This window comes from Coffea eugenioides, chromosome 3 (assembly GCF_003713205.1).
Source record: "Coffea eugenioides isolate CCC68of chromosome 3, Ceug_1.0, whole genome shotgun sequence".
Taxonomy (NCBI): domain Eukaryota; kingdom Viridiplantae; phylum Streptophyta; class Magnoliopsida; order Gentianales; family Rubiaceae; genus Coffea; species Coffea eugenioides.
In genome coordinates, this window is record NC_040037.1 from 3,401,885 (window position 1) to 3,539,444 (window position 137,560).

Here is a 137,560-nt window from a genome sequence, read left to right on the forward strand (position 1 = left end):
AAAGCAATACCTCTTCTTTGAAGTTTAGATCATAAGTCTTGTCTTTACCATAAAACTCAGAAGCAGCCACATCCATCCCAATCACAACCTGCAGCAATTTCAAACTCTTCAAACTGATTTCAATACAGACTTGTTGAAATAAACCATACCACAGACAAGCACCCATCAAATAAGTTCAATTAGGATGTTCAAGAAAGCAATGGCTGGACCAATGCCAGAAGTACCATTAATTTTTTAGGCAAATATCTCACTTCCATTCTCACTCACCACTTCCCTTTATTCCCCAATGTATTTAGCCAAAGAGGGGAAAATACCAAAAAACAAAAAAAAATCTTCAATTGAGTGTACAGATGAGTTTAATTGACAAGCTTATGTAGCTTAAAAAATTGGATAATATGAAAACTAGCAATAAATGAAGTCCACTAACCTCTAACCGAAAGGCACGTTCCTCATTGTTTCCCTTCTCTGTGCAACATCTTAATTGCAGCCACAGTGCCATCACTCAAAATCCCTCTATACACTACCCCATACCCTCCATTTCCTATCACATTTGCTGCACTAAATTTGTTTGTTGCAATCTCAAGCTCTGTGTAAGTAAAAACTTGTACACCCCTAAGCTTGGATGCAGCCTGCTTCCATACAAACATCCGCCTTTGACATCTGCTCCATTTTCACCAGCAAAACATATACCCATAGCATTCAAGAACAGTGTAACCAGTATAAACATCCATTCCAATACTTACTTTACCAGTGTAACCAGCTTTAGCAATAGCTGTTTTAAGCAATTCAAGACCTTCCTTGTTCTCCTGAAATGTCAAAGTCACAAAGTTGTAAAATATATGACAACCGAATTGAACAATGAACAGGAAGCATATTAGCAAAATGCCATGAACTAACCTGGATATTAGAGCAATGTCACCCTCATCACCAACATTTGTTGCATCTTGGCCATACTTCTTCTTAATTACAGACTGAAGAAAGAGATCAGCAATAAACAAGCATATGTCAAAGCAACAGAAACACATCAAATGCGCTCACAGATATGAAAGAGGATAAAGCATCTTAATTACAATAATTCTATTAGTTTATATATTATTGAGTAAATTAATATCAGTACCAAAGGAAAGAAGGTTGACATTTTATCGAACAGGTTATGGACAACAAATCCAGTATAAAGGGTAGTGGTCACTTATGTGGGAGAAGCCGGGGTACAGGGCAGGGGGCAAGAGGAGCTTTTTTGGCATAAGACGAGAGCTGATACCTTTGCTTTCCAGCAACGCCTCGACACTAGCAATCATTTCTGGTACCTTGCTCTGTGCAAAAGGTTATTCTTATGAGAAGCAAATCATGTATAGGGAATTACTCGAGCAATATTATATGCCAAATTCACTTCCCATTTTCATATATGGGACAACGAACTTTCTTATTCTTGACTCGTGATGTGATTAACATAGAAGAAGGCTTACCTTTAGGCTCTCTGCAAGGAATGAGTGGTTAGCCAGTTTGTGTACTTTTGCCCATTTTTTCCCCTCATTTGTTATAAGCGGCTCACCTATTAATTTGATAATTTCTTTGCAATGCCTTCCATATCCATTTTCTGGTAAGCGCCTTCTCTGTTGGTTAGTAATTCTTTGATTAGCTCTGCATCTATTATAATTAATTGGGCTTGTGAACCATGCCAACTAATATATAGTTCTTACCTGTCAGCCGAAACAGAAAATCATGAAAACAAGATTGAGAATGAAGCAACTTTTAGAAGAAAAATCAGTATCGAACTTGAACTAGCATACCACAGAATCTTATTGCAGCTTACAGGAGTTAATTATTTTCACATCAGTTGGTTTACAGAGCAGGAGCAGGAAATCAGAAAATTGTACAATTTAGGGCAAAAAGTAACCATGCAATTACATACCTTTAATAGGGAAGCAAAGGTAGTTTGATTGCGGAGAGATTCAGCAGAAAAAACTTTGTGGGGAAAGGAAAATTTTGGCAGAGAGCTTTGAGAGATAGTTTGCCGAGAGAGATGAGAAGAGCCAAAATTTTGCTGGCCGGCAAAATGAAATTTTGAGATTTCACTAAGTGTTTTGGCAAAGGAATCTTCCGCCAAAATCAAACGACATCGTTTTATGTTTTAATTTTTTTGGTGTATCTCACATTTTCTCAAGTGTCATGATAGGGAATCTAAAGACACATTATTATTTTTATATCAGATAAAATTAAAAAAAATTAAAGTATATATTATTGATTTGATAACAAATGTCATGATAGAAGTGCTATAATGACACAAACCAACAAGTGTCCTTATACACGTGTCAAGAAAAGCCATTTTTGTTGTAGTGATTGGCTCATTTTCATCCTGAGGACTCCATATAACCTGCACACCCCACAGAATTCCAAAGCATGGTTATGATGGTCTGTGTAACTTTAGATAAGATGCAAAAGTTTAGTCGAAATTACCTCATTTTCTTCAAGTCTGAGTGAGCGCAAAAATTGCAATGCTTTTCTTATGCTTTTAAGAGTCTTCTGCAGGCCATGACCTGTGCGACCCCTGAGTTGCCAGAATCAATGTTACCTTGGGAATGAATGGACATGTGCAAAAGGTCGATCAATGCCGATAAATTGACGAGTTGCAAATAGCTCAATTTCTTGGTAAAAAATTCAGTTAACAGGAAAAAAAAAGAAGAAAATTCAAGGACATATTAAGCAATTGGCTCTAGCTACTGGCAAACTTATTCTTAAGCTCACGGAATTAATATATTGTAGATAACAAACATTAGCTGAAGCATGAGAACGGTCTTTCTCTTCATATTGTCATGTGTTGCAAGAACAAAGACCAAGGAACACAACACAAAGAAGAGAAGGAAAGTCATGGCTACAACCAATCTTTTCTTGAAAAGCTTGAGGGAGGCCATGATGAATCTGGAGGTTTTGCTTTTGTTGCAAGAAAGAATATGGATGGGAACGCAAGCACTCAGGGAACTTTTCAAGCTTTGCTTTGACAGAAGAAACCAAATTGATATATAGGGGAAGCTAGTTTGAAGGAAAATTTCACTTTTTCACAATTTACGTAGTCTGAAATAATGAAAGTTTTGATAGACGAAACAGTTAAGATTATACGTTTTGAAGTAATCAGTAACTTAACTAGGTATGAAGATGAAAACCCTCCAAGCTCTAGTCTATATATCAAGGGGTATGATTTGAGATTTGCAAACTATCCCAAAGGGTGAATTATACTACAAAATTTGTGTTCCACCCCAAATTTTTGCATTGTTTGAGCTTGAAATCAAGTAGTTCGTTGGTAAATTGAATCATTATTCTTGGTTGCATGCAACAACAATAATAATAATCCAACAATACTACCTCATAACTGACATTATGGCTTTGTATTATTCTTAGGCAACCCAATTGAAGCAGGGACCCTTGGATTTCAGTTCATCCATGTATTTTGCCACATGGACGATATGTCACAATTCCAATTGCACGCTTCCATTTTTGTCAGTCACCACGCCAACAATTGCATGCTTTCCCAGAAAAGAACAAAGAGACATAAAAAGCGAAGCCCTGAAATTTAATCAATCCAAAGATGAAAAGCTAAGAAAAGAAAAGAAAAGAAATTACCCTACCAAACTAGCAATTAGCCTTTCATCAACAAACTTTAGGAAGCAGTCTAATTTGATTGATGCCCTCATTGTAATATACTAAAACTAGGGAGGGACAGTCTGAGCGACGCGCGGGAATTTGGTGCTTGTAATTCAAGATAATTAATAATTATTGTTTAATATTTTGTAGTATAGGAACTGAAGTATGATGATTTTATCATGTGATTTTAATAGAAAAATCATAAGTTACATAATGAGTCAATTAAAATAATGTGCAATGAGACATCCTTATCGTTATACTATATAAGAATCCGTTGTGATCAAAGGTTATGTTTGAATTTCAACTGCAAAGATAAGGGTAGTTTGAAAATGTAAGAATGTTTGAAGTGCAATTGAAAAGTATCCAAAGGTCTCTTCTAAAACTTATCCAAGATGATAAAACATTTTAAAGTATCAATTGGACCCTTCATCTCTCGAATCTATATATGTTCGTGAAAGATCCCTCAAGCAATGCTTCTGATTTCTCCTTCGACTTAAGCTACCTGAATTATCAAGTCAAGTTTATCCATCAATCACTTTGCGTCTAATCTAATCTAAAATAATTTTATTTTTGACTAACTATTTATATAATTTGGTGGGTATAATATGACTTAATCACATGTTTCTTACAGAGATAATAATGCCCAAAAATGATAGATAGATAAGAAACTTAAGTGGTCTTTTTCAAAGTTTTGTAGAAACTATTCAGATTTGGTGTTTTTTGCTAGGGGCATTTCTTTATAATCTCATAAATAAGTTCAAATCTGCATAATTGTTAAAGATCTGAATTGAAACTATCTTGATTATAAAAAATTGGTGCAAATAATATTTTCTAAATTTGAAATTGTAGAAAATGGTAACTAAAATCAGAAGAAACTCCTCATATGAATTCGAAATGCAAACTCTAGGTAGAAACTGCTTAATGATATTTTTCAATGTTTACTTGTATAAGTATCCAATATAACATCTCTACTTAATTGATTCGTTTGAACTATGGATAATTCAATCAAATCAAGAAACATTATTTATCATTGTACAACATACAATTATGAGTAAATAAATTAATACAATGCAATCAAAATGGTGCTGTAGCTAAAGCATTTAAACTCATCAAGTTCCACTGCAAATTCTTTTAGATAGCATAAAAAAGTAAATTTTTTGTGTTTGAAACTATATAAACAGTATAATACAAGAACGAGATCATAACATGAAAAGCCAATAGAGTGCAAATGACATCTTAGTACTATGTAGCTTGATTAATTTTCTTTTTTAGTTTCAATGAAGTACAAAATTCTAAGTTAATAAATTTTACAATCATAAAATTTCCAATTAAAATGAACACAAGCTGAATTCCAAATCATATTACATGAAAAAATAACTACTTGAACCATAACTGCTGGAATGTAGTCAACAGATCCCTGGAGTCAAGAATAATAGGAGAAAGTTCATGAGAAATAAGGTTATTTGACTTAAATAAAGAGATAATACCTTTTCTGATTATTTTAAGGTGAACATGATGTAATCACAGTAGTTTTTTGAAATTAGAAGTATCAAAAGGCAAACTATATGGAGTTCTTGAATAAACCAATCATCAGAAAAAAAAAAACTACAATCGAAGAAAACAAACCCAAAAAACTCACCTCAATTTAAAGGAAAAGCTATGCATTCCACCAAATATTTAATAGCCATAATAAAATCAAAGAGGTGAAACCGACAAAAAAGGGTATCGGCTAAACATGGGGACATAAATATGATAATGATTGTTCAGATAATAATTAAGTTAATTAATTGTAATTAAAATCCAATTATGTAAACATCCAATTAATTCCGTAACAGATGAGAAAGGTTTCAGGAAATTGGAAGGCTTGGATGTTAGTATAATAAATGATTAAAAGGACTTTTATGTAATTCTATCAAAATACAAGCTTTATTCAGTTGTACTTGATACTCAACTTGGCACCAAACATTGTAACATACCAAACCTGCCCCTAACCTTAAATGTCTGAAAGGTTATATAAGTAATTATAGTGAAATTAAAGCTATAATGACTTGTACTCAATATTCCAATTACTCTTCAAACACTCTCACATTCCCAAAATAGCCTCACCCCTGCGGTTGAAATCTAGTCCTAAACTCGTTCTTATATAGTATAAGGAAGTAGCTTACATAAAGCTGTCGAGTAGAAACATGTTTTATTGGATCAAAGACTTCGCAGTTGAACTTTTGTCCAGCTACGTGAAATTCGCAAGCTAATACAGCTTTGATGTAAACTTATATGATTTTAGCGTACCGACTGATTTTTACATCAATTGAGTTATAAAATTTAAGTTTATGCCAAAATTGGACATATTTACACCAAATGTTGGTTCATTACATAATTAGATAAAACTGGAATTCATTTCTATGTTTTTACTACCCATTGAAACTTCATAATAAATTTTTTGGCATATACCTTTAATTGTAAACCTTTGCCTGGTAGTTCTTTAGTTGGGTTATGACAACGGCAATAAAGTTGCCCATGCTTTTGCCTCGCAATGCAAACGTGCCATGCAAAAGATTGTTTGGAGAAGAGTTATCAGGATTTTGTAATATATGCTAGAAAATTGAGTGCACAACTTGTTGAATTTAGACTGCGGTGAACTTTTAAATATAAATAAAAAGTTTTGAATTCGAATTTTTTTACTTATATCAAACTTTTTACTTATATTTTATCATTGTATCACTCTATTCATCATTTCTCTCGTCGAATAAATAAAATAAATTTGATTTGATATAAAAGTTCGTCGTTTCAATATCACTTCGATAATAATGAAGACAACTTAAAAGGGTCATTAAAAAAATAAAAATAAAAAAAATGTAGAATTAGATTTGGCTAATTACTTTTGCATGCATATTCAAGGTTTTGCAATTGGGCTGGTTTCTGGAGTACAGAAGACAAATAGACTAATACAGGTCTGGTAACAGTAGCAGTCTATAAAAACCACCCGGAACAAGAACCAAATAGAAGGATCCCAATTCTCACAATCTTTCTCTATCTGTTTCATTTTTCTCTCTCCCCAGCGGTTCATAGCTGCTTTGCTGGGAAATTGACCTCGCCGGATTAAATTCCGTCTTGCCGGCGGATCGCGGTCGACAGAATTTTGCAACTCTTGGGAGAGGTAAGGATCATTGGATGCCCTCGTGCAATTTTTTCTTCGGGGATCTTTTACATACCTATTTTTTCAATTTTGGGGAATTTCAGTGTAAAGATTCAATCTTTCCTCGTTTTTGTTTCAGATCTGTGAATGCTTACGTATGATGCGGAAAAATTATGGGTTTTGTGAGATGGGTTTTAAAGGTAAATTGAGGTGAATTTCGCGTGAATTCGATTTGGAATTTTCGGGGGCTTTGTTCATTTTTGATCGTTTGATTGTTGAGTGCATGAGATGGAGGAGAGTGTGAGATCAGGGGGAGTATTGAAGAAGAAGAGCTCATCAGGGTGTTTGATTATTAAGAAAAAAGCTGAGGTTTTGGGTAGTGCTGGGTCTTCTCACAAAGAAAAGAAGAGGCCAAGGTTGATTAATAGTGATTCCGGGTCGAGTGATGATTCTCTTGAGACCGTTAGGCGGAAAGGGAACGACAAAATCCGTAATGGCTCGGTTGTCTATGGAAGGAGGGGTGAGGAGGAAATGGGATTGAGGAGGAACGGTGAGATTATAGAGAGTGACAGGAAGAGGAGTAGGTTGGATTTGTTTGATTTTGATGAGTACGATGAGTTTGATGGGAAAAGGATGAGGAATGATTACAGGGAGATGGGTAGTGGAAACTCTAGAGAGTTTGGAGGTGGTTCCAGTAGGAATATGATGGTGGAGAAGAGGTCAAAGATGTACTTTGATCGTTCAGGTGGTGGAGTGAGTGGGAGGAATAAAGTGGTTGATTATGGCGGTGAGAGAAGATTTGTGTTGGAAGATGATGAAGCGCATTTGCCTATTTCATTATTGAGGTTAAAGTACCCAGAGGAGCCTGCTGAGCCTATCAGATTGCAGGGTAAAAATGGAGTTTTGAAAGTTATGGTGAATAAGAAGAAAAATATGGAGTTGCCTTTGAGAAAAACTTACGATCTTCAGGAAGTTGAAAATAGAAAGGGTTCCAAGTCTGAAGATGTTGTCAAGAAGGAGCCTTCAGTGCCGCCCACATTCTATTCTGATTCCAAAAGAGCAGACAAGCGAATTGCATTTGTGGAGAGGGAGAGAAGTCAGTTAAAATTGCAAAAGCCATTGCTGGGTAAGAGCAATAAAACTGGAGACTATGCTGGGGAGAACCGTGAGCTGAAATTGCAGAAGCCGCTGTGTGGTAAGAGCCCTAAAGCTAGAGAGTATGAATCAGATGGGAGTGACACGTCCCTTAAGTTGGCACCACCAAGCCTACAAGCTGGTAGCTCAAAGAAAGCAGTGAAAAGGGAAACAAAAGGATCTTTGGCCACGGAAAATGTCCCTCTAGATAAAGGCAGAGAACATAAAGTTACTCCGCCAGCTGAAAATGCCACTCCAGTCAAAGGCATTGATGCAAAACTTAAGCGGGGTGGGAGCACTGAAAAACAATTATTGCGAGAGAGGATAAGGGAAATGCTCATCAAAGCTGGCTGGACAATCGACTATAGACCAAGAAGGAACAGGGACTACCTAGATGCAGTGTATATTAACCCTGGTGGAACTGCTTACTGGTCTATTATTAAGGCATATGATGCGCTTCAAAAGCAGTTGCAGGAAGAGGATGGTGACAGTAAACCAGATGGAGTTTCTTCTTCATTTGCTCCTTTATCAGATGATCTGATAAACAAGTTGACGAGGCAAACACGTAAGAAAATTGAGGAGGAAATGAACAAGAAGAGAATGGATGATGGTTTGACGCAGAATTCTAAAAAAGTTTCTGCCAAAGCATCTAGGGAGGACTCTGATAGTGATCAGAATGATGAAAAACTGAGTTCTTTCATCAGGCAGAATGGCAAACCAAAGAAAGGGAAATTGCATGAAGGAAAAAGCAAAAGTAGGGATGATTCAAGTGATGATTTGTCTAGACAGAAGCCTGAACTAGAAAGGGCTCAAAAACCATCTAATGTAGTACAAGGACGAAAAAGCAGGAAAATTGGCAGATGCACTCTGTTGGTTCGTAGTTCGGATATGGGGCAGAATTCTGAATCTGATGGCTATGTTCCTTATACTGGAAAAAGGACTTTGTTGGCCTGGCTGATTGACTCAGGCACGGTGCAGTTGAGTGAGAAAGTGCAGTATATGAATCGTAGAAGAACACGAGTAAAGCTAGAAGGTTGGATCACAAGAGATGGAATCCATTGTGGTTGCTGTAGCAAAATCCTCACAGTCTCAAAGTTTGAGCTCCATGCTGGTAGTAAATTGCGTCAACCATTTCAAAACATCATCTTGGAGTCTGGGCCCTCCCTACTGCATTGCCTAATTGATGCATGGAATAGGCAAGAGGAGTCTATGCGCCGTGATTTCTATGTAGTGGATGTTGATGGTGATGATCCAGATGATGATACTTGTGGTATATGTGGTGATGGTGGGGATTTGATCTGCTGTGATGGTTGTCCCTCTACTTTTCATCAGAACTGTTTAGGAATACAGGTAGCATTGCGACACAAAATGCTATCACATGACACTTCACACAATGGACTTGAATCTTACTTATCTAATTATATACCAATGCCATATACTTCCTGTGTGATGGGATTGATGATTTATACCAATGTACATCTACAGATGCCAAACTGTGTATATTTCCTGCATTGACGTTACCAGATGCATACAAAATCACGTGTTTGTAGACATTCTAATTGTCGTGAAAATGGTGTTGATACACTTCTAATGCATCATCAACATGTTATGTCTTCTTCCATTTATGCCATATAGATGGTTCCTTCTCTTACTCTAATTTCATACCCTAACAGCACCTAGGCATACAAAACCATGAGATAATCTTGTTATTGCAGTGAGAGTGTAGGGAACCATTTCTATTCAGAAAATTTGTGTCTCATATCTCTTCCCTTTGGTTCCTGGGTTGATTCCTTGACGTTTTTCTTCTTTTAAAACAGTGTGGTGAAATTTCTTTTCCCCTCTCTTATTATGGGAGAATGGGTAGCGTATGGCCCTTGGCAAGGACATAGAAAAGCAGCAATGCCTTTGTTATTGTTTGAGTAATTAGCCTAAAGGTTTCCTTTGGGCAAGTATATCTTTGAGGATACTCTAGTAGTTCAAAGAGTCAATACTAAAGGGCAATAACAAGATTTTACATGAGGGAAGCTAATTTGTGTGGTTCCCGTTCCTTCTTGGGGCACATATTTAGAAGCATTTGTACTGTTTGCCAATTGTGTCAAATACATGTACTGGATGCTCTTCTAAAACCTTTATTGTCGGTAATCATAACTTCTTGGTGCAGATGCTTCCGAAAGGTGATTGGCATTGTCCAAATTGTACATGCAAATTCTGTGGAACTGCCAGTGGAAATCTGAATGAAGAAAATGCAACTCCAAGCGAACTTTTCATGTGCATTCTTTGTGAGAAAAAATGTAATGATCATTTTGCCTTTATAATCCTGTAATTGCTTTTCCATTTGCATACCTTTCTCTTTGTTTTTTTCTCCTATTTTAATTTAAGAAAGAATTCTTATTAAAGTTTTTCTTTGGATCCATTTAGATCACAAATCATGCACTGAGGAGATGGTTTCTCCACTTGCAAACACCAATAGTCCTCTTTCTTTTTGTGGGAAGAAGTGCCAAGAGGTATTACGTGGTGTTTTCTTTTTTGAGATTTAACTACCAGTGATATAAGCTGGTGCCTTTAGTATGTTAAATAAATTGAAATTGTTAGTAATGAAGCTGATATTTTGGGTCGCAAGCATATTGGCAATACTTTCTGCCGAAGTGAGAAAACCTTTTGGTTGGGAATTGATTCATGTTGTATATGTTGGGATACCGTTTTAGGGGTTTGAGGTCAATGTGCTAAAGCATTTACTGGTGATCCTGAGATTATCACAATCATTAATGCAATTAATTTGTCTGAGCTATCGTTTTATTAAGCGCTGATTACAAACTTTAATATTGCAAGTTCAAATCTTGATTTACTCAATGCAATTAAGCTTCAACTTCACAAAATGATAATGCATTTGCTTGCGATTTGCTTCAGACGCTCTGAACTACATTTTTGTTCCTTTTAAATATGTTTAGCTAGAGTCTAGAAGTAAGTAATACATAACTAGTAGTTGTGTAAGTTGACGGTTTAGTGTGATTGAAGAGAGAGAATGTTTTGTATAGCTCATTTGGAGTCCAATGTTTTGTCAATGAAGTTTAATTATGTAGAGAGAGAATGTTGCAGGGATATTGTCATTTAGGTATTGCATTGACTTAGAAGTTTAAGACATGGCACTGGTATTTTATCACATAAGCTATTACTATAAGTTGGTTTATGCAGAATTATTGTAATAGAAGTCCCAAAGGTCTAGAGTTAGGGTCTTCAGGGTGCACTGAAGAGTTGCAACACTGGATCAATCAAAGCACCTAGTATTTCTTCTTTAATACAATTAAAACACCTTCAACTCTCACAGAGGGTAATGGACAATGACAAAATAACCAAACCTGGTTAGTGACACCTCCTAGTGTATTCAGATTATCATTTAATCTTGTATGCAGATCTCCTCTTCTTTTTTGGGTGGGGAGGTGTCTTTGGATGCTGCTGTGAGAATGTTCTAATTACGTTATGTTCTTGGTCTTTGGCATTGATTTTTGTTTCTTGTTATTTGCATCACAGAATTCCACACAAAAAAAATATGAAAGAGTTGTTTAAATAATTTCCATATTTTCTAAGCTTATTTATTACAACGCGATTTGGAATGGATTTTTGGGGCTGTGGGTTTTGGTTATTATGGTAGATGATACTTTTTATCTGTCTCTTAGTTGTGACATGTTGATTTTTATTGCGTGAAATATGCTGCAAAGGCATCTGAAGTAATTTTTTCCCTGGTTTCTCCAGCTATATGATCAATTGCAGAAGATTCTTGGGGTCAAACATGAGCTGGAAGCAGGATTTTCATGGTCTCTATTACAAAGAACAGATTTAGAATCTGACACGGCGAGCCGGGGATTTCCTCAAAGAGTGGAATGCAATTCTAAGTTAGCTGTTGCATTATCTGTCATGGATGAGTGCTTTTTGCCCATTGTTGACAGGAGGAGTGGAATTAATTTGATCCATAATGTGCTTTATAATTGTGGGTGAGTGCCTTTTGGCGACATGCTACCCCACTGTTCATAATTGGAGTCTGGTCCAGCTAGACAACTTTGTTTCAAATCTTGCCTATTTTGTCTAAAATTTGCCTTTGGACTTATTTGCTTGGGAAGATTGTGTATTTGTTTTTTACTTGTGATGCTCCACGAGTTCAAAATTCTGGTTGAAGCCATCACGTTTGCATGACTTTAGCTGCATTAAAGCATACTTTAATGTCTGTGTAGTATTTTCAATCTTGTGATTTAATCTGATTTTTTCCCCTTTGTTGCCAGAAGTACTGCTTATGATTCTTGTCGTTTTCTGATTGTCACTATTGAAGTTTTTGTTGCTGTTGCTGCCTTGTGTGTCATTGGTTCTGTCAGATATCTTGTCCCTCTTTTGGCGACCATCCACCCTGTCATTCATTCTCTGGTGCCTTTTGTGTGGTGTACCCATATAAACATGATCATGCCTTTCTACATTATTCTCCCCCTCTCGATTCAGCTAATTATGCATGCAGATTTGATTGTATCTTTGGGATCAGTTTCCTTATGCTTCCTTTATTTTTTCTCTGTAGAGCAAACTTTAGTCGGTTGAATTATCATGGCTTCTTCACAGTGGTTTTGGAGAGGGGTGATGAAATAATTTCTGCAGCATCTATCAGGTAAATGACTAATGATATCAACATTAGCGGTCTGCAGAAAATTGTTTGTCAATTTCTTCTATTATCAAGTAAAAAATGGCAATCACACCTTTTTCGTAAGATGTTAATGTTGAAGGTGTTCATGTGATCTTTCTTATAACCTTTCTTATAACAAATCTTAATTTTGTCCTTTTCTGAATGGAACCTTCTTTTTTTTTTGGTCGCTTAATTGGCCAGCACACTGTTGAAAGTTGAAATTTTTTCTGACACACCTTTGGGAATTTAGTTGTTGGTAACTTTCCGGGTTTTGAACTATTAATATTGTTCTTTGCACTATTCAATTAGCTGTTTTTTTATTAACCAATCAGGGTTGCTTTTTGAAAGATTAGTCTACTACATTTGCTATACATTTGTGTTGGCAGTAACCATGGGTAACATCATTGTTACCCATGGGTAACATCATTGCTATACATTTGTGTTGGCAGTAACCATGGGTAACATCATTGTTAGTACTGTTATGGGCCCTGCTTTTTAAATTTGGTGAAAAATTATCAAGGTTAACGCCTTGTCACATGTTTTGATAAATTAATTAGGTAGGCAACCTTTATGGTGATCTAATCAGTGATGTGTGGCTGTAGTTCAGATTGTGTTCTTGCATCCATGTTTGCTTTCTGTGTGTATTATCCACATTTGAAGTTATTCTAATTATTCAGCTGCTCATCCTTTTGCTAGGATCCATGGACTACAATTAGCAGAGATGCCTTTTATTGGAACTCGCAACATATATAGGCGCCAAGGAATGTGCCGACGGCTATTGTCTGCAATTGAATCGGTATGAGTGCTGCTAATTCTATTTTATGCTTTTTAGTTGAAAAAGATCTGTTGGATTTTTTCTTTTGTGCTGAGCCAGTACAGCATTATCTGTCAAGTCCTCAAATTTGATGACCTTTTGTGATATATCCTTCTGCTTATTATCTTCTCTTTCAGTTTTTTAGGATCTGATAATCTATCATCCTTCACTGCCATAAGAATAAGAATCCTTAACCCTGACGGTTGGGCAGGGAGATTTAAGTTTGCTTTGTTTGTTATTCTTATTTGTTTGTTTAGATGTGTGGCTGGGTTGTTTGATGGGACATCTATCCTGGTGCTTGATGTGGATTCATTAAATGTATAGTGTAAGGAGTGGGGACATGTCAGCCATCATAAAGTCTGCCACGTGTTCTTTGTCCTATCTGAGGAGGATGAGTTGTTCATCCTTCGGCAATATATCCAGATCAAAAAGTTTCGTCTTTAAATTAGATGCATGACGTGAATGCATGTGCTTGTTAGTGTTGTAAATGTATTGTGTGCCTTGCCTGCTGTGGGAAGCAATGCAACTATGCCATGCTGCTTGAAGTAATTCTGAATACGTGTCAGCATGGACAATTGAGGCTGATAATTATGTCTCAACTGTTTATTTACCTTTTTATTTTAATTATAATCGATTTTTATTTTGGTTTCTTAGATGGACTAATCATGTAGTTGTCATCATTACATATTCAGGTCCTTTGCTCTCTCAAAGTCGAAAAATTGATAATTCCTGCAATTTCTGAGCATATGCATACATGGACTGTAGTTTTCGGTTTCAAACAACTTGAAGATCCAGACAAGAAGGAGACGAAGTCAATCAACATGTTGGTGTTTCCAGGGACAGATATGTTGCAGAAGCAACTGTTCAAGCAAGGAATTCCTGGCGGTAACTTGATTAATATGTCTGCTTTCCTTGTGTTTTTCTGATACCTTTTTTTTCTTGTAAAGAAAGTTTGTCTTGATTGATATTTCTACCTCAGGTCTGAAAGGTTTTGATTCGAAAGACAATTTGCCTCAGCTGCCTGCTTCAGCGGAAAAACCTGACATTGAGTCCCTCCAGAATCAGGAGATGAACAGTGGCTCTAGGGGTGGATCAGACCATAAAAATAATGTCAGTGACAAAGCTGAGACTATTCCTCTGTTTTCAGCTTCTGCTATACCTTCAAATGATGGAACCGTAGCTGGTGCTTCAGAGACTGCTAATGAATCTGATATCCAAATCTCTAGTAAGGATATCGGAGAATCTCAGCTTGTTAAGGATGGCGTAGAATCTTCCAGCAAGAGCAGTTCTCGCTCTGGTGTAGCCACTGACCCTCCTGTGATTGAAAGCTCTATTTTGAATTTTCCAGCCAAACCTGACACTCCATCCTCTGTAAATGGTTTAGTGAGTGATGCACATAAAGTGGATGCACAATTTTCTTCATCAGGTTCTCTTCTTGATTTTCGGTGTAAAACATCAGAAAACATGGTTGAGGATGCAGATGAAAACCACAGTCCTGTTTCCATTGCTACTGTCCATAATAGTGATGCAAATTGCATTCAGAACCACAAAGTAAGAAATACCCCTTCAGCATCTTCTTCTGGTACAGAAGTTGTGCAAGACCTGGGTAATGGAGATGCCTTTGGAAAAGGTTCTGATGGTGCTGTTCCTGAAGCTGTGATGAAATGTGTTACTGTTGAAACTGTACCCAGATTTTTCCCAGAAACATCTTCACAGAATGGTAAAGAAATGTCTTGTAGCAAACAGAATTTTGCATCTGATCCTCAGCATATTACTGGTGAAGATCTAATATTGCGATTTAACTCAGACTTGAATCAGCCAGTCGCAATGGATGATGAAAGCGAGTCACAGGCGTCCTTGAAAATTGTTGGTGATGCTAAAACAGCAAGCAATCTGAAAATTGATTCTGTTGGTTGTGACAAAGGAACCTCTGCAGGTAGTGATGCTAACAATGATGCTAGAACTGATGTAAAAGGTCGTCATTGTGAAAATGCTTCTGATTCCTTGAATCAAGGCTCTTCGGGAAATGAATTTGAAAGGGAAGAAGAGGGTCATAGTTCTGATTCTGCTTCTCGACGCACAGGTGCTGAAGTCACTGCTGAGGTTAGTTTTGTTCATAAGAACACTTCAGGAATAGAGAATGGACTCTTTGTTGCTTCAGAATCTCATTCTGAAGCAGAAGTTCCTCTTCCAGATAAAGAAGTCCAGTGTTCAAGTGAATTGGAACATGGGTGTGAGGTAAATGCAGGAGGAGTTGGTGGTTGTCCTCTTTCTGATTCTTCTGGCGCCAGAGTTCTTGAGGTGTCTGAAACCAGAGATCGATTTGATGGAGCACACAAGTTGGATGACTCATAGAAGGGTAGGAGAGTCCTTGATTGTGCTGATACAGATCTTGGCTCTTGTGTATCTTTGGTGCAAAATTCAAGAGTCGAGTGATGAGGATATCCTGCATATGATTGTTAAGACAGTCCTAGGTTCTAGTCTATTTAGGTGTAAATTTTATATTCGGAATTGTAAATTGGACCAAGAAATGCCATTTTGGAAACAACTTTCTTTATCCTAGGGAATAGGCTAAGGTGCTGTGACCTCTTCGACAAGAGTTGATCATGGGCGAGGACTGGGTAAAAATGGTTCAAGAACAGGGCGATCGACTTGCCACGTATGTCATCTGTTGGAAGACACTTGGACTCGGTTGCTCCAGATTATATGTTAACATGGCTGATGCTCTTGGTTATTTGCTCCGTATGTTCTCAGAAGTCATCCAGCTGCAGTTCCTCCGATCGAACAAACAAAAAGTTGGAAAGGAAGTTGCCTGAGCTGGGCAACAAATTTTGTCAAACTCTGCTGACTCAACTGGTGAATATTTTCTTAGATTTGCCTAATGTATATAGCTGTATTTGGGTTGCCATTTTCCGAGTATTGGAGACCTTGTATTCCATCATTTAACGGTAATTTAATCAGAATATCGTTTAGTTTCTCGCTGCTTTAATTCTCACGATGAAAGCAGCCATTAATTTTGCATTCAATGATGCCTACTACTGCAAGCAGTGAATCAAGTCGAGTGCAATTTAGTCAGAAAACTTGAAGATAGACCGGTGGAGTAGGTGGCTCAGTTGTAATTTAAGCGAGAGAAAATGACCCTCGCTTGGAGCTTATATATTCTCTACTCCTGTTAAATCTTTTGTTAGATATACTTTATGCGGGTTAACAACAATGATTTTTTCGGAGAGTTGATTCTTGCATTACCAATTCTTTGAACTTTGTGAAATTTCTGCAGCTGACAAATTTTACACCTCAGTTGATATCCTTGAAACGCTTGAATCCTGCTGTGCTGGCTAGTCCCGTCTTTATGAACTGCTGCCCAGTTAAGCTGTGCAGGCAACATTCTTGTGTCATTTGGCAATGGAATGCAAGACCTCGCACGGTTCATAGATGGGTACAAAAAAAGAGTTAACATGCCGACTGTGCGAGAGTTTTGTCCTTGACGCTACAGAAGCCTGTCCCCTGAAATTCAAGAAATGAAAGGGCCAAAAATTTAGCTTAATCTCTCTCAAAAGATCAGAGCAAACGAATTCTAAACTTCTAATATGGTGTAATGTGATCAAGGTTATTCAATATTTAAGATAAGAATTTTAGTGTAATATGATAGGTTATTCGATATTCAAGAAAATAATGATGATCTTTTCAAATATAAGATTATGTGATGGGAGTATCATATTTTAATTAACGAATCTCCTTTTCTCCAAATACAAAGATTCGGAAGCTTGCAAATTCATGCTACATTGACATGATAGTAATGTTTGGATTTTTGTTTCTTTTATTTTTCTTTTTTCTGAATAATGATTGATTTGGAGATGTTTGGTTTACATTATACTCGTACAAGGAAGCAAGAGTCGATTTTGCCTTGAAATCGTGCCTCGCTCCTTCGCCGTCGGTCTCTTTTTTTGAGTTTAGGGGAACGTTTTTATTTCAACTCTAGCACGCCTTTCGTAGGCTATCACCACTTGCGAACATACGAAGACGCGCAGAAGCTCTGCAGTCTGCTCTGATCGTGTGTCGCATGGAGCTTTCGGTTGCTCCTCGTCGCTACCTCGTACGCTCTCCGTCTGCATCGTCATCCTCTCATCTTCAACAACCCAAAGCCACAAGGATCAATCTATCAAAACCAGCTTTTATTTCCTTCCCAACCCAAATTTTCTCAATTTTCTACAAATCCCCTTGCCACCCCATCAAAAACAGACCCTTTACTCCTCTTTCAATGGACCCACCCAGAATAATTACTCAGGCTTCTGAAAATGAAAATGGATCCCCCCTAACTTCTTCTCAAATGGGTATTTGCTACAAATTCCTTTAAGCCGCTTTTTTTTTTTTTTCTTTTTTGCAGATTTTGATTCTGATGTTTTGATTATAGGTAGAGTTGGGGAAGTGAAGAGGGTGACGAAAGAGACTAATGTGTTTATTAAAGTGAACTTGGATGGTAATGGTGTAGCTGAGAATGCCACTGGAATTCCCTTTCTTGATCATATGTTGGATGTGAGTCTTTCTTTTTTCTTTGTGTACTATTTTTTGAATTAAAAAAGTCAAAATTTCCCTCTTTATTAGTATAAACCTTTAATCTTTTAGTTGTGTTTTCTGCAAAAGTTGGAAAACGTAGCCTGTCGTAGACGAGTTTATTGAAGGTATGTTTAAAATGCTTTTAGAATAGGTTTATAACTTTGACAAATTCACAATTTCAAAAGTTTCATTCGTTCCATACATGGTACAATAGAAATGTAAGAGCATCTGTCTTCGAGGACAAATTGCTGTTTTTTGAAATTTAGTAATGCTTGACGATTTATATTTAATTAGTTTTCCTAAAATCTGCGAAATGAACTGTTTATGTAGTTTATGTAATTTATAAAGAGGTGATGTGGAAAGGAACGAAAATCACAAAAGAAAAGTAGCAAAGGAGGGCTTTTTCAATAACCTTTTGTGATAAAGTATTCTCTCTGTCAACTGTAATTCATCATTGTGTATGAACTCACATGTAGCCGAAGACTGCTTTGAATGGACAATAGGTATATTTCTCAGCCTGCTGCAGTCCTGATGATGTATTTTTGTGCCTTCCTTTTAGCAACTTGCTTCACATGGGCTATTTGACGTGCATGTAAAGGCTACTGGAGATTATCATATTGATGATCATCATACCAATGAAGATGTCGCCCTTGCACTTGGAACAGTAAGCATCCAAGTTTCTGTATTAAAAATTCTTTCTGTGTTTAGTCTCAGGTAGCTGAATTGCATTAAGCTTTATATGCTCTTTGTTTGATTGAATTGTGTCAATGATTTATTTACCTGCTGTCTCTGTGTTACTAAATTAGTCAGTTGAGAATTGGTTTTACCATACCACAATATGATATGTTGAGTGAAATGAGAGTTTTGTTTTCTAAGTGGCATTCCAGCGATGGTCCTTTCGTTCGTTCCGTGCATGTGAGATTGCACTTGCTTTTTGGGTTTAGTTTAACTGAAATGGAGATCTTGTACTTATTGTGCTCATTCAGGCTTTGCTGCAAGCACTGGGTGATAGAAAAGGAATCAACCGGTTTGGTGACTTCTCTGCTCCACTGGATGAAGCACTTATACATGTTGCACTGGTATGATACCTGGAATGTCTAAATCTTGTTTTCTTTCTTTATGATGTATTGAGCGAGTCTGAGTTCATCTTACTTCGATGTATTAGAAATAACCGACACACTCAATACGATATGCTTCAATTTATTGTATCCTTATCTATATAAAGGATACCTTAGCAGGATACCTATTTTGACATGAAGAAAAATCTGGACTTGATGTTGATGTGAATGATTTACATCCAAGTGAAACACTGTGGTCGATTATCACTTGTCGACATGAAGCCTAAAGCACATTTGAGATTTCTTATGAAACTGAATTCTTGCCTGCTTATAGTATTATAGTCGAATAACTTGTGTTATTCAATGAAGATTAAATGAATTGAACATCCACCTTGAATTGGTGAATTTTCATTCAACTTAAGTAGTGAAAACAAGTTGAGTAAAGAGTTTATTCTGGGTGGAAGAAATGTCTAACGTTAATAAGGAAATAGCGGTTGAAAAGTGCAGAAGCGATATAGCCTTCTCGCATAATGTGACTTTCAGCTCTTGCCAGATAAGAAAAATGAACTATATTTCCAATTTGTGTTATGCGCAAATATTAAAACGTAGTTGACATGAGCAGAGTTATTCCTGTTAAACAACGCCGACCCAGGCCCTTGCTCTTCAAATAGACCGCTCCCATAAACTTAGGTAGAGACAGTGGCATGTCTATAAAGTAATTTTTTACTGACCTAGAAGTACTGGTTTCCGTTGAGTGCTGTTGCTGACCTCAGCATTGTTTACTTTTGCTCCTGTTCGATGTTTTGTTATATGTAATTAACCTATTGTAAATTTGTGATTCTATTGCAGGACTTATCTGGGAGGCCGCATCTGAGTTTTGATCTACAGATACCTACTGAGAGAGTTGGAACTTATGACACTCAGGTAGTCTGCTCAAGTTGTTGGCTCTGATGTGTGGGCTGGTATTCTTTACATATTTAATTTACAGTGTCATATCAGTATAAGATTTTGATCTAGGCTGTTGTATTTTTATATGTGTGTGTGTGTTTGTCTTCATAATTGTTTCTTGAGTAGAGTGTACTGTTCTTCTGTCAATATGATCACTTTTTGGAGCTTGCTTTTCGTATTGGCATCAAATAGTGGTTTATACAACTACTCTTCACGTTATGGCCCAAGTTTTAGTATGCGATGTTAGATTCTGTGTCCTTATTTTTCTATTGAACATCTCTCCACTTATATGATATTCTTCTCTCCACTTGTATGATATTCTAATTCAAGAATGGAATTGTTTGGTCCTAGCTGGTGGAGCACTTCTTTCAATCATTGGTCAATACCTCTGGAATGACATTACATATTCGGCAGGTAAGATCACTGAATATTTTCTTGCCGGGGAAACTTTGATAGTAATTAGGCAGTTTTATTTAAAGAGATATTCTTTCTTTGATTGCTAATTTCACAACTGTCCACTGTTCATGTAGTTGTGCCTGTTTTATTATTTTGTTCAGAAATGGCCTATCATGTGATGTTACTTTATATAATCTGCAGATATAATTTTAGGACTATGATTTTCAGCTTGGTTATCTATTCACATATTGAATCTTTAACCCATGATTTGCATGGAAACAGCTTGCTGGAAAAAATTCTCATCATATCATCAGGGAATTTTAGTACTATGATTTTCAGCTTGGATATCTATTGACGTCCTGAACCTTAACCTATAAATTTGCATGGAAACAGCTTGCTGGAAAAAATTCTCATCATATCATCGAGGCAACATTCAAGGCTTTCGCAAGAGCTCTTAGGCAAGCAACAGAATGTGATTCACGTCGTCATGGAAGTGTGCCAAGGTTAGGAATTGTTATTGTTTAAAGAATTATCTGATTTTTCTTTTCCAGCCTTTGGATCTTCAACTATCTCCATCGCTTAGATCATAGGTGGAAAACTTAAAAACCGGACATGGATGGGAAGTATCATCACTGTTAGGAAATTATCATGGTTTCAAGTGAACAGTTACTTGTATAGATATTCCTTCATGTACCTAAAAATTGTAGACTTTATTTGCCAACCATAATGAGAAAGTGGGTAGATAATGTTGATTTTTCTTGAGCAACTTGCTGGTTAGAGAAACTTATAAATTACTGAAGTAGAACTTGAATGATTCTTCTTGAGCAAATTAGTGGAATGTTTAGGAGTGTGATAAATGAATCTATATGACAAAATCTAAGGTTACCACTGTTGGGTGTTGGTTTTGAGGTTTGGCCTTGGTGGCGAAACAACTTGGCGTGTTATTTTATTTAGCCAAACAAATCTTCAAACTGTTTGAAGTCGGAAAAGTGTACGCTTACAAAACTCAAACAACATTTTCCTGATTGCAGCTCGAAAGGAGTTCTATCACGGACTTGAACTTACAGTAAGGCAAATGGTGGATCATGGTCCTTGCTTCCTGGAATATTGCTAAGATGGAGGGTTATCTCAGTATTTTTCAGTTTCCTTCTCCAAGCATTGATTGGCAATGAAGGCACAGATGATGATCTTTTGGACCTGGAGATTGATTGGAGACTTGGTTGTGAACTAAGCTATTTTTTTTTTCCGTAAATTAATCAATGTTGTATACAAGGGACTAAAACAACGTGTTACAATACAAGGGACTAAAACAAGGTTTCTGAAACAATCCTGTTTGGAGGCCCCCTTTACTTGAAAAGCCCTCCAAAATGTAAGGTTTTGTATCATCCTGGAATTCTTTAGAACTTTGGGATGTAGCAAAGATCATATTTTGGTTTTTTGTATTGTCACCAGGTTATATGCTTTTCATGACACTCTTGTTCCGTCCTTGCTTGTTAGTTTTATCATGCGGACTACTTTATTTTGAATTGGCATTTGGCATAATCCAACAGAAAATAGGGATAATTTAGTTTCTATCTTGTTGCTCTTTGTCAATGGATTAGCGTCTTTGTCAATGGATTAGCGGAGAGAAACATTAATGACTCTTGATTAATTTTTTTTTTTCAAGTTTTTATTATTCGTTTTCCAACTAGTAGCAGGCATTCTTAATATGGCAGCCAAACTGAGTTTTTGGAAACTTAATTTATAACAATATGGAAACCAAATTAAGTTTTTTGGGAAATTAATGTATAACAGATCCTAACATGTACAACCAACAGAAAACACCTGCAAAATTATATGAGCAGGAAAAAAGAATCAACAAAGCTAAGGCTCATCATGCTTGACATCTCATCCACAATTATGTAAAATAAATCAGGAAGTTGCTCACTTTACAAGAACTCTTCCGCAGTGTTTAAATCACCTAAAATCTCAGACTTGATTTCCTCTGGCAGAGGTGCAGACGGGCCTGCTCTAGAGTAAAAGTTTGCCAAAGCTCTTATTGCTTTCTCAAGCATGACATACGATTCCTGCAAGTATCAAGGATATGATATCAGCAGAGGCTGCAGAGTCGGTAAACAAGGTAATGTAGTTTACATGCTTTCTTCCAGTCCACACTTTTGCTTTGAAGGAAGTAGATTATTGTCAAATAACAAAGTCTTAGCTTGGCATTTCATACTTTGTCAATGTTTAACAGATTGTGAGCTTTGAGGGACTTCTATTTGCTTTGCTTTCTCTTACTGAAGTAGTAAAAACGGTTTACTCTCTCTATAGGTATATTCATGATACGTATACGATTGAGCTCAGAACGAATACTAAGGCCAGGATACTCAAAGAAGAACTGCAATTCTGCATTTCAAAAGTTCTAAACTTTGTTTAGAGATTCTCTCTTTAGGACATCGATTTTACGATGACAAATCTAGCTGCTAAATCAACCTGGTGTTGCACATTCTGCAATTCTTTTCCTCATAATCAATTGGCAAAAGGAATGTACCTCATTTATGACTGTCTTTTGCCCTTTCCAATTATTTATATAGTCTCGAATAGACTGCTTTGCTGCATCTGCAGTTCTTCTGAACTGTACCATATCCTTGGGATCTTCCTTCAGCGATTCACGCAATGTCTTGACCACATCTCTTGCTGAGTTCAAGTATGCTTTTGGCAACACTTTCCCAGACTTTGTTTTCTCATTGGGATCAAACAAGGATTTTATGGCTCCGACCACACCTTCATTCTTATCCTCCCGAGAATTTGATTCCTCTTCAGCCCAAGCTGGTGATGGTGTTAATACCCAATTCAGCATTACACATGAAGCTATTGAAATTCCACCACATCTTAAAACAAGCTCGCGACGAGATGATGCTCCTTCACATGATAATCTATCGAAGCACCTGGAGCGCAGCTGATCTGTTATGTCACAGAAGACGGCTAAGTGTTATGACAATCATCCAGAATAGGGAGCCCTATGCATCACTTGGAAGCAAATACTTAGTAGATTTCCAAGACGGGAAATAACCACCATGAGTTTGCTATAGAACACCAGTGTTTAGTCTGTCCAAAATTTGAGCATCTATATGAAGAAAATATCAACAAAATTAACTCATATTCCCAAAAGAGTGGCATTTCAGTTCAATATCTTGAACAAATATACGGGACAACAGCATTTTCCTGGAAATCAATCATGATGATCCATCTTAAAATAATCTCTTCATTAACATAAGAATTTATTGAGGTGCCTATACAAGAACATACAGGTAATTTACTCTCACCTGAAGCTTTATGTCTCCCAGTTGAATGTGGCATAGTAGGAAGCAACATCTTTACTGAAGTTAAAGAAGCCATTATTGTTCTTCAATTTCCTAAAGATTTTGAGCAGCTAAATGCAATGCTTTAGACACCAATGCAGCAGCAGAAGAACCAACTTCCTGAATCATTCTATCCCATAAGGCTTACACCTTCAACATATCAAAAAAAAAAAAAAGAATTTATATGATTAGTCTTTCATTCTACATATCTGGAATTTGAAATTATACCAGAGCAAGTGAAATTGCCATTCTAAAATCAACTGGACATGCACTAGGTAACAAAAGAGGTACACGCAAAAAAAAAAAAAAAAAAAAAATGAAGAGCTGATCGAAAGTATTATAACCAATAATGATTGCACAACTACAAGAACAAAATTTACCCAGAAAAAAAAAAAATGTATAATGTGCAGAAAAGACAGACATGCAGTTTTTGCTTACCTTTGCTTGTTTCAGACAAACTTCTTGAAGGATTTCAGGAGCTTCCACAGTTCCAATCGTTTCAATTTATCCGATCAGGGATACTTTAGGAAATATGGATAAATACTGAGGGTAGTCACGTCATTGCGCATTAATGGTCCACGAACTGCGTTTGTACCGAATAATTCACCCGAATGGGAGGGTATTTAAGGAATATGGGGAAACCGTGGAGGGCTAACAGGTCATTTGACGATCACGACTAGGGTTTACAGTACTCCAGCTCTGTTTTAAACCTTCTCAGTAGCAGCCTTCAAAAGCAAACCCTAGTGCCCATCCTTCACTTTCTTCTGCCTCAGAGCGAAAAAACCAGGAGCTGAAAAACGGAAAAAAAGCTCAGAGGAGTACTCCAAAGACCCTAACAATGGTGAGTCGGCGGCTTATCAATTGATCGGACTCACTTCGATCCTGTCTTGCGTTTGAGTTGACTCGGTTTTCTTTTTCTAATTTGATTTTGGTGGTGTAAAATGTGTAGGCTCTGGTGGCGAATGAGGAATTCCAGCACATTCTGCGTATCCAGAACACCAACGTGGATGGGAAGCAAAAGGTGATGTTCGCTCTCACCGCGATCAAAGGTATCGGTCGCCGTTTCGCTAACATCATCTGCAAAAAGGCCGATGTCGACATGAACAAAAGGTTAGCTCCGTTCTGCTCTGTAGTTTTTTTCTCGGTTTCTTTTCGTGCTGTTTTCTCGTTAACAAGTTTTTCCCGATTGATTTGGGAATTGCGGTCTTGTTAGGTTTGCGTCTATGATTTGTTTATGCAGAAATCATTATTGTAATTATGCTAAGCGGAATTATAGGTTGTTGCAGTCATTTCTTGTGAACAGGATGACAGTTTCCTCTGATTAGGCACTTATAAATATGTTTGTTTTCTGTTTATAGGGGACGAAATTTTATAGTTTTGTTGGTGAATATGTAGAAATGCACATGTTTTTGGTTATCTAAGTTTCACGAGAAGTCCCCCATGTACTGAGTGATTTTTCTAAGTTGATTTGTGCGTGTTTACTATGTTACTTGGTTTTATTTTGTAATCCTACAGTCTTTGACGTGATTTATACGTTTTTCTCATTGTCATTTCTGTTAATAGGAGGTTAAATTTGGCTCATGTTTGGTTTTGCACCTATATAGGCTGTAGACAGATTGATGGGCACGCTGTCCCCTAGAAAAACACACGCAGGCTCACTTTCATTGATAAATTCTGTTGAATATCAATGTGGCCTTGAAATGCTGTAGTATTTTAATGCATCTGGAAGTTGGTGTATTGCATTCAGTGTTTTTAACTTGTTTCAGAACTGATCGCTTTGGTTGTAGAGTTATTGACAAGCTATGGTATCTTCTGTAAGATAGGAGGTTTTACTTGTTTTGTTAGTTTGGTCTTCTAGTGGTTTGAACCATGATCTTCATATGCTGATTAGAGTTTGTAATATTCTGCTCTGATTTTAAATGGCAGAGCTGGTGAGCTTTCTGCTGCTGAAATAGATAACTTGATGACCATTGTGGCCAACCCTCGCCAGTTCAAGATCCCAGACTGGTTCCTTAACAGGCAAAAGGATTACAAGGATGGAAAGTACTCTCAGGTTGTCTCCAATGCTCTGGACATGAAGCTGAGGGATGACCTTGAGCGCCTGAAGAAGATCAGGTAGGTTTTACTATTACTGTTATTGCTATGTTGATTTTCATGCTTCTGTTATGGTTAGATGAAATTGATTATTCCTTCACTTTTTAAGGAGGATGGGGATTTCATATTTTCTATTAGAACTCAATTGGTGAATGTCAACCCAGATAACTAGTTAATGAAACACTCTGCTGGTTTTATGTGATCTACGGACCACTAGTCTATTCTTTGGTGCACTTTTGTGTTGCTAACCTAAATAAATGGGTGGTTATTTCAATTGCTTCTTGAAATATTGTTAAGCGGATTTTGTTACCTGAGTTACCTCTGTGCATGTTTGGCTCTTTCAACTCTGTTGGGCTTTTGCATTGTGCTGATGATGATGCATGTACTCTTGAATGCCAGGAACCACCGTGGTCTCCGACATTACTGGGGTCTCCGGGTGCGTGGACAGCATACCAAGACCACAGGAAGAAGGGGCAAGACTGTTGGTGTCTCCAAGAAGCGTTGAACATGGATATTTTATTTTAGGACCTTGCAGTCGAGTTATGATAATTTTTTTTTTTTACTTCGTGTTCTTAAACTTTACTATGTGTTTCCATAGAGTAACAAATTATCGAACTTAGAAAATTTTGTGGCTCAAGAATTCTTGCTTGTGAAAGATAATGCAATCGATGTTTGAGAAGTTGGTGAATCTATGCAGGGTGCCTCGTTTGGGCGTTGATAACTATCTCTGGTAGTGAAATTGTTTTGTTTATATGATTGAAGCTATCTCCGGTAGTGACGAAGTTTTATCTATATGGTTGAAGCTATCTCCAGTGGTCTACGATTTATATGAGGAGGTTATCTGTTCGTTTTGGTAGGAATGATCGAGAGAATTTGATGTTAAAGGTGAAAAATCTTTTGGTGTCACGCGGGGTCGTTTTGTTCTGTTGCACAAAATTGTGAAGATGCTCTTTCGAATTGATAACGTCTGAAGCTGATGTTCTTCGAGACTTCCATGTTGAAACTAAAATTTGCGAGTGCCTGGCCTTCTGATTGCACTCTTGTCAATTGTTATTATAAACGATCTGCTCTTTTGCCGGGCCGAATTTGCTCTCGTTGGGCATTTGTTGCGTACTTCCATCACCGAAGAAAGCTGTGCTCCGCCTTACTAGGGGGGTTTAGAGGGCTCAACCTGGACTGTGAAAAACATGCAGCCATCAATGATTAGTAAATTAGAAATTAAGAGTAAGAGCTTTAGTAATTAGAAATTTTGAATAAGAGCATTAGTGCATTTCTTATTCTCCTGTAACTAATCAACTCCGTTTGGTTGGTTAATAGACGTTTGAGAATCTAATTGAGGGTTAATGTGGATATCGATGTTGGGTTGTGTCTTGCGACTTCTTATAATCCACAGGATATTGTGGTTAATGCATATAAACGAAAACCAATTAAAGCAGAAATTTGCGGATTGCTTGACCTGTAATGAACAGTTGTTACGCATGCAAGTCTACCCTCCTCGTACTCTTGTTCTCATTGGTCTTCCCCTCCTCCTAGCGGTGGCTACGGTTGAGCTTTGAACTGGAAACCGGATTGAAATCGGTTCTTCAAGTTTTGCTGAACTAGAATTGGAATCAGATTTTGAAGATCGGAATCGTAACCAAAAGTTCATGTTCATCCAAAATTTGAACCGAAATTGGTGATTTCGACCTGTTTAAATCGTCTGAACAATCATTTGTCATCTAAATTTATTCATCTAGTTTATAGTTTAATATTACTAAACAACGTTTAAATATTAATAGTTCGAATTGTTTCATTTCATTAATAAATTTATATCTCGTAGCTAAAATAAATCCAACACCTATCTAATTTAATCAGTAATAAGATTTTTTTTCATAAATTTTGCATCATTTTTCTTTTTTCTTGGACTTGACAAAACAATAAAGGTTTTTTTTTTCCCTTCATTATCATGGCTGTCTCTATATGAGGCCCGGTTCAAGTTCTATCCTTTAGAATGACCAAAATCGCGGGTCCTTAAACCGGAATCTGCGGTTCTGAAACTGTAGCCACGTGTACTTTCTTCCACAATATAGTTCAATGCATAAGCCCCTTCAGGCACACGAACACGCGCAGTATCAAATTCCGGCTGTCTTCTAACCAGCTTTTCTAGCTTCCCCCGTGAGCATGGCCGGAGGAAACCCTCCGAAACCACCTTCAAACAAGCCACCCAATCGTCCACCACCCTCATCCCACCGCAACAAATCCCACAGGGAATCCTCCGCCACCACCACTCCCTCTAATAAAAAACCCTCCACCTCCGAACCCGGTAAACCAAAACCCAGCTCAAATAATCCCAAACCCCCAACCCCGAAACCCAAACCAAATAAATACACCAATAAACCATCTCCAAAACCCTCTTACCCATCTCCCAATCCCGACCAGAATCGGCACTCCAAGCTTCCCCCTTTCCCTTTCCTGGACCCACCTCCACCACCTGCTTATGGATACCACTTGCTGGACCGCCGAACTATTGTCTTGGCCGACGGCTCCGTCCGGTCTTATTTGGCTTTACCCCCGGATTATCAGGATTTTACTTCATTGCCACCGCCGCGCGAATTCCGAGGGCCGGGTATCACGTTTGATAGGAAAATCCCGATGAGCCCGGATTTTCGTGGGCCTGAATTTCGGCCTGAAGTGGGTGGAAGGGGTGATGGGTTCATGAGGAGTTGGAGCCAGGAGCATAGAACTTTGGGTTTTGAGGGGCGGGGAAATGGACCTGGAATGGTTGAAGGGCCCCGGCCAGGAATTGGGCCCGGTAACTTGACTAAGAGAAAGTTTGGAGATGAGGAAAGAGAAGGGAGAGATGGTTTTGAGAGGCAAAGGCAACAGCTTTTGCAGTATGGGAAGGCGGATGGAAACTTAGGTGGGATGCCGGGGGCAAGTAGAGGGTATATGGGAAAAGGGGAGGAAATGAGGGCTGCGAAGTATATGAGGACCGATGAAGTTAATGTAGGTAAACTTAAGCATAATGGGATTGATCAAGTTGCGTTAAAGAAAGCGTTTTTGCATTTTGTGAAGATTATTTATGATGATCCAAATCAGAAGAAGAAGTACTTGGCAGATGGAAAGCAAGGTTCTTTGAAGTGTATTGCTTGTAAAAGGTTTGCCATTAGGATCTTTTTTCTATTTTCAATATCTAGGTTATTTCTGGTTTTGTTTTCACTGATACTGTTTTGAACTCTATGGTTGTATAACTGACTAAATTGTGTATGCTAGCTAAATTGCAGGTTTTAATTGCTTCATGCTGCTAGGGTTTTAGGACATTGAGATAAAAACACTTTTTTAGTTCTTTTTGTTGTGTGCAGAGATGGTCTTTGAACAATGTATTTTGTCATTAGGAGGTTCTTTAATTACCCAGAGTAGTTGTTGGTGGATGAGGAATTCAAATTTATTGCACATGCTAGCATGTAAAATGTCAGAGGAAAATTTCCTTGAACATGGAGCAGCCATGAGTTGGATTTGATATCATCAATCTTTGTACTTTTGTAGTTTGCGTTTCTTAAGGTCTCTTCATGATTATAATGGTGGCTATTCAGAAGAAGAAGAATATGTTACCATAGACGGTTTTTTACCCTTGGTGTTTATGAATGAAATCAGGGCTCAGTGTTTAGGTTGACTAACATTCATACCTTTTTCATAAAATCCAGCGTATCATAGCAATCAATTAGTATCTTCAAAAGATATTGTCCATGAGCTTCTTCCTTGAGTTTAACTTGGGAAGTTTCGTCTCATAGCAATTGCTGATCTCTGATACTCATGCATAGGTATTTTGTGGTAATTGGATATGTGTTTTATATGTGCTAGCGTGTTTTTCTGTAAACGGGAATATCAGTTTTTATTTTTCCCCACCACAAGCGACAACATTTTAATTTTGTTCATTTAAAAGCGAAATGATGCAGTTCATAAAATTAACATCAGTTTGAGGCGTTTGAGTTAACCTACAATTCACCAGTTGAATAGGTGATGTTTTCTTGAGCCTTGTTAATTCTATATGCTTAAATTCAAAAATATAGAGAAGGAAAAGATTAGGGTGCGGTTGATCTGAATATTAGTAGGACTTTGGTGATGGTTATTAGCCCAACTGTGATAGTATCTATAGTTGACCAAGCTTTTCTTGTAAGTTGTCCATTGAGGCTGATGGAGGCAGTTTCAGGAGTTTAGGAGACTTCTGGGTGTTGAAAACCTTATGTCTTCTTTTTCTTGATTGCCTGTGGCATTTTGAAATCTTTTTTCACAGCTTCTGCATATAGCAATCATGGTGGTATTTCTTAACCTAATGCTTTAGACTTCTCCAAATTCAGTCAAAGGTAATCATCTATACCCAGATCAATTTGTGTATTGTGGGAAAATGAAGATTGGTTGCTTGGGTTGGTCAACGTGGATAGTGATCTCTCTAGATTGAGTGGTTTTTGCCATGTTAAATGGCTAGAGTTAAGTTTTTTCTTGATTGTTAAATGGAAGTAGTTTGTTTTTAATCAATTTATTATCATTTTATTTGAGTTAATGCATCAATGTCAAGACTAGAAGGATTTTTTTTCCCTGCCTGTGATAGCAGAAACTTCTTGAATGGGTCATCATCTAGTAATCTAGTGGAGAAGTCTAATATTTTGAGCTCCTCATGTAAATTAAACCTTTTATGTATTTTCATTCTCTTCTGAGTGTCTTATTTGTCTTCAAATAACACTGTGTCCCATAATGGATCATGATGGTGGAGAAAGAAGGATACAATGGGACACATTATTCCCCAGATCAATGCACTCCTTTCAGTTCTTTGTGAATAAAAGTTTGATGATAGACTCACTTATAGGTTGTAATGGAGCTAGGTTGTAATGAAATAATTATAAATGAGAGCTTGTTGAAATATGTTTTTATGAATTTTCTGGGCAACAGACTTTTATTTTCCAAGTTGAACTGTTGAACTTCCCCTCGAACATGTCAACGAAGTTGCTTTTTTTTTTTTTTGGGCTTCCAAAATGTTTCATGTTTTACCCATCATCACAGAAGATTTACTTTGATGCTGCCCATTTATTTAGCATTTTGGTACTTGATTTTAGATTAGGGGCAAAGGGGAGCTTTGTTTTGCTTTAGATCAGTTGTATTTTAGGTAATTGAGTTTAAAAAGAAATGGTAGAGATTTCAGTTAAGAGCTCCCCAGCACTTTCTACTTTTACATTGCTGGCCTGAAGATGGGTTTTCATGTATCAATTGCTGCATTGATTTGTTAGTTTGGTTGTTATGTGTGATTCTTTTTCTGGTGATTACACATTTCCATCCTGGTTGATGGCTTTAGGAGCCTAGTTGCTCCAGTTTGCATGTTTGTACAAATGTTTGGTTGCATATATTAACTTCAGGATTATCTTGACATTAGAATTGCTCTTTGTGAGAAAATGTTATTTCCTCGCAGGGTTTCTGTGGTTAAATTGTTAGTGAATGTGGTGCACATATCAGACATCAATGAAAATGAACTTTTGCATCCATGCTCTTGTTCTTCGTGCCAGTAATGGCGATGAAATACAGCGAATGTTCTACTGTAACTTTCTTTGTAGTGTGAGATTGTTCCTTTTGAGATTTTTTTTATGGCACGGGGAAGAGAGATATTGTCTTGGTTTATCCTTGTATGTTTATCTTCCTGTATTCAAATAAGCTGTCTGACTAAACAACAGTTGATAGTGGATGGTTTGTTGGGGCTTTGAAGTTTAGTTAACTAGGGCCTCCTATGGAGTTTTTAAGTCCTTGAGTATATACCTGCATCAGGGGATTCATGATATCTTGAAGTCTTGATTGGTCTTCTTTAGAACAATTGCAAGCATATGGTTGGCTGTCATCTATATTTATGGTTTGCAAGACTTTATTCAATAAGGATTAAGTCTTTTGCTTGATTGAGAAAACTCGTGAGGAAGTACTTTTATGGCTCCTCCTTGAATGTTAAGTGACATGATATGGTTATTTGTTTCTTATAAGCCCTTCTCACTTGCGCCTAATTGATTGTCGCGTGGTTAGATCTCATTCGATGTTGATGTGTGCAAACTTTTTGTCTTTTCAAGAAGTCAGCCTTGTATCAGTTTTACATCTGCATCTCATTACATTACTGTGGAGTCTGGCTTCATAAGAGCTGTAATTTTTCAGATCCATTGCTATTTGTTGGAGCTCTGGATGAATATTTGCCGGACTTGATACATTGGACTAATTTCTCCAAACGGGCCAACTTTTTTTTTTTTGTTTTAAATGAAACCTGATGGACACGATGGTGTCTGTAATTTATTTTTTTAAAGCAAAATCTGACAATGGACACGGCAGTGTGGTCCCCTTTGAATGGGCATGGCAAGCTCAAGTTATTATTATTATTATTTATTTTTAAAAAGCACGAGCGAGGCGAGGCATTCATGGTTTGTTAGTTTTTTGTAGTAAAATCCCTTAGTTTTGATAGAGTGTGAGTTTTTTTTTTTTGTGACCTTAAATTATGTAAATGGACCGCACCATCCGAGAGAGAGACAGAGGGAGAGTGAGTGAAATTGAGCCTCGGCTGAAAATTAAGAGATTAGAGAGAGAGAGTTGATAGAATATGTTATATGTGTGAAGAATTTTTAGAGAGAGAGAGAGAGGGATTTCGGAATGGATGAAAGGAATGTGGGGTGTGCGGTATTAATGAGCTTAGAATGCCTACTAGCTGCTGATCAACTGCTAGTTGGCCAACTTTTCCCTTTTTTTTTCCGAAACCACACCGCTGTGTCCAAGATTTTGTTTAAAAAACAAATTACAGAGTGGACACAGTGGTGTCAGATTTCATTAAAAAAAAAATTTTTTGGCCTGCCGTGCTTATGAAGCTGGTGGGCTTTTTCCATTTAAAAAAAAAAAATTGGCCTACCTTGCTTCGTAAACACGGTGGGCATACAAGGAGAAAGGCCCATTGTCAAAGCCATACTTTTCCCTTTTTCCCATCAATATCTGGAGAACTTAGCTGACAGATTGCCTTTTGTTATTTCTTTAATATTATTCCATTTCTATCCTTTTGTATTTCACTGCATTAATGACTCTGAATATAATAGACCACTTCATATGGTACTCCTCGGCATGTAGTAGTACATATTATAGTCCATTAATTGCTTTCCTGGTAGATGTTTGCATGACAAAAACTTTTAGGGGTAACTTCTCTTTGCATTTTGAGATTGAATCTTGGCCTGCATTTTGGGCTCGACTCGGCATTTCATTCCAAATTGTCGTCAATTCTTTTGTAAATTTATTAGAAGTCAAATGATATTCGCTTATTCTATTATTTATTTAGTTAGCGTCCCATCGGCAGCAGTTTAGGATGTGTCAGGAGCCTGATGGCAAGTGCCTCACGAATGTTTTGGGTGCAGTCACGTGTTTATCTATTTTGTATGGTTTGCCCACGGTTTCCAGGAGTAAGATGGGAAGATAGAAGTGTAAAGGAAATAATACATTTTTCATTAAGTGGCTTTTTTCTGCTTGAATTTTCTTGAGGTTAGTTCTAGCTTCTGGTATCCTATTGGAAGACAAATACAACGACAAGTAGGGGATTTTTTTTTTTGGGGGGAAATATTGGCATCTTAATGTGTTTACTTTTCATGGTTAGGCTTTATGGCACAATAAAGTTAAAGGTTTGTGGCCTTGTTTGCAGCTATATATTCAGTAGATACATGGTTGTGCAGTGAAACAATGAGGCCTGTCCATATGTTCAGATGTTGTCATCTTTGCTGTTTGATATTTCATTTTCCTTTTCTTTTACATTCTTATTGAGAGTTACTTAATAAATCTCTATGCTTATGTTGTAACGAATCATGTATTAAAGATTTTACCTTCAAATTTTCATCACTAAATGCTCAATTTAGTGGCCTTTGAAATAAGTTGAAATCATCTGATTGCTTTATGCAAGACTAGCAAATTAATGATGTTACAACCACGGATATGACATCACTGTTTCTACTCAATTGAAATGATCAAACCTTGTGTACAAGTTAAAATGAAATGAGTGTAGCTTTTAGGACATCCAAACTTGTCTTTCCCATGTAATTTTGGTGGTCTTCTACAAGCGAATAACACATATTAATCTTCCCAACTCTGTTACGATTCTGATATCATTATCTGAATTAAGCAGAACTTTCATGTGAAAAATACAGGTCGAAAGACTTTTCAGATATGCATGGTCTCATTATGCACGTTTACAGCTCAGATCATGCTAACTTGATTGTGGATCACTTGGGCTTACACAAGGCTTTTTGTATACTCATGGGATGGAATTATAGGACTCCTCCCGATAACTCAAAGGTTTATCAGTTTCTGTCTGCTGAGGAAGCAGCAGCAAACTTAAGTGATCTTATTATCTGGCCACCCTTGGTGATAATTCATAATACAAACACAGGGAAAGGTAGAGAAGGTCGCACAGAGGGTTTGGGAAACAGGGCAATGGATAATTACCTCAGAGGTATATATTGCACCTTTCTTTCTTTATATCATCTTTGCAGCGCATTATTTAGAGGCTCATATGAGATTTTAGCCAGTTCTTGCTGTATACTTGCGTTTTTGTATATTAGTCTTTGGAGATCTTTTAGAACCACTTTTTTGTGTTATACCTTTCTGGTTTGGTAGCCATCTACTACAAGGGTTGCCACAATATGCTAGACAGTTGATTTAGTTTTTCAGGAACACCAACTAATTGGATTAAAATGTGCCAGGATAAAGCAATAGTCAATGATGAAAGGAACTTGGGATATACACCTAGTGGACTGTTAGGAACGGCTAGTAACACAAGGAACCACTTCTTAGAAGAGCCTATGGCTTCAAACCAAATCTGACACTAGTTATCATTTCTGCCATTACACATGAGCTCTCTGTACTTCAATAGTGAAGGCATTCTGGAATGTTAATAGTAATTTGCTGAGTTGCTCTCCTAGTCTATGCTAGATTGTGCATTTCATTGGTTAGACCTTTCATTTTAGTTCTGAAGCTAACTCATGTAGTGGAGTTGTTGCATATGAGCATGTTTATTTCATATTGATAAATAGGGAGAGAAACATGAGCAGTTAAGAATTTATTTAGGTTTTTGTTGAAGTAGGTTTCAGAAGATTTTATGCTTGGAATGTACTATCTCCAAAATTGCATAAAATTGTTTTGGTATGTTTGGACTGAATTTGGATTTGTAAGCTCTGCCTTGATGGTCAAGTCCTTGAGTGGTCATCTATGGAAATGGTTGAAAATATAGGCAGGAGTGTGTTTATGATAAAGTTAGCTGGCATTGTCTGAAGTTGTTTGGTGATTGTGATGGAGGATTCTTATATTCATCAATTTCTTCTCAGAACAACTTTCAAAGGTAAGAGAAAGTTGTTAACTGCACTTCTCTTAGGCGTGCTACCTTTTGCTTCTTTTCTTTTGGGTAGACGCCAGCCTTTAGATGTTGTCCCTTCTCATGTGAAACTAAGGACCTATAGCTTCTGAAAGGTAATATCAAATTAAGGATGTTAATTTGTCAACTTGTGTTCCTATAGATATACTTTTAGTTGTATCTGCTGGTCATCAAGCTAATATTGCATTCCATAGGAAAATGTTGGAAATGTGTAATAGGTTTAACGTACTGAATTAGCTCTCCTTTATCTACTTCTGTTTGCCAATGCTGATAGCTCAGTGCGATGTCGAAGTCAAAGAAAATGGGAAAAACCTAGAACATGTGTAATTTTCTGATGTAGTTGGTATAATTTTGGTTTTACGTTACATCTTCCTGATTTGCTACAGTTTTCTTTTATGGGGTTTAACAAATAATGGAACTTTATTTGAAGCATGGTTGCAGCTATAGTTGGTCAGAGGCAGATTGGTGTATTGGGAGAGTGTCCGACTTTAATTTCTGTCTTTGGAACATGTTCACAAAAGCAAATTGAGATTTTAACATTTGATTCTGCATATTCAAATCTTGCTTTCAGATCTTGGATTTCAAGGTGGCAAGTCAAAGACCTTGTACTCGAGAGATGGCCATCTGGGCATTACTCTGATTAAGTTTGGTGCTGATCAGTCAGGTTTGAAGGAGGCTGTGCAGCTGGCTGAATATTTTGAAAAAGAAAAGCGTGGGCGAAATGGTTGGGCCCACATTGAGTCGTTGAATTTAGGCAAGGATGATGATGATAGTAATCCAAACCTTGTTAAGGTGGATGAGATGACAAGGGAAAAAAAGAGGATCTTTTATGGCTATTTGGCAACTATTACTGACATGGACAAACTTGATCCCGATACTAGGAAGAAAAGTGTGATTCAGAGTAGGAGGGACTGGATGCCTCCTAAGTAGCATTATGCAGGCAATACAAGATATTGGTTTGATTTTGAATCGTTAATTTTGCTTCATGATATTTGAAGCGTTAATTTTCTTCATGAAATTTGAAGCTCATTTAACCTCACACCTACTAGAAAAGTATGAAAAAGCAATATGATGAAGGTTGCTTGGTTCAACTTTTTGGGCAGGGAAGGTTTAATGTCCACTTCTTTGGAGCGAGATCACTTAGAAAGATGTTAATCAATTAGATTTGCTTGTATCTTTGCCCTGATTCTGTCTGTGGCGGTATCATTGTGTGTCATCATAGTCATACAGGGGCTTTGAGGTTCTGCAATGTAGTGGAATTTGATTTTGCAGTTAGTGGCGGCTAATGATGAATTCCCATGACTAAATTTGCTGCAGCTCTTTACTGCTTTGATGCAGGAAGCCTAGCTTGCTGTTTCTTTTGTTTGAATTTGGTATTAGTAGTCTTAAAATCCTCCTTGATTCCTCTCCACCTCGGCCTGTGGTAGCACTGTTCTTTAGGTTGCCCCAGCTCTTAGTGCTTTGATGCAGGAAGCCTGACTTCCTGTTTCTTTTGTTTGAATTTGGTATTGGTAGTCTTAAAATCTTCCTCGTTTCACCTCGACCTATGGTAGCACTGTCCTTTAGGTTCAATCTTTTCGGTTGGGAAATGAAAGCAGTGGTGCAAGTTTGTTCTCGCGACACAGTTATCTCCTTGTGAATTGTGCGAGTGCTTTTTTTAGAACTATCGCCAATATGTGAGGAGCTAGTTCTGCAAGATCATATGGGTTTATACTACTGCTACTACTATGTATGCCAATTTGGTGAATCCGAAGCCCATAAGACCTGATATTTCTTTTCTTCATTTTTGTGCAATGGTGCTTCTGGTGCTCTGATTGAAGGATGCATTGATGCCCTTTTCATGGGGTTGAAACTGTTAATAGTTAACTGGTACAAATGGGAGATGCATAAAGAAATGCAGCTTCTTCCGGTATAACGTAACCCAACGGTTGGTAGGTTTGGTAAATGAATGCTAGTCTCTTTTTTTTTGGTTCTTTTCGTACAGTTGGTTGGTTTGGTGAAATGGATATAGACTTTGAAGGTGAAACGTATACTTTTTTATCCCATCAGATGTTTTAGGCTTTATCCATATGTATACAGCAGTCACTTGGAAAAACATGAAGATGCCCTTTGGAAAAATCCTGTTGCAATAGCTTATTCTTTGTCGTCGTCGTTGTCGTCGTTATCTTCTTTTTGGTGCGTGTTAGCAGAGGCGCGGAAAGTCTTTTTTCCCTGAACTTTTGCATTTGAAATGTTTTGACAGAGTGAGTAGGGCAGACTTTTCTTTGCTTTCATTATATGGATGTTTCAATTTTTCGTCACATTTGAATCATCAATGTCTTATTAATTACTGGATAAGGAGCATCTTGTCGACTTTTTGAAAATTACTGTAGAATCTTAAACTCGAAGGGATGGATGTTCGTGTGTGACTCGCTGTCTTATTAATTCTTCGTACTCGTTATTGAGGTTCAATCCCTGTTTGGGGTTGCGATGGCTTGTAAAGAAGCATTTTCGACACAAGTGCCCTTTGGAAATTGTTTTTTAGAAGAATACAACATGGATTGAGCTTCGTACTAGGAAATACAGGTTGGATTATACGGCATGCCAATGAAAAAGTGTACTTTGCCCCAAAAATTCAATTTATTTAGCTGGTAACGGCATCAGTGTCTCTGGTTCCTTGAACTAAGAGCAAAAAGATAAAAACATGATGACTTGACCATTTTGATCGAACCACAAGGCCTGGAATCCTTTAGTCTTAGTAGAGGAATTTGCATGGTTGTGTTCCGGGCAGAATGAATTATGGTATTACATGTAACAAAATAATAATAAACCACCACCACCAAAGTTGGTGGGGTGGGAGGCCAGGGGTTTGATCGTGCCTTCCACCGTTGGCCACAAAAATGTGGCAAGTCACTTCAAGTGGTTTCCAACCGAGTGTGCAATGCACTCGTCTGGGCTGATCGGTAGGGGTATAAAACGAAATTGAAATCGGTAATTTAGAACTTTAAAATCGGAATTTTGGTATCAAAATTTTCGAACGATTTCGATTTCGAATTCATCAATTTCGAATTCAATTCGGAAATCAGTAAATTTCGATTTCACCGAATTCATGAATATAAAAATTATTATTATTATATTATATATATAATATTATATATATATGTGAAAACAAAATTGAAATCACCGAATTCATGAATATAAAAATTATTATTATAATATAAATGTTATATTATATATATATGAAAAATAGATTTGAAATCGAAATAGGAATTTCGATTTCAATTTCGAATTGTGAATTCGAAATCTGAAATTTTAGATTTGAAAAATCTCATTACCGAATTCGAGTCAAATTCGACCAATTCAAAATCGGAATATTTGATTTTCATTTCGAATTACCGAATTCGAAATTCCGAATTCAATTCGAATTCGGTCGGTAAATCAAAATTTTTTGATTTTGCACACCTCTACTGGTAGGTGATTCAGTCCCCTTCGATTTTCTCTCGACCTCTTCAGATCATTCCCTCCCTTAACATAGAATAATCGTAGGTATATCGTGTCGGCAAAAAAAAAAAAAGTAACAAATAATAATAACGTGTCACTGCCAGCGCAGTAACAATCTGAAACCAACGGATATTCAAACATGGAAAACAGCAGTAATAAATAACACCACAAACTCTGGAACAATAAGGGGAGTAGTGTACTAGTAGTATTAAAGTCTTTCACTTCACTGGATCCAAAGAATCTAAATGGAGGAGCAGCTTTAGTTACAGGACACGCATATGATATGCGCATGCCTGACTCAGTTGCTCATTCCATTCCATTGCATGCACTATTCCAGCTTCCTCTGCAACAGAGCCTTATCTCTAACACTTCCTTCCTTCCTAGAGATACCATTCTTGTCTCCTTAAAGAATTCTTGTTTTGCTACTTTTGTCACTTGGAGCATGAATCCCACTTTCTCTAGTCCTTTGCATGTGAGATCCAATCTCATAATCCTATTCTTGATGGAGATATACGACATTTTGATCTTCTAAATTATTACTTATATATATATATATTTTTTTTTAACTTCAGGTTGTCGTATGCTAAACCGGTTAAATTTCGAAATATCCCTTGATTCCTGCTGGTCAATTTTTTTTTTTAATTTTAATTTTAACTTGAGCGTCATCATGATTGAAACTTCTTGTAGACTTTGTAAAACATGACTTGAGCATTGTGTATTTCAGCAGTGTCATTATTATGAAAATGAAACTTCTTGTAGACTTTGTGAGTTTTTTTTTTTTTTTTTACATTTGACTTGAGCTCTATGTTCTAAATTGTTCGGATTATTCAACGAAACAAAATTTTCTACTATTACATAATATGGTGGCATTTTTTTTTATGACATATCATGTAGTAGTATAAGATAAAAAAAAAAGAAGGTAATGAAAAAGACAATAGAAATGATTTTGTTGAAATAATAATAATAATAATAATGATATGATGATGATTTCCAAACAGCGGGAATAGGAGGATATTATCCTAAAAGATCAACCAACCCTACCTACATCCACAAGTCTACAGAAATGTATGGACTAGACTCTAGAGGCCGGCAATGTATAGGGCAATGTCTGCTTTTGAAGGCCGGCAATGTCTTTACTTTATCTGACTACAACCATGTGGGATGCGGTGGTGGTGGTCAGTGAGGGTTGGGCCACTCCCTCCAACCCCACCACTTTCCCCGGCTTTTCAGTCCCCGCCTAACCTTTTGCTTTTTTCTTTTTTTTTTTTCTTCTTCTTCGGTTTCCGGGAAAGTCTTCCTTCCCACCTCATCTCACGTCGCCTCTCGTCCTGTAATTCAATTGTCCTTTGTTGAATTCTCTCCCTCTCTCTCATTCATAAGTGGATTATTTACACAAAATTAGTACCATTTATTTATTTATTTGTATCGTTAATATATTTTTTTATTATATATATATATTACATTGGAAAAAAAATGTTACTTCAATATTTTCTTTGAATATTTATTTCAAATAGTAATTTTTTTTGTGCAAACACACTCCAATGTCTTTTAAGGATTTTTTTAAAGATAAACATACAAAATATACGAGAGGTGTTAAACATTCATCCGCTCTCAAATTTGAGAAATTTTGAGAAGAAAAAAAAATTAGCCTATTGAAATTGCAATTTTCAGGAGTTTTTTTTTATAGAATAATATACTTTAACAATTTCATGATGTATATGAGATAAAAAAGTGGTTGAAAAATGTAAAATAAAAAAATAAAAACTGCACGAGGATATGAGATCCACTTCATATTGGTCATATAAATTTTTTTTAAAAAAAAAACTCCTTGATTAAAAAATCCAGTCCTACTAATTCCCAGCAACAACGAATGCTGCTAACTAATAGGGGTGCATGATGACAACGAATGCCTCCAAATTTGGTTTAATGACTTACTAACTCATTTTGTTTAATGCTTCGAATTTTTGGGGCTTTGGTTTCTTTCAAATGTACGAATTGTCGAGACAAAAAGAAAATGATAGGTTTCTAATAATTTTACCACACAATTATTTTGTCTAAATGCCAATAGTCATTTTTTTTAGGTCTAAATGCAGACAAATGATTTAGAATTTGTAGAGTAGACTCTCGTGTCAATTAAGTGGCGACGCTCGTGGGACAAGAATACCTTAAAAAAACATATATATATATATACCTGAATGGTATTTTAGTAAGTACCTAGTGTATTATATTTCTCAATGATTCCATGCCATCTCCTTTCGTTTTCTTCCTTTAAAAAAATTCCAACCACAGAACCAAACCAACTAAACTATCCGATTCGCACATCACACGTTAATAGGGAGCACTTGATTGTTAATTAAGGATCAATCAATCAAGCATTTCATCTCTTCCTACCACACCAATTTCGTTGCCTTCTACAAAATGTAAAATTGCGTTGCCATTAGATTGTGGAGTATTACTTTCATCGAGAAATTGTATTTCAGGAAATTGAAATTTCAAAATTGGTACATGAATTAATTTTTATGTTTTTCTACAAAAATTTCTAAAAAATAGTTTGAGTAATTCATACTAGACAGTTTCTCAATTCACTTTTTTGAGGAGACGTCGATTTAATAGTTAAAAGAAAAAAAATAACTTCACTTCAAAAAGTTATGTGAGATAATGGGACAAAAAAGAATACCATGCCCTATTCCAAGATTCCAAAAATAAAAAATAAAAAATTGCACAATAGTAAGGAGCAGAACAAAACAAAGTGAATAAGGTGAATGAAGTGTGATCCAACGGAAAAAATCATTGGATGTATGGATAACAACTGTGATACTCACAAGACATCCCAAGAGTTGAGTAACTTATTTTACAAATGCACCTTTTACCCAGAAATAGTGCAAAGTAATAATTAATGATCTTAGTATCCGTCTTAGTGCTCAATCCTTTTTTATCAAGATGTGGAATGGATTAATCCCAAACTACTGTACTGACGACACAATAATGTATATGTATGTATCCAGTTTTTGTTCGTTTGTAATTACTTTTGTCCGAAACAATTAATATAATCCTACCGTTTTATCAAAAAAAAAGAAAAAAGAATAAGGTGAATGAAGATTACAAATGTTATTAGTCCTGAATATAGGCTCATAATCATCATATGATGCATGCATTAAGCCGAAATTCAGGTGTTTTCTAATCGCACTTCACCTTTGTACTTTTTAAGCGGGAAATTGCCCCGAACTTGCACCCCGGCGCACGTTAGCATCCCCAAACAAACCAACTTTTTCCCTCAGACACGAGCTCACGTGTCCCACCATCCATCGTCCACGTCACCATCTCGTCCTCCCCTTTCAAACTTCGCTTTACCTTCTCCATCAGGGTGGGGGGCCATCGGATCACCCCCAAAGTCATTCTTACTCCTTCGACTATTCATTCCTACTCTCCTTAATTACTACTACTAGGGTTTCATTTCATCCTCCTTTTTCACCCGCCCAAAACAATGGGTTCAATCGCCGATCCCGGCGTGTTGACTCAGCCTCCTCCCCCCCAACCTCCTCCGAGTTTCGATGACTTTCAACGCCAGACTTCCTTAATGACCAGCTGCACTCTCCTCTGGAAGGAACTCTCCGATCACTTCACCTCCCTCGAGCAAAACCTCGAGAAGAAGTCCGCCGCCTTGAAAGCTAAGCTCAAAACCCTCGACTCCCAGACCAACACTTCGCTCGACGAGCTCAACCGCCGGGAGTCCACTCTCTCCACTGTCCTCTCTATGGCGCTGGAAAAAGTTGAGAAGTCCAAGGCCGGTGCTATCTTATCTCTCGCGCAGCAGAATGGGGTGAGTAATGGAGCGGAAAGCGGTGAGGGTGAAGTGGATGATTCTCTGGGAGTGTTTCTGAAGTTGAAGACTTTCTGTATAAGGATGGATTTTAAGAATTTCTGGGGGTTTGTTGTTGTGAGGAAGAAGGAATTGGAGTCGTTGAGGCAGGAAATTCCCAAGGCTTTAGGGGAATGTGTTGATCCTCCGAAATTCGTGCTTGAGGCGATTTCGGAGGTTTTTCCGGTGGACACCAGGAAGGGGAACGATAATAGTGCTAATAACAGTAATAATAATGGGAATTATGATTTGGGATGGGCTTGTGTTTTGTTGCTGGAGTCCTTGGTTCCAGTCTTGGTGGATCCGATGCTGGGAAAGAAGAGGATGCTTGTGACCCCCAGTATTAAGGAGAAAGCTAAGGAAATTGCGGAGATATGGAAGAAGAGCTTGGAGGACAGAGGTGGGGTTGAGAATGTGAAGACTCCTGATGTGCATACCTTTCTGCAGCATCTGGTTACTTTTGGAATTGTCAAGGAAGAGGATTTGGGGTTGTATAGGAAGCTTGTTGTGGCTTCTGCTTGGAGGAAACAGATGCCTAAGCTTGCTGTTTCTCTTGGCCTTGCTGATAAAATGCCTGGTACTCTTTTTTTTTTTTTTTCCTCTTCTAATTTTGGATTACGCGTGCATGGGTGAAAGGGGCAATTTCTTTTCCTTGAAATAATAATACTTGTTGTTTTTCAATTTTTTTTTGGGTTGATCTGTTGAATGTTTCGTGGTATTAAAGTTGGTGTTTTTAGAATTACTGTTAAATGATCCCTTTCATTGGATGTCCATGGGAAAGGTTGTAGTACGAGTTTTCTTTTTCTTAGTTTGGGAGAACCACAACTAAGAAAGCTTAGGAATTGAGAAGTCTTGAGTAATTAGAGAGGGAAAAAAAAAGATGGATGCTTTTAATGAAATCTAAATTGTTAGATCCTGAGGAATAGATGTATGTTTTGAAGCATGATGTATCTCACTGGACGCTTTTAGTTTAAAGTTTAAGGTATTCTATTGGTGTAAACTTAACTCTTTGTCTATGATTTTGCATGCAAAATTTGACCTCGTCCTTTGCTTGATTCTGATTTGAGGCATTTGACTGTAAGTTAAGACAATTAGGAGAAGTAGAGCTCTTTAGAGTTGTGAGAAAAGATCAACCTTGAATGGAGTTGCATGAAGCTTCTCTGCTATGATTTGTGCCGTAAAATCTGAAGATGGAACCTTACTTTGTGGAAGTTGTTACAAAGGGTAACAACTTGGTATGCTTTTGATCTTGTTTATAGATTCAATTAGATGAAGTGGTTTTCTTATGTGGAGTGGAGATTCGTTTAATCTAAGTTTTGTTGGATTATTATATGACTCAATTTATGAACCAAGGATCAACCTTGAATGGAGTTGCATGAAGCTTCTCTGCTATGATTTGTGCTGTAAAATCTGAAGATGGGACCTTACTTTGTGGAAGTTGTTACAAAGGGTAACAACTTGGTATGCTTTTGATCTTGTTTATAGATTCAATTAGACGAAGTGGTTTTCTTATGTGGAGATGGAGATTCGTTTAATCTAAGTTTTGTTGGATTATTATATGACTCAATTTACGAACCAAGTCGTCGAAATTCAAGTAAAGCATTTTGGTGATTGTTCCTGTGCTCCATATCAATTTTAATGTAATACTCTAAGATATCATTCCAAATCTCGGCAAGGTGTGCCATGGTTAGTTTCTGCAAAGCGACTGAACTCTGTATAATGGTCTAAAGATTCGGTGGGCGCATATTTTGATGACCGAATACCGAATCTGAGATGGATTCTTGGTAAAGATTTGTTGCAGTTTTTTATTTGAAAGCTGTTCTCATGGTTCTTTACCTCCAAACTTGTTTTGAATATAGATGTGCCTACCTGGTTCAGAGCCCTTCCGTGCTTGCCCCTATGCCTAAATTTATATGCTTAATTTGGTTTCTTTGTGCTTTTGCATCCCAATTAGAAACTACCTCATAGAACATTTACCTGCTTTTCTATTTTTCCTGGAGTATGCTGTAACAGGTTTTTCTGAATTTAATGGATTAGTTGGATTACATTCTTATGCCACAAAATGTCTTATAGAAGCTAAGCATTTGTTCTTCATTTATCATCAGATATAATTGAAGAACTGATCAGCCGAGGACAGCAGGTTGATGCTGTACATTTCATCTTTGAAGTTGACCTCGTCGACGAGTTTCCACCTGTCCCCCTTTTAAAAGCTTTTCTAAAGGATGCAAAAAAGCTTGCTACTTCTATTCTGGAAGATCCAAACAACACTGGTCGAGCTGCGGTATTGCTCAAATACTATTTTTGGATGAATTTTTTTTTTCCCAACCATTTTCATCTTAAATGCACTTTATGTTTGGATGTCTCTTCCTGCTTGTATTTTGACACGTAATTCCTGTTCATTGCATCTTGGTTATATGGCTGAGTGTCCTGTTCTCTGTTTCTGATGCAATTCTTACTTGCATACAAACTTCCATGTGGTTCATTATACATGCAGACTTAAATGTACAGCATCTGATACTAATGTGGTATTTGATCAAGGGAGCTCTTATTGCACAACTTGCTTTTGGTTATGGTATCAGCCACTTTATTTCCATGAAAAGGAATCAATTTAGAGTGCAAATTTAATGTCTCATATTTGGTCATGCTTGCTCTAACCAATACTCCTTTTTGATGCTTCTACAGCATATGGCTGCGAAGAAAGAGCAATCAGCAATTCGAGCTGTCATCAAGTGCATTGAAGAGTACAAACTTGAGGCTGAATTCCCACCTGAAAACCTTAAGAAGCGCCTTGAACAATTGGAGAAAACTAAGACCGAGAAAAGGAAGCCAGTTGTTGTCCCTGCCAATAAACGAACGCGTGCCAGCAATGGAGAACACGTGCCTCCAGCCAAGGCAGGCCGGTTGACAAATGCTTATGTCTCGTCTTTTCCTGCAGCCCCGACATTTGTTAGGTCTCCCTCACACTCACCATACCATGCTGGTGTGCCAGCTTATCCCTCCCCTCCTGCCATTTATGGACACGGAAGCAGGAGCCCCTCCCCTTACATTTACTCGCCTGAAGCATATCCTGGAGCTCCAGTAACGTATCCTGCATATGGAGGCTATGGCAGTCCGATGGCACCAGCTTACCAGCAGCCTTACTACTGATAGACATGACTGGCCCTCTGATATGGTGACAACTGATATCATGACCCAATGCAAATGTCTTGTAAGATGGTTTGTAATCACTAACCTTAATGGTAGCGTTATCTGTGTGTTAATCCTTAATTCTGATCTTTCGTTCTGCAACTTGCTTCGTCAAGTGCAGCTTGTATGTCTGATGTTAATGAAACTTGGTAGTACTAGGTGGTTGTGAAAAGTAATTAAAACAGATGCTTAACAAAAAGGCTTGCGAGAACTATTAGGAAACTGGCCATGACTTTGCTTACGGCTACGTTTGAGATGTCCATTTCTCCACCTTGAGTTTAGGTACATTTAAGGACCTCTGAACAAGAAGTGGTCCTTTGTGAGTAGAGATAGCATTATGTTGAAGGAACTTTCAGTTGCTAGCCGCCTTATCCATGTCTGAAAATGATCTATATTAGTGTGTTATTTGCGGGATACATTTAAGGCTGTGATAGGCTCTATTTTAGACTGATTATCGATGGGTCCTGTAGGTTGCACGGCTGTATATACGGTGCAATGCCACTTGATTAGAAAATAATTCGTGTTGCAACATGAGAATTTGACAATTGTGTGGTTGTTGGCTGTTGGCCTGGTCTTGAGGATGGAAGTACCTTAAGATAGATATTTGTGCTGCTTAAATGAGGTGGGATTTCTCTTGGCCCACTCGGTGGTTAAATTCTTGTCGGATTTTAAGATTTGTGGAGCGATGCGCGGATGCAGAAGTTTTTGGGCTACCTGTAAACGAATATCCAATCGGCACCATTAACCAGACTTTTGTAAATTACCTGCGCTTGTGATTTTACCTGAAGTTTGTCAAAGGCGGTTCCAATTATCCGAATGGAGCCGTTCAAAAACGAAAATTTACTGAATTGAAGGAATGATTCTGGACCCGTCAGCATAATGATTCATTTCGTCCTATCTGATATGTGACTTTGAAATGGGACAAATGAACGGGTTAATCGATGTGGTCCATGCTTTTGATTAAAGTCTCACGGGACATTTTCGGATGCTAGGATTTAGCAAGTCGGACGTATGTAAGCTCAGAATTTAATTTTTGCCCGTGAGGTAAGCAAGACTATTGAAATTTGATGAGCATTCGACTGAAACAGTTGCTAAGAGCCATCACTAGGATCCTCTGAAAGACAAAGCTCCGAGAATTGTAATTAACTTCGATGCTTAATTAGAACCGTCTACTTCTTTACGATCCATTAATTTTGATCTATGATTAATCTTTTCAAACTAGGAAAAAAATAATCTTGTTATCTATTACTAATAATAACTCTTTCAAACTAAAAGAAAAAAAGTAACATAACTCTTGCAAAGATATAAATCGTTTCAAAATTCACAACAATTTGTTATCACGGGTTTTTTTTGGTACAAGTACGGCGGCGGGGGTAGTAGGGTTTTGATTCAAAAAGGAACGGGTTTGTAACCAAAAAACGTCCACGAACTATTACTTAGGATCCGTTGGATAAAACTGAAATTTGAAAACTGAAGTCTGAAGTGTGAATTTATTAAGTTATTGAATTGTTAAATATTAAATTTAATATATTTGAGTGCATATCACATTCAGTGATAAGTGAATAACTTATTATTCAATTTTGGAAGCAAATTTTGTCTAGAAAATTCAGTATCATTTAATTAATTTAAATGTTCAATTTTTCGTTATCAAACGGTCTGAATCTGTTAAGATCTGAATCTATTAAATTTAAATGCTGAAATGGATTGTTAAACAGAATCTTACTTAGGTTGTGCTTTATATTCTGAAGTATTCATTTAATGAAGAGTGACGTAAAATTTAACCTTGTCCAAGTTATTGATGGAATGATTTGCTTGTCCTCCATTTACAAGTTTTAAGTGACGAGAATGCCATGGTAGGAGTTTTGAGGGTGTAAGATGCAAGGTGGTGGTTAACATAGATAATGAAAAGAATAGCTAAAAGAGAGCAATCAAAGATCGAAATAAAAGGAAAACAAAAAAAAAAGTATTGACAACAATCTAAATAAATCATTATTTGGTTTGTATAAAAATGTATATTTAAAGTTGATATTGAATTATCAATTTAACTCGATGCTTGGGCATGGAATTTTCATTAAAGGATGTAAAGTGCTTATTAACAAAGTTTGGGGGTGTAAATAATATGCACGAATTATATATTTCTACCTTAAAAAGGATTATGTGACACGGCTTAAATTTGCTATTTTTCCACTGCAAAAATTCTGAATTCAAAGTTATATCAAGAAAGATATATCAAACCAAGAAAATAAGAACAGAATTGAAAAGCCTGTATTAGTAAAGGCCAACCCAATTTAAACTGGCTTCTTACCCATTCCATTTTAGTCACGCTTCTTCAGAGGCCATGAGCCCATAACATTTACTCTGGCGCAAAAGATCAAGCCTCTGGTGCCTACCGACTGTTCGATTGTATTACCGAGAGAGCTAAGAAGGGAAAAAAAACACCTCTCCCCCTCCAATGACCTCCATGTTTAGAAGGGTCGCGACGACTTTAAGATCACTAGCATATCCTCGTAATCTTTCATGGGCTTATAGTAAATTTTCAAGACCTTCAACTACATTTCCTGCTAAAGAAGCTGAATCAGTGCACATCCCACCTGATAATAATCAGAAGGGAGATTCTTTTGGTAATTATACTAACAGAATTCAGCTTTCACCATTGTGTTCAGAGAGCAGTGGACATCATCTGCAGGATTGCAAGATTGAGCTTGTAGATAATGAATCTTGGCAGATGTCTTCTGGTTTAATTGAGGCCTGGAAAGGGAAAACTAAGTCGGGTTGTGAGGAAAAAGCTTTCCTGAGTGAAGAAGAGGAGGATAAGTACAATGGGGTGTTGAGTTATGTGCCTCCAAATAAGGAGGACCCTGATTTTGATGAGATTGAAGATATGAGGATTCGTGGTAATTTGTTTTATAAGCTTGATAAGGATTCTAAGGAGTATGAAGAGCATAAGTTTGATTTCCATAGGAAGAAATCTTCAAAGAACAAGAATGATCAGAAGGAGAACACGAAGAAGGAAAAACAGAATCATAATGTGGCTGCAGGAATTGAAAAAAATTCGATTAAGTTTAAAGATGAGTTGAAAGAAATGAAGAAGAAGGAGAAGTTGTGTTCTAATTCTGGCCTAGCCAAGGAAAGATATCATGGAGTTGATAGGAATGAGGATTTGATTGCTGGGATTAATGAAGTGGGAGGCGATTTTGATGGAAAGAGGTTGAGGACTCCCACATTTAATCAGTTTACTGCTCCATATCACGAACCGTTCTCTCTGGATATTTATGTGTCCAAAGGTTCTGTGCGTGCCAGCATTATTCATCGAGCTACTAGCAAGGTTGTTGCCGTGGCACATTCTATTTCCAAGGATATGAAATTTGATCTGGGGTCGACCAAGAATAGGACTGCTTGTGCTGCTGTTGGGGAAGTGCTGGCACAGAGAGCCTTGGCTGATGATATTCACAATGTGGTATATACACCGAGGAAGGGAGAGAAATTGGAAGGGAAATTGCAGATTGTGCTTCAATCCATTATTGATCATGGAGTTAATGTGAAGGTGAAGATTAAGCAAAGGAAAGTCAGGAAAGGTGGTCTCTTCCAACCAAAAACTTACAAGTAATGTCGATTAAAATGGTTAAATTATTTAGAAAGGCACGCACTTTGTTTATGAATGCAGCAAGTTAATTGAAAATTTAGTTCTCTTATTTCACTGTAGCCACTTCAAAATGGGTGATTATGTTTTAACTCGCCCTCAATCAATCTTTGATTAGTGTAGGTATGCGGTAAACTTCATGGTCACAGAGGACTTTTTTGACAGGGATAGACCTGTTGATATAAAAACATTACTCTGTTTCTGTTGGTTGGAAAATGACTGTCTGATTGATAAAATGGATTGCCAAGAAAAGCAATGAGTTAAACAATGTAAAACATGGAGAGTACTCAGTTTTGATGGTTATGATCCAAGAAGTAAATATATTATCCCAGAATTGATGAACTCCCTACTTTTATCTCCTTGGACCAAGTATGTGTTTTGGTCCATGTTTTGGGCAGTTACTGTGCTAGAAGAACTATTACTTATTGCCTTGCGTTGATAACCAAAATCATTTGGTTAATCTGTGGTGAAAACAAGCAACATGAAAATGATGCTACTATAAAATTTATCATCTGTTCCCGGTCAATCAGTAAGCAGATTATATAGCAAAGGCAAGTTCTCTGGAGCTGTAATAACAATATAGTGCAGGTTCATGCTATTCTCTTTTTACTTGCAATTGATGCTTTTAGACAACGTTTTATTTTCGTGATAATTATTGTCCTTTGGAAAAGAAAAGGTAATCAATATACCTGTCCTAATTACTTTTGAGCAGAGCTCATTTGGAATGAACCCCCTTTTATTTAGACGTGTCTCTGAATTTTTATAATTAACAATGCATAACTGCTGTAGGCAAGTGTCAGCTCCAGAAGATCCGGCTTTCTTTCTCCCTGTTTCAGTGAAAACTTCAGAACATCATGCTTCCAAGAAATGCGTTGAACATAACCCCGTAATTATACTATCAGATGATTTATATATCGGTCATTCAGCAAATCAGTACTTTACATTCTTATGCCCAACAGTATGGTAGATTACCATAACTCAATCTTTGCAGTAGATTTAAACAGGAGACAGGAATGAGACCACGAAGAAAGAAAGTACTTTTGTCAGTACCAAATTGTAGCAGCAAAAATTCTCGTTCTACACTAACACTCGAAAATGGAACAGGTATCGGACGTGAGCTTTAGTCATTGGCTGTTGCTAGCTGCAGAGAGAGCAACTCTTCCTCCGGTATAGTCCGAATTTTACAATCTGATCTTGGATAAGATGCACAGAGTAATGCATATCCACGCTCCACAACATCATCGCTGAGCATTCCTTCACTTTGATCAACTGTTCCACTGAGAAGTTGAGCTGGGCAAGTCATGCACACCCCAAGCTTGCAGTCATGTGGCACAGGCAAGCCATTATCCAATGCCTTGGATAGAATTGTCTCATCAGGTTCAACCTCTAGCTCAGTTGTTTTACCTTCGTGCTCAATTGAAACTTTGTAAGACCTGGCAGTGCACGACAGGTGGCGATTCAACCTTGGTCTTGACCAGAGGCCGTGCAATTGCAAAGCAGGAACATTGGCTTGATTTCTTGGTTTAATGAGATTGAAGGAAGGAGATGTTGTAAATTGAAGTGTTGCCATGTTCTGCTCTGGTTGATGAAATCTTAGGAGCCCTTTTGAGTGCAAACAAAGGATGTGGTTGGCGTTTAAGAGGATAAGGTTTTGATTCCTGATCGAATTTTTTCAGGATGGTTTAGGCTAATAAGACTTCTCGTTACACTTTCTAGGCAGATGTGGTGAATGGAACCGGGTGTACAATTTTGTACCTGTTTGCTGGCCATATGGTATGGGCCTCTTTTCCGTGGGAGAAATAGCTACGGGCTTGTCCTCTAAAACTAAAAGTTCATTATGCTTTTGTTTCTACACAAGTTTCATCTTAGTTGTGGTAGGAAAATTCTGTTGCATTTTAATTTCGCTTAAAATTATTATCTTATCTAATTTTTGGTTTCAAAATGCATTAATATCTCTCTTCTTGATGTCGGCTAGAAATGTTAACCCAGTTTTCTTTTTTAACTTTTTGGTTTGCTGGGCTAAAATCATGGTTTGGATGACTGAAATCAGTGGCTTTTTTCCGATTACTTCAACTATGTTGGGCCCAAATGACCCGGGCTTCTGCACACTTCCATCAGAAACTCTAAAAAACTAAAATGAATACAAAGAAGAAACAGAAAGACGGGGTCTTACCCAAAATAAATAATGAAGTAAAGAAAAGGAATGATTGGATTGTATTTTTCTGTATTTTTTTTAGAAAAAAAATATCGTAGCAATTTAATATATGTACAATAAAAAAGTAATTGGAATTTTTAAAAAATTGCAATCCAAACGCACTGGTTGGCAAGAAAACGTTGAAAATGACCCAACAAATTCCTTGCTGTATGTTCGTATTAGACCACATCCTTCCGATCTATTTGCTCTACTAAATAACAATACATTAGGGAGAAATTTTTTGCCATAAAGAATAATTATCCAGTATGAAAAAAATATTTTTTTTTTTTGGGTCACTAACTTGTGCCACCTAAAAGGATCTCGAAGTACAGGACAAAACTGGAATAGAACAAGTAGAAAGAAACAACCAAATAAATCCATTTGCGACAGGTGGTGGATATCATCTTTTTTTTTTTTTTTGGTAATAAAAGGGAGTGGATATCATCTTTACAAGTCCCAATTTTCCGTTGTAAAACCTATGTTGCTGTGCTAACCCTTCTATGACAATTGCTCTTTAGCTACTTAGCCGAAACATCAAAAGCAAAGCTGCCGTCCGAAGGATTTCACAGAACGAAAATGACGAATGACAGTTGGTTTTGATCTTTCTTTTTTTTTTTTTTTTTTGGATAATTTCAGATGCCTCTCTCGAGGTTTCTGACAATTGCACTTAAATATCCTCTAAAATTAAAAATTATACTTATCTCCCCTATGTGATGGATGTGACAACATGCCAGCACCAAAAGCCTCATAATGACCAACTTCTCTCAAAATGTCCTGGCTAATATTATTGCAAAAATATCAAGATAATTTGCCTACAACAAAATTTTTTTTTGCTTCTTGGCGCGAATATTTTCAAAAGAAAAATTGATTTTGTTACTTCTATTTTGTTATCTTGAGAAACAAAATTGATTTTATTATTCCTCAATTGCCATAGAGAGGAATAATGCTGAGAGTTTCAAATAGGATGCATTTTTTTACACTTTTATGCAGGTTAAGTGCTGCTAAGATAGAGCTGTTGCAACCTCTCAACTCCTTCTTGCTTCTAACGGTCAAAAGTGCTGAATTGTATATGCACTCTTTGTTGTACTGAGAGGATCCTTACTACTTTCATATCTTTTTTCTATTTTTTAATTAATTTTTATAAATAAAGTGGCAAATATTTCGTTCAGAATATAAAGAGGGTAAATTTGGCAAAAATTCATGTGTCTGTACCTTTTCCCACTTTTTTAACTTTCTTTTTAAAGGCAGGGGTTACAAAATTTATCAAATGTGTCCATCAAAGGAAGGTGAGTGTAATTTTTGCTTTTAGAGGGCATTTAAGTGCAATTGTCAGAAACATCGAGGAGGTATATGGAATTATCCCCTTTTTTCGAATTTAATTGGGTATGTCAACCCAAAAAAAAAAAACTTTTGATATTAATTTATCATCCCAAGTCATTGTACAGAAAATGTAGTTACCTTTTTTGATGAACATGAGCGGGATTACAATCACTGTGCAAGATTCCAAAAATCTTTTGCGTAAGCCACTTATATGAGGCTCCAAAATAATTGGGCAAAGTCGTCGCGTATGTGTAAATAGGTTAAGGGAACCATATTGAGTGTTGCAAAAGCTATTTATTCCACTATTAGTTGCTATAATTGATTCTAAGTCAAAATACCCCACTAGGGACCAAAAGTTGATCATTCTTCTACTAAACAAGTTTTCAGGTTCAACGTTCATCTAACTCCTTTTTTCTCGTCCCCTCAAATTTATCCCTCCGTCCCAATTTATTTGTCATATTTTAGAATTCCAACTTTTTCGGAATAGTGTCTTGATGTTTGTGGATCTATTTTCAAAATTTTCCTTATAAATTCAAAATTCAAAATTGATTTTAGTATAAAATATATATATATGTGGGAATGACATTGAAAAATGGCATTTGAATTAACTATTTTTGGGGTATTTTTGAATTATTTTTACTATAGTAGTGCATATGAAAAATTTTTACTATAAATATTTTTTTTTGAAATATTTAATATATTATATGAATGAAATATTTTTTGAGTTATTTTTATTTGTGTATCACTGTACCACTATTTTTTGAAAAACTTGTTTTTGAAAAATAGGTCAATCCAAACGAAGGTAAGATGACAAATAGTTTGAGACACCCAAAATAGAAAACATAACATATTTAATGAAATGAGGAGTAGCAAAAAACAGAAAAACACAAGTACAATAAACTGATGTTGTCAATGACTTGAAATAGGCAAGTCAACGATGAAGATAAATAAGAAAATGTGAGAGGTATTCAGCGTGAAATCCCCCACTTACATAAAAAAAAAAAAAAAAAACTATGAAGATAAATAAGGAAATGTGGTCCATAAATTATCAAAAATTCGTTTTCTACCAAACAGATAAACACAATTATATATCCTGTCTCGAGAGACTTGGACGAAACCAAAAACGGGCCAGGGCCAGGGCCAGAGGTACATCAGTTGTCCCAATTCTCTTGAATATAGGCCCATACTAGGGGCATGTTCATTTACTGACTTGTCAATTCTGCCAGTCACCCCAAATTTAATCATTAATATATTGAAATTAGCGTTATTTACATCTCTACAAGTACCTCGTAGAAACATAATTTGGCATAATTCTGCTGACTTCTTGTTGTATTAGCTTCGACGGGGTCATTTACTTTTGCCTCCAATTGTGAACGCATCGATCCCAGAAACGAGTAATTTTCTGTAATTAATTGTGTTTTTTCATTAATCTTCTTTTTAATAATTTACTTGATTATGTTTTCCTGGTTAAAAAGTTAGTATTTTTCATCTTTCTTTGATGATTATCCTGCGAAAGATGGAAGCTTTTCGGTCAAAAGGAAATCCCTTTGGGTTATTTTTATTGGATAAGTTTGCTTTTTAAATTGTTTTGACGTCATATCGTCAACTTTAGTAGTTGGTGGAAGAAGATAAGTTCCAACTGAGCCCATTTGATTTCTTTGTTAATCAGATTTATGATTGTGTCGGTATCCCGCTTGGTTATATATGATTTTAGAGTACATTTTAAGTTATTTATAGCAAAGAACTTGTGAGTTTGATTTCTCCTTTCGTTGCAGATTGGAAGTTATTTGGGAAATATGGCCGAGGATAAGATTGGGATTGCTAAGGATGTAACCGAAGTCAGTCTCCACAACTTCTTTGATCCATTTTCCTGTTCTTTATGGTTTTATTTGTTAATGATAAATGTTGAAGTGATGCTTCAATCTTGAGTTTGATTGATTGTTTTCGGTTGTGCTACTGATACGCAGCTGATTGGTAAAACTCCATTGGTTTATTTGAACAATGTTGTGGATGGATGTGTTGGCCGTATTGCAGCCAAGCTGGAACTGATGGAGCCATGTTCTAGTGTCAAGGATAGGTATTCGTTGAATTTTAGTGGGCGATTATTTTCTTCAACATCTAAGAGTGCTCATATGTTACTAGAATGGCACTGATATGCTCTTTAATACTTTTTTATTCTGCAGGATTGGATATAGTATGATTGCAGATGCTGAAGAGAAGGGAATCATTAAACCTGGGGAGGTTAGTTATTCACGCCTGGTGTTTTTAGCATTAGACGTGCATGTAGTCATTGAGATGTAGTCTGAATTGTCTTACCACTAGAAACTCAGATCTTTGCTGGAATGGCTTTGGTATAGTAAGAGCTCGAGTTTTGTGATTTTTCTGATCATAGAGAGAAAACCTGACCTTTTTTCTTTTTGTTTCAATTTCTTGTTGAAGAGTGTACTCATTGAACCTACAAGTGGTAACACCGGGATAGGGTTAGCGTTTATGGCAGCAGCTAAGGGCTACAAGCTTATCATCACTATGCCTGCTTCGATGAGTCTTGAGAGGAGAATTATCCTCCTTGCCTTTGGTGCTCAATTGATTCTCACTGATCCTGCTAAGGGTATGAAAGGTGCTGTTCAGAAGGCAGAGGAAATAAAGGCCAAGACACCTAATTCCTACATTCTTCAGCAATTTGAGAACCCTGCCAACCCAAAGGTATTGTTCTCATTTGTCAAGCTTATTGGTAATTGGTGGTTTCTTCTGTTAAACTTTTTTCTATTATACTGAGTGTAGATACATTATGAGACCACTGGACCTGAGATCTGGAAAGGCTCCAATGGCAAAGTTGACGCACTTGTTTCTGGAATTGGTACTGGTGGTACAATAACAGGAGCTGGAAAATTCCTTAAGGAGCAGAATCCTAATATAAAGGTGAGCAAGATATGTCAGCTTAGAATGGATAATGAGTTGAGCCTCATTGTTCCTTTTATTTTTGAATCTTGCAATCTGATCTGCATTCTTTTATCTACTTTGCGTAACAGCTATATGGGATAGAGCCAGTTGAAAGTCCTGTTTTATCTGGAGGAAAGCCTGGTGAGCAACACAGTTCTTTCACTTGCATCTGTTATGGTCTGAACTGTTGAACCTCTAGTGCTTGATAAAGGCAGGAGATTAGTAGTTGGGAATGCAATAATGTGATAGTTCACTTAATTAAAGTATTTATTCGCAATTTTTTTCCCTTTTTGTTATGGGGGGCTTTTTGGTTTTTTTTTTTTTTGGGGGGGGGGGTGGGGTGGGGAGGAAGAAGGGGGAGGAGTTTGAATTATCAGCAGGGAGGGGCAGACAGATGTTCAAGGATATCGCTTCCACGAAAGACTAGCTTCTTTTTACCTTTCTTGTTCTAATGTCTTGCTTCTTTGGTGTTTATTTGTGCATGAAAAGAGGTTCTTGATGGATAACAACTGAAAAGATTTCCCGTTCTGATATCTTGCTCCTTGTTTAATAAGCTTAAGAGTAGTCAGGTTTATGTCATCGTTCTGGCCTACTATTTCATCTCAGCTGATGCAAGAATTGTTCATGATGCTAGGTCCTCATAAGATCCAGGGCATTGGTGCTGGATTTGTTCCCGGTGTCTTGGATGTTGGCTTAGTAGATGAAGTAGTTCAAGTAGGTTTTTTCTGTTTGATTTCATAACCTTATTCTTTTATCATCAATACTCTGTTTGTTACATTTATCTTGGCCTGAATATCTATGACTTTCCAGATTTCAAGTGATGAATCCATTGAAATGGCAAAGCTTCTTGCTGTGAAAGAAGGATTACTTGTAAGTTCAACTCTTAGGGTTTCTGCATTCTGTAAAAATTTGGTTTCCTAAGTTTTCTTCTCTTTTTTGGCTTATGTTTGCCTATCTTGTTGCAAGTTTGTGTTTTATTTTCAGTGGTATCCTAACCCAGAAGCACTTTTTGTAGGCGGGAATATCATCTGGCGCTGCTGCTGCTGCTGCAATCAGGCTCGCAAAGCGTCCAGAAAATGCTGGGAAACTCTTTGTTGTAAGTCTTTTACTTTTTTGCCTGATCCTAGCGTAGCTAATCACAAGCAACTTTTACAAGATTTTGAGCTCCTGCCAATCAAAATTGTACACAGAAAATAAATTTGTTGGTGCTCCGGAGAAAAATATGGTGGTCTGTGATATTTTTAGAGGATAGGACCTTGAGGAATTACATGCTTATGTGGATGGATAGTGCCTCTGCCTAGTTGTAATGTAGCCTTTGCCCTAAGAAGTCGCTGTCTATTGCAGTCAACAAGTGAATTATAATACATGACCCAGTTGTTTCAACTCCTATCTATCCTAAAGGAGTTGAGAAGGATAAAATGTAGAGCAAAATTAACCTGTAGGGCTAGGACAAGTATTGCAGTCCTAAGTTATGAACCAATAATGATGCAGTTGTGTTAGGTCATGCACTTAGCAAGAAACGTATAATGTTTTCAAAGGCTTTTTCCGTTATGAATGGTCTTGGCAATGATTATAGCCGGCAATCATTTTGATCTTCTATTAAATCAAAGAGTTGTATTCACCACAAATCTATCAGTTCTATAGTGCATGGAAATGCAGTCTTTTTGAAGTTACAACGACAAACCAGAATACCCACTGTGTTTTCGGTTTCAGAGGTTGGTCAAGCAACTGCTTGTGTGCCCTGTAACTAGTATTCAAAATGAGTGACTTCAAATGAAATTAAACAAAGTATTATACAATGTACTGTGCTTGGTGTAAGGGAGTGTTGGACAAATGGTTATGAACTAGTCAAAAAATCTTCCTTGCACGTACTAGAACTACAATTTGCTACTAACCATGACCCTGCTACAACTTTTCTGCAGGTGGTGTTCCCCAGCTTCGGTGAACGATACTTGTCTTCTGTGCTATTTGAGTCAGTCAGAAAGGAGGCTGAGAGCCAGACTTTTGAGCCCTGAGCCAATTCCTAGATCCAGATCACACACAGTGTTTGCCGCATGGATTTGGAAGAAAACAAAGTATTTGGAAGAGGATACAGTGTGTTTCCTTGTTAATTTAAATAAATTTAGTGCCTCTGTTTTCCGAATACCAGATACTGCACTGCAGTCTTGCATATTGGTGACTCTGTCACTTTGCTGTATGATTTTGGACTAGAGTAACAGCATGGCACCGTTCAAAGATGATAGAAAAACATATTCGGTGGTGTTCTTTTGACAAAATTGTGCTTGCATTATTCTGATGGCTTTTCAGCAGTTTTCTTCTGTGCCAATAGTACTCCTGCATCTGAAGCTCTGTTCAAGTAGGAGACGTGAACATCCATCTGTTGGTTCGCATTATTCTCCAATGCACTTTTAAGATCGTTCTTATATCTTAACAATTTTAACGCCTGTTTCTCCAATTACGCCCAGCATTTTGTTAAACCGATAGTGCATTATCCCATTAGCGCAGATTTTTCAAATAAAATACCAGTTGCAGGATGTCAAATATCTAATCCTTGAGAGTAAAGACTAATTGATTTACAATCTTTGCAAAGTGTGATAGAATGTCAATACCACTTGATTTTTTTTTTCTCTTTCCTTTTGCTTCCCTTACTATTTTCATTGACATCTGAGCGTTGAGTGCAAGTCTAAATGGTCAAGAACAAGTATGTTTAATTCATATCATGCACCATTTATGCATTAATGTTTGGCCCCCCTTGCTCTTATTTTCTAGGGTTGATTACAATAGGACATGATCCAAAGTCTGATCAAATGATAGGATGAATACAAGCATTTGAACATCTTCATGTGCTGGGGAACAAAAACCAGTATTTGAACATCTTCAAGATTTTATAAAATCGTAATTTTTCTTCGGATGTCCTTTTAGGTTTTTTCCCCTTCCAAATAACTGTAATGCCTTTGAAAAGTAAGAGAATAAAATATAAAAGGCGAATCCGCTTTATACCCCAAACTTTTAATTTTGACATTTTGCAGGGCAAAGTTACCAAATGTTGCCTGCCACATTACACCTGAGTTTTTGTTTTAGATATATTGCATGCCAATACTACTCCTTTCGTACGAGCTCAATGAAATCAATTAATGATGCTCGAAATTTTTTTTTTTTAATGTATTGTATGAAGAATGTTTGATTCCGTTCGAATATTATTACAACTATAAATTGTTGTCCGAATTTGTTTAGTTAACTTTGTTAACGCTAAATTCAAACACCTTTATAAAAGTTAATGAATCAAAATTGAACAACAATCTATAATATTCAAATGAACTCGAATGCCCTTTGACGAGGTGAATTCTGGTCGGATGAGCTGAGTCACGAATGCACGAGCTCACCTGCCAAATGAAGAGTAGACGGGGTCTTGTATTCCGATCTCATTCCGACGCTTAAGTTAGATACAATTTGAGAGTTAAATGTGCGGGTTAAATTACATACCTCATTTGGGAGTATTAGATGAGTATTTTTATAACATTTGTACCTATCGATGGAATGATAAGGTCTACCCCTGCCTGACATCATGAGGCAGTCTAGGGCGGCTGTGTCAGGTATAAGTCTGACTAGTAGAGTAGTTGGTAGTCAAGTCACTCCATCAATCACAAATCACGCAAATAACTGAAGTATTGGTAGGCTTGGGCAAGAAATTAGATGAGGTGGAACCCCTCTTCAGAGTAACCTCGTCGATTACCTCGTCTGGGGATGTCTGAGATGAGGTATTTGTTGCCGACAGGAAGTGAACGAATTAATAAAGACCGAGCAGGCCGAGGTATCCATACTCTTCATATAGTACGCAAGCAAAATTTGAACATTAAGTATTTGGTTCTCTAGGATTTGTGTAATCTCATAAAATTACGTGCATGACTAAGGTAATTTGATATGAACCGATAATATTGAGTTAATCAGAGATGTAATGTATCAATAATAAAAATTTACGTGTAAAGTGAGAGGTTAAGTAACTTTAGGGGTACAAAATGAGATTGAATACCAAAGAGGGGGCAAAGTTGACTGAGACCAAATATAGACGAAGCCCAGGAAATTACGTACTTCTGATTCTGAAGCTCAGAGCCCTTTCTAGTCTCTACAGCTGCGCTCCTTCGCCGGGCCACCCCTCCACATCCACACCACGCCACCACCACCACTCCCTCCCAAACAACTGCCGCAACAAGAACCTCCCCCTTCATCCCGTTATTAACTCTCCTGCATCCAATTCGCATATTAGTTCAACAAAGTGAGTAAGCTCCTAATATTCTTTCTTGTTTCGTTCTTCCTGTGTGTATCAATTTGTTAGATTAAACTTTGGCTGTAAGCTTTTTTTTTTCATTTATATTTATTGGATTTTTGGAAAATTCGGAAACCATTTATGGTCGTACATCTAGTTGAACTTAATCAATTGCGGCCTGTTCTTGTTTCTCCAACTTCTGGGGTTATCGGTAAATGGGATCGGATGTTTACTTAAATTTTAAGACCTACCATTGCCTTCTGTCTTAGTGGGATTTGTCAAAATTGATACTTTCCTAGGTAGGAGTTGAAGTTTTGAGGAGGTGCACTCTGAATTGGGGGTCTCCAATTTTTTTTAGGTTTATATTGGATTCTGATAGGTATTTAGGGGTTGTGAGCTTCATAAGTGCCCCTTAGCCTAGACAGAGAGGAATCACGATGAATTATTCCTGGTGTTTCTTAGGCTTTTGTACAGCATTTCTAATGCTAGTTTTTTGGGTTTGAGGGCATACTGTATAAAATTTGGTGCAGAGATATTGAGTAGTAAAAACAAAAATTATCGTCTGAAAAGCTTTCCTCTATATATACTGATTTTCCTATTGTAATTAAGAGAGTAGGCAGAGATTTAAAAGAACTGGCTGTGCTTTAGGCAGGTTTCTTTTCCTGGACAGGTTATACATGGCTTTTCAACTGGCACAATGGATTTTCTTTTCTCAATTGGTTGATTTGTGGTTTGGCAAGGCTTGTTGAAGTATATATTATTACTCTGGTATTTAAAATTTGCCAAGGCAGGTGCAGGGTTAGTAAAATCTTCTGGAATGGCACATAGATTATGGATAATTAGTCTGGTAGCTTCATTTGGTCTTAGATAGGGAGGTAGTCATTGACTGCCAACCTGTGCCCAGGGAAGCAGTACCAAACACCAAGGACATTAAATCCTTGCGTAGCTGGTAATTTGTTTCAAACATGATTTGGACTCAATTTTGATTCTCCTCATGTCTTTTATCAGGAAGAAACCACGGGACCACGGGTTTAACATGGAGTGTTAACATCCTTCTGATCTTAATTCTTTGTTTCAGATACTTAAGCACCATGGCTTTCATATCAAAACAGCTGCTGTTGCTATTGTATAATAAAGCTATTTACAAAAACACCATGAACTCTTGAAAACTTATTCCTAAAAAACAATGAATTCCACAACTGAAAAATTTAATGAACTTTGAAGGAACGAGGAGTTGAGCATCAGTTAAATATTTCAAAGATACGAATGATGTCAATGGTCTGCAGATCGTGCCATATTAACCTTCATATTCCTTGAAACTGTTAGGAGAAATAAATGGTAAAAGTGGCCAATGTTTTTATTTATGGGCTTGCTGTCGTTGGTGCCCATTGTGTAAGACTGTTGTGCAATGAAGTTGCGTAGGCTTACGAGATGCAGAAACTTCATTTAATGAAAGCATGAGCATGGTTACTTTGGATAACTAGAGGATTATGTTTTCGCGTTAAGCAACCACATCTGCCTTATGATGAAGATTTAGCATACTGCAAATTCACAATTTGTTAATGCTTTTATTATTTTTCTTCAGGATCATGGCTGGCAGAGCTGAAGCAGAACCAGTGAATGAACAAGCTGTTGCGAATGTTTATGGTTCAATGAGGGCTGAAATGAACCAAATTTACTCGAAAATCACAGAATTAGAGATGGAAGTTAGTGAGCACTCGTTGGTAATCAATGCAATACAACCACTTGATCCATCAAGGCGGTGTTACCGAATGATTGGTGGCGTGCTTGTGGAGAGAACAGTTAAAGAGGTCCTACCAGCTGTTCAACGGAATAAGGAAGGTCTTCTGGAGGTAATTGCTCGGCTTAATGAGGCCCTCGAAAAGAAGAAAAAGGAAATTGCTGATTTTGAGGCTAAATACAAAATCAGAATTCGTAAAGCAGATGAAATGAAAGATGAAGGTGGCAAAAAGGAAGGCTCAGCACAGGGAGTTCTTGTCGGTCCTGCTGGTGGAGATGAATAGGAAACGTGTGTCTGTTTGATGCCCTTTTATCTGTATCATCTCTAATTTGCTGCATCATATCCTAAGTCTTTAACATCTTAATCTAGCTCCTTTTTGTTGCATTTACTGAATTAAACTGTCAGTTTTAAATAGTTACTTGCCCAAGTTTTATGAAGGATACTGAGCAATAGGCTTTTCCTCTGCATTTGTTTTTCGTTTAGTGGTTCGACTTCCAAAAATGAATGATGTCGTGAACAACTGCAGGGAGCCCTCAGATCACTTTCATCTAACAACAGTTACTGAACTTTCCTAAACTAACAATGGCAGGGTATGAACTCTCTATGTTGTTTCCGAGAAGTGATTACATGGGGAACTGGTAGTGTTCTTTTAGCAGCACAAGTTACCCCCAACTGCCTTGGTTAAACCCCAAAAAATGGATCTTGTGTTGCTCTTGGGTTTTTTGTCCCTATCATCTTATTCTACCGTGACCAGTAATTTGCCCTATTCCCCGAGTTCCAACTTGTAACACGATTCCAATTCAAGGAGCTTAAAATGTGTAATTAGATCTACTTCAAAGAAGAGAAATCGTAGGAGCCATACATTTAACAGTTACAAATAAACATGATGAGTGAGGCGAACGCCCTTGAACAAATTTAGAATGCTTCAATTACAAGTCTGAGGTTGTAAAGGATTCACATTAAAAATGAGCAAACAATTCAATTTAAAAAGGAAAGATAGAGCCAAAGCAAAGGCAAAAACTCAGTATTAGGGAAAAAACGCAAAAATAAAAGGCAGCCCCAGGATAACAAGCTAGACACACTCCCACTATAGACCACAACTCCATAACCATACCCTGTTCCTTATCCTTCCATCTTCATCAACTAAAGAAATCTTGGATGCCTCTTCCAGCAAAAACCCGATCAGAAAGTTCAGCCAAAATGGCATTAACAGTGAGCAAAACGACGCTGGAACCAGCAATAACTGCCAGAACAACCCCAGTAGTTCCCAAAACTTTATTAAAAGCAGGCCACTCAATTTCCCTCACTTCCTCGGCCACCCCACTCCATAACAAATCTTGCTCCTTCTCAGCCCTCTCCTGCATCGCCTTCTTGATTTCAGCACCCAACTGGGATACCTCATCACCCTCACTAGAATTCCCATCTGGGGTGACTCTATCACCAAATTCCGGTTTATTTTCTGGGCTTTTTGTTTCAGCTTCAGAAGTACTAGTATTGTTCGTACTTTCTTGGGTTGCTTTGAAAATTATGGGGCGTGGTTTTCTGGCTGTGGTGACTAGTGGGATGTGGTTTATCAACTTTGTGAAAGTGGGTTGGGATTTGATTGGTAAAGTAATCTTTGAGGGGTGGAGTTTTGGTGAAATAATTGGTACGGAAGAAGAGGAGGGGGATGGGGAGATTTGTGAGAGGGAAAGTGCCATTTCTGAGAAACAGAGGAATTTTTTAGCTTTTACAGTAATTATAGAAAAAAAAAATAGTAATTCAGTAGCCTTTAGTTTAACAGCTTTGCTTTGTGCGAGTTTCGGGCCTTACGGCACTTTCAAACTGCAAGTTGGGTTCTTTATGGACTTCAAAGTTTAGACTCTGGCAGCTTTGTTTCAGTCATTTGGGCCAAATCCAAGTCCTTTTTTTGATCTCCTAACCCAAAGAAACAGAAGTAAAGAATATGTTTTTTTTGTCTCACTTTCTATTAGAATAAATTTTATATATAATGACGCTATATATACTATCACGGTTAATTTGAAAAAGTTTTCTTGTACTACAAAAACTTTATTAAGGTTCTGTTTGATAATCTAATTCAGCACTTAAATTTAAGGATTAATCACATTTTATCCCCTTAAAGAATATCCTATTTTTCAATTTACCCCCTAACCTTTAATTTTGCTCACTTAACCTCCTTTAAGACAAAATTACCCTTGCATTATTTTGACTTTTCATTTACCTTGTTTTCCTTTCTTTTATTTCTTTTTCTCTTTCTTCTTTATTTAATTCTTCCTCTTTCCCACAAAAATTTTCACCTTAATGATTGAAATTAAAAAAGAGGAATTGCAGAGATCTGTCTTCTCTTTAAATGATTAAAAAAATATTTAAATCACTTTTCTAAAATACAATTTTTTTAGCCTTTCAATTCTTTTAATTTTGGGTTTTCCTCTTTCCTTTCTAGTTTCTCATTTTATTCCCAAGAAAATATCTTAAGATGAAATTGTGACCTGATTAATAATCAGCAATTGAAATTTGTGACACGTTGCATCATACAAAAAATCAAAATTAGTTTTTTATGCCTTTTAAACCTTCACCCAGAAATATGCAATTACAAATTCAAAACAAAATTTTCGTTGAAATGGAATTTCTATTGGGAAGGATGAAAGAGAGAAGAAAGAGAAAAATAAATAAAAGAAAGAAAAACAATTTCATCTTATGATATTTTCTTGAGAATAAAATGAGAAACTAGAAAGGAAAGAGGAAAACCCAAAATTAAAAGAATTGAAAGGCTAAAAAAATTGTATTTTAGGGAAGTGATTTGATTATTTTTTTAATCATTTAAGGAGAAGATAGATCTCTACAATTCCTCTTTTTTAATTTCAATCATTAAGGTGAAGATTTTTGTGGGAAAGAGGAAAAATTAAATAAAGAAGAAAGAGAAAAAGAAATCAAAGAAATGAAAACAAGGTAAATGAAAAGTCAAAATAATGCAAGGGCAATTTTGTCCTAAAGGGGGTTAAGTGAGCAAAATTAAAGGTTAGGGGATAAACTGAGAAATGGGGTATTCTTTAAGGGGATAAAATGTGATTAACCCTAAATTTAATGGAATTAGATCTTAACATATTCAGACGGTTTGATAACCAAAAATTAAACATCTGAATTAATTAAGTAGCACTGAATTTTCTAGGCAAAATTTGCTCCCAAAATTAAGTGATAAACTATTCATTTATCACTGAATATGATATACACTCAAATGTATTAGATTTAACACTTAACAATTCAATAATTTAATAGATTCAAACTTCATATTTCAAGTTTCAAATTTCAATTTTATCAAACGCACCCTAAATCAATGAGCAAATGTGGTGAGATTTGAGTATTCGTCTTATTCTTTTATTTTGAGAACAATATTTTAGAAGTTGTTTTCGTTGACAAAAATTAAAGTTCAAATGGAACAAGGGAAAAAGGACACAAAGTTAGGTGTACTTTTGTAATTGTGCTTACACCAATAGAACAAAAATAACACTTCTAGACTACAATCTTGCCATCTGTTTGGGTTTGTTCTCCTGACTTAAAATGACCTAACAGTCTAACACTAATAACTTTTTTAAGTGCCCGCGTTTGTTCCTCGTTTGCCCACTAGGTTTCGAGTCCCATGGTCTAACGTGATCTGCATCCTTGGGTGGGTTCTACAGATCCGCAGTAGGATTGTAGGGCTGAAGGCTCGGATATCCATTACATCAGAAAAAAAAATAACTTTTTTAAGTCGTAGCAATCATAATATTAGTACTTGAACCGAAAAAGGTACATTGGTAGTAATTGTTTTGATTCTTTATTGCTTAATATGGATCTTTTGGTTATCTAGTGCTAGCTTAAGATAACTGATTGTGTAGAGTTAAAAAAAAATTAATGAGTATCCCATCCAGTAAGATATCTAAATGGCACCTAATTTACCATGTGAATGTACTCTCTCCCTGTATTTAGATATTTTTTTAAATCAATTTCACTCTTATTAAAAAAATTAACACTTGAATTTATCTTAACGGTCTCCCCGAGATTACTTGTAAGCCCAACAAAAAAAAAAATTGCATTTTGCAAATAACATTTCTAATTATATCTTTGAAAAGCTGAAGCAAGCTAAATTAAAGAAGCCTATATTCTTGCAACAACCAAAGATTTGACATCAAATTCAAATAAAGCAACATATTTTTAGATAATTTTTTATTTTTTTAAATTCATTTCTCATCCCAACAAGCCAATCAGTTGACTGTTGCATGGAGTATTTGGCAGAACGAGAGTCTGAGTTAAAGCAAGAAAACCCACAACCGGGAGAGTTGGATCACTATCACTACCATAAACATATGGTGCAGCCAACCGTTTGAAAATTTCGTGAACAAGAATCTACCCCAGTTATCTGAATTCTGAAGCCATGGCCTACGCTGCAGCATAATGTTCCCTTCACTGTAAAAGAAGGTGAACGTGAATAAATCGTGGAGTCTGAGAGGGCTCAGAATAATTTTGTTGTTCACATTCATACAGAACAATCAATGACAAAAAGGAGAAAGTGCAAATGGAAGAAAGATTCCAAAAAGTTCAATTCCAGGGAAGTAGCCAAACCAATGGACAAGAAAATGAAGTATATATCTTCAATCTGCAACCACATGCTCCATAGAGCATGTATTTCAGGTACTGAGTTCCAAAATTGGATCACTGTTTTTAACGATTCGCTCTAAATTTTTTTTTCACTGTTTGGTACTGGATTTGGACGCCTGAATAGATTGAAATGACATATCCACAACTAGACAAATTTCCAGCTCCGCCTTGTTATTTCAATCTTCCGCAACAGTATGATATGTCCCAATTATTGGCAACCAGTTTCAATCATGAAATTTGCCTCACCAATCACGAAGACGTGTCTTCAACTATGCAAAAGTTCAATTAACAGAATTTACAGAAGATAAATTGGGCATAGTTTTATCCGTTTCTCCAAAACGTAAGATGGTATTGGTGTCTATTCATAGTTATAACTCGACTTTGCATGAGGATTAAAACCTTGTTTAATTCTCACCCCCTAGATTAGTTATGTTGTGGAGTATTACAGAATTAAGGGAGAGCAAATGTCCAAATTTAGAACACACACACACACACACTTTGTAATCCCATTAACAAAAAAAACAACAGAATTCTTGAAAAGTCTAAAGCAATTGTACCCAATATTACTAGTAGTACTTTTGGAAGAGGGAACTAATTCCGCAAAATCTAGTCATATATCCTCCTCAAGAAAATCACCAATCACCATAATTGATTTTTTATGTTCTCCATGTAGTTGTATTATAGAACAAATATTCTCCATGAAAATTCCACGTAGATTGTCATTTCCATGTTACCATATTGCAGGTGGTGAAATGATACCAAATGCTGTACATCATTTATCCTCATGTGGCCGGCGGCCTCTCACGTCAGTGATGAAATTATAGATATCTAAAGTCATTTTCATGTAGATATTGCCTCCATTTCAGTCCAAGCTGTCCGCTCCAACTAAATCATGAAACTCGCTAAAAAAAAGGGGTGGAAAAAAAAAATCCAAGAAAAGTGACAAAGTTGTTCTTAAGCTGAATGAGCTCAAGTGTAATCAAACTATATATTCCTTTTTTTTTTCTTCCTGATCAACATCTTCTGTATAATCACCAATGTAATTGCAAATCAAGCATGCTCATTCATTAACATACAATAGTACTTCAAGTTCAGCTGGTTCACGGGGAAAGAGGTTTCTCTGGGCTCAATTGAACATCGTGCAAACAAAAACATCTTTTGGTACATGTGATTGGACTTCTTAGTGGTAAACTCACATGCCATGGGAAGTGATTGGTATTTGTTAGATCCCAATGCCCCATACAACTTAAAAATCCTGGCAATTGAATCATATGTGATTTGTTAATAGAATGGAGAAAGATGAACTTAGGATTGCTTAAGCTTGTTTATCATCATTTGGACCTTACTCACGCCCTATGAAGTTTTCAATTTGTGCATTTGTCCTCATCAAAATCTAAGTTAAGTTGTCTCTACCAATTTCTTTAATCGAACTAAACCATACATGCATGCTTAAATTTCGTGGGTCAGAGCAGTTTTAATTAAAGACACTTTCTTGTCTCTTCAAAAGTTAAGCGCCACATACCAAGTCAAGTATGCCCAACCAAAAGCTCATTCTCCCAAAAACAAACAGTTCTTAATTAATAGCAGTTTCATGGGAAGTAGGTATCTCCTCATATCCTTACCTAAACCAACTAATTAAGAATTTTTAGCAAAGAGGTGGTTGGTGGTGCGATATCTTTCTTTCTTGGATCCTCTTCTTGTGTCTCCCCCGCATGACATAAAAAAATGACAGTGAAGTTTTAATGCTATATCTTCTTGTTACTATTGAATCAACTCTCTCGCTAGTGCTTTAGATTTCTCAATTGCTTTCGCGCATAATTGGGCTTCCATGTCCTGCGAAGATAAACAGCATTCTCTGAAATGTCTTATATCTAGTTTAGATCAAAGGCAGTTTGGCTTTCCAGAATAGTTAAGCTCTTTGGGTTTTAATTCTCTCAATTTTGCCCATGGAAAAATGTAAAACCTTATTTTAATCCATCCGCTATGCCTCCATCAATATCTTTCAGGGTAGTGCCCCCAAGAGTGCACATGCCTATGCAAATTTTAGAGAGTACATTAGTCAAACCAACACCATGTGACTTGGGGAAAAGATATGCGTTTATTTTTCATTTCTTACCAACTATTAGATGGCCTTTTCACTGGTGTGTGTGTTTTTTTTCCCTTATTCTTTTTACCTTCAACTTCAAGATTTGTGGCTTTTATATGGATGGCTTATGAAACAGATGTGACGATGCCTAGCTTTGGTTGAGAAACTTTGAGGGCCCAAAATAAAATCAAATGTAAACTTTCAAGGGCTAAAATGAAACAATTTACATTTCAAAGGGATCAATTGACAGTTTGACACTAATCGCAATTTCTTAGCGCCTAAAGTTCTCGGATGATGATAATGCACGGATTGCTCCCAAAGTACAGATTATGTTGTTTCGTGGAAAAAGGAAACATCAGAAGAGTACAAATTAATGTTAGCCCAGACAACTGCATAGATAAAACAAGAAAAGTTGATCTCTGCCTCTCCATTCAGGGCAATGTTGGGCTTGGTTCTAGAGTTCTAGACTTCTAGTTGTTCATGGAAATAATATTATTGTTGTTCTCCTTTCAATCAACCTATTTGATGCATATGAAAAAAGCCACTTGGTCGAGTAACCTCTCCATCATAAGTTCGTTTTTTCTCCTCCCTAATTAATCGTCTGCGTCTTCTTGTCTTTTCTTTAATCTTGTAGCTTACATTAACCCCGGTGGACTAAATTAATGTCCTTGGTCATCAAATGAGTTGTGACTTGGTAATGATGTGACAAAATTGACTGTAAATTTGTCTTACTCAACCCATACTTCTACTTTCTTGTTATTTGTCGGAATAGATTTACCTAACATAATAAAACAGCTTAGCTAACGCAGACAAAATAGCTCAAACAGCAGGCATAGCTTGCAAACTACTTACCGAGGATAAGAAATTTGGTGCAATCTGTCATAGAACCTGAAAATAATTGTGAGTGTTACTTGAAAATGTCGGTAACCTTGCACATCAACTAATAACCTCAAGTTTGATAACACATTTTTAAGGAAGAATCTTACCTTAGGCTGGGACAAATGGCACACGGCTAAGATATGTAAGAGTCCAAATGCTAAAGTCGCAAGATATACAAGAACTGCTACTGGTGTTGGACCAGCCTGCATTTCATGAAAGTACTGAATGGAAGGAAGTGGAAATATATCTGCATCTTGGTACTTTGGCACTCAAAACCATATGCAAGGTAGAAATGCAGCCTATCCCGTCCCCTATTTAAGTAGCACTGGCCTCCTTAGGTCCTCAACACCTGTGTTTTACTGGCCCTTTTAGCGACATTCTGGTTTCGTGGGTGCAAACCGCAAAGCACCTTTGGTCATGTGAAAGCCTATGAAAGTGGGGTGCCCTGGACCAGGATACAAAATTAAGGACAACAAACGAACTTCCCTGTCCCTCTAATAATTTCGTTATCAATTACCACAAGAATACCAAGGCATCCAACGTTTCCCAAGAAGATTCACACAAACACAGAGATTAATTTACACATCACGAGAAAAGACATTCTTTACTAGCACCACATTTTACAATATACACGAACATTAGACGTTAGAGAAATTACAGCATTCGAGGAATCATATTCTCACGCTTGCCTTGGATTTCTATTTAGGTTTGTCCTCATAATACAAGAACTAGTTCTTTGCCTGCAAAGACAAGGAAAGCCAACAAGAGGACCCAGTCTAAGTTTACTTTCTCCCTTAAAGCACGAAGGAAAAAAAAAAGTGAAGAAAAATAGAAAAAAGAACAAAGAAAGACCCCCCACACTCCTACAGGCCTACACCTAATAAAAAAAAATGAAATGTAAATGAGAAAAAAGGGTTACACAACAAGTCTTGATGTCGCACATTTACGGTGGTGATCATCGGTTTTCTGGCCACTGTGTCCCGCTGTTGTGGATGACATTAAAGATACAATAAGGTCAGTGAAAGCACCAATGATGAACTTGTGAGTATGTTTTGGATTTAAGTTGAGATAACACAGGAGAAGCTCATGCAAGAAATCCCAATCAGCTTTCACATCTTTTAATTCCTTTGCATCCACCATTTCTTGCATTGATCTTCTAAAATCAGTATAAGGGTCCGGTGAATAAGTGTGGATAGCAACACCACCGGAGACTACGGTGTTATCTGGCTCCGGTACCTGCGGCCTTACCGGTGACTCGATGATGGAATTCGAGTTGCCTGGAGACGAAAAAAAGAAGCGTTGGGAGGCGAAAATGGTGGAAAAATCAGGGATGGAATCAGAATTATCATCAGAATCTTCAGATGAGGAGAAGAAGTCGTCTGTTGAAGAAGTGAGAGACTTGGAATTGGAGTGGGCGTCTGATGAGCTGAGGTCACGATAGAGGGAGTTGAAGTTTTTGAGTGAGGATGAAGTGCTGGCATTTGGAATATTGATTGGTACAGCGTTGTCATGATAATCTTCTTCTTCTTCTTCAAGCGTCAAAGGTGGAGATAGAGTTGTGGGGAGGCATTTGATCTTGGAGACACAGAGGTAGAAGTTCTTTCTGAAGATGTTGGCCATTCTCAGTTCTTTTAACCAGGGTGGGAGAGTTAAAAGTCTTCCATAATAGGCATATATATATATTATACTGGCCAGCAGTGTATTTGTATCTCTTTTGTACTACACGGTTGGTGCGTGTATCTATGGGTGTATGTGACTATGTGTCCGTGGAGAATATTCATGTGGATATGTGTATGTAACTTCATGCATGTCTGTATGTGTAACTGTGTCATTGACCAAGGTTTATATATTTTTTTGTTTAAATCAAATTTTAGTGTAAATATTTTTTTCTATACCAGTAGCAGCTGTCCATGCATGTCATATCTCTAGAAAGTAAATCTAAGATTTCAGTGGAGATTATATATCATTCAAATATGTTACTGTATAAAAATTTTTTACAGTGACAGTTTAAAAAAATTTATTCTTCATTGTTTAAAAATTTTACAATAATGTAATTAACAATTTATATCAACCGGCCTAAAAGCAGGTTCTACTCTCACCGTGTCAGTTTCTCAACCCTTCCCTGCTTTTTCTTTCCCACCCTTCTCCTTTTAAAAGCTTATAAAGAAAATAAAAAGATATTTGATGTTGCACCAGTAAAAAATTAAGTCAACTAATATGTATTCTCTGCATTTTATAAGTTACTAAAGATAATCAGCATAATCATTTGTTTTCTGTTAACGTTAGCAGTCAAGTCTTCTGACTTGTCTAGAGAAAATTACATGATGCTGATAGTTTCAGTAGGAAAAAGGAAAATTGAAAGATTGGATCAAGATAAAATCAAGAATATGCTATCTATCAACTATTTTGTTCGAGAGCATGGAATTCAACCTTTCTATAGTGTAAGACAAGACTTGGTGCTACCATTTTCTTCTAAGCAAAAGAACCTAGCTATCGATCGGGCTTGCAACAGGGCAGATCAGAATTCGACTATTGCATTAACCCTTCTTGATTTCTACGTGTCCAAGCAACAACTCCGGTTCCATCAAAGCAACGACCCTCAAATGGCCTTGCCACCCTTGCAGCACTGTAAAGGAACATAGAACATAAATAGTAATACTACTACTCCCTACTAAGAAGAAGAAGAACAAAACGAAAAGCGAAGTTGGAGGATATGCAGTACACAAAATCAAATATTTGAGCATGTGCGTTTCCTTGCATGTGGGTATGTAAACTGTAAAGTGTAGTCCTTGAGTAGCTTTGCAAGTAGAAATTCTACACGAAAGCAACGTTACTGTGCAGAGAAAAATCCTGGACTCACAAGTGTCAAGTTTACATAGCTCTAGCTCGCTAAATGAGTTAGTAAAAGTGTACAGAGTTTTTGGAGGGCAACAATTTGTCCTTGGGACGTTTTGGCATTTAAGGTTCACGAGGGCACTCGTCCTTCTTCTTCTATTTATAAATTCCAGATCCAGAAGGCTATCATCATCGGGTGACTGTGCATCTATAAACTTACCCCTCTAGGATTTCTGTGAGTGACAAAAAAAAGTTTCTTCAAGAATTTTTGACAGAAATGTTGGTCGAGTTTCCTGTTGTTCAGGGCCCTTTTAAATTTGGAAATGTAAACAGTACATCTGGTCCACTGACGGGTATTGCTACTGTTTGAATCCAAACTTGGTCATCAAAACTGGAAAGATCGATGTTTGAAAAACTCACAATGAGCTATTAGCTGGACAGGAAAGAAGAAGAAGAAGAGGAAAAAAGAAACATGATGAAAACATGAAAAGGAAAACTTGATTGAGTAATGCATTCCGAGAAATTTGTCTACCTGGGTAATCCAGAATTCTGAATCATACTCAAGCATGGTTCAAAAACTCGGCCACGTCGTCACCGTCTCGGGCTCTCGAAACGATGTCGGGATAACAGGCTTGCGGCATCCCCCGGGGCAATAGGCTTGCCAGCAAGCTCACCGGTGACTGGAAAAACATCTCCATATTTGATTGGCTCCTGACCTTCCTGAGGCCTTCTTGGTTGTTCTTGGCTCATCTTTGCTGTAGTATTACGCAATTGTTCTTGTTTCTTGGTTTAGATGGGAAATTGATTTTAAGAAGTTCGTGCTTTGAGCCTTCGGCCGTAAAATGAGATGCTATATACCATGCAAAATTGGCAAGTTAATCACCGTCGAGAGGGAAAAATGGTAACCATTAATCGCCTTTCTGTTTCATTGATCAGTGGCAATTGGTGAGCAGATGAATTAGCGATGCAGACGCAAGTGGCGCGTTAAGAGATTAATTTGTCTTCACCATGAGGAGCAATGCCTCGGGCGGCACCCCATTGGTGAAACTACACATACGAGATTTAGTCTATTGATCTATTAACAGTTGGCAAAACAAACTCATTTCTCGTAAGAGTCTAGTAAACTAACCATATATGATGAGGTAACAAAGTTACGAATTTGCTGGTACATCGCAAAGAAGGGAAAATAAGGCAAACGGAATGCATAAATAGCACCTTCTTAGACGATGAAAACTTGCAAAATGGTCTCCAATTTAGGTTACATAATAGACTGTTTGGAGCAATTTATAGCGGAAAAGATTTTCGGAGCATCAATCTCTGTATGAAGTAGGCACATAATATTCCTGAAAAACCAATGTAATAGCATTCTAAATATAATATCAGCGTTCTGCCTGTATCGACTACAACTGGATGGTTATTCCATTACATATAATTCTCACAGGGCATTTGTGGATAGATATTTCACCAAGAAAGTAGTGCATCATCAACTGATGAAAACACAGAAGCCAAAGCACATACTACAACTGTTTGCCCTTTTGGATGACATCGTCCTATCGAATTCATAGATATATCCTCATGTTGCAATATCTATCTATCTAGCAAGGCCAGAAAGATAAGATAAGACCTAGGACTAACAATCTAAGCTTCAACTTCAAACCATGAGTATTCCAAGTTTTGTACATGCTGCATTATTATGTAGCCATGCCTCAAAGGGAAGCATTTGGTCCATCATTCTTCGCTTCGCCCAGCAACCTCTAACCCATTACCTGCAAAAGATTACATGTTTGAACCAAACTACCATAGTTATTCCTGAGCTTGGGATTGCAGATATTAACTAGAAGCAAAGTTCATAAAGGATCATTTGAACTGGTAGTGACATGCCAAAATGGTGATGATCTACATCTGCAGAAAATGCCGGATTGTGATATGAATTGTCCACTTCAAAGTTCTATTGTTATTTCTTTCCCTTCTATATTCCTTTCCCGGGAAATGTCCAGTTAATTGCTGATTTAACTAAACTGCCAACAGGAAACTTACCATCTGGATCAAAGAAGAATGCTTGTTTGGTCTTCCCATCTGGTTGAGTCCTGTGATGAATCTGGATCCCCTTCTCCTGCAAGGGACAACATATTTATCTTCACCATATAGAGATCAGGAAAGAACAAAAGAAAATTCCTTTCTTATTTGGGGGCGGGGTTGGTGCTGTTTGGTATCAGCAGAGGGTAACTGTTCCACGTTAAAAAAGTTTATAGTGAACTACACAATGTTTTTCTTTTGGAAACTGTTTCAAATAATCTAAATGATGCAGCAGATGCAAATTCTTTATCTGTAAAGTGGAAGTTTCTGTTTGCTCAACCCTTCTCGCAAACTGGGAACTTAAACTACAATGATTTCTAAGCTGACATATTCTTTGAAACATACCATATGAACCTCTGCCACAACAATTAGACAAGTTGGAATATTCAATATCCAGACTACTCAGTGCTAAGATTTCGAAAATGTGAATAATGCTTAATTGCATTACTTAATTACTGGAAGTCATACAAACACTTTCTCAAACAACAATTTGACTTTTCTGAGATATCAAGACCAATCTTGATCTCATGCACACCATATACATTCAACTACTGCATCAGATGCAAAATTCTAAAATGAGAATAATGAGAGTTATATAACCCCAGGCATCACATCAAGTAGCGGAGGAGCACAGAAGAGTGTAAAAACTGAGAACGCTACTGTTGCCATTAAAAAAAAAAAAGAAGAAAACTTGGCTATCTAAATCCATGTTAGATTGAATGTTTCAGATAAAGATTTGAAGAACCGACCTTGGCTCTTCAATTATCTTGAAAAGGCACATTATCAGGCTAGTCAGCTAACTTAATAGTCATTATGGGTCATGTCCTTGTTTCTCAATAGAGAAGAATGAACAGATATACCACAGGTGCTTTTTCTTTACAAATTTTCAATAGCAATATCCAATTTGCATTCTACCTTACAGCCCAACTTACCTTCTACTAAATGGTACCTAAAGTATGCCAGATTTAAAGTTGCCAGTCCTCAAGAAATCAGTTTATTCAGCAATTCACAACTACTTATTCGTACAAGAGATAATTTGTGCAACAATTAGAGGTTAAAATTTCACCAACCAACATGAGAATCAAATCTGCAATAGTTTCTGTACAATAAGACAGCAAGGTTTTGGCATTATTAATGCCGTCAAATTGAATTCTGAAATCTCATGTACGAACAACAAACGAAAGTTGATGCAAGAAGAGTTAAAAATCCAATGGACTCAGAGGATGAAAAATTCGTCATTTCATTCTTCTCAGTGTAAGTAAATTCTGAATGCTACTGCTATTGTTTTTCTTATCAAGCGGCTATCTTGAGTTCCATCTTTTAGGCCCATACGTTTTCAGGTTCTAATTTCTTGTCTATTGCAGGGCCTCTGGAAGGCAGTGATCACAGGATTCCCTCCGACGTATCCAACCAAAAAAGACTTCTTCTTTCATTGCTGTCTGCTTAATACGGTCTTGACACTAGAGTCAATTTTGGAACAGCAACTTCTCTGCTTAATAAGAATCAGAAGTCAGATATTGACTTCTGTACACTAAGACAGAGACTTCTGTACTCTTGTATTCTTTTAACTTTAAGAGCAACAAAGAAGATCTCTGATCCAAACATCTACTTGAGTAGTTTGGAACCACAATAAACAAAGCTACAATTTTTTTTTTTAAGTTTCAATTTAAAACACAGCATTCATTTCATCAAAATAACCCGTCCATTCAAACCCACAAAATATCAGACTTAAAAAATAATAAAAAAAAAAAATAAACGCAGTACACAGCAAATATATACTCCAACCTTGACGGCCTGAACAAAGGAGTCGAAATTGGAGACAGAGAAGCAGATATGATGACCCCTGGGGAGATTCTTGGGGTCAGCCACTGCAGAGGTGGAACTCCATGGACCTTCAGGGAGCTTTGTGGTAGGGTCCCTCTCAATTAGATGAAGGTAAAAGGATGGTTCCAACTTCAACCATATTACATCGAACTCAAACCTTGGACTTTCTACCCGCTGAAAACCAAATACCTGCAACCAACCCACAGGCTGAATTCCCCATTTTCATCCAATCTTTACATAATTGTCAAGGCATACAAACCTCTATATAGAATTGAGCCAAGCGTTGGATATCTGAGGATTCCCTAGAGACATGATTGAGGGATACTCCCTTAGCCGCCGCAGCTGCCATCTATACCTTTTTCAATAATGGTTCTGGCTCTTTTTCTTTTCTTTTTTCTCAGATTAGCAATGGAATGAGTTGTGGGAAAATTCGGTTTCCTTGGTGTTTGCTTGTGGTGTCTACGTGGAGTTTGGCGAGTAAAGAAGATTAAAGAGTTACGTGAATGTCTTGTTCCTTTTGGTATTGGAGAGACCGGAGCCGGGAGGACGGGGGAAATGGCCACCAAATACTAGTAGTCCGGTGCCAGTAGTCTATCAAAAGAGCTTCAAAAATTTTATCAATCGCCATATGAATTGCTAAATTCTTGTACCATTTTTTTTTTACTTATTATCACTTTAATTCCTTAAACTATCTCACTACTATCAGTTTAACTCTTAACGTTATATTTTAGTCGTTTCACCCCATAAATAATTCAACTCAACACGTTAAAAATATTCGGACAAAAGTACCCTTTTGTTAGATAGCATTACTACATTGTTATTATCATTTTATTCCTTTAAATTACAGTAATACAATCACTTTGATCCTGATATTATTTTCTAAACATTTTACCTCATCATTAATCTAACCAATATAGTAAAAAAATTTTAAAAGTATTTACCATTTATTATATATAATTAAAAATAAAAAGTTAGAATGGTTATTCTTCCTGTTGTTTTCACTTTAAGAGATCCAAATACATAAAAATAAAAAGGATTTTCTCAAATTTTTTTTTCACACTTATTAATACTAGAAAATGAAATAGGAGAGACGGAGATACAAAATTAGATTTTACAAAGAAAAAAATAAATAAGAATCTAACATTATCATATTACTTTAAGGTTATTGGGATTAGAATTGGAATTAGGTGATAAATATAAAAATAAAATAATTTTAGAATAATAAAAATATTTCATTCTTTTTTATTTCTACTTTTTTAAAAAAACAATTGAGTCGAATCGAGATTAAGTATCACTGTATTCAAACTTGACTCAGACATGTAAAAGGATACTCAAACTCGAGTAGATAGCATTATTAGAGCTCGAACTTGATGAATTGCTCATAGAATTCAAGCTTGACTCACATGAGGGTCGAGTTACTGCGAGTTTCATCGAGATTGAATCGGGAAAATTTGGATATTTTTAAAAGACATTATTGCCCTTCAAAAAATTTCATATGACTTGAAAATTTTCATAAATTCAACTACTCTTGTGAGTACAAGGGTAATTTCATAATAATATTATATTAAAGAATTAAAATTAAAAGCTTGATAAGGCCCAATGAACTTTCAAATTTTACTATTGGAAATTCGAACTCGATTTGCAAAATCTATCGAGCTACTCGAACCCGATCAACCCGAGTTCAAATCGAGTTTTTGACCAAGTTGCTCGCAAGCAGTTCGGTTTGATTACAACCATAATTGTGTCAATGGCATCAGCCTGACTAATACAAAATTCTTCAAATTTAGATAAGTGCACAATTTAAGAACTAGATGTTTCAGACAGTTTAATTAGCCACATTAATCCCTAAGCTCTGTGTAAGAATAATAAAATACTGCACTATAATAAACGCAAACTCAATATAGATGGAACAAATTCAAATGTAGCAAGAATCTTTTGTTTTTTCATTCCTCAGTTGAGATATTTTTAATACTTTGACATGTGTCATTTTCTATGATTATTGAATCATTTTAAATTTTTAATAAATTTGTTGATGTTATGTAATAGTCATTGTTTGCTAAATTCAAACTCCAAGACGTAAATTTAAATGTCTAAATCCTTACATTATTTTAAAATTTTAAATTATTTTTTATTATTTATAAATCCGTGCATTGCATGTAACATAATGCTAGTAAACTAGCTATAGAAATCCTTGTGTTTTTTTTTTCTCTTTTATTCTTTTTAATTAAAAAGGGCATCTCACAAATAATTGCCAAGCTTTCCCGAGTTTCGCTGAAAGGTCTATACCGATCCCGATTTCGCACCATCCTTCACCTTAAAACTATGGCATTGTCATCAATGCCTAACAATCCTCTCTGTCTCTGGGCATTGTGATTTCTTCCAGCGAAGAGAGGGAGGAGGAGATTTAATATTAGGTTCATAATGGCTGGATCCTGTCAACATCTAAAACCTGATGAATCTCCCTCTCCTTTTAGTCCCTTCCATGAAGGAATATCAATGTTGTTATCAAGATGGACAGCCCTACAAATGGCCGTCCAAAACCAATGGGGTGGCCGTGATTCTTTCATGAAATCTCAGCAACTAGCCTATGAAATTAACTCTTGGTTTTCTCAACCTAAAGGTACCGAATGCGAATCCTTTCATCTTGAATTTGATAGCGCCGAAGAATCCAATTATATGTCGAGTCAAGTTTCGTCATTACACCAGAGTCTCATTGGCCATACAGCAAACTGTATACGTTTGTACCTCTAACTAATGATCTTAATCTATGAACCAGTTGTGCGGCCTGAGACTGTATGGTTTAACCGTGCAATTGGCATGATGCAATGTTTTACAAGATCGAATGATAGAAAAGTATAATTTAAGACCCGAGCATGAAGCATGCAATTTAAATTTACAAGAGTCGAGACGAGTAATGTGGTGTCTCAAGACCATTTAAGTCAGCCATCGCTCCATTTTTTTTTTTTTTTTTTTGGGTTTTTGCTTCTATAACAGGAATTTTTGGTTTAGCAGAGGGCCTTACTTCTCGTAAATTGTTATATAAATACAGTATCTCTTCATATAGAAGACTTAGAGAGTCTGTTGCACGAGAGATTACTCCTTTCTTTCAACACAGAGATTGAGGATGGCAGTATTGAGGAGGTACTAATCTTAATTAGCTGCTTAAAATGTTCATAAAGATTATGAAGTTTCGTCTGTTTCAGCTGTATATGCCCATAAGTTTCATATGTGAGACAACAGGATTCCATCAGTAGCAGTAGAGCATGCAGGGCCCCTGCGCTGCATCTAGAAAAGTCACCATTTCATAATTCATGAGAGGTCCAGACAATTACTGCGTTCCTGCTCCTGCTTCCCTGTTTAATGTACTGATCTGTGCTACTTTACGTCCAATCAGATTGCAGAACAATTGATGACAATGCATGAAGAATCTTTGCATGGGAATCGGAGATTGAGCGTGGAGTCAAATCAACACTTGTTGGAATCTGCTCAAGATGCTCCTTCAAAGAGGACTGGTGCGCATTCGCTAGCCACCTGATTAATGTACGTCTCTTTTTTTTTTTCTTCTCGTTGAAAAACTTTTTTTAAGATAAAGTCTTTATTAAATTTTAGATGATCATGTAAAATATAAAATTAAATTAATATAAATAATTTTTTAAAAAAATTAAATGATAAGTAAGACGAAGTGAGTACTCATTGATCCGACCCTATTTCAGTGAATATCCGCTAAAATGCGAGGTAAGTAAGAGTTAGAAAATGATTAACCTGCAAAGTGCAGGTCTGATCAACCAAATAGTGGACGAGGCATATCCGACCCGTGCCCACCCTTAAAAGGTATTTACAATCGGAGCAAAAGCTGATTAATGTATACACATTTAAATTCCTCGGAAGTTCAACATGTAGCTAAAACTGTACATATACTCTGGGGAGATGTAAAATTCAATTAACTATGAAAGCGAACTATTCAAGAAACCTTGAGACTTGCACCAACATAAATGCCTTATTTCAGATTTCGTGCGCATCAATGTTGTTCACCGAGCTTTGTTAAACTTCCTAGATTCACGTATCTGACTCAATTGTAGCTTAATTAATGTAGTTTCTCATCTTCCTACAAAAAAAAAAAAGAAGAAGAAAACATAAAATTAGATTTAGTTTCACTACCACCTATCCAGCAATATTGTACATTGGCGTAGGCATGAACAAGTACATGCACATATTGTGCACAATATCTCATACCTAAAAAAGAAGCAACACCAATACGGAACGTTATTCCCTTGAGGTGCCTCTTGGTAGAGAATGACAATGACCATATAGGCAAAGACAAGGCAGCAAGGTATATCAGCAGGCAACAATGGTGAATTTTATTTGGAGAGCAATCCTATAAATCTATGTCATGGTTGACGGGAGGATCACCTTCGAGCTACACAAGGCCAGTGATGATGAAAATTTTCTTTGGTGTTCGCTACAAAATTTCTACACACTTAACATAATGCTTTCACTAGAGAATCTACAGAAGAGAAAAAAAAAAAAGTTAGTAAGTTTTTCTTCAGTTGGTAGTAATTTTCTTGTGGTGCTTGTTTTTCGTTAACAACTGCAGGGTTGGAATAAGATGCATAAGAGCATAATGGCCATTTCGACCTTGTAGAACTGCATGCTTGGAGCTGATGTTTTCACGTATCCTACTCAACAAAGGGATGGCCCGAACGTCCAGGCCTTTTCGTAGCATGCATCTTCATCTTGCCGAACCCAAAAGGCTCATTCACTATCTTATCATTGCGTATGTAACACCATTGATTCCGGCATGGATGAAACTCCGGTTGTGCAATTAACTTGGAATGCTCCTCAGTTTTGTATCAATTTCAAAATAATAATAATAATAATAATAATAATAATAATAAAAGGTGAGGATAGCTGTGCAATTTAATCAATGACCAAAAAGGAAGAAAAAAATATAGCCGTTCAATTTAAACAATGCAAAAACGAAAAAATAAAGGTGAGTATACATATGCAATTCAAACATCCAAAGAAAAAAAAAGAAAGAAGAGAATGTGTCTCTGCAATTTAAACCGTAGAATTCTTTTTTTTTTCTTGCCATTAACAATTTACCAAATTTGCACATTTGAATACTAGTGATGGAAGTAGATAGAATTCAGAACTCTTAAAAATGTCAAAAATACTTAAATAACGCTAAAAATATCGTATAGAAAATCAATGATCATAACGTTATAACGCTTTCATATGATGTAAAAGCTCAATGGTTATAACGTATGTACGTTACGATTATACCATGTGAATTGCCCTAAGCAGTTCAAAAGTGTAAACGATAGTAAAAACTTTGCTCATATACTATGCAAGAGCATGAGTGGACTTTTACCATGTATAGTTCCGAAACTTCAATGCTTGAGCTCCCCGTAGATGTGATAAGGTTACAATGCGTTAAAATCACCAATCTTATTTCTTGGAGGTGTGATTGTATCTGGTCTAAATACGGCTGCATACCAGTTGAGCAGCTCGACTCAAAACTCGATGTAAACTCGGTCAACATCGAGTTGGAGTTGAATTTGAACTAATTAAATCGAACTCGAATTCAAAGATACTTAACTCGTGAGCCAGTTTGATTATGTGTATCAGTGTATATATATATATGTGTGTGTATGTATATATATACATAATTTTAGTAGTGAAATTAATATAAATCCCTAATATTTTATTATTTATTAAGAAAAATTATTATTTTATTTATTTTTTTAAGCTCGGGTTTAAACGCAACTCGATTCGAATTTGAGTCGATATCGAGTTCAAACTTTACATTGAGAGTTCGTCGAACTCGAACTTGATAAAATTAAGTTAAAACAGAGATCGATAGGTCAAAACTCAACTTGACTCGATTCATTTGTAGCACTACATCCAAAGTTTACATTGATAAATAAAATGACATTTTTTTTGCAGAAGAGGAAAACAAATCCCTACAATAACTTGCAGGTGCATAATAATACGAAAATATAGCTGCCATTTCAAATAGGAGTTGACATGCCTCATATCCGGTGCTTTTTTCCTTACTTTTTAAAAAATATGAAATAAAGAAAAGCTATTATATCAAATTTTTCGTGCATATATATAGCCAAGTAATTTAATATATATGAAATAAAAAGGTAATTAGAAAGATAGTCAAGTAATTGAATGTATATGAAATAAAAAGGTAATTAGAAAGATAAAATGTGTATGCAAGGAAAAAAATGATTTCAAATAATAACAACGTATCAACAATTTTGATTCACCCTATTCCCCAACAAAGGCTGAAAACTAGGAGGGGTGAAATAGTCATTTTATTTCCTACCAGTTGTCACGGAATGCTTCCAATAATCTGGACACGAGTATAGAGAAAGCCAGTCTGAAGAAGATCACCGTTCAACGCCACTTAAACACTCACATGCAGTAACAGAGCATAGCTGAGCCTAAAGGCTAAAGGCCTCTTAAGTTGCAATCTTGGTAGTGGTAACCATCAGAAGATGCTTTCAAAGACCCCTTAACATTTGGAGCTGAACCATTTACCAATTTTCTCCTATCTTTGTCAATTATCTCTCTGATCAGACACTCACTTGTAGGTGTTCTGCCGTAAGTATTATTTTGATCTTTGTTCACATTTCTTGGCTTGATCAGCGTGACATGCAAATGGTCTTAAATTGAATGCAATTTTCTTGATTTTCTGTTAGAATTCCTGCATTTTAACAACGTCCCTTATTTTGGTTTTATATGTGGATATACATACGGTTTGGGGGATTGCTTGGGGTGGGGAATGAGAGACATAATCAAACCGTTTCTTTTGAGTGGTGGGATTGTTTTACAAGAAATTATAGATAGATGCATGTTGTTAATGAAAAAATCAGTTGTATTTGGGGTAATATTTTTCATCTAGTGTGAGAGTCAACATTCTCATCTCTGTTTTAGCTTTTTTCCTAGTTACTTTTTTTTTGGGGTTTTCTTTTCATGCTTTAGTCGATCCATTTGGTTTGCTACTTCAGCAACCAAAAATGATCGGATCTGGAGTTTTCACTTCTCATTCTGCAAATATGTTGTAACAAGCCCCTTTTTGCATCCACTTTGACTCAAGTGTTTAGTTTTTGCACCATCATAGGACAAAAACATGTTTCTTGATAATTGGTGTAGGGACTCTACTTTGTACAAAGGCGTGCAAGTATCACTTAGTGATCAGTATAATCTTTGTATTCCATCTGTTGGGAGTGGCTCCTAATACATGTAGGCAGTTGCATGCTTATCAGAATCTTTGTCCATTTGAGTATTATGAGTGGTGGGATGTATGGTATAGTATAGCGTACAAGTTTCACTTGGTTTAGGACAGAATGTTTAGCTTTTCGGTTATGCTCTACAGTAGGCTTGTTAGCTAAATTTTTTAATTCAGTTAGAATTTGAAACTTATGCAAGAAATGTGGATATTTGGCATTAAATTCATGTGTTTCTTCCAGTAAAATATTTGATTTACACGTCATAACTATCAATCAATTAACACGACTGACTCATAGTTGAGCTCATGAATCCATTGGAAAAAACATTGTGCTACGGAACATGACATATTCTAATGCAAGAGCTTGAAAATCGAAAATGCAGCCAAAAGGAGACTTGTTGAACTTTTATTAGCTAGAATAGATGTGGAATAAGATCTAGTCGTTTTTGTACCTGCTTACTTTTCTTAATTCTATCCCGTTATTAATTGTGCACCAGAGACATTGAATTCCATTGAGCTTGACTTTTGCAAGGTGAGGAAACATGAAGACTGATGTTTCCAAGGCAGGTCATGACTGCAGACCCTTGAAAAGAAAATCAGAAGTTCTTACTAGTCCAGTTCCACCTGGAGCGTCGGGCAAAGGTTTGCCATATGCTCCAGTTGATTGGCCAAATGTTGGTGATATTTGGGGTTGGAGAGTTGGAACCAGAGTTAGGGTGGCAGGATTCTACAATGATCGGTTCTTGTATGCTCCTCAGAGGCTCCAAAAGAAGCCTACTAGAAAACTACTATTCCAGAGCAAGCCATCTGTTTTACGTTATCTAAAATCACAATTCCCTGAAGCTGACATTGAAGAATTTTTTGCATCATTCACTTGGGATGTTCCAGCAGAAGCTCATTCTTCAAAACTAAGTAAGCAATTTGCCATTGTTAATGTGCAGAGATTTTTTGAACGTTGCGTGTTGACATTGCTTTGTGGACTGTATTCTATGTTTCGTTATTTTTTTCCAATATAATCTTCATGGATTGAGGACAGTTGATAATGAGTATATAAAAGTTACTTGGACTTTGGTTTATTAGCTCTGAACCAATATACGTAGTATGTTTTGGTGATATTGTGGTTAATCTGTAGCAGTTCATTACCAAAAGATGGTGGTTCTATGTCTTTCTTAAGTTACAAGTTGGGTATATTTCATTATAGTCTCAGTAGACATCAATTGGCTTCTGAAACCTGAAATCTTTGTACATTATTACATTGTTGTTAGAGACCTCTTCTTCTGTTCCATTTGGTTGTATGATCACACTCTGTTAAACATTGTACTTCTCTCCTTTGAACATAGCTAATAGGCACATGCTTTCTACCTTAAAGTTATGCTTTAGTTGAATTGATTTGCTGTCGTCTAATTTAATAGACTTTTGATCTTCAAACCCTTTTCTTGTCTATGCAAAACTATGTACCCATTTCTCCTCAAGGATATCTGCTTAAACTTTTACATGATTCAGACCTTCTATCTTCTGCCAAATTCTTCTTGAAAATATACGACTGCGTGAGCACTCTTTCAAAAAATCTTGGCACCTCACCTTGTTAGACGTATGGAATTGATTGAATGTATCATGATGTACCCATCCAATTCCTCATTCTATCAGACTTTATTTCACCATGATTTCTGAACCCTGCAAATCAAATTAGCATCAGAACCAAGGGAAATTTATAAGCAATTCATAAAACATTTGTCTACCATCCAAATAATAGCACTCATAAGCAATTCATAAAACATTTGTCTGCCATCATAACAGTAGTAACAGCTTTGTGTTGCGGGTTTGTGACCTTCATTAGCTCTCAACGGGAATTCTGTAAGTTGTACAAGTTATTGCTCAAAGTTCTTTTCTGCAACAAAGTTAAAATTCCCTTTCTTCCTGCAAGGTGTTTTGCTTATGGACTTGTCAGGATAATCTTTGCTTTCTTGCAGGCAAATGCAGTCCTAGTCCCCAATCACGCCCTTTGAAAAAAGAATCGGGTAAATTGGTAAAAGTTGTTGAAGTCTCTAATAAAAAACAAAAAGCTGCAGTAAAGAAACCAAGCCAGAAATCTGCTAGGCGGTGCGGTAAAGAGCTCATGGTAGATGTGCCTGCAGTAGAAGAACAAACACTTGCTAGTGGTCCAACAACCAAGATTTCGGGACGTAGCCAAGTCTCTGACAGTCATGCTATTGTGTCTCCACATGATAGTGCATGCCACTCTCCGATTGACCTCAAACCACAGGGTTTGAAATCCCTTGACGAATCTCAGCCCGGATTGATTCCTGAGGACTTTGATTATTTCCTGAATTCCCTTGATGAAATCCTCTTCCTGCCTATCACTAGAGCCGAAATTTCTGACCCTGCTGCTTCTTCGCACAAAGAAGGCATGACTCAAATCCGATCAAAACTTTCTTCTCTTCTTGCCATGGGTTTTGCTAGCTTAGCTGACTCCAACAAGCTTACTGAACTCATTGCCCTGGCGTCTAAGCTAAAAAACGATCCAACACTGAGTCCTAGAGAAATTTCCATGCTAAAGTTGATTGAAGAAATTCCAATGGCCAGCAACATCTTCCTAGAGGCTAAGAAGTTACCAGGACAAGCTGAAAAGTTCTTTGCTGACCTTGATGCCAATATGGCTACTGTTGCTTCACTCAGGAATGAATACAGCGTAGCAAAGCAGCAACTAGAAATTTATCAGGCGGACGAAGCATCTGCCTTGTTAACTCTAATGGAAATTGATGAACAAATTGCTGCTTTGCAATCACGTCGGGCAGAGATCACTCAAAATGTAAAGCTGACCAACAAAAAGATCGTTCAATACTCCTCCAGTCAAAAAAAAGTCATGGAGTGTCTCCCAAAGATTGTCCACGATGTTCAGGTAGCCAATTCTGAAAAGCAAGAATGGGAGCTTAGAAAGAAGAGATCAGCTGAGCAAGAGGCTGAGATTCTAGCTAAATTTGCACCACTTGATGGGTTTTCATTTTGATCAGAATCTGCATTACCTCTTAGTATGGGACCTTCTAGTTTCTAGTGCTTGGACTATGTCACAACTACTCATTCTGTATTTTACTAATTGTGAAGGCGAACTTTATTTTGTATTCAAGGTGATATGCAGATTGGTTGCTAAATGCTAACTAGTTCTTGGTATCCCCTCGCTGACTGGATTTTGATGCAGTGATTCATCGGTAGATACTTTTGTTTGGAATAGTTTTCGTAATATAACTTGACCTTTAAAAACTTGAGCTGGGATGCGTATTCCGGTGCTTTTTGTCATTTTTGGATTGATTTTTCTGATAAGCTACCTTAAAAGCCGATTAAATCACTTACCAACCGGTTTTTTTTTTGGTTTTAAACCTTTATCTCTTCTCACACCCTTTCCACCACCTGTAGATTTTTGGTTCTGACTCTTCGCTTGGAGAGTCCTTTAACCAAGCTGAGTTGTAATTCGTATGATTAATACAATAAAGAAGATGTAAAGAGATCATTTACAAACGGGAGATATCATCGTTTACAGATGGAAAGAGTAAAATTTACTCACAAGCAATATTAGATTAGTATATAGTAACGAATTAATTTTTATGCAACGTCAATGAAATTTTAACTAACAAATAGGTCCAGATGCATATCACATAATCTAAATTTAAATTTAAAATTTACTTTTTTTTGCACATACGACATGCATTTACACTTACTACTAATTACATATAACCTTTTAAAATACTTTATAAAATTGTTCTTAACTAACCAAACCAAGTTGGGCTACTTATTGTGAGATTGATTTATCATAATGTTATTATTCTTATTTTATTTAGTGCAATAAGGGTTTATTTGAACATTATTGTTGTCGAGTTGGATTTGATTTCTTCTTTTGTTCTTGAGCTTAATTAAGTTTTTATCTCAACATTAGAAAAGCTATAAAAGAAATAACTATAAAAAAATACAAATCTGAAATCTTTTGGGTTGTATCAATTTTTATCAACTTAAGTTAGCTTGATTATGAATCAGCCTCTTAACTTATGGAGCTTGGGTTTTTCTTTTCTTTATTTTTTCTGAATTGTTCGGATAGGTTGTTATTTGAATAAAATATTATTTTATTGCATCATAAGCACATTTTTCCAACTACTTTTTCATTTCACATAGTATATCATATCACAAAAAGTGCTACAATACTCTTTTTCAAAATATTAATCCAATAATCTCCTATCCAAACATACCGAGTTGAGTTATTCTAGAAACTTATTAATACCCGATAACAATCCATGTTACCACCATTTTCCTTAGATTTTTGAATTATGCTCTTCTTTATGAGATTTGATTGATATTATCTAATAGTTATCTGTTAATTTAATTTAAATGTCTAAATTTGTACATTTTTTAAATGTATCCATTTATGCAAAATATTTTGAAGATTCAGTAGTGTGAAAATGCTTACTCTGATTAAAAAGAATCACAAATTTTTATTAGCTTATTTCTTTTTTTATTATTATTTTTAACTTATTTCACATCCGCAAAATGTAAAGGATGATTGGTGCAATTTTTTCTATTTCAACATATAATTGCGCCTTAGAGTTATACAATAGACTATTATTTTATTGGTAATGGATCAAATTCTCCTTAATACCCTCAAGGCTTTCTCAAGTTTCGTGGGAATTGATTGTTCATCTCTTCAAGGTATTCTCATAAAAATTTTAGGATTTTTATTATAGTATTTTATCTTTGAACACAACTTGTATATAGGCCTTTGTTAGGGTTGATATATAATAGATGATCTATTGTTATTTCGTTGATATTGAATCAAATTCTTTTGAGTATCCTTAAGGCCTTTTGAATTTTGTGTTGAGATTTTACAAGGAAAAGATAGTTGTCTCTCTTGAAATTTTACGGAAAAAAAAAAGAAAAAGATCAGCATCTCTTGAAATTTTAATGAAATTATGATGTTTTATTTAAAAGGAAAAAACCAAGGGCACTGTTAGAATTTCAGATAACAAGCTTGGACAAAGCTGATTAATCAAAAGTTGCCGACTTGCCGTTACGAAATTCAGAGTCAACAGAGTGATGGGGTTTTTGGGGTTTCTCTGAATCAGATACAGCTCAACCCCACCGTAAAATCCTTACTCCCGCATTTTTCTGTTTTTCCGTACATACACAATACTTGCAATCTTCCATAATTATATCTCGCCAGTACAATTGTTCTTTTATCAAGCTCTGAAATTTTTTTAATCATCATTTTCATTAATTGATCAATTAATTCTCCAAATCTTCCATTCCCTTTTTTTTTTAACAAAAACATTCTTGTTTTTTGGGTTCAATTAGGTGAGCTCCCTGTTTTCAATCAAATTCAGCTTCTCACCAGATAATGCGTATTTCGTTCAGGTATTAACTCATACGACTGTGTGTATTAGCGTGTGTTCGTGTACATTGATATCTATACACGCAGAAAAGTACTTGTACATTTGTTCAATTGAAAATGTTATTTATTTTGAATGATTTCGGAATTTGCATTGCTCTGAAAATCTGTGTTTTTTTTTTTTTGGCATTTCTTGGTAATTTTTTTTGTAATTTTATAGATTTCATTTCTGTTATCGTTTGACTTCTAGTAAACGTGAATCATAAATTAATACGGATTTTTTTTTCGAGTATTTTATGGTACTTGTTTAGAGAAAATTAAACTTCACAAACGAATGGATAAATATAAAAATTATAGTTTATCAAAATTTGTGATTTTTCAATAGTGAGGAGCTGAATCACTGACTCTTTGACAGAAGAATGGTCGAAATATTAATGGGACTGTGTTAGTTGCTTTTCTTAAAGTTGATCGGTGAAATTTTTGTTTTTTTACTGGGGTTTGAATTTGATGCTCTTTTTGGTTCAACTTTAAACTTGAAATTCTGCTGCGAAATGGTTAAGAGTTTCGAAAACATTCTGGGATAGAAGTTCAATGGATGTGATGATGGCCAGAACAGTGTGACTTGGACATGGAGTCATTTTGATTGAAGGATGCAGAGGTATATCACGCTAAGATGAGTTGAGTGAACTTTTTAGGTCCCTATCAATAGCGTTGAGTTTGAGCTTAGACTTTGTGAATTTGATTGCCGTTGAGTTGAGCTTGAACTTCGCTCTTCTGAATCAACTGCAGCCCTGGTTGGCATAGTTGAATGAAGTCTTTATTAGGTTATTGTTGGCCCTGATATCTCATTATGTTCATTTGTTTAATTGCTGATTCAAGATTCTCGAAGATTTTCTTTTGCTTTGTTTTAGCTAAATGACCTTATGGCAACAATTTTCTAAGTTGTGAGATGAATGTCTATAGTAACCGTTGTAGTGGATTTTTCTGCCTTATATGCAGCTAGATATCCCAACTAAGTCAGTGGGCGAAAAAACAAGATATGGAGATTGACAGTCCAGATGCCAGTAGTGGAAGCATATCTGGGACACGTGAAGAAAATGGGTTTCACCTTAATCGTGTTTCTGTAGGTGATTATGGTGAGGGGTTGCCTTATGCTCCCATTGACTGGCCTAAGCCTGGGGATAACTGGAGCTGGAGAGTGGGGAAAAGGATTGCATCATCTGGCCACTTCTTGGATAGATACCTTTATCCTCCTAAACACCTTCAGGATCCTCATCGTAAAAAAGTTGGCTTAGCAAGCAAGCAATCAGTTGAGCAGTTTATCCGGGCAAAATTCCCAGATGCTGATGTTAATGCATTTTTTGCCTCATTTAGTTGGAAGATCCCTTCAAAGCAGCTACGCCTTTTTGGAATGACAGGTTTGCGTCAGAATTTATCTACTGTAATCGTCTGTGAGCAATATAATTTCATATGATTTATGAGAACATGAACGGTATTGTTAGCAAGTATATGCAAATTTCTGTACATGAACTCATATCAATTTCTTATGCATGATTAAACTTCAACAAGTTTTAAGGTCAATCATATGGATCTTAGATTCTTCCACTCTTATATGCATTTTGATTAGTTGAAATGAAGCTGATGGATATTAGAAGCTCAGCATCTAACAGGATCTTAACTTAAAATTCTGGTCATCTTAAGCCTTTGAGGCTTGCAAATTAATTAGAAAGGATACTGGGAACTGGCAAGGGCTCAGGGTTCATCTTCTTTTCTGGTTGATCAACTGATTGAGACTTGTCTTTTCTTCTTTCTTGAGGACATTCAGATTGAATTCTTTCATAGCAAAAAATTTCTTTAGTCAGAAGACTGAATTTTTCACTTTGCAAATCCTTGTTCATTTGAATTTTGATCTTTCTACTTGGCTGCACTACACTGTTTTCAGCTTCCCATGCTATTCTTCAATTTGATAGCTCAACTTTGGTGTAGATGATAAGGAGGAGAATCCACCCTCTGTGGAGGCAGAAGAAACGTCAGCCTCTGATTCCCCAATGGCAGATCTGACTTGCAAGGCTGGTAACAAAACATGTACCAGTTTAGGAGCAGTTGGGAGTGCTTCAGGAGTCATGCTTTGTGATATTTGCTGCAGTGAACCTGGTTTCTGCCGAGATTGTTGTTGTATTCTTTGTTGTAAGACCGTAAGTTCATCTTATGGTGGGTATAGTTATATTAGGTGCCAAGCATTACTAAATGGTTCTGCTTGTGGTCATGTTGCCCATTTAAACTGTGGTCTCCGGGCTTATATGGCTGGTACAGTTGGGGGGACTATTGGTTTGGATGCAGAGTACTATTGCAGGCGCTGTGATTCAAGGTCGGATCTTGTTTCACATGTCAGAAAACTTCTAAAGACCTGTGAATCTATCAACTCTCGGGATGACATTGAAATGATTCTGAGTGTTGGCATATCTATTCTGCGTGACTCTCAGAGAGCTAGTGCGAAACAGTTGTTGGATCAGATCTCATTGGCAATGTCAAAGGTATAGCTCAGTAACTATTTTGATCTAGGAAATATATTTAGTCAAGCAATATCTATTGTTTCTACAGCTTCAAGACAGCATCATGACCAGTCTTTTGTAAACATCAGCTCAGAAAGGGTGCAGACCTTGAAGATGTCTGGAAGAAGGAAGAAATAGTTGAAGTTACAGAAGGTAACTTCTATTGCAATTTGGTTTTTAACATTATATTCAGATGAATTAAAGCTCTCAACTTTTGCTTTTGTGAAGATGCTCTTTCAGGAACTTTAGAGTAGTTTTTGAGAGACATCACATGAAGAGAGGCATATGTGCAGGGAATTAGTAGTCAATTTTGTGATGACAGAGTCTTCTTTGATGGATAAATTGCACCATGTAGGAAATTTTTTAGCTTGGATCTGACAACATTAAAGATTAGGCAAATAGAGAAAAGTCATAACTTGTACATGTGGGGAGTTTAAATGAAAGAGATAGTTTGAGCATTTAATCATCTGCATTCAGACTCAATATCATGAATAAACTTTTCTATTGAGTGCATGATCCTCCCTGGACCATCAGACTGTGTTAATGAAAGAAATCTGTGAATGTTAATTCCTGCTAACTACGATTGTAGCAATTGTCAGTTAAGCGAGCCTTATGTATTTGTTGGGTGAAGCTCTAATTCTGTACAGACTTCTTGCACTGTAGCTTTTCCACAGCAAGCCTACAGATGGATACTGTAGTTTACTGACTGTCTCAAAGAATACATCCATACAACTGCATCATCATCTTGACAAATGCATTAGTTGATTAAGTTTTTGGCTGGGCCCCATCTGTTGTATATGACTGGCCTTATGAGTGTTATGAGGCTATCATTCATTTTTTGAAGATAACCTGAGTTCTTGTTCCTTCACTGGTCAAAAGTATTTGACCTTCTTAAGGGACAACAAAAGTCTTAAATGCAGACAGTCCTTGCTCTAAATTCTTTCTGCATCTTATTCTATGATAATTTGATTCAGTTTTGCATTCAAGGCCTTGGCATTCACTAGTTTCTGTGGATCTCATACAGAGAATGGAGCTTTGGAACTTGAGAATCACGAGGATCCTCCTGCAAACAGATTCCTACAGCCACTATTATCTTCGAAGTTTGATCATCGAGTGGAAACTCTGGTACTGGAGGACGAAATCGATCAGATTCTAATGGCATTAAAGAAGTCGCAGGAGTCTGAATACAGACTTGCAGAGGAAGCCCTTTCTGTCCAGAAGAACTGCATTCAAGATTTGTATCAACAGCTTGACCATGAGAGATCCACACTTTCACAGCGTGCGCCCTCTCCTGATGCAGATGCCGTACTTGATTCCTTCCTTAGCAAGGTGGACCATTTGAAACAAGAGATAACGAAATTCAAGGACATGAAAGAAGTGGCAAAGGGATTTGGAAGAACTCCCAAACATATTCTCAAGGATCACTTTAACTTGGAAACTGAAAATTGAGCGATTTAAGCTGCTCGTCGTGTGTCTATACAACTCTGTGTAGAAGCCTTGTACCAAAATTTTGTGTGTAGTTTGTACAAGGATTTTGTTGCCCCGTCTCTCTAGTTGGCATGAGTTTCTGTTGTTTCTAGGAGAATATTTTCTTATCAAGTGAACATGCAATGGCTATATCCATGTCCACCAGAAAGACAATAGCGAAGGGTAATCAATGTCAACAACAACGATATCCTTATCATCGTGTTAATGACATTGTCTTTCTTTGGTTTTCAGTTCAGCGGTGCTCTGTTTCATTGCAGGTACAAATATGAAAAGGCCTGCAAATTGTTGTTGGGATATTTACAAAATTTTTCATCTTCTGTGTGTAAATCCTGGATTTCTGGTTTCATCAACCTAAAGGGTTGTTAGGCATGGAGCTGTGATCAATTTAGCTGAACCTTAGGGTGATCAGACCTCAATCAGAATCTAGCTTGCCCAAAGCTTCCAAATTTTGCACTTAGAGAGCATTGTTCTATGGCTAAATTGGGAGGCAACAAAAACCATTTGTTTGGTTACTGGAAAATTGATGTGTAGAAGAGAGCATCATCAAGAGGAGGAGAAACATCAGATGAGTATAGATAAACATCCTAGTCTTTTGTCCTTGAATCACCTTGTCAACCAACACATAAAACGTAAATCTATCCAACAATCGTAGGAGTATCTACTTTATAGTAAAGATAGCAAAAGCAAATCATTAACAGAGGATTCCATACAAATTTTCCAGCCGAATTCATAGCCATTCAACCGTCTACTGAAACTCTGGCAATACAAAAGCAAAATAGACATTAAACTGTATGTTTTCCTGATCAAGTACATCAGAAATAACACAAATTAAATAGCAGGCACATTAGATTCAGAACACAAACATGCGTCAATGCATTGGCAATATAAACATTTGCATTTCATGCAAACCCTTATGTTTACCATCTCATCATCCTTTCTTGAATGTTTAAGCTTTAATTCACTGAACAAGAACCAGCCGGCTGTCACCGAGCCACACGTCCCTTCCATCACCAAACTCTCGAGAATTGCCTTTAGGCACCGTGATAATAAGTTCTCCATCGACAAACACCGCAGAAGCCAAGGCCGGCTGAGCTGACCGCGGAAGCCTAAAACGCCATGTATCTATGTTCAATTTGTCCAGCAACAAGTCCAGATCTCCTTCGTCCTTCCTCACCACAATCTTGGTAACCCCAGGGTGAATCTCAACGGCGTGAGCCCTGACTTCATTAGCAACATCCTCGCCATCGATCTCAACTTTTGCGATGAAGCGAATGGTTTCATGACTATCTTCAACATCAACATCAGCATCAGACCCAAAGGGCAATTCTAGGACCTTGCCAAAGACATGAGGAAGTTTCCTGAGTTTCTTGAGGGCATGTCCATTGACTGAAGAATCAAAAGCATCCCTCATGTTCATGTTTCTCTTGCTGCACAAAGGATGAATTCTCATGGAGGTGGAGATTTGTAGGGAGATAAATGGATAAAAAGAATCGAATAATATTAAAGTGGAAAAGATTTTTTTATAAGATTAAGATTCTTGGTGTGGCAAAAAGGTTGAACCACAGACAATATAAATGGTTTTAAATGAAGGCATCTTCTCTTAAGATTACATGAAATTAACTGCTTTACGTATAATCTTTTTGGTATGACCTATCAAAGACGACGCATTTTTGCTGAAGAATTTTCTCAAAAGTTAATATATTGTCCTATAGGTCATGCATGCATGTAGACCATGGATATCTATCAACATGCATATAAACCTTTGAGATGTGTACATCTGCCATTATCTCTTTCATTAGGGACTTTTGTATATACATTTAAAATGATGGACAGAAAAGAGAGTTCCGGAAATTAAGATGGCATCAGAACCTAGTTAAGCCAAATGTACAGGTATGACTTGGTTTTGTGCCTTATATATAGTATTTTAAGTAGGATATGTATAAGGACAATTTTTTCTTTCATGATCGAATATAGAGGCTAGAGATTAAAGACGGGCTGATAGAAAGTTGTACGGGGCGAAATTTCAATCTACTTTCTCGGGTGCTTTTAGAGATTACCAGTAATATATATTTTTCCAAGATATAAAATCTTTAATATATTAAATTTTTGTGTAAAATTTTGATTGTTAGCATAATATAAAGGGTAAAAAACAAAAAAAATTCTCTGTGGTAAACCTAATACACAGAAAAGCTCTCTATGGTTTCAAAATATACAATACGACACGTCATGTTTTGAACTAAATTATAAAGGTGACAGAATCTGTTAAAACTTAACGGAAATGACTTATTGGAATCTAAAAAAAAAAATTTATACCTAATTTTTATCAAATATACCTATTCCACCCCTTAACCCTCAATTCTCTCTATTTAGAGAATAAAACAAATGATTTTTTTGAGCTGTCTTTTGCTTAATTATATCAGGGCATTTTGGTCATTTCGTCTATTTCCGTTAAGTTTAACGAATTCCGTCACCTTTACAATTTAGTTCAAAATATGAGGAGTCGTATTGTATATTTTGAAACCAAGGCGGGCTTTTCTGTGTAATAGGTTTACCAGGAGGGACTCTTTTATTTTTTACCCTAATATAAACTAAGAAAATGAACAAAAATTAAGCAATTGGTAGCTGTACAAAATGTTTATTGTGTACAAAGCCATTAAAAATTTATTGTGCATTCTATAGTTATAAAAATTTTGAAGAGGGAAGATTATCATATTTAAGCTAAGTTCTTGGTAAAATATTGCATGATTGAAATGCAATGACTCGAATTAAAAGACACAAGGGTAATTTAGACATACACTCTTACATTCTATTATTGCCAAGACTCATCATACTTTTTATACAGTAATGATGACGATAATATGATATTTATGATAATCTTGAGCATGATTTCGACTTGTCAAAAGCTAAAGTTCTTTTTTATCATGTACAAAAGATTTTTGTAATCATGGATGCTTACAACCATTCAATTGATAAATTATACTAGTAGCAGACAGAAGACGAGAGTACTTATTTGACTGTTACAGTACATAAACCGTATTTCCCCAAGGAAAAAAAAAAACAAAACAAAAGAATTCACGAAGAAATCCTACTATTCCAAAAGAACCTTCATGCATACAACTGTATCGTTCCTGAAAGGACAAGACTGTGAAGAAGCTGGCTGACACAGCTTGTTCATAACTTAGCGTGAAACAACTTACCATCGTAGTAGAATTGGTTCATGAATCAGCTTTAAGTAATCATATAAGCTATGTAGCCTATATTAATAAGCATTTAACCATGAAAGGCCATTCCCTGCTTCAGCCAGACCGAAATGAGTCTCGTAATGGTAATGGCTTGGATGTCGCCCCAGTCTAAAACAGTTTATGAACTCAGGCCTCAGAAGCCTCTTGCTGATGCTTCCGATGTCTACGATGAAATCGCTTGTTGCCATGAGCATGTCTTTTGGAGACCGCTTTGGATCTACCAGCATTAGATCTATTAGTAGGCTGAATCTCATTTACCTCTGCCGGAATCCCGAAAATGCAATCAAATGGGTTCTCCACAGCATCACCAGCAGCATTCATCTAAAATCATAAACAACCAAGATCAAAGGAACCAAAATCTACACATAAATTAACAGGCAATTGAAATAACAAGGAAGCATTCTGTCCCATTCTCAACACGATAAAGTGCAGCACAGCCTATTACCAAGTGAATTATCCAGTACTACTTTGGATATTAAGGTGGAAGAAGAATTGTAGAAATGGTGATACAATGCAGAAACTCAAAAATTTTCCCAAGCATAGAAAGTATTAAGAGACCTGTAGCTATTTCTGTATTTTCCTCGAAGGATTTCAATTCTCAAATTTCCTAGACTGAAAATTAAATTTAAACTTAAACTTACTTGAGCTTGGTTTGGTTCCGGATCACTATTCTCTGAAATAGTCCTCTTTTGATCAGATTTCTCACTGTTCGAAGCATGCTCATCAGTCACCAGAGGATAAGCTGCATTTTCTCCAAAGGAGTTTCGGAAACGCCATCTTAATCTTGGTCTGTCTGATGAATCATCATAAACCTCTTCTGAGTAAAAATGCTTGGAGATACGTTGCATTATGGTTGGGTCATCCTGATACTTTTGCAACATTCTGCCATGAGGAAAAAATTAAACCACATAAGACATTTCAAAAGCAGATATACGGTCAAAAGACTAGAACAGCTCACATCAGATAAAGACACCAACAGTAAATCCAACACATAAGTAGCAGAATAAACCAGTTTCTGGATTCACCTAAATACAAAAGAAAACAAAAGATCTACCAATCAATCTGTCATCTGTTTGTGACCATGAAAAGTAGCGGTAGCATCATATAACAACTCTTGTTTTTCTTCTTATGTCACAGGTCATCATAATAGCATGCATTAATGTAATCAATTTACTTGTGTTTTATCTACTTTAACCTCTCGCATCTATCCTTTGTCTCCTATCCCTGAAAAGTTAACGAACTTTTGCTCGAAAGGAGCAATTAATCAGCCATCACATGCATGAGAAGTCTGTCACTTGAACGGCATTGCCAATCCAACCATGGTCTAACTTCCTACTTGTGTGTACTCCTGTATCCTTGTAGCACTTCTGATGGATTAATCAGCGAAAATAACAGTCACACATGTTTGAATCCTGCTCATTATTGTCTTATCACGTTTGGACAACAGGTGAAGGAATCTAACGGAACCGCATATTTTCTTTATGGCATTGCTTGACATTAAGACTCCAGAAATTCCTGAACTAACTAAACAAAAATGTAAATATCACTATCATGATTTTAGTTTAGGAGGACAATGTAACTAGACATTCATGCACAAACTCACTTCATTTAATATCAAAAAACTTTGCACTAGATCAAAAGACTAGGAACCTACAGAACTCCCAATTCTTTCTGCATCCGAGTCCCATCCAGAGAAAGAATGTAGTTAAGAGACGAATCTAGAGATCTACGAAAAGTCCGCATTCCAACAACAAAAGAACCTCCTGCAAAATTCAGGGACAATATATTCAACATATCCCAGATATCTCAATCTCAGTATTCCCAGATGATTTTAAGAATTGCAGATCTATAGGTGCAATCAGGAAAAGATAAGTTTAAGACATATCTATACATCTGCCAAGGTACTTGCTTATCGAAGTCTTCCAAGATTATATCCCCTAGCTAAAACTAGTGTTGAAGAATTCGTAGATTCCATAGGCATATATGCATTTCAATGCATCAACTTATAAATTTAGTGTTCACACTCGCACAGCAAACCCAACACCCACAGAGAGAGAGAGAGAGAGAGAGAGAGACCTGCTGTCAGGAAAACGCGGTGTACATTATGAAGCTTCATACTGGCTGAAAGAAAGAAAGCAAAATTCAATCAATTAACCAGTCTATGGAACAGCGAGATGACAAGGCACTAGTAATAGTTTGAACAATAACACATGTAGAGAGATTCACACAAGACACAAAAAATACACGATCTCTCATGGGCTTAAGTCTAAATTATATAGCTTTTAAGACATTAAGGAACATTATTTTTGGAGATCAATTTGAAATTATTCAATGGCAAGGGTAGTTACAAAGGAGTGCCAGCAGTTGATACTGATATGCAATTTTCCTACAGTAAGCAAACATCTTAGATTTTGAGAAGCAATGCACCATCATCGACTTGGTAATCCCACACTATTTTTTTTATTATGTTCGAAAGTAAATTCTCCACTTTTGAAGGAAAAGCATCTATAACAGCTTGCTGATCCCAATAACATAAGACTTATGTGGGCATGAGAACTCTATTCAAGATCAACGCAACAAAACCACCAAGAAAGCTTATATGGTTAAATTTATGCATGAGCAGACCAAAACATCCACTTCCTACCCCATCATCCCATCTTTATGACTACCATTCTTAAATATCTTTAAGCTTCAATGGTCCTAACTAATGAAATTAGCCCTCTAATTATAGACTGAAAAATCAATACATCATACCCCCCACCCCCACCCCAAAAAAAAAACTACATGACATTGAACAAATGACCATAACTGCAACAGTGGAAACTTTAGTCCAGTCCTTCCCCTTTCACATAGGACAAAATACAAATCCATTTATATAGTCTCGTTGTACAAGAATAAACCTGGTAAGATTGGTACTAATTCTTGAAAAAAATTGATCTTTATAGTTCATCGCACAAGAAATACGGGAAACCCCCAGAAAAATTTAAATAAAAGCCCAATATACATATAAGAAGTTCAATTCAAAAAATGGAAAAGAAGATTGGAATAGGATAACCAAAATTCCTACCAAACCAACTCACAGCAGCAGCACCCGTAGCACCAAGAGTGAACGCTCTGAGAGCGTTTGACTTGCATTGCATCAGTATATTTGCTTCTTGACTAGTGATTTTCTCCTGCCAATTGAACCATATCCCAATTTTAAAAACATAAGTTTAGTTCAAACCCATCTTTTCATTAAAAAGGGTCTCAAGGAAATCATGCGTATAACAAATTAATAACCCATCATTGGAATTCACTAAATAAACAACATAAGGAAAAATCACATATTTCTTGCTGTAATTTCGTAAGACTGATTCTGCAATCGAAATGCAAATAGTCTATACCAGTATTACCTTTCTGAGAACGTTTTCAAGTTCGAAAAGTGCTTCTCCCATCTTGACGTTTCCGATGTTCCCACGGAAAGCTTTGAGAGTCGAATGGGCAATTCAAGGAATCACATTTCTGGTTTTAGTATTTCTCGCGCTCTATATATTTTTGTGATTTTTTCCTTTTGAGTAAATTTTTATAGCAGTTAAGGACAAGGGAAAATTGCACACAACGTCCTTCACATTTCATTAAAAATAATTTACATACCTCATATTTAAAATATTAATTTTACGTGTGATTACATTAGTAAGTCAGCCTAATATAGTTTAGACCTGTATTATTTTTGGTGTGAAATCACGCGTGACCTATGCTTTATCAATTTTAGACATGCCAAAATGTCAAATTATGGAACCTAACTAAAGCTCGAGAAAAGAAAAACTAGATGGGGTAAATCGAAATATTTCAAATGACTTCTATGTTATTTTCCATCATTCCATTATTTTGAAGAAAAATATAAACAAATCCATAGGCAATTGGATAAGAAACTATTTAGAATAATACCGTAACACTTTTTTTTTCTGATTTGGTGTGTGTGAGATAAAAAAGATGGTTAAAAATAGGATTAATGGCAAAATGCACCCTCAACTATCTTTGGATTGCAATTTGCACCTTAAAATATAAATTATAGCATTATAATCTCTTAATCTATTAATTAGAAATCAGCCAAGAAAAAAAATTCTCATGGCATTTTTGCCCCAATATGAGCAAATAAAAAACCTTAAATCATCCATCTATTCTTCTCCCATTCTTTCCCCTCTCTTCTCTCAGCAACAACTCCAATCCGTTTTAATTCCCTATTCCTAGCTCTCTCACTCTTGCTTAATACACCAAAAAGTCATGAGCGTTTTTCAAACTCCCTCACTTGCTGATTTTTTTTTTTGTTCTCAAGCTGTATTTTCCTTGTTCTCAAGCTAAACCAATGAATCAATCAAAATTTCTCTATAACCAATCGCCACCGTTTTTCTTATTCTTGTGTTCTTGGGGTTTATCACTCTGGCTTGTTTTGGATTCTCTAATTTGGTTAGTTTGCAATGACTTTTGTTGGTGTATGATCATGTTGAGGGTTAGTTGTATTCTATGATTGTTGATAAGGAATCTAAGCTGGAATTGTGATGGATATTAGTTTTGAAATGGTGTAAAAAAAAAAAAAAGAGATGAAAATAATGCATAGATGAATGTGCTAAAAATGCATAGATGAATGTAGTTTAATGCAATAATTTAAAGTTTGGGGTGGAAGTTACAAACCGGTAACAGAGATTGCATTTTGCAATTAATCATTAGAAATATTAAAAAGTGGTTGAAAAAATATGTTGATAATGCAAGCAAGATAATATTTGAAAAAAAAAAAATGGTGTTACCAAACACACTGATTACTGAACTGCGTATTCTTCAATGGGAGAGAAGAAATTACCTTTTTGTGGATTAATTAATATTCACTTCACCTTATTAGGCACAAACCATACGAACCTTTAATGCAAAATTTCTTGCCCATTAATTTCATTCAGTTGTATAAGCGATAATTGATGTCTCATCCATGTGATTTTTCCTCCTTGTTCATTTTTTCATGTAGACCAAAAAACAAAAAAAAATCAATAACACTTTACATACAAAGTTTTGTATAAAGAAAAAAGAGTGTAGCTAGAAAATCATAGTAATATTTCTGGAATGTAGCTAGAAAATCATAGCAATATTTGTGGGTTTGCTCATTCCTTCCTAAGTCTTTGGAGATAAACTCCTTCGTAACAATACTGCACACGGCGCTCGGAACTGCATTAGAGAACAACGGAGACTGAGTAGTAAAATGCACTAAAACAAAAGAATCAATCCAACTACTGTTTTTAAGAAACAGTATCATGCCAAAACCTGCATCCAAATCTGAATTAAACAAGAATTTTAGAAACTTCCCAGTTTTGCGAATTGCTGTGGCCAAGACCCTCTAACCTTCTCTACTTCTTTCCATACAGCAACGGCGTTTTGTCATCAACCAGCATATACTGTCTTCCCACGCTTAGTTTGAAAATCGTCCGTCCAAGGTAAGATTTTCAGAATGTTGAAGCATGCTCCAGATTTCTTCAACAACTGACTTTGTGTCTGCTACCAAATCAGTGATCTTATTCTGCAAATCATAGGAAATTGAAGAACCAAAAAAAGAAGGAAAAAAAAAAGAGCAAAGCACAAAATTTGGATTTTGTTTAAGTGTAAGTGGAAGGTCTTGAATCGTTTCACTCTCTCGTTTCATTCAACCCATCCCTCCTCCCACACATAATTTGAGTATGAGTTACACTAAATCAACAAATTCAGAGGTTTAAAAAGAACCCATATTTTATTTAGCTTAGATTTTAGTTGTATATTGAAAAAATATTATTCATTGCAATTCCAAAACTAATTGAATTTCCTTAATAGCGGTGTATTAAAATTGAAATTGACAATCAGATACACGAGGTTATGACAGCTGATAAAAATGATAAGCAAGCGCTGTTATTTAAGTGGTAAATTGGTAACGCTGAAGAAGGTAGCTAATGCTCCAAAAGCCAGATGTGTTTTGATTGATGCAGATCAAGACGAGGAAAAGAAAAGGAGATTTGTCTGGCTCTGGAACTGTGAGAAGTTAGCACTTTATTATGCGCTGATTAGAGAGGAAAAGAGATCATTCACTCCAATCATTAAGAACCTTAGGATCTGTGAGGATTGCCAGAACTTCATTCTTTGAGAGAGAAATCATTCTTAGAGATAGGACTAGATTTCTGCATTATAGAGACGGCTCCTGTTCTTGTAAAGATTTCTGGTGATTATACGAACTTTTTACTTGTCTACAAAATTTTCTGAAGTATATTCACATCCACCTCTCAACTGCCCCCAGCTTTTTAACGTACAAGGACTAGTTTCTACCCGTGCATCTTCATGCACATCGATGTTGATAGAACAAAACAAATCCACTTTCTAATTGATCATGCTTCATTTAGGACAGAAGAGACAATCAACCCAAAGCTTCTCACAAGTAATGAGAAGTTTCTCTTCTCATAAGTAGCTAAAACACCGAATTAAAAACCGTCTATGTCGGGATTTTGAGGTTCTGTCCTGTTGAACCGCTGTACTGTTTGCCAAATGCAAATATCAGCCAAAACTCCTGCTGCACATTTTTCAGTTCTCTGATCAGTCTGAATTTCAGAAAGTGCAGTGCTGCTGAAATCAATCTCGAGTTCTCAATTACAGGCCTTTGTTGATACTCGAGAATCCATGTATTTGGATCCAATTGAACAGCAGAAGCACTCCATTTTCCTTGTACCCATGAAGTATTACTGTTTCGAATCAAATACCCCACCTCCCCATTTGTCCACTGTAAAAGAGAGAAAAGTCAAGGAAAGAAAAAGGCATATTTCTTTCTGAAACGTTTTTCAGTGAAACGGGATCTTGTAGCATCACAATGATTCAGAAAGATTATGACAGACAACAGAAGAGAACGAAAGACAAATGGTTGATTTAGCTACTTATGCTTTTGGCTGGATTCTCTAGTCGGTTCAAGGAAAAAGGGGGGAAAATCAGAAGTAGGTTACCTCAGTGACTCTTCCTGATAAGATTGTGAATGACCGTGAAGAAAATTCTGCTGTGAGCAATCCAGCTGTCTGCAAAGGCCAACCCCAGATGCTCACCTCTTCTGTCAGGGATTTGTACAGCACATTTCGGGAATTCAAAATAAACCCATCCTAGGCGTTTGTCATACGGGACAGAAGATTCAATAATCAACTAACTAATTATGAATGAATCCCAGAATTGTTCATAAGCATGTAAATAAAAAATAATAATTTTTAAGCGAACCCTAAGAACAATGAACACTGGCCAATAATTAAAATCCGAGAAAATTTTACCTGATTGATTTTCCAGGGAGAACCAACATAGCTATAATGTGAGATCTGCTTACCAACCAAACCCCATAAATCTTTCTTCAAGAACGATAACCTTTCATTCAAGTCCTTAGATACAAGTGATTTCTCGCCCAAAATCCTCACTTTTTCCCGTGATAATTCAGGCCTAAGTATCCCAGAAACCACCCAAGAGAATCCAAATTCCGCAGCCAAAATCAAGCTCAGACCCCACAGCAATCTAATCACAGAGACCCCAAATCTGAAATGTTTCTCCTTTCTCTTCAACTTGTCATGAAAGCAGATTCTTGCAGTGGAATTCAGGGGCGGTGACATCTTAACAGTTTCGGTCCTTGATTTAGGGGTTGAAAGAGTTGAAGTGTTGAATGAGATGGGACTTCTTCGAAGAGTAGGCTTCGAAATTGAACGCTTAGTCATAGAGCCTCTGTAATTGCTTTGGGGCATAAGATCAAGGGTGGCATTCATGCTTTCTATGCACATTTCGCAGTTGCAGTTGGCATCTTTTCGACATCCCGGAAAATAATAGCTATCCCTTGATTCAGATTCCATGCTTGTGCCGGAGCTGGTTGCCGTTGTGGATGATTTTGCAGAAGAATTTGGGGTTAACGGTACTGATTTCATGGTTTCTTGATTCTAAGTTTCGGGGGTCGGTCTTGTTTTCTTTGGGGAGTTGGGGTGTTTTCTCCTGTTGGAGCTGGTGAAGATGAAGCTTTGGAAGGTTTAAAATTTGAATTCTAACGGTCATGAGAATGGGTCCAATGATTAATGGGCCTTTCGTTTCTTTTTTTTTTTTTTGTTATGCGACCTTTGCCAGTACTATTACTATTTGGTGCAACTCACGATGTGGGTTACGGGCCTTCTGATAAAGTAGCCTAATGATGCTTAAAATTCCAATAATTCCTAGTAAAATCATAAAATGTATTCCTAAATACTTGCATATCTCGTGAGAGAGATAAATTACTTAATCTTGAATATTTAATTTTACTATGCAAATTTCCTATCTATACTAGACTTTTTGCTCCTAATATTGGAGATTAAAGGAGCATGATGTATTTGCTCTGGAAAATCCATTTAATTAGTGAGTTACAATAAATTAGTTGCACGTAATTCTCCAAAGCCCCCGGCTCTATGAACTTGTTTGTCAAAGCAGTAATTGCTCTCTTTTGAAAATCAAAAGACGAACTAATGTGGGGTTTTGTCGAAGGCTTCTTAATGTCTTTTCGATGTACGAGGTCGAAAGTGCATATATAGAGAGCTCGTAAAAGTAATGTTCACGTTGAATTAAAAACAGAAATGAAAATCAATAATGGCATGGCCCGATATTAAAGACGGGCACCCACGATCTTTGTGAACGCGTTCTTCAATCTCGACAGAAATGAAAATCAATAATGGGATGGCCGATAGTAAAAAGGATCTTTGTGGACGTGTTCTTCAATCTCGACAGAAATGAAAATCAACAATGGATGGCCGATTTTAAAGAGGGCCACCGACGATCTTTGTGGACATGTTCTCCAATCTTGCTTGCTAATCTTAAAGCAAAGAAGTAATCTACTTACCTGCCATATCCTGTTTTTTCCTTTCTCGTTTATACCGAACATCATGAATGATAACCATGTGGCATCCTTCCGTGTCTACCCTATTTTTCAATCCAAGCGATTTAGTCTTTCTTGATCAAGAATTTGTCGAGCTAACGTGGAAGAAAATCCCCGCATCGTTAGATGATCTATTAAATAGATAAGGGCCTAATTCAACCAGAACCAAATTAGATAGATAAGATTGTTCCCCGGTGTCAGGGGCAAAAGGACAGTTTGGAAAAATCTTTGCTAAATTTAACATGCTATATCACTATCGTCTTCTATATATGATTGCATTAATTAACCTGCAAATTTGGTAATGCCCCTCTGGTTCTCATCTTATTTTGGTGTTCTTGCTAAGGACAAGACTAGACGTAGTCAAGAAAAAAATTAATGCGTAACTGGAACTAGCTATAAGTTTGCCAGCATTAAGATGGTTCCATGTCACCTTCAACCTATGTTACTACTTATTAAACATCTGGACCTAATTATCAAATAACATGTCGCTTTGTTTCTCTAGGAATTCTGGTGTTAGAGGTTTGAATGTTCAATTGCTAACTTCTGTTCACTCGACATGTGTAATTCTGTACCCAAAAAGTAATTGCTTTGTCTGCTATAAGTTTTGCAAAATTTTGGCATGTATCATCATTTTTTTCACTCAAATGATTTTTTAAGATGCATCAATAAGCAGTTTTATGAAGTAAATTTTTTTTAATTTAAATCTTTTGATACTGTATACTTTAACGGGTGTGGATACATGTCACCTAATTTCAATTTAAATTTACATTTCGATTGTTGTACATGTGACATATCATGTCTGCTAGTGCATACAATGTTAGTATATGCAAAATTAAAATTCTTTCATTATTAGTCATGATTCTAAAATACTACCTCCATTCCTCATAACAGGACTTTTATCTAAAACTAATTTGGACCATTCTTTTGGAAGTTGCACATAGTATCCTGATATATTTCTTTCTCTTTATTGTTAGTCTCAAGATGAAGAAAGTAGTACTTACCCGATTCTTTTTTATCAGCAACAATACATTTGTATAACCTACTCTATCCTAATCTAAGGGGGAGGGGAAGCCTAAGGAGGCTGTGGTAGGAAGCTAATGAGTATACAAATCCAACTAAATCAAGAGAGTGCTCTGACACAACCCTCACCTACAGTCCAACGAGGGACTTAAGCCCCCCTCCCTGAAATAAGCTTCTCCGTACTTCAGAAGTGACAGCGGCCACATCTATTAGCAAGCAAAAACAGGCAAAAGCAAAAAAGTTCAAATGTTTATCTTTGATGTGACATATTGCAACTGGTTTTGATCGGATCCTAGCATAAATGCTGTCGAAAGGCCTATTTGTGTTGCAAGTTTTTGATGTGAAACTCTCTGTATAATGATGATATGATATGTATAAGATAAGAAGGTGTTTAAAAATTTTATTAATAATTAAAAAAAAAAAAAAAAAACTATCAATCAAACAAGGTTTAAAGTATGAGCCAGGTGACAAAAACTTCAAATTCTTGATTGACTTAATCTCAAGCAACCCATTGACCTTCGGAATTTCTTAAGCTTCACAAAATCATAAAAGCTCATCACAGGTGTCCAAATGGTGCAACAAATCTTACATGAAGTACTGGTATATATCTTTCTTGGGTTTCTCACCAATATTAGTTAATATGAATACTAATAGTACTGAGTCTATAATTGAAGCCGAAAGATTGGGGTCACTTTTTGTCCAGTTTATTTTAATGAAACGCAGCAGGGTAATTTTTTGCCTCCATCTGTTTCATTTCCTTTCACATTTTGGTTTTGCTTTAACTTTTTTAAAAAAAAAAATTAAATTTTGGGATACTTGATGGATAGAAGTTTAAAATCAAGATCCCCGAAATCCTCTACAAAAGAGCAAGGATTCCAGTTAAGTTTTAACGCTTTTTCAACCTTTTTTGGAACGTGAATTTTCATAGTACCTTTTCGCTTCACATATATCAGATATCGGTATGGTATAATTTTTTATGAAAACTCTAAAAACTTGTAATTCAAACGGAGCTCTAGCCCAAAATGTACAAGTTGTGGATTAGTTGGTCCTCCACTTGATGTGTAAGATTGTTTATTAGCCAAGTTGGTGAACTAATTCGCTAAAATGAATGCAGTAAGTACAGTTGAATTGGTGAGTCATCTGTAATGAAATGACAGAATTAATAGGCCAATTGGGCTAAATTATTGTCCATCCAATAATTGTCATTTAGCTCATAAGTGAAGCATTAATATATGTTAGCAACTTGGACAACATCGATACAGAATCACAAATACACTGTTTACTACAGAATTTTTCTTCAAAAGAATACTCAACTTTTCGTACAACCACTATTTACAGTGGGGAATGACTTTGAGTTAACAAGAAGTATAATTGAGGCATCTGGAGCAATAATAATCAAAAAAGTCCTTTTAGGCTAAGTGGGGAATTGACCTGCAATGTTGTTGTCTTTTAATAAACATTTCTAACGTTAAGTTTTTGCAGGTTCTTTTGGTCTCTTTACTATCAAAAAAATAAAAATAATGAAAGAATGCTGTTCCAAAGAAAAGAACGAATGATCTTTCGGAAACGTGCCATTTCACCTTTTGGAACAAGCCCTTCTGCTTCTGTTGCTTTGCTATAATATTACTACACACTCATTATCTCCTCTTCTAAGTATTCCGCTGAAAATCATCAAGAAAATGTGAACAGAACTCAACAAGGTCAATGGTAATTTGCACTTTTCCATCAAAAGTATCCACCTATGATAAGCTATGAGAAATTTAAAAGTTCTACGTAGCATTTATTATCTTGATCAAGAGGGAAGATGAAGAAAATCATTTTCATGTTCAAAGATCAGTTTTGCTGCTGCCTTGATGATCAGAATCGCATTGGTTCGAATGGAATGCAGTACTTCTGAGCCCAATTATCGTGGAGAACCATGTGCAGCCTAAATGGAGAACTGAAGCTAGAATTTGCTCGCATGGTAGATGTTCTTTACCGTATTTTTAAGACGAAAAGAAATGGGCATTCTTGTAAAGGAAAATAGAAAAGAACTAAAAAGCCTCCATTGAAATTGATAACATCCTCTGTACAAAACAAGTAGCGTAACTAGGAATTGGCCATAAAAAGGTTTTTATCCCTTGTTCCAACAGAAGTTGGGGCCAATTTTTCTTTTAATCTAAGCAGCTAGTAACAAGAGAACGATGAATCATCTCCCACTTGGGACGTACTTGATGATCTCGAGTACTTCTTAGAAGAAGAAGAAGATGATGATGATGATAAATCACCTGATCTTCTCCTTAGCATCTGCCTCATCCCATCAGCAACTCTGATTGCAGGATTGGATTTGTACTTCCTACAAAAGGCCATATGAGCCTTCACAGCTTCATCCATTCCAGATTGCTTCTTCCCTCTGTTAACTTCATCTCTCACAGCTTCTGAGCACAGCCCACATAGCCATTTACCATCAAAATTTGCCTTCACCTCACTAATGTAATCTTGAGTGCAATCTTCCTTCAGTCCACAACAATCACACTTCACCAATTCGATCTCCATTTTTTTCTCTCTCTTTTGTTGATGAAAACCTTCCGTATTCCAAAAAGCGATCAAAGAAATATCAACAGATAGGACCCCCTTTTACTTACTTTTGCAAAGAATCTAATGTTTTTTCAATCATTTGCAAGGAAACTTTCCTTCTTGGCTAAACATCTTCAATTGAAAATTATGGACTTTTTTGATGCCGCCTTGTGAACTATATAGCGGTACAAGTATGTGTTGGTTTGTTGCAAAAGAGGCTTTATGAGGTTTGGCATATATAAAAGAAAAGAAACGAGGGAGGTAGAGATCGGCAGGGGGAGGAGGCAGGAGGGAAAAGAGGGGCAACTTATAGTAGGCAAGGCTGCCATAATTTCCTCCATGTTCTAAGGGACATGGGGCAGTGGAAAATGAGACAAATGTGGTCGGGGGACCCCAATCGATGGCCCCCCTTGAACGTTAAAGAATCAATTGAGGGGGTTTAATCCAATCTAACGTAGCCCATGCTTGCTTTCACTAAAGAAGCATTTTGTTGGCTTTTTGGACCTAAAGGGGTAGTTTTTTCTTTGGGTGATTGACGGTTACTTTCGGTTGACATAGTTGAATCGCTTCATCTGGCCTCAGCGTTTGGCTTTTTCTGGCTTCCTTTTGATTTTTCTCGAGCTTTATGGCCTTAGTATCCATGTTGGGATAGGCCATTCTCATCTTGAACCCATGCATTTGTTGACCCGTTCGTATGCTCTATTTACTCAATAATAAAATATATGAACACCAATATGCCACTTGAGTTGAAAAACTTGAAAGATTTGATTCGACGTCTCTAGCAGGATGGAGGTTGCAGCGTTTTTCCACCTCTGAATTATTGATCAATATGTTCTTGCATGGCCAAACTTAGATAAATTTTTAACTAATTTGAGATCGATCAGTTGGCCATAGAGCCAAACCATCTTTCATCAATTATTTGGTAAACCCGCAGCGAAAAAAGAATCAATGGAAACTCGAGGGCATGGAGCAAAACAAAAATTTTCCTTTCCTTTATATTGCACATTTATTACTTTTCGTTACGCTAAGATAGTTTATAAGCCTAAAGTCTTTATTTCAGTTATTGACTATTGAATCCCTTCATTCAATCAAACACCAGCATCACCATCACAAAAATTCAACACCTTCACCGTACGTTATTTGAATCTTTTGACATTCACATGTTTATTATCTTTAGCCAATATATATGCTTTTTCTTTTTCATTCCCAGCCTGTTTGTGATAAACTAACTTTCTTTCTTTCTTTTCTTTTTCCCTTTTTGGTGATCGATCATACTTCAATTTTTTCTATGTTTTTATTTATACACAAAAGCTAGGTTTCGTTCTTCTTCTTTTTTAAGTAGAAAACTTTAAATCCAAGATTTTTTATTTGCAATCCCTCTCACCTTGCCTTCCAACGTACCAACCCTCCCCCGGTTTCAATAGACATCAAAGCCTCAATTGGTGTATCTGTTCCCTATATCTTGCGTAATGTTGATCATATCTTTCTCACCGGAAAAATTGACAACCTTCAATTATTAAAGCATGATACTCTAGATTTTCCACATTTCAGCACTGTGGTTGGTCTACGCTATTATTATTTTTTTTCCATGACGAAGGTTGCTTTCTTTTGGGGCAGTCTTTCATCAAGTTGATCTGCCATGATGGTTTTTGATATGGGCAATTATTGGGTGGTCTAATTTGACTAGTACTCGCCAAAATTGATGAAATTTTCTACTTAAAGAACCATATAAGAATTTCGTTACTTCAGCTGGTCAAAAATAGTTGAAAATTTGGCTGTCATTATCTGAGATTAAGCAATAAGGACCTTTCAGTCACTTTTATACAATTAATATTGTCCTAAAATATATACTATACTATCCCTTTCTGAGAGAAATTAATTGCCAGATTTTCAACATATTTCCTACGGTTTGTTAATGAATTTAATCGTTGTGCATTATGTGTTGCAAAGTTAATATGCCTATTTGGTGTAATGTAATGATAAAGGAACCAAGAAAAGGAAATTTGATTTGACTTGAAAAATAAAAAACGTGACAGTATGTCCATCATAGCATAATCAACAAAAGAGATTTCTAAAGCCAGCATTAATTGTACATATTATGTAAAAAAAAAAAAAAACACTGTGCTTTTGTCGAGGTTAATTGGTAGTTGATAGTAAATTAAAGAAGCCTCCACCTTTGTTACTTACAGTAATGTGGAACAAGATGCAAGTGGGATTAAGGTAATTTTATAATGGAATTATTACCATGTCAAACATCAAAAGCACGTAGTTATGGTGAATTGACACACACATTGTAGACAAAATACATTTATTATTACTTAAACAATTTCCCCAAAAGCTTTTTGGCTTAATTAATGAATTCGGATATACATCCAATGTGTGGGACTCTGAGGATTAGCATTTTAAAATTCGTCAATCCTTAATCATTTGCCAAGTTGGTTGGGAGGACTTCTTAAATTCCCTTTCTTACGTAGTTCAAATCTCACCTAAATCCCTTTTAGTAACTTAATCGGGTATCCGGTCTAATTTGATTTGGATCGAACAATCGAACCTACACAAAACCTACCCGGTTTTGTTATTAGGATTTAGTATGGCATATTCAACTCTAATAGGTGTTACACAAATTCATAAGCGTTTTTTGGAAATCAGAAAAAGAACATAGTACAAAATTGAGGAGTTTACAGCATAGGATTGGGAAATGTATTGGTCAGAATTCTGAGGTACAACTAGAGCTGTTAATCGAGCCGAGTATTTGGCTGCCGAGCTCGACTCGAGTTTAATTCGAACTGAGTTCGACTCGAGCTCGTTAGGAAAACGAGCTTTAAAATGTGTTCGAACTCGACTCGTTAAATGTACATGTGGCTCGAGCTCGAGCTTGAGCTCGACTCGTTTATCACAAACAAGTCAAATTTCACGAGCTCGAGCTCGAGTTCGTGCAAATTAACCTTAATAAAAATCTATAATTTTTAATTTTTATAATTTTGATTTCTAAAATAACAAATATGCCCTTCATTAACGAGCTCTAATGAACTACTGGAGTATCAAACAAGCCGAGCTTACTCGGCTCGTTAACTAAACGAGCATGTTTCGAGCTCGAGCTCGACTCGTTAACCAAAATTAACGAGCCGAGTTCAAGCCTTAACGAGTCAAGCTCTAACGAGCTTTCGAGCTACTCGATTGATTTAACAGCTCTAGGTACAACCAAATGAGACGTGATAAAAGGAGGACCTAGTCATCTATCCTTCCCAGATGATAAGCGAGTCAGTCTTCTATTCGTTAATCATCAGATAATCATTGCGCTTAGGCATTTAAATGAGGGAAAAGTACAAAGGTTTTAGTTTTGTATCATTTAAAATTCAATTCACATTTTTTGTTTCATAACTAGGCTAAAATCTTTTAATTTCCAGTCATTAATCTTTTTGAGTGCTAGGTCAAAATTTTGCGGCAAATGGATTCAAGTACGTGCACTTGTACACTTTGAGAATAAAAGACTTTCAAGATTTTTTTTTTTTTAAAAAAAAGCTACTAAAAATAATTTTGCCAATCACACTGAGGAGAAAATTTAAATTATATCTTTTCTCAATTTTTTTTGTGGGAATTAACTTGTGAAAATAAAGGAGGTGGACATATGCTTCTTTTTCTTTTTCTTTTTTTTTTTGCAGGGGGAATTATTTAGTAGTATATATGCACCATTTCTTTGCCAGTTTGCCTTGAGGCAATCAGTCAGCTGCAAATTCTTATATCTACTACTACGCTTTCAACTTTCAAGCCAACTTTTGTGGACAAACGATTGACACAAATTAAAGATAAATCATCTGCAACTGCAAGAACTGGCTGATCCAGCCTTGCATTGTGGCTGACCTAGATTTTTTTCTTTTTCTTTTTTTTTTTTTTGGGTGGGGGGGTTAAATCCCTTCGAGCTGTAAATTAAATTGCAGCAGTGTTATCCTTCATGGCGAAAAGTCTGCATTTCCACCTCATGGTCCACAGACAGGGCATGGAGTAGCATGTGGGGTTTCTCAGCCCGAAGGCCATCATATAATACTACCATTTGAGAGGTTTTGGCCATGGCCACATATAAAAGACAGACCCATCGTCCACCATACATCATGTGAATTCTTGTCTAGTGGGAGACCAGCATTTCTAGTGGCTAAAATAGTGATATATTTCGATGTATTTTGATGCGTCATCGCTCGTATAAGAATAGTACAGACAAATGCCTTGATATTTGTCTTGGTGGAGATACATTTTTTGTGACTATTGGTTACCAATTTGACACTTGATTGAGGACAAAGAAATAACATGATGATTCCTTCAGTTTATTTTTTTAAGTACTCCCGTCTCATTCCACTGTCAACCGTGTGACCCCAAATTCAAATCCTATACCTAACAGCTAAAAGGACCTTAAGAGGACGACGGAGGCGATCAAATCAATAGTTGCTTTTCATTCAACTCTAACATAAAAGTAAATCCTAAAATTTCGTATATAATTCTCATACACAAAATTTTAGAGACCTTATGAATGATTTTGTTTTTTTGCTATATTATTAAAGGCACTCAAATTCTTTACTATATTGCTTTCAGAGAAAAAAAAAAGCTATATTATGACTAAGAAACTTGATTGATGATTTTAAGCGGTGACGAATTTTTTGCCCAAAAATAACCCAATATTTATGGTTTACCACGAGTGGCTTACAAAGTAAAACACTTTAGGTTGTATTTGGATTGCATTTTTCGTCATTTTTCATGGAAAAATTACTGTAGCGATTTGATATATGTGAGGGAAAAAGGTGATAGGGAGATGTGATCACGGAAAACGACAATATTTTTCGACGGAAACAAGCAATCCAAACAAGGCACATCTAAGTGTTGTGTGGCATGTTTTAATTTCCTTCTCCATAGACATCTTACACAAGCAGTGAGCACTTATAAAAGATAAGTAATTATTGAAGGGAGGCCCTAAAGATATAGGAGCAGATGGTCGCCTTACAAAGTACTCCTAGTTCTTTGGCATTTGTCTTTCGTCATTATTAAAAGAGTTCAGCTGCTCAACATAGCCCATCAATTTTTAAGTTTAACACTCAATCAATTATATCTCCATGGAATTTAGCTCTACATCCATTGTTCAGAGCTCCAATGATTTCTCACGGGGGGCTGTTAAGAGGTTCCTTATTATGAAGCGGAAGAATGTCGAAATTTTTAATGGATGCTGCCGTAGCTTAATGCCCATCACATGGCTCTCCACATGCACAATCTGCAACTGCAGCCATTTTTTTTTTTTCTCTTTCTCTTCCCAACCAATAATCTTCTTTAAAAGAATCATTTTTGGTGCCTAATTATTTTGATTTTTTACGTATAATCTCATATCCAAATCCCAGATATGTGTGAACATAGGAACCAAACAAAAGTACAGCCTGCAAGGGATTTTTTTTTTTTAAACTCTGCACATTTTTAGGCAGTTGATCTTAGAGAGAACGACAAAGTCTAGCTAATTGCTATCGTTAATCATGTTCCATCATTGTTGTTGGCAATTCTCAAGTATGCTAATTCTCTTATGATAACTATCATTATCGTAAAAGCATTATCAATTCTTGATTACCCGGTAGTAATCAATCAAGCATTTTCTGACCGTGGGAATATTATCATTGGCCAAAACTGTGCAGTATTTTGTTGTTGTATTCAGCTTCACGGGGAGCTTCGTTGAGTTTATTTATTCTGACACTTGGGCAATAATAACAGGTTCAATCATTCATGATTCGGGATCTCAACTTCCAACTTCCCCATATGACTGCTTTTAACCTTTAGGGTATGTCCAGACTCGTTGACTAGAAGGCCAAGAATCTTACCCTATGGCTATTGGTTTTTAAAATGTATGAATATAACGAAATCTGTAAATAAAATTACAGCAGAATACGCATATTGTAGCGGTAAGTGTTGCTTGCTTTCTTCAACCGTGAAGATTATATACTACATGAATTACGCTTGTGTGAAAGGTACCAAAAGACAATCCGGAAAATGTGTAAAATGTTTAAATGTTCCGTCAAGGGTCAACGGAACAATTCGAGACCTTGAGGACCTAAAGGTTTCATGATGAGCTTAAATAATGGAAGCAACAGTGTACAGTATTAAGAAATAATATGCACAGCAAAAGGTTGCTGAAACAGTTGCCCCTCGGGGCTAGAGCCGGTGGTAGTAACCCAGTTCCAGTTGGGGTACCTCCGCGAAGGTTCGAATCCCGGATAAAGCGGTCGGTGAAAAAGTTGGGCAGCCTCTCCCGACCCGCAGAGAATTAGTTGAGTCATTAAGTATTATCAGTCCGAAAATTCAGATACCTCTGTGTTGCCAAAAAAAAAAAAAGTTGCTGAAACAGTTGAGAAGGTTTCGATAATGTTTTGCTTCCTGTCCTTCGTTAATTGGAGTTTCTTCATTAGTTGTCCCCCTCCCCTGGTCATGGAGGGAAATTATCATACACTTCAATTGCAATGGAGTCCAGTTTGATAAAAGATGTGGGAATAAATGTCGAGCAATCAATCAATCAATCAACCAACGCACAAAAAACAATCATGGTAATTATGAGTTCTAGCACGTAGGTTAATAATTCTAGCCAAAGGCACCAGAGTTTGACGTCAAAGTACCAAAACAACAGTTCCTGCCGCACTTCTTGCCTCTTAAATCCTATCCTACCTTTTTCTTGTTAGAAAAAAAATTAAGAAAAAATGCGAAGAACAAAAAAATATCTATATGTATATATGTCAGAATTTGAGATGCATTTTAAATTCTTAACAAAGGCATGAACAGAAAGTAGAAATTAACTGGTGGAAACGCAGCGTGGGATTTATCCAATAAGAATTGAAGGATAGATTTGTGGGGCAACATCGAACAAAAAAAGAAAATGAAATAGGTAACCCTTTTTCTGCCATTATGGCTAAAAGTGCTTAAACTCAACAGAGTCGGTAAAGCTTAGTGACACCTCAATCAATTGCTCAAGTTTTGTCGGATAATTCAGATATGACCACAGAAATGTGGAAAATTGCAAGACAGGACCCACCATGTGATGTCCAATCAGGATCAGCAGTTTGCCACGCGACAGGTTCCGTCCCTAGCTCATGTTGAAAAACCTGCCTGTTTATTTCCACAGAATAGATGCATCCACCATGAACTGCAGAATGCATCGTGCATCCACCATGCACTGGAGAATTTGCCCTCATGTATTCCTGCGTCGATTCTTCATGTTTAGACCATCATGATTTTGATCCGTCTGGAATGCGTTTAGCTGAATTTGGATGGATATATAATACTTACTCATACATATGTTGGTAAAAAAGGCTTGAAAATGGATCCAAGAACGTATAGACATCCAATTCTGACTGTTTGTAGGAGGGCATGGGCATTATAGTTTACAAGGATGTTCCTTTCTATTTACAACTCTATGCTTCTATTCTACCCTTTTTTGCCTCCTCGTATCAAAATTCTATCCTACAGCAGGTCATGAAGGTATTTGTTGAATCAATTATCACGGTCTCCTGGTATCCCCAGCCGAGTTCCTGGAGCCGTTGTAGGTACTCAACAACTTCAGTTAGTCTTCGTCTCAATATCGCCAGAATCTTTTGAACTGGTATCTGGATCATCCTGAGGGAGAAGTCCGAGTAGCGGTAATGGTAACAAGGAGCTGAGGTTGCAAAGGATTATCAGGAAAGCCAAATTATCGAATCTGTCCTTGGTGACGCCGAAAAGCTGCGTGAGGCCAGCACCTATTAGGCCCCCAAGAACACTTCCTCCGTTGGATATGGACATAAGTGTAGCAAAGAGAGTTGCTTCCATGCCCTCTGGACATATTCTTGCAGCTAATACAAGAACAGGCATAAAAGAAGCCTGGCAGAGAACAAAGTTAAACTTTCAGGAATTCTGGAGCAGGATCAGAAACACAATCTATACTACAGAGAAATGTTTAAGAACACCAGATTACCTGACCAAGCACTGTTAAAATCAATGAATCCCCAATTGCAAACCACTCATCACTTATTCCAAATTGCCTATTCAATCCAGTTACCAGTAAAACCTGTGCAGACATCCAAATTACACTTCAGGCAACTTATGAGAAAAAACCACCAGATAAGTTACCCCAAAAAAGACTCGAGACGTTTACCTGCGTCATTCCAAGGACGGCACCAAAGACAGTGGTTATGATAAATATCTTTCTCAAAGGTACATTTTTTAGAAAACCGTTATAAAGACCAACACCTAGAAGTGATGCCACTGATGTAACTAGCTTCACCCGTCCAAGGAATTCTGGGGTGAATCCGAGTTTATTTGTGCTAAAATCAGGAAAAGGAAATCTTTAGCTTCAGGTTTCAGAAAGATAAAAGCATAAACTGGCATGTTTGGTTAAAACCTCAAATCACATACGTGAAGAAAAACATGGCAGAATCAGACACTGGAGTTGCCTGCCATAGAAAAATAAACAATGTGGGAAGAAGTACATTGGGCTGTTTGACAGCACCCCACAACTCAATGATGCTATTTTTCGAGCTTTCTAAAAATCCAGGACTTCCCAAAGAGATATTCTGACCCCTTGCTGGAACAACCACACGCTGCTCTTTAACAAGCACTGCAACTGCAGAAGTTATCAGAGGAAGCAACGCAGTCACGCCAAACACGAACCTGCATGGATTCAAAATGCTTATGAGCAATGACTCACCAATTACAATATTATCTTTAAGGTCATAACAGAAACATACATACCTTACACCATATGCATCAACCAGAGAGCCACTGAAGTAGGCACTGACAATCCCCCCAAATGCTGAAGAGCCCCAACATAATGACTGAAGAGATCCTGACATACTCTGAGACTCACCACGAGCCCTCTCCACAACCATTGAATCTACTACCTGTATAAAGGTTCAGTTTTTATGTGCAGGCCAAAATTTCGATATGCTAGATCAAAAAGCACCAAGCACTGACCAACTATAGCTACTATAATTTTTAGAGTACAATAGTTACGGTCAACACCAACCAGTGATGACTAAACAGTGATTGTCACATTCACTTGTAGTTTAAGAAAAGAGGCTAATCATTGGATCTCTAATGCTATTTTTCTGTGACCACACACTCGCCACAATCACGACATTGTGGCCAATGATTATCCCATGCAGCCAGTGATATCCCCCTACCCAATGCTTCCTTTTCTCTCCCCAAGGACCGCATGAAACAATGCCTCTCTACCTAACCTATCCCCTGTCTCCCTTCCCTATACAGAAACCTTTCCGCTATCCTGATGCCATTGACTACCCCCGCCACTGATCCCTTCGCTTTAAAACCAAACCTCCTGTCTTCTTCAATCCCTTCTTCTCCACCTACATTACCCCTCTTTCCTCTTTCCTCCTTAACCCGCAGAGAATACACAGACACAATGTTGAAACCAGAACAACCTTAAGAGTCTCTAAGATCTTGCATTCAGATCTAAACTATTAAAACACAAAAATGATATGAAAAGATTGCTTTCTGGAAGTACAAGTTACTGGTGGTCAAACCACGTCCTCTAAAACAAAACGAACAAATAATTGCATCTTCTACATTAAATTTGACCACAAATGTGCATCTTGTAGAGTTATTGACTATACATAATACTTACAACATCTGAGAAGGCAACAGACAAGGATCCCAAAAGTATGTAGAAAGCAGCATCGTACTTGCCATCTACAAAAGCGGCCATCAAGCTCCATGAAAGTGCTCCAAGAAGTCCTGATAGCACTAAGTACGACCGTCGTCGGAACCCAAAAAGTGGGAAAGAGTCACTACAATGACAGAATAATTTTTAGAATTGAATCGCACGTGCTGAAAAGAAAGACATGTTAGACAAGTATAATGTCAAAGATAAAGCTCACCTGATGAATCCATAAAGAGGCTTAACAAGCCAGGGCAATGATGAGAAACCAGTTATTACAGCTGTCTAGTCAAACACATAAACTCATCAGTCCTCAATCCATTTAAAGTCACCCGGGGAATTCTATGCAACGGATATGGGTGCAGCTATGTACAATATTTTCCAATCACAAAAGAAATCTTGAAGCCCAACATAATTAGCAAAATCTTGGAAGTCCAACACATTTGGCACTTAGTCTAAATAAAATAAAATATAAATCCCTGAACAAAAAAAAAAAGGAAGACACTCAAATTATAGAGTTTTATTATGGCACAATCAGCCAAATGAATAAGCAGCAATAGACAAATACAAAGAGGGGCAAAAAGAAGCTGCTTTGATATATTTAATCAACAGACAGAAGATTTCAACATTTAAAGAAATAAATGGAAAATAAGAATCCAAAAGAACAATGTAAGCACATAATCAAAAGTTGTAAATTGATGGAAATATCTGGCATAAAGGAAAACTAGATCTTACTCATGGAAAATGCAGATTAGAAGATAATTACACAAACTCACAGAACTAACAAAATGGTGAAAATTGAAGTTTTAAAAAACCTGAGGAAGCCATCATAATTGGTGTCTTTTACCAAATTCAAAAGAACATTGAGCATTAGAATCCAAAATTTAGACCGTTTTCCAATTTAGAGAAAAAAAAAAAGAACTATGTATAAACAAAAAAAAACTAAATCCTCATTGACTAATCTACAAATTCCACAGATATTTTCCATGCAACAAGTTGCATACCTCTGCAGGATCCAGGTGCAGGTCATCTTTCAAGTAAAAGCTTACAGCCAGCCTTGAAATGCCTAAAACGCCTTGAACAAAATATACCATAGCGACTGCTATGTTATCTGGAGTCAGGTCTACTCCAAAGCATGTGATAGATTTAAGTGAATATCTGTTCTTGCTGCGAGTCACAGTTTTGCTAGAGGAGGAGCTATCTTCTTCAACATTGGTTGTTGGCAAATCCCCTTTCCTAACGCCTTGATAAGGAGCTTCAAAATGTTAGAGAGATTGTCCAAAAAAGTTTAACATGTAACAACAGATTATTAGCGGTCCCGATTCACTATATTACGTTCAGACAAATGATTTCCTAATTAGGGCAGTGGAAAGATTAAGGCAGCAATCATGTAGTCCTTCAGAACACCACTTGTTAGTAGCGTGAACTGGATGCTAAATCAGGCAGTCCTTTCTTGTATTCATTGCTTACTGATCAATATCTGATTCATCACCCTCATATGGCAAAACAGATACTGATATTTGAAAGCCAACCATAGCGTAACCAAAAACGAGGAGATTAACATATGACAGACTTACTTAAGTGATACATAGCCACATAGCCAGAAGTTTGTAAATAGAAAGTAATACATTGAATCAAAAGCTAAATGACTTCACTAGAATCCATAAACGGCATGTTTAATTTCTAAGAGAGACAAAAAAAAAAAAAAAATTCGTTTGCAAACCACATTTCCAGACACTCACAAATGAGATTAATATATTCTAAGTGGATCAATCAAGAATCTATCTTTCAATAGCTTATTCCAATGGCCTCGGAGCTACGAGTCTTTAATTTTCCAATTCTAGTCAAAGAATATAACATAAGTTCCCAATGCAACTACAATTCACGGTATAGTTAATTACAACAAATGAATCCCACATACAAAAACACATCAGCTCTTACTTTCACTATAACAATTTTTATAAATCAAATGGGAAGGGGAAAAATCACTAAATACCAAGCAAAGAGAAGAGAAAAAAAAAAGTCACTAAAAACTAAAACTTGTCCCTTTTTTCCTTTTCCTCAGCAACCCTTCATAGAAGCCACGTAAACAAAAAATCAGAGACCACTTAAAAGAAACTAGATAAATCAGACCCACTTATTAAAAAAAAAAGACGAAAAGAATAAATAACTGATCGACAAATTCATATTGGCATTTTCAAATTTGAAATGGGATTTTGAAGCGTAGTTAATCTGACATACGATTTCTAGAGTCCAGGAGAAGTTCAGACTCGGAGTCACGTCGGGTGGACGATGCCGGAGGCATAGAGATGGAAACAGACATGTCGGATCCCGGTGGAGATTTCCGGCGGGCGACGGCGACGTGAAACTGCCGTTTGCGTCGGGAGCGAGCCTGAGAGTGTGAGGAGGCAGAGAGGGAGAAGAAGGACAAAAATGGAATTTTCGAGGGTAAGACCGAGAAAGTAGGAGCCTGAGTTTTTGGTGTTGCCATTAATACAGAAAGCCCACAAGTCAATAGTACTATCTTGTTTTGTCATCAACGGGCAGTGGTTCCTAATTAATACTACGTCCTAAATAAGGATAAATGAAAAAAAAAAAAGGAAAAAAAAATAATAAGGATAAATGAAATGAAATGACAAAATTACACATTTTTAAATACTGTAATAGCCACCAGAACATTTTGAAGGACTTTTTCCAGATACAGATTATCCATAATTTTGCTTTTCCACCAAATTCTTGAATGTGGATTAGCTAGTTATTATCACATTATTCACAAGCTTGAAAAAAAAAAAGGAGAGTAATGTATATTTGCAAATTCAAATTGAATTCTTTTTAGGCCAAGAATGTTTTAAATGTAGAAATCTTCCAAAGATTGAGAGGAAGGAAGAAGGAAATGAAGCGTATTGCTTCAATGAAAATCAGTGGCTCTGTTTGGATTGTAAATTATTTGAGATATTTTTACTGTATCACTTTTTGTGATGTGATGTATGTGAGATAAAAAGGTAATTGGGAAGGTAAAAAGGTGTATTGGAAATTGTAATGATGATGTAAGCAAATATATTTGGCCAAATAAATTGCTGTCCAATAGATGCCAATAAGCTTTACTTGCATAGAATTGTTAACAGAAAATTTTATAGGTTTTTAGACAATTTGAATCATCACAAGCAGTAAGTCAAATAAAATACGTATGACACTAACCTTATAAACATATTACTAATGATTGGAGGGAAACCTTTTTATTGGATGCATTCAAGGATACTAATGTTTATCCGTTTGAATAAGATTATTTTGGAAAAAAAATTTTCGTATCATTTCCTAAATATATTTTTTTCAATCATTTTTTATATTATATATAATGCATATAATAAGTATATTTTTTAATCATTTTATGTATTTTTAAATTTATCCATATTATTCAACTCCTGCAGAAATACTGCTCGACCAAATCTATTTCAATCCAATATTCACGTTCTATTTCAAATTTACCCCACTAAATCAAACCAATATCCACATTCTCTTTTTTCTTGCCCCACTAAACTACTATTTCTCTCTTTTACTCTATCAACCTTTTTCTCAACTTCATTAAAATTTTCTAATAATATTTTTAAATGAGGAGCATTCGCATCGAGTGCGTGTCGATAACTAATACATGGATTTGGAGCAGGGACGATCATACTGATGACCGTCCCTGCACGGTTAAGGGCCAAGATTTGCCCTCAAAATTTTGTGCGGCTGAGATTACACCATGTAACTCGATTTTCGCGCCAAGTGTGGGACCCACCACTATCTGTTCTGAAAATACATCCTGTGAAAAAAAAGTTACACGATGTACAAAGAAAGTTACGCGCAGTTGATAATGACCAAAATTGCCTGGGACGGTTGCACCTGCCCCGAGTCCCTAATACATACTATATACATTGCTCCTGCAGAAGCAATTATGAACACTCATAAATGTCTTGACTAGACAGTGCTCTGGGCTGACCTCTCAGTTTCAAGTGATCTGATATTACATAAATTTAGCCCAGCCCAACAACTCTGCATGGGCTCTTCAAACTACAGTGAAACCTTGGTAGGCGTTTAAAAGCCCGCTCTCTTTTAATTGAAAAAAATTTAAAATCTAATGCTACTACACTATTTTCAGAACTTAAATTGCAGCAATTTTCAGGTGTAGATTTGGTATTATTGCTCTTCCGATGTATTTTGGACAGCAATTTTTCAAAAAAAAAAATGCTACGTTTTCCGTGAACACATTTTTCAAACCATCTTTTACCTCACATATATCAAATCGTTACAGTAGTTTTTCTATAAAAAAATTCAAAAAAATGCAATCCAAACAAGACCTTTCCTAAGGCAAAAACAATATTCATTTTATTATGAAATAATTTATGTACATATTTAACGATGTTCTAAATGAATTGAACTTGAGTTCCAATCAGAGTCGAATCTTGTTTACTGGTCAAAAAAAAAAAAAAACCATTCATCTGATGAGCTTATATAGGGACAATTTGGACATTGAGTAGGGTTTTTTTTCTAATTTTATTTTTTTCTGTAGATAGGAGGTGTTGAACTCAAGATACCAAGTAGGTTGAAAAAAATCGAACGCAAATAAAACGAGTTTTATGCATCCGTCCATAGGGCACGCTGGTCCTCCCTTTTTCTCTCTTCTGGCCTAAGGTCCCCATGCATGCCTGTCTCCCCCAGCAGCAACCATTTTGGATTTGGACCTCCTAATTGATACAAAAGGCTGAGAGAACTTTCGGATTCCAAAGAAACCGACTACATAAGAAACCATGGGCGTAAATAGCTACCATCCCCTTCTTCGATCCTTCATTTTTGGATGAACTTTTTCCTAGTATTCGACTTCTGAGCTGCCACCATGCATCCAATATGTGACAAAAAACAAAAGTAGAAAAACAATATGGTCCAAAAGGCCTTTTCATGATGGCTACGACAGTGTGTTTCACCCATTGAATTTTTTAAGTAATCCTCTCAAATTATCAATTATTTAGGCTGAAAATCTTTTCCAAGAATCACACTACCATTTTTACAGATCAGAAAGGCGTTAATTAAGCCCTTAACTTGCTTTTAGTTCCTGCTATTGCATGCATATAATAATACCATCCCATTGACTGCCTTAATGAAATGCAATAAAGTTAAGTATGGATGGTAATCTAGAATTTTTATAACAATACACTCAACTTCTTTGATTCTTTTTTTCCTCTTTTAGGTTTCATTAGAGGTGGCAAAATGGGCGGGATGGGCGGGATTTGCTTGGATTTGAGATGGAACCGAGTCATATGGATTTGGGCCCAACCTTACCCATATGTGTTTTGGGACTAACTTGGGCGGGATCATTTTGGGATGGGTTTAGATGATCCCGCCCAATAACCCCAAATACCATTTCTAAAATATTATTTTTTTTTCCTTTAATTCATTTTTATATTTATATAATTTTAATATTTTTGATTATTAAAAATTTCTTTTAGTTTTATTAATAAACATGCAAGTGCCTTTATACTCAAAGATTCCCACCAAAAATTGGATTAACAAATAAAGGAAAGATAGATATACAGCCATATTCCAACATAATTCAAGATGGCCAGGTCCTTAGGATGTTGACTATTTATCCTTATCAATTGTCCCAAGGGATGACGGTCTGAACTAACTGAAATCTGGAAATTCTTGTGGATAATGACTAAGAAGACTACTAGATTATATTCGCTGGTATGACTATAAAAAATTGTTAAAGATAATTTTTGAAATCTAAGATTCCCGTTTGGATTGACTTTTTTTTTTCAAAAAAAATAGTTTTTCAAAAATACAATGTTACAGTAATATACAATAACTCAAGAAACATCCATCCATATTAATATATCAAATATTTCAAAAAAATTTTTATAGTAAAAATTTTTCATATACACCTGCTACAAATAAAATATTTCAAAAAACACTACCAAAAAACAGCTAATTCAAACGGAGCCCTTGCCATTGAGCCCCAATGGGTACCCAAGTATTTTTTCCCATCCTTTCCATTCATTAATGGGTATAGTTGGGATTGCCGCAACTTAAACGCCAATACTAATTATAAATACATCCCGCCCAAAGTTCCTTTATCAATATTATAATACCCATCCCGCCCAAAGTTCCTTTGGGCATGGGTAAGCTCCCATTGGGACCTTGGGACAAAAATTGGCCAGCCTCTAGGTTTCATCTGTATTCTGAACTGAAAGGACATAGGAGGAAAAAAACCACTAAAACATACACTTCCAAAATAAATTATCTTCATGAAGGCTTTGTATTAAGGGTAATTTCTGTAGTGCATTCGCAACTTCAGAAAACAGGTGTGGAAAGCAAAAAATATGGCAAAGAAGCCTCCACGTTGCAATCTGACAAGTACGGACGCAAAAGGGAATAATTGTAGAAAAGGAAGTGATGACCTATAACCGCGGTTTGGACATTGGAAATGTAGCGTACAGCACAAGCTGAAAATGCATTGGGATGAAATGGAATTAACATAAATATAATGGCCTAAGTAGTAAAAATGAACCCGTTAACTTTATTAAAACAACCCCAATTTTGAACACTTTCGTCCATAATAACAACGGACTACCCATTTTCGTCGAATACAAATGTTAGCGAATAGAAAATTTTAAATACAAATGCATTTTTGAATAAAGAGCCAACTCTTTATGGCTTTCCTGCACTACAACTAAAGATTAAATCCATTTTGAGGACCATTATTATATTGAAACGGGTGTGTCAGTTTAAAAGTTTGAGCTCCCCTTGGCTTTCTTCCATTACAACAACATAATACCGACGGTGCCATATAGACAGACTGATTTATCGGATAAAATGAAACAAAACCCGTTGGTGAGTAAAAGACCAGCTCTTTGTGCCTGTCAACCATTACAGTGACAGAGTTGCCAACGTGCCTTAAATACAAATGTTGGGTTATGGGATAAAATGTAGTTAAAACGGTTGTCTTATAAACGACCAGCGCTTTACGGCATTCGTCCATCAGACAGTCAGGAGACCCCAATTTCGTTGAATACAAAATTATTTATCGGAAAGCATAAAAATTAACACGCCGGTGCCGGTTTTGTTGTATAAAACATCGAAGACGAAGCTTTGTGTACTAAACAAAGCCATGGTGGGGCCACCGAAGAGGAAGCGTAATAGGTACTAAACACACAGCCATGTTGGGGCCCGCAGTGATGGGTGTGTTTGCAGACAGGTGGTGAGGTCGGACGAAGGCAAAAATTTGGTAAAGAAGAAGTCAAGGCGGAATAGACAGAGGTGGTGTCTACTGGCGTAAATTCAGGCGCAGGCGGTGACGGTACATATATCTGAGGAAGGCCCTTCCGAAGCTGTGGTGAAAGAATGCAGCGGCGTGGAACAGAAGTAGAGAAATCAAAGGTGAGTACTTTTGTCCATAACTTTGAAACTCATGACATGGTGCAGGAAACAGAGAACGGAAGAATGGGGATGGATGGTTGCGGCAGGTTAAGGTCATTTGACCTTAACCAAGAACCTGAGTGTGACCGACACACATTCATTGAAGAAAGCGGTGGTTCAATAGGAGGACACGAAGATGAGGAGGCCAATGAATTGGTGGGCGCAATAGGCGTGGATGACGTAATGAAATTAACATTTGACACGGAAGAAGAAGCTGGGGAATTCTATAATTTGTATGCGAAACTAAGCGGATTTGGGATTCGTAAAAGTAATGGCAAACGAGATGCAGATGGCATTTCAAGATTTAGAAAATGGGTATGTTGCTGTGAAGGTTATAGGAATGAAAAGTGGTTTAATTATGAAGACCGGAAAAGAGAAGCAAAACCAATCACAAGAACCGGGTGTGGGGCTTGCTTTCGCGTGAAATATGACATAGAATCGGTAAAGTATGTGGTGACACGCTTCATTATGGAGCACAATCACCCGCTGGCATCAGAGGCAAGTGTGCAACACATTAGGTCGCATAGAAAAGTGAGCGATGCAGAATATGCGCAGGCAAAAAGTCTAAAGTTGGTTGGGGCCAGAATATGCCAGATAATGAAACATTTTGTTATCAAAGCTGGAGGGTATAGTAACGTGGGATTTTGCATTAAGGATCTGTATAACCGAATGGACGAGGAACGTAGAAAAGATATTTTTAATGGCGATGCAGAAGGGGCACTTGGGTTCTTGGCAGCGAAGAAGGATGCCGATGAGATGTTCTTTTATAAATATGATGTGGATAACGAAGGAAGATTGGCAAGGTTGTTTTGGGCAGATTCTAAATCTCGTGCGGACTTCAGTGTATTTGGAGATGTATTGGTGTTTGATACAACATACAAAACAAATAAATACCGCAAGCCACTAGTTGTACTTGCAGGGGTAAACAACCATTTGAACAGTACTATTTTTGGCTGTGCCCTGCTATCAGATGAGAGGATTGAAACATATGAATGGGTGCTAAGTACATTTGTAGAGGCTATGAAAGGTAGAAAGCCAGTAGCAGTGATGACAGATGGGGACAGTGCAATGCGAAGAGCCATAAAGAATCTTCTCCCAGATGCTTGTCACAGGCTATGTTCGTGGCACTTGCATAGAAATGCACGGAGTAATATTCGCTGCGAGGAGTTTAATAACAGGTTGTATAACCTGATGGAGAGAAAGTGTAGCACTCTTGAGTTTGAGGATCGGTGGGCTAGGTTGGTTAATGAATGTGGGGTGGTAGAGAATGAGTGGGTGAAGGAGTTATACCGTAGGAGAAGGTTATGGGCAGAGGCCTATTTACGCGGTAATTTTTTTGCAGGTATGAGAAGTACTCAAAGGTGTGAGAAAATGAATGCTTTTTTGAATGAGTACTTGAATGAAAAAATGCGACTATATGAATTCGTTAGAAGTTTTGATTTGGCAATAGCGTGGCTTCGACATACTGAGAGCAAAGCAATTCACACAAGCGAAAACACAAAACCAGTCTTAACCACAATCCTGCCCGAATTAGAGTGGAGCGCAGCGGAGGTGTTTACAAGGAATGTGTTCTTCATGGTGAGGAAGCATTTGAACAGGCAAGGACTTCTAATTTCTGAGGGCTGGAGCGAGGATGGAGGGAGTCGTACGTATTATTACTCGAAATATGGTGGACACGGAATAAGTTGGAGGGTGGATTATGATAGGTCAATGGAGAATCTAATCTGCTCTTGCATGAAATTCGAGTCAAAGGGGATTCCTTGTGCTCACATGTTTCGCGTGATGGTGGTAGAAGGAATGAACAGGATCCCAGAAGCATGCATTTCGAAGCGGTGGACAAAGGGAGTTTACTGTAGTAATAATGGAATGAAAGCATTTGTTGCAGACGAACAACTGACACAAATGGCCAGATATGGCACTTTAAAGTCCAGCTGTAATACTATGTGTTACTATGCCTCCTACATGGATGACGCGTTTAATGACCTGCAGCAGATGTTTGACAAGCATTCCGTGGACCTAAAGGAGAAGTGGATTGACAGGGGATATGGGGGAGACGGATTTGCAATGGATTCAAGAGTGAGGAACGATAGAAGTAGAAGAACATTCGGGCTGTTAGATCCCAGGGTGTCACGGTGTAAAGGTGATCACAAGCATGCAGAAGCAAAGAAGAAAAGAAAGTGTGGTCATTGCAGGTACTATCGGAATTGCATACGTAGTTATACAGTAGTTAATTGATATAATACATGAAGTGGACAGTGAAGGTAATAATGAAGAAGTGGGTATTTTTCGTTCTTATTATCAACAGTAGCAAATAAAAACATAATTAAATGTGCATCCAAAGTTGTTGGCAATGCAAGAAAGTTGAAGTGGTGTAATGTTAGCATTGTGCTTAGTTGACGTGATTACTTGTAGTCACAAATTATTTGACATGTGATATATGGGTTGAAGATTGCAGGCAGGGCACAACCAACGAACATGCCCATACAAAAAGAATTCGCACAACACAGCAGTTCATGATGATTATATGGAAAATTGTTTGGATGACTCGCTGGAAAAATCATTTGAAATTGGTACGGGCTGGAGCGACTCAGGCGAATGGAGAGGACCTGTGGTTGTACCACAACCACAGGGTAGCGGTGGAAGGGACACAGTTGGCCAACAAAGAAGTCCAGGAGAAAGATGAGGCACTACTGGAGGCCTTGCTTCGGTTTGCAGTTACGCAATAAATAAGGCAGGTTTTGGTGAGTAGAGGTGCAAGAGTAGTGTTTCCATGAAACAAGTACGAAACTGTAGAAGGGGAACGGTTTGTATCTTTCCTTCGCATTAATTTGTTTTGAGCATGAGAAGGCTACAAGGTATTCGTGAATGTGGGGGTATGCTGGGTACAGGTTGTGGTGGTGTTTAAAAAAATGTGATTCCGTTACCATTGAAGTGTAAATAATGTAAGTTTGAATGTGTCATGGGCCATTGTAAGGTGTTATGACGACAGCCACTGAAAGGTAGTAAACAGTCATTGTACTGATGCAGTACCTGTTGGTAAATGGCATTGTTGTTCTTATTTCACTGCTGTTGCGTGTGTAAATCCTATTATATATTCTTATACAATGTGTGAAATGCAGAGGTTGAAAGAGATGGTATGGTTGTGCATGGAAGTAGCAGCCGTGACGACAGACAGGTTACAGAGCAACACCGGCTTGAGGGATTGTCTTTTGTTATGTATCGGTGGGGTGAAGAGTATTCAAGGTTGCTAGGCCATGGGTAAGTCATTGTAGTTCCACCGAAGGTTGCGTCGTAAGCAGTGCAGTAGCAAATAGTGCTACTGCACTTGGGTAATATTCTTTCTGTCAAGCCAGTAAGCCTTTTTGACAGTTTATACGAACCTTAATCCCGAGCAACCCTCAGAAGCAGGTAACTGTTGTTTATAGGTTAATAGGAGAGTAAGTAGTTGACAAATTGTTTATTAGAGGAACCAAAGTTGTTCCTTTTTTGTAAATAGGAAATTAAGTGGAAGCGTATGTTGCGCAAAATCTCTTGGTGGGATAGACGTTTCCTTAGTGGGTACTTGGGAATCAGCTTCAGTTGCCCAGCTTTTGTAAACTGGTGCCTTACGCTGCTGCTATAAACTGTTTTTACGATATGGGCTGTTTGTTCCTCTCATTGCTATCCAAACCAATGACCGAAAAGGCCCAACGCCTTTTCTCTTGCCCATCGTTCCATTCAGGTGTAGGAACAGTAACATCTGTTTCTCCCGATCTACTTTCATTGCTCACAATGCTTATGCGTCTCTTCAGTGCACCAATAACAATGGTATTATCAGTTATATGTATATATGTATATTAATTTATGTAATATAATTAATATTATAAATTATACTACTAATTATACAAATGTACTAATAGAAATTATTAATTAGTTCGAGTAACTTTACTAATACATTTGTACTAATATATTTAATTAGCCAATAACTATCAATTACGATGTGGTTTGTAATATATTTATTAGGGATAATTTAAGAAACCTCCCCTGAGATTTGTGACACTTTCAATGGCACCCCCTGAGGTTGTAAAAATTTGACTGACCTCCGTTGCCTTTGAGTTATTGGGTCCCTTAGCTGACATCATGAAGGCGAAAATTACAAATATATGGTATGAAGTTGGGATTTATTAGTGATGTTGGGGATTATTATTTACCATTTAGTTGGGGAAAAAGGCATCTACAGTGATTACTGAAGCCTAACAACAATGTCACAAACTTAGAGAGTAATACATGAAGTAAAGCTGGATTAGGGAGTAAGGCACCATTTTTAGAAAATGGTACAGTTTTTTTGTTATGAAACAAAAAAATGGTAGGTTATCTACGTAATATAAGTCAAAAATAGTTTAAAAAGGAAATGTCCCATAAAGTACCAACTCTTTATGGCTTTTGTGTATTACATGAATGAAGTACCACGTTTTGTATGAACATTTCATTATAAATATTTGAAGTATTTTGTTAAATACTTAAAAATTTGCAAATACAATTCAAATATATGGAATGAGAGATGTTTACGAAAGGAAAACTAGCATTTTTTGAAATATTTAATATAAATGAAACATTTTAAAGTAAACAAAATAAATTGTTTGCTATAATATACTAGTTCTTTACGGGTTTGTTCCATTATATGAGTTAAGGACTAGCTGTTTAAGAGTAATTGACTTCGAAACAGAAGCGCAACTTTGAAATACGCTATTTTAATTTTAGTAAATTTGTTTGTATATGAGAAATTGGTTAACTAGCGCAGTGAATTGAAACCCTGCTTATATATCGTGTTGCATTGATACAAAAGGCTTTTGTGTCATGATATAAATAAGCTGGAAAAATGTAATGCATTAAATGTGAAGATTTATAGTAACAACAAGTTTCATTTAAATTGTTTTGTTGTAAATATTTAAGGGTTAATCGCACTTTATCCCCTTTAAGTATAAGCTGTTTCTCACTTTACCCCCCAACGTTTGTTTTTCCTCAGTTTACCCCCTCCGTCAGCAATTGCACCGTTAAAAACTTCAAGATTTCAAAATTGCCATACGAAAAGGGCCGTTGGTTTTAGCTGACAAAAATGCCCCTCAATGGTGTCTGATGCTTTTAGCCTACTTTTTCCCTCAAAGAGCCGTTGGTTGGTATTAGCCGTTGGTTGGGTTCTATAAAATGTGGTATTGTGCAGCCAATTTTTCTCATAAATTTTAGCAAATTCCAAAGTTCCTAAAATTTCTCTCCAAAGTTCCTAAAATTTCTCTTTGTCAACCAAAAGCATCATAAAATGTCACAAAGTGTTTCAAATAATGTTGAAAGATCACCCCAAAAAATGTGGGGATGTGGTAAAGAGGCACCATTGTGCACCTCTTGGACACTTGAAAATCCGGAAAGAAGATTTTACGGCTACTCAAATTACAATGTAAGAATTTTTCATTAATAATTTGTTAATATTGTCTTTAATTTGGTTCTATACCTGAATAAGTTAGAAAGAGTTTAAACAACTATTTTTTTTTATTTAGAACCGACATGCATGTGGGCACTTTTCAACAATGGATTTAAATTTATTTTTAACCGACAAGTAAATTTCTATTTAAGGCACCTTGGGTATTCTGTGAGTATAATGGATGAAAAGTATAAAGAGTTGGTCTTTTATTCAATAATGGATTTATTTTTATTTTATCCGATAAATAAATTTCTATTTATGGCACCTTGGGTACTATGCTGTTGTAATGGAGGAAAGCCATAAAGAACTGGTTTTTTATTCAACAACGAGTTAATTTTTATTATATCCGATAACTAAATTTTTGTTTAAGAAAAATGGGTACTCTGTTCTTATAATGAACAAAAGCTTTGAAAAGTGGGGCTCTTTTATTCAACAACGGGTTTATTTTTATGTTATCCGACAAATAAATTAGTATTTAAGAAAAATGGGTACTCTGTGAGTATAATGGACGAAAGTTATAAAGAGCTGGTTTTTTATTCAATAATGGGTTTAAATTTATTTTATCCAATAAATAAATTTCTATTTAAGGCACCTTGGGTATTCTGTGAGTATAATGGATGAAAAGTATAAAGAGTTGGTCTTTTATTCAATAAGGGATTTATTTTTATTTTATCCGATAAATAAATTTCTATTTATGGCACCTTGGCTACTATGCTGTTGTAATGGAGGAAAGCCATAAAGAACTGGTTTTTTATTCAACAACGAGTTAATTTTTATTATATCCGATAACTAAATTTTTGTTTAAGAAAAATGGGTACTCTGTTCTTATAATGAACAAAAGCTTTGAAAAGTGGGGCTCTTTTATTCAACAACGGGTTTATTTTTATGTTATCCGACAAATAAATTAGTATTTAAGAAAAATGGGTACTCTGTGAGTATAATGGACGAAAGTTATAAAGAGCTGGTTTTTTATTCAATAATGGGTATATAAAGAGTTGGTCTTTTTTTTTTTTTTTGGTCCCGTGCCAGATGGAGGGAAATTTCCCTCTATTATTCCGGGGTAATTTTGGAAACTTGCATTTCATAAACCAGCATATATGGGTATTTTGGGTTGTTTAGTGTTTTCATAAGGATATTATTGTCTATTCAATATTCCGTTATGTGCATTAGAGTTGACTGTTAGTTTTTGGGGTAGACTGAGGAAAAACGAACGTTGGGGGGTAAAGTGAGAAACGGCATATACTTAAAGGGGATAAAGTGCGATTAACCTAATATTTAATTTCACTGCAAACTTCAATTGCAGGTGAAGAACAATCTGGGACAGACGAAAATTAAGAACAGGACTAAATTAGTTTAGTTGTGGGTATATACTGTTAACATATTCACACAGTATACAAGTTAAAATTGTCAGAGTTACACAACACACGTGGCGATTGCTCACAGCTTGCTTTGTCATTGGTACGACGCAAAACACACACACACAGTAGACTACCATCATACACGACGAAAAACACACACAACACTCCTGTTGCGGGGAGGGGCCATGGGTGCTCAGCCTTTGGCATTATGAATTCGCTGACATTCGTGAGCTTTGCCTCTACCAAGCTCATCCGTAAATGTCTGCGTCCCGGCACTTGTGTTCGGACGCTTACAAACACATGATTCCCGTCCACCAACTCCACCGCGAAGGCACCGTTTCCCTGTCGCCTTTTGGAGCTTGAATGCAGTTTCCAAAATTACCTGTATTTGACGTAGCCTTTGGTCCAGCACTTGTGAGTTGTCCGACACATTGGATGCCAAACGAAATATTTCTGCACTTTTTTCTAAGACTTTCTTTCTCAGGCCCATGCACTGAACAAGCAGGTCCTCGTACCAGTGTCTAGGCACCTAAGCGGGAACAAATGGGTGTATTAAGAAAAATTGCGCAAATTAAATGGCGGGTGAAGTACAATACGAAGAATGCCATACCACATCACCAACAGCACATGGAAGAGGCAACCCTATTACATCGCCACCAACTCTGTGAATGCCCTCTTGCTCCAGTGATCCATCAGTTTGTATGCACAAAACAGACCAGGGAGGGTAATTAATTGGATGTTTCAGTGACGGTGTTGTAGCCTCACTTAGTGGCAACTGGTCACACATATGAATTACGCACTCCTTCCCACTGGGTGCCAACGTGGAGGAAGTCATTGGTTTCATTAGCCTGCTGCGCACAAACTCGTCATACGTAGCATATGGAGGGGGATCAGGGTATAGGCTTGCAATGGGCAGTCCATGAAGCACATCATGTAGCCTGTTTCCCGAAATTGTATCAGTGCTGTACATATCTGATGGCCGATGGGGAGGTTGCTTTGCACATACACCTGCATACACCTGCCTAATAACCCTCTCGCCCAGGTAGTAAAATCTTCCCATGGGGCCATCCAAAAGCAATCTCGTTGCAGTTAGTTCCTTGGATTTGAGATACCGACTCGGCAATGCCATTGCAGGGAAGGGCAGCCAGTTGACCTATGACACACAATTCGATACTTGCGTAAGTACATTTGGTTTGTTCAACAGGCGGAACAAATTCATAACATTAAAATAACACTTCAGCGGTAGAAACTAATGGATGTTCTAAGTACGGGAACTAACGTCTTCCGGGTTAATGGTGTCAATTGCGCGGCGAAAATGTTCGACCGTAGACGGTGATTGTCGGTTGGCTCTATTACACGAGCGCCATCGCCACATTGTGGGCAATACGTCCCTCTCGTCCTGTTTGAGTTTATACGGACTTAACTGAAGAATTTCATAAGCCCACACCTACACGTGGTCGTACAAATTATGTCCACCGTTCGAGATGAACACTAACTGACAGAAAAGTTTATGTAACGGAACATGGAAATGTGGAATTGACACAGAGTGAAGGCAATTCTGGACTTACCTCCCAAACGAAGCAAAAGCCGCCAAGGCTTTTCGTCAGGCGTCGGGAGACGGCGGACATAAATCTGTACAAGGTTGCCATCCCCGCCCCTCCCCAGTTATAATCCCCTATACGATCTACGTCCTCCAGCGCAGGCAGACAGCACAGGTTAATTGTTTCGGCCGTGTTGCTAAGTAAAGTGCGGCCAAGCATGTGTAGAAAGAAAGCTCTAGTCAGATGTGCCAGCTGGACGTCGTCGTTCTCGTCAATCGCCTTGTCTTTGTAGAATGACAATATATCGGTAACTCTGATGGCACCGGCAGAAGCAAAAGCTGGCACCCAACCCAATTGCTCCTTGATGTAATTGGCATTTTCCCTAACATTGTAATCCCACGGAATGGGCAAGCCGCCCACTGCAACACCGGTTATACAGGTGAAGTCCAAGGGTGTAAGTGTCATCTCTCCGAAAGGCAAGTGGAAGGAGTTTGTTGAGTCCCACCATCGCTCCGCAAGTGCGACAGGCAACTTCCTATCCCTATCGGCCAGGGGCAAGTGGCTCAGAAAATCCCCAAACCCAGCACTAACAACTTTCGCGGCCACCTTACGAGGCAGCCTCTTCCACCACTCCATAATTTCGACTGACGACCCTCTAGGATAAATTGAATAGACTTCCTGTGCATTAATGTACAACCAATTCAGCCATTTATATGTACGTATAAACCAAATGAGGAGTTAGGGCAAAATAAGCACAAGTAATTGCAGCAATTGATTCTGCAACATTTACCCCCTGTGCAAGGAAAATGTGTGATATGTGGGTTTTCCGATCAAGCAGCAGTTCTTGCGAGTGTTGTTCATCACGCGGTGGCCGGTAGCGATGGAGCCTGCCCATCGCACGGCTGTTGGAGTTGGATTTTGGACGAATATTGTGACGGCGCAGCCTATCACAAAATCCCTGTCGCCCCACCCGCGATTATGAACAGCTTTGCCGTTAAGTGTTGCGGCCTTGTAGGTGCGTAGGCGTCTTTCTTCGCGAGAAATTTGAACGGCTGTGGCCAGGTTGGGCGTGCAATGCCCTTGTACTTTCTAAGTAGGGTTGCACATTGGGAAAAATGTGTTACAGTGACGGACGGCGCGTGTGCTAAGCATGTTTTCATTGGCCTTTCAGTTTTACTTGGACGCCTAAGGAAACAGGTGGCCAACCTGCGCGTCGTAAGCAATTAAAATGTCTCCGAACGTTTCATTATGGCAAGGGGGGAAATTGGGGATTAGACTAAAAGATGAAAAATTTTGAATTTAAAAACAGAAACCGCAATTTTGGGACATTAACAGCTAAAATTGAAAAGGAACCTGTAATGGATTGTCCGGACGATAAACGAATACGGGTTGCCACAGCTCCAATGACACTACTATGTGACACGGGTTAATATTTGATATCAAAATAACCCGTCAACATATTTCATAGTAGAGGTACTCGGCTGTGCAACGCACAGCCAGGGACGTGTACAACATTAGTTAAATACATAGCAACAAATGTTAAAATACATAATGAATAGAAATATACGAAAAATAATAAGTATAAAAACAATTACAATTTGCTGTGAAAAGAAATTTCATATATAAAGTTAACCCAAGTATATCATATTTGGAAAAAGAAATTTTATCCAATATTATCTGTACGTAATGATACCAACCCAGAAAAGATGGGGAATCCATTATGAGTGCATTATCCGTTTAATAGTAGCATAGTTGTAGTTGTAATTAAATGAAGAGTAGCGCTAATGTTTCCAAAATTGTAATAATTATAAACTATATAGAAAGCCACAAAAAACCTGTCACTATCTCCAACATCCAAAAAAAAATTTACAAACTTGCATATTTTTGTTTGTTTTTTGAGAGAAATAGCGAGTTAATCTATCCATTTAAATCATGTGTAATAGCATTAGAAATAGATGAAAACATTATCTAACGAAATAGTTATAGAATATGTATAGCAAGTTCAAATGAAAACATGAATTGGCATATTTGTAAATGTACATATGCAATTTGAAATCCAACAATTAGTTTGATTGCAAATATGTGTTCTTAATCAAAAGTGAATTTTGTAATAATATTTTGTAGAGTGACAGTCTAAGCTGAAAGCCTCAATACTAACTTCCACCGCCAAATGCATTCCTTTGAAAAGTGCAATTGTTTTAGCTAGTGAAATGAACAAAATATGATTAACTTCTTTAGCCAAAAAGTCCTTGCACGTGTCGGGTCCAATGCCTAACAATCAGCTCAAACTCTAATTACATTATCTATCATTATGGGCAATACAAAGGGATAAGAGTAAGTCATATAGAACCAGTTTAAGTAAAAGATTCTGAAATCTAATTTTGCACTTCTTTATGTCGAAGCTATCATTTGCTATAAGTAAAACCATGAAAATTAACTACCTATCATGGATACAAGCTAGTGATCCAAAATGTTGAATGAAGAGATATAAAATATTATCTTCGAATTCGAAATCGCTAGCCCTAACAATTATTTTACACGTCATCCACAATCTCCATTTTGTAAGCAATTTTCACAATTAATAAACTGTATATAAATTAAAATATAATTACCTATCCACAAATTAAGAGACTCTGATTATTGTTTAATTTAATAAGCATCATTTTTTTCTTCCTGATCCTCGTTTACCTTCGATTTTCATTTATTAGATTTTGTTGTCCTCTATTGTAGTACTATCACCCTATTATGACATAACAAATTTTTAAAAAAAGGGTTGGTAATCTGCATAATGGTGTTATTTATTTTACGAGGGAAAAGTAGTTACAATTCTTTCATTGTTAGCCTAAAAATTGTTCATGTAATCACCACTCATCTTGTTGTCAACCTTAGTCTATTATTTTCCCAAAAATTAAAATATGAAGAAGTAGTGACAGGAAAAATATAAAATAAAACAGTACAAAATTGTTTGTTTAGATTTGGGGAAAATTTTTCACAGCATCACATACCTCTTTTGGGCAAAAAAGAAAGTCAGATGAAGAAGATATATGTGAGAAAACCAATAAGCAAATGTTGCGGATGAATATGCAAAAAATGACAAAAAAATTATCAAAAGGGGCATATATCCCAAAAGAGACATTAAAAGTAGAAGAAATATGAATCTTTCTCTTAAAGTATAATGTTTCTTTTTTGAATGTGGAGTGTATAATCTCTCTGTACCGATCTATAATGTTCTCTAATGGTACCATTTTAAAATTCTTTCCATACCAAAATAATGTTTTATCACACTATTGTACGCACTACTTTGGATTTTAATACTGCCATGTTTCTTGATCTTTTAAATGCATGACATTATTTCCCTTTTATTTGCTAGTTAAACAATATTCTTTTATTTAAGATGATTAAGTTAACTTCTACAAATATTAACAGCTAAGTTTTTTGTGTTACTAATAAGTTTGACAATGCTTTCCTATTATTTACCCTTCCACTTGTCAACTTCAAACCAACTTCGCATATTTAGTGAGAGTTGTACCATGATAAACGAAGAAGGAAATGAAGATGTGTTTATTAAATTAGTTTTAATTCGTAAATC

At 36.7% G+C, this 137,560-nt stretch overlaps 22 protein-coding genes across 29 annotated transcripts in view; 12 read left to right on the top strand and 10 right to left on the bottom strand.

The window, feature by feature from the left end:
* LOC113765735 (probable LRR receptor-like serine/threonine-protein kinase At4g30520) overlaps positions 1–1,700 on the bottom strand; it is a 2,405-nt gene extending 705 nt beyond the window's left edge. Inside the window, exons 1-5 of one of the 2 annotated variants that reach the window (XR_003467771.1) lie at positions 1,467–1,700; positions 1,262–1,313; positions 898–971; positions 744–806; positions 11–88 (exon numbers count right to left, since the gene is read on the bottom strand). Coding sequence is in view for 1 of the 2 variants with exons in the window: in XM_027309979.1 (XP_027165780.1) it covers positions 450–660; positions 744–806; positions 898–1,025 (402 nt within the window). In the remaining variant the exon portion in view is untranslated. The other variant, XM_027309979.1, reaches the window with a different exon arrangement.
* A 4,934-nt stretch (positions 1,701–6,634) lies between these two features.
* Positions 6,635–16,364, top strand: LOC113764827. Its single transcript, XM_027308838.1, has 9 exons — positions 6,635–6,796; positions 6,915–9,259; positions 10,071–10,200; positions 10,328–10,413; positions 11,660–11,898; positions 12,468–12,554; positions 13,266–13,365; positions 14,076–14,268; positions 14,363–16,364. The coding sequence occupies exons 2-9, from the start codon at positions 7,064–7,066 to the stop codon at positions 15,736–15,738; spliced, it is 4,407 nt and encodes a 1,468-aa protein (XP_027164639.1). The 5' UTR covers positions 6,635–6,796; positions 6,915–7,063; the 3' UTR covers positions 15,739–16,364.
* A 996-nt stretch (positions 16,365–17,360) lies between these two features.
* LOC113765083 (imidazoleglycerol-phosphate dehydratase 1, chloroplastic-like) lies at positions 17,361–21,865 on the top strand. 2 transcript variants are annotated; one of them, XM_027309135.1, is made up of 8 exons: positions 17,364–17,714; positions 17,795–17,916; positions 18,497–18,601; positions 18,924–19,016; positions 19,845–19,919; positions 20,295–20,357; positions 20,733–20,842; positions 21,371–21,865. In XM_027309135.1, the coding sequence occupies exons 1-8, from the start codon at positions 17,444–17,446 to the stop codon at positions 21,396–21,398; spliced, it is 867 nt and encodes a 288-aa protein (XP_027164936.1). In that variant the 5' UTR covers positions 17,364–17,443; the 3' UTR covers positions 21,399–21,865. The 2 variants fall into 2 exon arrangements, with proteins under 2 accessions (XP_027164937.1, XP_027164936.1); XM_027309136.1 differs by lacking the exons at positions 20,733–20,842; positions 21,371–21,865 and adding an exon at positions 20,622–20,678 and having other exon boundaries at positions 17,361–17,714.
* A 226-nt stretch (positions 21,866–22,091) lies between these two features.
* On the bottom strand, positions 22,092–24,156 carry LOC113765302 (photosystem II D1 precursor processing protein PSB27-H2, chloroplastic). The gene is made up of 4 exons (XM_027309430.1): positions 24,119–24,156; positions 23,645–23,830; positions 22,870–23,282; positions 22,092–22,405 (listed from the first exon to the last, which is right to left on the bottom strand). Exons 2-4 carry the CDS (start codon positions 23,715–23,717, stop codon positions 22,268–22,270), a joined length of 624 nt encoding a protein of 207 aa, XP_027165231.1. The 5' UTR covers positions 23,718–23,830; positions 24,119–24,156; the 3' UTR covers positions 22,092–22,267.
* Positions 24,157–24,405: 249 nt separating this feature from the next.
* LOC113765284 (40S ribosomal protein S18) lies at positions 24,406–26,498 on the top strand. Its single transcript, XM_027309404.1, has 4 exons — positions 24,406–24,521; positions 24,630–24,790; positions 25,607–25,795; positions 26,174–26,498. The coding sequence occupies exons 1-4, from the start codon at positions 24,519–24,521 to the stop codon at positions 26,277–26,279; spliced, it is 459 nt and encodes a 152-aa protein (XP_027165205.1). The 5' UTR covers positions 24,406–24,518; the 3' UTR covers positions 26,280–26,498.
* Positions 26,499–27,781: 1,283 nt separating this feature from the next.
* Positions 27,782–37,300, top strand: LOC113765354. The gene is made up of 3 exons (XM_027309499.1): positions 27,782–28,911; positions 33,949–34,253; positions 35,743–37,300. Exons 1-3 carry the CDS (start codon positions 27,935–27,937, stop codon positions 36,099–36,101), a joined length of 1,641 nt encoding a protein of 546 aa, XP_027165300.1. The 5' UTR covers positions 27,782–27,934; the 3' UTR covers positions 36,102–37,300.
* A 4,749-nt stretch (positions 37,301–42,049) lies between these two features.
* LOC113765503 (FRIGIDA-like protein 4a) lies at positions 42,050–45,895 on the top strand. Its single transcript, XM_027309709.1, has 3 exons — positions 42,050–43,087; positions 44,616–44,791; positions 45,193–45,895. Exons 1-3 carry the CDS (start codon positions 42,136–42,138, stop codon positions 45,655–45,657), a joined length of 1,593 nt encoding a protein of 530 aa, XP_027165510.1. The 5' UTR covers positions 42,050–42,135; the 3' UTR covers positions 45,658–45,895.
* A 1,928-nt stretch (positions 45,896–47,823) lies between these two features.
* LOC113765277 lies at positions 47,824–49,388 on the top strand. The gene has a single exon (XM_027309397.1). The coding sequence runs from the start codon at positions 48,149–48,151 to the stop codon at positions 49,301–49,303; it is 1,155 nt and encodes a 384-aa protein (XP_027165198.1). The 5' UTR covers positions 47,824–48,148; the 3' UTR covers positions 49,304–49,388.
* A 744-nt stretch (positions 49,389–50,132) lies between these two features.
* LOC113765278 (ferredoxin C 1, chloroplastic) lies at positions 50,133–51,094 on the bottom strand. The gene has a single exon (XM_027309398.1). The coding sequence runs from the start codon at positions 50,904–50,906 to the stop codon at positions 50,457–50,459; it is 450 nt and encodes a 149-aa protein (XP_027165199.1). The 5' UTR covers positions 50,907–51,094; the 3' UTR covers positions 50,133–50,456.
* Positions 51,095–53,977: 2,883 nt separating this feature from the next.
* On the top strand, positions 53,978–58,116 carry LOC113764998 (cysteine synthase). 3 transcript variants are annotated; one of them, XM_027309048.1, is made up of 11 exons: positions 53,978–53,996; positions 54,626–54,688; positions 54,818–54,927; positions 55,034–55,091; positions 55,290–55,553; positions 55,632–55,769; positions 55,880–55,931; positions 56,425–56,504; positions 56,601–56,660; positions 56,806–56,886; positions 57,713–58,116. In XM_027309048.1, exons 2-11 carry the CDS (start codon positions 54,647–54,649, stop codon positions 57,803–57,805), a joined length of 978 nt encoding a protein of 325 aa, XP_027164849.1. In that variant the 5' UTR covers positions 53,978–53,996; positions 54,626–54,646; the 3' UTR covers positions 57,806–58,116. The 3 variants fall into 3 exon arrangements, with proteins under 3 accessions (XP_027164849.1, XP_027164847.1, XP_027164848.1); XM_027309046.1 differs by lacking the exon at positions 53,978–53,996 and adding an exon at positions 54,086–54,244; XM_027309047.1 differs by lacking the exon at positions 53,978–53,996 and adding an exon at positions 54,435–54,531.
* A 1,737-nt stretch (positions 58,117–59,853) lies between these two features.
* Positions 59,854–62,271, top strand: LOC113765000 (probable prefoldin subunit 2). The gene is made up of 2 exons (XM_027309051.1): positions 59,854–60,063; positions 61,640–62,271. Exon 2 carries the CDS (start codon positions 61,644–61,646, stop codon positions 62,076–62,078), a length of 435 nt encoding a protein of 144 aa, XP_027164852.1. The 5' UTR covers positions 59,854–60,063; positions 61,640–61,643; the 3' UTR covers positions 62,079–62,271.
* Positions 62,272–62,673: 402 nt separating this feature from the next.
* Positions 62,674–63,532, bottom strand: LOC113764999 (preprotein translocase subunit SECE1). The gene has a single exon (XM_027309050.1). It carries the CDS (start codon positions 63,493–63,495, stop codon positions 62,935–62,937), a length of 561 nt encoding a protein of 186 aa, XP_027164851.1. The 5' UTR covers positions 63,496–63,532; the 3' UTR covers positions 62,674–62,934.
* Positions 63,533–73,565: 10,033 nt separating this feature from the next.
* LOC113765252 (uncharacterized protein YwkD) lies at positions 73,566–76,725 on the bottom strand. The gene is made up of 4 exons (XM_027309366.1): positions 76,390–76,725; positions 76,092–76,319; positions 74,268–74,343; positions 73,566–73,996 (listed from the first exon to the last, which is right to left on the bottom strand). The coding sequence occupies exons 1-4, from the start codon at positions 76,477–76,479 to the stop codon at positions 73,959–73,961; spliced, it is 432 nt and encodes a 143-aa protein (XP_027165167.1). The 5' UTR covers positions 76,480–76,725; the 3' UTR covers positions 73,566–73,958.
* Positions 76,726–78,551: 1,826 nt separating this feature from the next.
* Positions 78,552–79,665, top strand: LOC113764991 (pre-rRNA-processing protein TSR2 homolog). The gene is made up of 3 exons (XM_027309040.1): positions 78,552–78,750; positions 79,180–79,271; positions 79,525–79,665. Exons 1-3 carry the CDS (start codon positions 78,552–78,554, stop codon positions 79,663–79,665), a joined length of 432 nt encoding a protein of 143 aa, XP_027164841.1.
* Positions 79,666–82,545: 2,880 nt separating this feature from the next.
* Positions 82,546–86,560, top strand: LOC113765589. Of its 3 annotated transcripts, none has more exons than XM_027309816.1 (3): positions 82,546–82,742; positions 83,868–84,282; positions 85,341–86,560. In XM_027309816.1, exons 2-3 carry the CDS (start codon positions 83,913–83,915, stop codon positions 86,375–86,377), a joined length of 1,407 nt encoding a protein of 468 aa, XP_027165617.1. In that variant the 5' UTR covers positions 82,546–82,742; positions 83,868–83,912; the 3' UTR covers positions 86,378–86,560. The 3 variants fall into 3 exon arrangements, with proteins under 3 accessions (XP_027165617.1, XP_027165619.1, XP_027165620.1); XM_027309818.1 differs by having other exon boundaries at positions 83,903–84,282; XM_027309819.1 differs by having other exon boundaries at positions 82,546–82,728.
* A 1,870-nt stretch (positions 86,561–88,430) lies between these two features.
* Positions 88,431–93,008, top strand: LOC113765378 (OBERON-like protein). Of its 2 annotated transcripts, none has more exons than XM_027309532.1 (6): positions 88,431–88,493; positions 88,705–88,764; positions 89,738–90,156; positions 90,725–91,272; positions 91,380–91,443; positions 92,315–93,008. In XM_027309532.1, exons 3-6 carry the CDS (start codon positions 89,778–89,780, stop codon positions 92,737–92,739), a joined length of 1,416 nt encoding a protein of 471 aa, XP_027165333.1. In that variant the 5' UTR covers positions 88,431–88,493; positions 88,705–88,764; positions 89,738–89,777; the 3' UTR covers positions 92,740–93,008. The 2 variants fall into 2 exon arrangements, with proteins under 2 accessions (XP_027165333.1, XP_027165334.1); XM_027309533.1 differs by adding an exon at positions 89,299–89,396 and having other exon boundaries at positions 88,455–88,764.
* A 450-nt stretch (positions 93,009–93,458) lies between these two features.
* Positions 93,459–94,246, bottom strand: LOC113765536. The gene has a single exon (XM_027309754.1). It carries the CDS (start codon positions 94,226–94,228, stop codon positions 93,737–93,739), a length of 492 nt encoding a protein of 163 aa, XP_027165555.1. The 5' UTR covers positions 94,229–94,246; the 3' UTR covers positions 93,459–93,736.
* A 1,425-nt stretch (positions 94,247–95,671) lies between these two features.
* LOC113765171 lies at positions 95,672–99,531 on the bottom strand. Its single transcript, XM_027309258.1, has 6 exons — positions 99,413–99,531; positions 99,088–99,193; positions 98,097–98,141; positions 97,675–97,783; positions 96,662–96,902; positions 95,672–96,341 (listed from the first exon to the last, which is right to left on the bottom strand). Exons 1-6 carry the CDS (start codon positions 99,452–99,454, stop codon positions 96,147–96,149), a joined length of 738 nt encoding a protein of 245 aa, XP_027165059.1. The 5' UTR covers positions 99,455–99,531; the 3' UTR covers positions 95,672–96,146.
* A 2,544-nt stretch (positions 99,532–102,075) lies between these two features.
* On the bottom strand, positions 102,076–103,987 carry LOC113765738. The gene is made up of 3 exons (XM_027309982.1): positions 103,313–103,987; positions 103,001–103,150; positions 102,076–102,783 (listed from the first exon to the last, which is right to left on the bottom strand). The coding sequence occupies exons 1-3, from the start codon at positions 103,946–103,948 to the stop codon at positions 102,499–102,501; spliced, it is 1,071 nt and encodes a 356-aa protein (XP_027165783.1). The 5' UTR covers positions 103,949–103,987; the 3' UTR covers positions 102,076–102,498.
* A 3,997-nt stretch (positions 103,988–107,984) lies between these two features.
* Positions 107,985–108,754, bottom strand: LOC113766808. The gene has a single exon (XM_027310960.1). The coding sequence runs from the start codon at positions 108,472–108,474 to the stop codon at positions 108,106–108,108; it is 369 nt and encodes a 122-aa protein (XP_027166761.1). The 5' UTR covers positions 108,475–108,754; the 3' UTR covers positions 107,985–108,105.
* Positions 108,755–115,806: 7,052 nt separating this feature from the next.
* Positions 115,807–120,671, bottom strand: LOC113765815 (folate-biopterin transporter 1, chloroplastic). The gene is made up of 9 exons (XM_027310065.1): positions 120,404–120,671; positions 119,167–119,405; positions 118,383–118,447; positions 118,130–118,292; positions 117,238–117,386; positions 116,902–117,156; positions 116,642–116,810; positions 116,462–116,554; positions 115,807–116,367 (listed from the first exon to the last, which is right to left on the bottom strand). Exons 1-9 carry the CDS (start codon positions 120,651–120,653, stop codon positions 116,068–116,070), a joined length of 1,683 nt encoding a protein of 560 aa, XP_027165866.1. The 5' UTR covers positions 120,654–120,671; the 3' UTR covers positions 115,807–116,067.
* Positions 120,672–125,542: 4,871 nt separating this feature from the next.
* On the top strand, positions 125,543–128,343 carry LOC113764992 (protein FAR1-RELATED SEQUENCE 5-like). The gene is made up of 3 exons (XM_027309041.1): positions 125,543–125,578; positions 125,624–127,809; positions 128,073–128,343. The coding sequence occupies exons 1-3, from the start codon at positions 125,543–125,545 to the stop codon at positions 128,341–128,343; spliced, it is 2,493 nt and encodes an 830-aa protein (XP_027164842.1).
* The last annotated feature ends 9,217 nt before the right edge of the window (positions 128,344–137,560 follow it).

Coding starts and splice junctions, on each gene's coding strand:
- LOC113764827 (XM_027308838.1), top strand. CDS start 7,064: ATGGAGGAGAGTGTGAGATCAGGGGGAGTATTGAAGAAGAAGAGCTCA. Junction 11,899..12,467: donor AATGTGCTTTATAATTGTGG/GTGAGTGCCTTT, acceptor TTTTCTCTGTAG/AGCAAACTTTAGTCGGTTGA. Junction 13,366..14,075: donor TATTGTCTGCAATTGAATCG/GTATGAGTGCTG, acceptor TTACATATTCAG/GTCCTTTGCTCTCTCAAAGT.
- LOC113765083 (XM_027309135.1), top strand. CDS start 17,444: ATGGAGCTTTCGGTTGCTCCTCGTCGCTACCTCGTACGCTCTCCGTCT. Junction 17,917..18,496: donor TTCTTGATCATATGTTGGAT/GTGAGTCTTTCT, acceptor CCTTCCTTTTAG/CAACTTGCTTCACATGGGCT. Junction 20,843..21,370: donor CGTCATGGAAGTGTGCCAAG/GTTAGGAATTGT, acceptor TCCTGATTGCAG/CTCGAAAGGAGTTCTATCAC.
- LOC113765302 (XM_027309430.1), bottom strand. CDS start 23,717: ATGGCTTCTTTAACTTCAGTAAAGATGTTGCTTCCTACTATGCCACAT. Junction 23,283..23,644: donor TGGGAGACATAAAGCTTCAG/GTGAGAGTAAAT, acceptor GTGACATAACAG/ATCAGCTGCGCTCCAGGTGC. Junction 22,406..22,869: donor AAAAGACAGTCATAAATGAG/GTACATTCCTTT, acceptor TGATACTTGCAG/GAATCGTATGTCATGCTTGA.
- LOC113765284 (XM_027309404.1), top strand. Junction 24,791..25,606: donor GATGTCGACATGAACAAAAG/GTTAGCTCCGTT, acceptor TTTAAATGGCAG/AGCTGGTGAGCTTTCTGCTG. Junction 25,796..26,173: donor GAGCGCCTGAAGAAGATCAG/GTAGGTTTTACT, acceptor CTTGAATGCCAG/GAACCACCGTGGTCTCCGAC.
- LOC113765354 (XM_027309499.1), top strand. CDS start 27,935: ATGGCCGGAGGAAACCCTCCGAAACCACCTTCAAACAAGCCACCCAAT. Junction 28,912..33,948: donor AAGTGTATTGCTTGTAAAAG/GTTTGCCATTAG, acceptor TGAAAAATACAG/GTCGAAAGACTTTTCAGATA. Junction 34,254..35,742: donor AATGGATAATTACCTCAGAG/GTATATATTGCA, acceptor TCTTGCTTTCAG/ATCTTGGATTTCAAGGTGGC.
- LOC113765503 (XM_027309709.1), top strand. CDS start 42,136: ATGGGTTCAATCGCCGATCCCGGCGTGTTGACTCAGCCTCCTCCCCCC. Junction 43,088..44,615: donor CCTTGCTGATAAAATGCCTG/GTACTCTTTTTT, acceptor ATTTATCATCAG/ATATAATTGAAGAACTGATC. Junction 44,792..45,192: donor ACAACACTGGTCGAGCTGCG/GTATTGCTCAAA, acceptor ATGCTTCTACAG/CATATGGCTGCGAAGAAAGA.
- LOC113765277 (XM_027309397.1), top strand. CDS start 48,149: ATGACCTCCATGTTTAGAAGGGTCGCGACGACTTTAAGATCACTAGCA.
- LOC113765278 (XM_027309398.1), bottom strand. CDS start 50,906: ATGGCAACACTTCAATTTACAACATCTCCTTCCTTCAATCTCATTAAA.
- LOC113764998 (XM_027309048.1), top strand. CDS start 54,647: ATGGCCGAGGATAAGATTGGGATTGCTAAGGATGTAACCGAA. Junction 55,092..55,289: donor GAATCATTAAACCTGGGGAG/GTTAGTTATTCA, acceptor TTCTTGTTGAAG/AGTGTACTCATTGAACCTAC. Junction 56,661..56,805: donor CTGTGAAAGAAGGATTACTT/GTAAGTTCAACT, acceptor CACTTTTTGTAG/GCGGGAATATCATCTGGCGC.
- LOC113765000 (XM_027309051.1), top strand. CDS start 61,644: ATGGCTGGCAGAGCTGAAGCAGAACCAGTGAATGAACAAGCTGTTGCG.
- LOC113764999 (XM_027309050.1), bottom strand. CDS start 63,495: ATGGCACTTTCCCTCTCACAAATCTCCCCATCCCCCTCCTCTTCTTCC.
- LOC113765252 (XM_027309366.1), bottom strand. CDS start 76,479: ATGGCAGCTGCGGCGGCTAAGGGAGTATCCCTCAATCATGTCTCTAGG. Junction 74,344..76,091: donor CCTTTGTTCAGGCCGTCAAG/GTTGGAGTATAT, acceptor TGTCCCTTGCAG/GAGAAGGGGATCCAGATTCA. Junction 73,997..74,267: donor ATTCTTCTTTGATCCAGATG/GTAAGTTTCCTG, acceptor AATCTTTTGCAG/GTAATGGGTTAGAGGTTGCT.
- LOC113764991 (XM_027309040.1), top strand. CDS start 78,552: ATGGCTGGATCCTGTCAACATCTAAAACCTGATGAATCTCCCTCTCCT. Junction 78,751..79,179: donor TTGGTTTTCTCAACCTAAAG/GTACCGAATGCG, acceptor ATATAAATACAG/TATCTCTTCATATAGAAGAC. Junction 79,272..79,524: donor AGGATGGCAGTATTGAGGAG/GTACTAATCTTA, acceptor ACGTCCAATCAG/ATTGCAGAACAATTGATGAC.
- LOC113765589 (XM_027309816.1), top strand. CDS start 83,913: ATGAAGACTGATGTTTCCAAGGCAGGTCATGACTGCAGACCCTTGAAA. Junction 84,283..85,340: donor AGCTCATTCTTCAAAACTAA/GTAAGCAATTTG, acceptor GCTTTCTTGCAG/GCAAATGCAGTCCTAGTCCC.
- LOC113765378 (XM_027309532.1), top strand. CDS start 89,778: ATGGAGATTGACAGTCCAGATGCCAGTAGTGGAAGCATATCTGGGACA. Junction 90,157..90,724: donor ACGCCTTTTTGGAATGACAG/GTTTGCGTCAGA, acceptor ACTTTGGTGTAG/ATGATAAGGAGGAGAATCCA. Junction 91,444..92,314: donor AATAGTTGAAGTTACAGAAG/GTAACTTCTATT, acceptor GATCTCATACAG/AGAATGGAGCTTTGGAACTT.
- LOC113765536 (XM_027309754.1), bottom strand. CDS start 94,228: ATGAGAATTCATCCTTTGTGCAGCAAGAGAAACATGAACATGAGGGAT.
- LOC113765171 (XM_027309258.1), bottom strand. CDS start 99,454: ATGGGAGAAGCACTTTTCGAACTTGAAAACGTTCTCAGAAAG. Junction 96,903..97,674: donor CAGAAAGAATTGGGAGTTCT/GTAGGTTCCTAG, acceptor TCCTCATGGCAG/AATGTTGCAAAAGTATCAGG. Junction 96,342..96,661: donor CGGAACCAAACCAAGCTCAA/GTAAGTTTAAGT, acceptor TTATGATTTTAG/ATGAATGCTGCTGGTGATGC.
- LOC113765738 (XM_027309982.1), bottom strand. CDS start 103,948: ATGAAATCAGTACCGTTAACCCCAAATTCTTCTGCAAAATCATCCACA. Junction 103,151..103,312: donor CTCCCTGGAAAATCAATCAG/GTAAAATTTTCT, acceptor ACAAACGCCTAG/GATGGGTTTATTTTGAATTC. Junction 102,784..103,000: donor TATCAGGAAGAGTCACTGAG/GTAACCTACTTC, acceptor TCTCTTTTACAG/TGGACAAATGGGGAGGTGGG.
- LOC113766808 (XM_027310960.1), bottom strand. CDS start 108,474: ATGGAGATCGAATTGGTGAAGTGTGATTGTTGTGGACTGAAGGAAGAT.
- LOC113765815 (XM_027310065.1), bottom strand. CDS start 120,653: ATGGCAACACCAAAAACTCAGGCTCCTACTTTCTCGGTCTTACCCTCG. Junction 119,406..120,403: donor TCTCCTGGACTCTAGAAATC/GTATGTCAGATT, acceptor CTCCTTATCAAG/GCGTTAGGAAAGGGGATTTG. Junction 116,368..116,461: donor TTTTAACAGTGCTTGGTCAG/GTAATCTGGTGT, acceptor GTTCTCTGCCAG/GCTTCTTTTATGCCTGTTCT.
- LOC113764992 (XM_027309041.1), top strand. CDS start 125,543: ATGCAGCGGCGTGGAACAGAAGTAGAGAAATCAAAG. Junction 125,579..125,623: donor CAGAAGTAGAGAAATCAAAG/GTGAGTACTTTT, acceptor GACATGGTGCAG/GAAACAGAGAACGGAAGAAT. Junction 127,810..128,072: donor AGAAAGTGTGGTCATTGCAG/GTACTATCGGAA, acceptor TGAAGATTGCAG/GCAGGGCACAACCAACGAAC.